The 144,179-nt window shown below is 38.2% G+C and overlaps 1 protein-coding gene across 1 annotated transcript; it reads left to right on the top strand.

Annotated features, from left to right (window-relative positions):
• The first annotated feature begins 6,870 nt into the window (after positions 1 to 6,870).
• FLRT2 (fibronectin leucine rich transmembrane protein 2) lies at positions 6,871 to 119,138 on the top strand. The gene is made up of 2 exons (XM_036735423.1): positions 6,871 to 7,126; positions 112,426 to 119,138. The coding sequence occupies exon 2, from the start codon at positions 112,830 to 112,832 to the stop codon at positions 114,813 to 114,815; it is 1,986 nt and encodes a 661-aa protein (XP_036591318.1). The 5' UTR covers positions 6,871 to 7,126; positions 112,426 to 112,829; the 3' UTR covers positions 114,816 to 119,138.
• Positions 119,139 to 144,179: the final 25,041 nt, after the last annotated feature.

Here is a 144,179-nt window from a genome sequence, read left to right on the forward strand (position 1 = left end):
AGGAATTCTTATCTAAGTATATTAAAGCTGCATGGTACATGGATAGACTGGATATCAGGAGAACTGGGTTGGACTTTCACTGAATTACTTACTAGCTGTCTGACTTTAGGCAAATCAGTTAACATTTCTGGGCTTCGGTTTTCTCATCTTTAAACTGGGGATAGTGCTACTTTCACTAAGTCCCTGATATGGTTGATATAAAGAAAGTGCTTCTAAAGTACACTAAGAATGTGAGCTATTGTTAGTGTTGATTTATTTATTTAAAATGATAAGTTTTGTAGTGACCTAAATTGGGGGTTCCAATGTGTCAGTTTTGCTTCTTGTATTTTATAGGTTAGGACACGATGATGTAGTGCTGGTGGCTGTCAAAAGTATTTTCTGATGTAGATATCAAATGGTCTAAGTGAGGATTGGGGAAGGAATCTTGAATGTGAAGAAAGGCAGGGGTATGGGGAATTAAAGAGCTTAAGGTTGTAATAAAATTTTACCTTAAATCAAGCTGAAAACACTTTTATTGCTGTTTTGAGAATTCTAATCCTTTCTGTAAGCAGTTTCTGAAAATCTGAGGATAACTTTAAATGTGCTGATTTTTTGTTGTTCTGATCTGAAGTTAATAATTGAATCTCCAAATACACTTCAAAACAAACATTGGCAGCTCATGCATTTGCTTTTTTCCCAGTCTCCCCCTCCCCTTTGTGAATTTATCTATTTTTTCTTTCCAAATATAGCTTGTCACAGTTTTGTGAATAGCTCATTGCTACATCAAATTTCATTTAAATCTACTGTGATTATTGCTTTGAATACTCCAAATGATATATGTTATTTTTCTGCATCCTCCCACCCCCAATCAGATACTTAAGCTCATAGAATTTATGGCTATTATATTATCCAGTTTAACTCCTTATTTTATAGATGAGTAAACTAAGACACAGAGAGGTTTAGTAATTTGTTCAATGTCACAAAGCTAGTAGGTTTCTGAGTCAGTATTCAAAACCTGGTCTTCCTGAGCCAAGTACAGACCCATATCCACTGCACTGGCCCACTCACAATGTTGCCTGTGATTGAGATATTTTTGCCAGAAAATACACACACACACACACACACACACACACACACACACACACACACGTGTGTATGTGTGCATCTCCTCCTGCTGTACCTGTTTCCTTATTTAATTTTCCTTCTCTTGCTATGACAAGTAATTGCATTAATGGCCTCTAATTGGGATCAGGAACACATAACATGGTGCTCTTACCACTTAGGGGCATAGATAATCTAAAACATAAATACCATGCATCTGCAGCCCCCTTTCAGTCTGATTTCTTTTATAGCTGTCTAAAGCAGCAAAGCAAATCCAAAGACTCTCTTCATTTACATTCCCTCCCCAAACATAGTTAATGGTGAAAGAACCGGCGAATCACAGATTAAAATCTCAAACATCTATATAACATACAGACACATTCGTGCGCACATGCATGCATGCATACATATATACATACATACATACATTGTCCAAAAGGAAAGATTTTTAAACGCGAGTAGGTTACTTCTCCGATGTTTTAAAATGTGGTCTCCAGTGTTCATTCTGCTGTTTCTCCTCCTCCTCTTCTAAGAAGCCTAAACCTGTGTTTTGCTGCCACCTTGGCAAACTAAACGGATTTGCAACGCAATTCTGCAGCCAGCCTGCTCGGCGCTCTGAATGCTCCAGTGGGCACTGCTTGGCGATTTGCAGATTTATAAAGCTTTCTCTTGGCATGGGTCTCTGGGAGAGAATTTAGGATAATATATGAATGAGCTCCGGGGAAATCACCGGATCTCTTCCTTTGTCGCCCAGTTTCCGCCAAGATCTGCCGAGTTCAAGCCTCTGACTTGTTTGCAAAGGCTCCTTTAATTTTTTTTTTTTTGGAGGCTCTCCTCTGTTTTAGTTGTGGGGCAGAAAACTCCGTTTGAGATGCTTGCGTTTTGACCTGAGTGTTATGTAGAAGATAATCTTCTTCTGTGTACTTAGGTGTGACTGTGTAATTAGCGGGGCATTAGGGGGCACTTGTTTTTCCTAAGCTTTCCTCTCCCTCCTAGCAGATGATTCGCCTTAAAAATAAGCTAACTTCTCCGGAGTCAAGAGAGTACTTAGTGTACAATTGTTTTCAAAACGCAAAACGCGTGGGATGCGGAGACAAGAATCTCTTTTGTGCTCTTTATTTAAACTGTTTCAGAAGGCGCTGGTGGGGTGGGGGGGAGGGGGGGATGTCACGGATCAAAACCCCGGAGTGGAGCTGACCAGTTCCTTCCAATGCTCCGACTCGCTTATTTTTTTTTTCAATCATTCTTGTCTGTGCTTCCATTTTTATTTACTTCATATTAGCAATCTCTCTTTCTTCCTCTCTCTCCAGCAACATCTGCCCGTTTCTTCAGCTCCCATTTTCGTTCTCTCTCTCTCTCTCTCTCTCTCTCTCTCCCCCCCCCCCACCCCAAGGGGGAAAAAAATCCTGGCGTTCTCATTACTTCTTTTTGAAGGAAGGATGGTACAGGGTGGGGGAGGTCTGCTTGAATTTTTGATTCCATATAAACTTTTGCGTGAGCGATACAGTTATCGAGTGGGGGCACAAAAAAACACGCAGCTCTAAAAAGCTGCAAAGAAGGACTTTTAGTCGAGATGAGCTTTCGGAGACTCTACGGCTAATTACACTCCGCACACTTAGAAAATGGGGACAAAGGACCCTCCAGGAGATACGGAAGATAGGGAACGCCAAGCAACTTTTGATAAATCCAACTACAGAAGGTTTAAAGGATCCGGAAGGCTGCCTTTTGTTTAGAAGACGCAGCCTAGAAAAGAAACTAACTTTTGAAGTTATGCCATTGAGAGTTCATTTAAGGCATTAAGTACCAAGGCAAACATTACAAAATGCACGTGGGCAAATCCTACTTCCACGCCAGCCACCCAGTGCGGTTTCCTCATGTATTCATTCTTCCCGCTCTATTTCCCTCCCCCAGAGCACAAAGGGTTAAACTAGTTCCCTCCCTAGTTGGAGGGAAGGCCAGGGGGGCGGGAGGAGAAGCAAACTGTCTTAGGCTAGGTACCTTGTAGCTGCAAGTTCGAAATCTGTCATCCTCGCTTTAGAGTTTGGCATCTCGCATTGTCACCAGTGAGTAATGATCATAGGGAGATAAGATCGCTCAGCCGGGTTGGGCGGAATCTCTGAGAAAAGACGTTTAACCACTTCAATCGTTCACTTGCCGGAGCCCTCACTCCAGTGTCAGGGTTAAAGAAAGGAGCCACAAGACCGCGGCAGCTCGCTTGCTTCCGAGCCTCCAAGCCTGATAAGACATCTGGGACGAGGGTGGCAATTGTCAACAATGGGAAAGGCAGACCTTGGTGGCGATCCTTAAGACAATACCATGCAGCAGGAGCCCAGCTACTACTGTACCAGCTTTTTCTCTTTTCACCTTCCTGACCCGGTGGGATTTGGATGAACTAACTCGGAGATTTCACCAGCAGGTAAAAAAAAAAAAAGAACTTCGGAGGCTCAGGTGAAGTTGATGAGGGTCAGCCAGCGCTTCCGAGGCACACGCTGCTGCCAGATTTGGTGGGAATTGCTTTCTGAACAGGCTGGCGAGGGAGGCAAACTGCAGGTTTTAACTTTCTGCTTAGGGAGGAAAGTGAGAAGGATGCAAGTTTGGATTATAGTACAACCTTACCTACATCTAGGTGCAAGTTCGAACCGGCAAATCCAACACCTTAAAGTAGTTTAGCAATTGACATTTACCGTCTTTGCCCTATATTCTTAAACTGGAGTATCGGAGCCCTGCGGCTTGACAGAGAAACAGCACCCAGTTTCCAGTATGACTCGCTATTACCTTACAGACATCAGTGCTTCCCCCTCTTCCCACATCAATTACTGTTATTATTGCTATTCTGGTCTGTTTGGTTCTAAAACCTCCAGTCTCTAACTCCCTCCCCCCCTTTTTTTCTTGCAATCTGTTTTAGATTATTAGCCCTTTAAGAGGATCCAGCCGTGCCGGTTCTTTCTACTTTGACTTCAGTGATTTCCTAAAAACCTAATGTGATTATCTGGAGAAGTACCACCTCCAACTGGCAGTCTGCACTCTCTGCTAGGAAAGGGCCTTAGACTAGGCTAGGGCCTCAGTTTGGAGTGGCTCAGGGGGAGTTGTGCTGAGACCTACTGAATTCCTTGCTGCAGTGTTCTGGAGAAAAAAACAAACAAAAAGACAAAACAGCGCCTTGGTCAGTGTACGGAGAGAAAAAGGTGAATGGTGGGGGAATGGGAGGAACTGTGAATCTGTCACTGCCTGCTACTTGCTTCCTTGAGTACACATCTAGGCAAACTTCCCCCAGCACCTCCTTCTTTGCTCCTGGAGGCCGGGTGGAAAAAATCCCTTCTGTGATCGACACTGGGGTGTGTGTGTGTGTGTGTGTGTGTGTGTGTGTGTTGGGGGGATAGTTCATCATCTGGAAGGAAGATCAAGGTCGTGGGGTTAGTAGTGGGTAGGAAATTCTAAGAGGAAGGAGTTGGGCGGGGAGAAGGGGTGATTGGACTGGGCAGGACAGTAACTGCCCCCTTGGGTGCCAAAGAAACTACTCCGTAGGCAGGAGCGCTTTGAGCTGCCGGGTTCTCAGCAGGGTTTAGCGGCTAGGGTGGCGGCAGCTGCCGCAGCTGCTGCTGCTGCTAATCAAGCTGTTAGATTTTGCTGCTGGTGCTGCTGGAACCTCCCAGCAAGATGGCACTCTATGTCTGTCCTTACTGGATCAGAACTTCTCCCTCTCCTTTCGTATTTCGGTTCCTTTATTCGCCATTCAACACGTTTATGAACAGAGTGGGATTTTTTTTTCCTTCCGACCTTGCAGAAGTCAAGCCAAAGATCTTATGGCGTGCGCCATGCACACACGTGCAGCCATGTATGCGTGTATATAATTGGATTTTGTCCTTGGAGTCATATCGGACTGTTCTCTAAATTGTATTAGTCTGTCTTAGGCTCTCAAAAACATGAATTCTGTAGAAACCTTCCGAATGCCGGGGGGAGGGGGGGCGGTCGGCGAGGCGGAAGACGGGGGCAGTAGTGAGATTGGTAAAAGTACTGTCCAGTGACTCAGGCTTTGATCTGTGGCTGAGATCAGCCTATTCCTCATCAAGAAAGTCAGAGTTATTATTCTTGACTACACATTCTGCCCTAGAATCTGATCACATCTCTCTCAGTTTCCTCCTCTGAGTTTCCAACTCCAGTGTGCCGACTTCTAACGCAGACCAACCAGCGTTTGCTTCTTTAGGAAGTCTGGTTTGTAGAACGAGAGCGCTCTCCCTCTTCTGTTCAGAATCAGCCTGTCTCTTGACTTGTTAAAACATGACAGGAACTTACTGTAGGCAGACAGACCGGCAATGAAACCACAGTCGAAAATCAAGAATATTGTGGGGTGTGTGTGTGTGTGTGTTTGTGAAACCCTGTGTTTCTTGCTTCTCCAAGACGTCACTTTTCGGTCTACAAAACAATAAAAAGGGTGAGTTGGCTATATACAACTCCTGATTTCTTCAGCGGTTTGCAATCTGATCCTTAAGTCCGTGTTGCCGAATCTGCGTGCCCACCACAGTCTATAAGTGGTCCTTTTCCAAGGAGGGAGAATGAGGAGGAGGAGGGAAAGGGAAGAGGGTGGGGAGGGAGGAACAGTGCGGCTGAAAGGAGGGACTCTTACAAAATAATCCTAAATAGGAGGTCATTATTCCGATTAGAGTTCATTGAAGAAGTAAGGTGTTGGGAGTATAGAGAAATAGTCATGGAGGGATGAAGGGGGGTGGGGAATCGCATCACCAAAGTTGCCTCTATTTGAAATAACGCCATCTTTGTAGAAAGATTTGATTTTTTCTTTCTAATGTCATGTTTTGGATATTCCTCAAGAGTTTCTAAGTAATAAATCCTTCTCATTGGTAACATAGAAGTGTCCAGAATGAGAAAAGTGACCTTCAGAGATTTGACAGTGGCTTTTATTACTGGGGGATGGGAGCGTGTAGGGAACAGGAAAGAAAAAAAATGCCATCTACTTCTGTAGAGCTGTGTGATTATCAACTGGGTTAGCAAGCACAACCCTCCTTTTTTACCTTCCTTCAGGGAAGGATAGGGTTAAAAAACCTTAGTCTGACTTTGCCTCTTGGAAAGCCTTGGGTTGCAGCCCTGCCTTCCAAGCATTCTTTAAACTAGAAATGTGGGAGGGCCTCCAGGAGAGAGAAAGAGGGAGAGGAATAGAGGAGGGAGAGCTAGCAAGCAAACTAGAGAGGAGCGAGATGGCTATCAGCTGAATTCATTACTGTAAACATCTCCCAGGGGTGTCAGGCTGGGGGGACGGGGGGGGGAGGCACAACTTACATTGGAGGGGAATAGTCAGATCTGAGGCATCGTTACTGCTAAGATCAGCCTCGCAATCCCCGTCTGAAGAAGGCGCAAGACTTGGAGCGAGACACACGCGCGCGCGTGCACACACACACACGCTCCCGCTCCCACATACGTGTGTAGGGTATCTGGAGACTTGTCCGAGTCCTGGGTCTCGGTGCTTCCTCCCGTGATCCTTTCATCGCCGCTAAGGGAGACCCCTGCGAGAGAGCATCCTGCGGCTGCATTTTTCCCCTTCCGTTTTCCCTAGTTTTTTTTTGGGGGGGGGGAGCAGGGAAGGGGGCGTCATTTTTTATTTGCTAAGAGCACCAGTAGGGGAGCGGGGGCGCTGGGCAGAAGGAAGGGGTGGTGGTGGTGACAAGAAGGCAGGAGAGAAGAGAAAGTGGGATGCCAGAGCCCTGGGCTGCGCGTTGGAGGAGGAGGTGGAGGAGGAAGGGGGAGGACGATGCCGCTGCTTCATAGGGGAGGAAGGCGAGAGCGAGGGGAAGGGAGCGCTCCGGTGAGCTGGCAGAGGCGAGCCGCGGGGTGCGGAGAAGCGCGCCCGTCACAGCGGCTCCGGCTCGGGCTCCAGCTCCGGCAGCCCCCGGCCCAGCCGCTGGATACCCACCCAGGGCACCCGAAGCCTCCACCGCGATTCAGAGGCAGGAGCAAAAGTTTGGATCCCGGGGAGGGAAAAGCGCAAAGAGGGATTATGACCAGGGCTGGAAAAGGACTGCACGAATCTTCTCAGGTAAAGTGACCCGTCCCACCCCCCACTCCTCATTCACTCTACTCTTCCAAAACCCCCGACCCCCTTCTCCATTGCTTGCCTCGGAAGGGCAGCTGCTGTCACTGACTGGAGAGTCAGGAGGGAGGCAAAGTTAATGATCCAGGCTCTGGTCCTAGGACCAAAAGATCATTCGTCACCTAATAGGCAGTATTGGAGCTTTTCTCCATCTGCGAGAATGTGGGGAGGTGGATCCCATAGCTAGGGGATGGAACGTTATGTCCAGCTGTTGCCCTGTGCACCTATTTGGCAGTTTAAATATGGATTTCAAGGGCTTTGATATCTTTCAGTTGAGGTAGATGGTGCATAGATTTGAACATCCCCAATTACAGCAGATAATTATAGCATCTGGCTTATAGAAACCCTTAAAAATGACTGAACTTACCACCCTCACACCCCGATTTTGTTGGTACCTCGGAGGTGAACATTTAAAAATCACAAAACCTTCTAAGTTGAAATCGTAGGCGCCCCTTTCCATCTCCCATCACCTTCAACCCTCATAAAATGGAAACTTTAGAAGTCTAGTTTTCATTGAGGGGAGAACTGGCTGGTATTAGTCATTGGTGACGCGAATTTGCGATGAAATAAAGGGTGGGGGGAGACTGTGCAGAGAATCAGATCCTCCATCAGTAGCTACGTTCACTGGGGAGGCTCAGGGAGTGTGAGTGCGCCTGTGTGCGTTGAGGTTGGGGGCAGTGGAGAGAATGCTGTCACGTCTCTCAAATCTCTTCCTTACTCAGAGAAACTGGGGGAAATAACTGGTGAGCCTTCTAGGAGAGGAAAATGGGAAACCCTCAAAGATGTTTAGAGCAAGCACATTTATTACTGCTATTACTGTTATTAGTAGTTCACCTGGAAACTCAAGAAGGTGTCATCTCTTGTAAATGGAAATCAGTCACCTAGAGCCTTAATTAATTTTAGTGGAGGAAATCTGTTTTAAAGCTTGCAGTAAGCTAATAAAGTGCAAGACACAAATCTGTGTAAACGCCTTTATGGTGTGTAAGGCGCTGATTAGATGTGCTGCATTTGCCTTGCAAAAACCCCCTCTTTCAACAGCAGAGATTGCTTCCAACTCAACTGGGAGATTACTTAAATGAAATGGATTGTGCTGAAGGAGTGGGGGGGGTCACCATCCTGCCCCTACCCCTCAAGCCCAACACATTCAGAGGCTTATTGTTAAATTTATTACATCTAACTTCTCATGGCAAAAAGCTAATGAAGGCTAGTTTAGATATAGAGCCTAATATTGTCTATGGAATTAACCTAATGACCTTATTTTATTAAATCTTAAATGAAAAGAACGACAAACTTTGGATCCACTCAGTGTTTTTTGAGGTGAATAAATTGAATGCTGGCATTTTCCCAGGATATTAGGCTGTAGTATGGATAGCAATTTTAAGGCCAATATTGTTATAACTGGGATTTTTTTAAAATTACTGATAAGCAAAATATGCCAGATACTTAGAGGATCTTGAGGCCAACATATTGTAACGATCATATTTAGGTGATATGCATTCAAGTTAAAGTTGCTGATTTTCTCATAAAGCGTTTGTGTCTGAAAACCTATCCTATTTTTTTTTGTTTTGTTTTGTACTAAAGCCTCAAATGGGTCCAAATCCTGTAAGGATTTCCAAATAATTGAGAATGACAGTGTGGCCTTATGCTGTCAGGTTGGGCAAATTCACCTCAGTGGCTCTAGGAGTTATGAAGATGAAATTTCAAACACCATTCTAAATCTCAGCTAGCAGGTACAAGCATTTCTTAAGTAGGAGCATGCTGGTTACTCCATAGCAGAACCCATTACAAGCCTAGTGTCAATGGAATGCTAGTAAAATGTCTGTACCCTGAAACACTTGAGCAGTTTCATTACAGTTTTCAATATTTCAGGTGATCTTTCTAATACCGTAAAGCAGATTTCTAGATGACACCATGCTGAGTTGCCCACTACATCCAAAAGAAGTCCAGGTTTTTCCTGTATGCTGTATTCTAGATGATGTGAGCTATCTCAGTTTGACTTTGACTGTCTGGATCTAATTTAAGCCCTGTTGCCTGTTACATTTATATTCTGGCCCAATGGATAGTATGATTTAGGATTTAGACTTATCTCCCTAAAGCAACTTTTTACTTTCCCAGTTGGAAACTACATTATTTAGGGTATGGTTTCAAGAGAGGTTCAAGAATATTTCAGCCTGGGAGGCCTTAAGTAGAAGATAACCAATGTGAAAATCTGCTCAAGTTTGACTTTTTAATCTTTCTCTTTACAAAAGAACTTCTGTAATGGGTAGTATCTGAAATTTAAACGTAAATTCGTTAAACTTCCCTTGTGGTTAGTTTTCAATTTAGAAGGTTGGAGAAGGCCAAACAACATATTCTTTTCATTCAGGTGGTATTCTTTTGGGTATAATCATCTCTTAGTATCTCCTCTTTAATCTCAATTCATTTTTCACTAGATTACTTTCATAACTTTGAGGCTTCTTCCACAGTGATTCAAAATCAGTCCATTAGTGACCTCTATCTGTGAGAAGTGAACAGTCATTGTTTTTCATCCTTCTTTTCCAAAGCTCAGAATTACACAGAAAGAAGACTATGCAAGGCTTTGTCTCCATACATGCTTAGATTTTCTAAATTACAGTTTTCCAGACGTTCCAGGATAGGTAATAGTATTTAATAAGGGCATTAAAATGCTATATGATAATACAAGAACTACTAAATAATTATTCCATGTAACATTCATAATATGCTCAATAAAAATAAAACATTAGTGTTGTCCAATTCTAATAAGACTTGTATGTCCGAGTACAGCTGACTTAAGGCATACAATCCTGCCAAATATAAGTGAATTTTTTATTAGCCCTAAGTACTTACATAAAGACCAAACAACTTTGAGAACAAATACTTATTAAGTCTATATGTATTTGTGTATCTATGCATATGGATGAATTGATATTTACTACACTATTTGTACTTATTTAAGTTCTGTTCTACCTGTGTGTGATAAAGTGAAGTATGAGTGGGATGTCTTTAAACAGAAGGTTATCTTTTAGGAAACTTTTAAAACATTTTTCTTAATAAAGTTTTTTCTTCTACTTGCATTCAAATGAAATTTCAAGTTTAGCTGATGATTCTGAATGGAAATGGAAGATAAAGTGTATTTCATTTGTTAAGTAGGTGGATACCATTATCTGACATTTTCCAGATGGTTTTTGAGGCAGTGGTATTTGGAAATATGGAATTTGGGGAGGATTCTCTTTTCCCATGGGTAGGCTGTACTCAGAAGAACCTTTGTAGAACGATTTAAAAAGAAAAAGAAAATGGCCATCATTATGTCCTAGCCTCCTCCTTTACCCGTCCCAAATTATATTTGCTTTGTGAAAATATCTTTTTCTTCTAAAAAATAAATGTTAGGTTATTATTTTTAAGAGTGGCACAGATGGAACTATTAGCTTCTTTCTTCTCTCTTCAGCAATGGGTGACCTCGTCCCTCCAATTAACTGTCTTCTTTTCATGGGGAAAAAAGCACCCCCAGAACCATTAGTAGACAGAGCGCCTTTTCAAGGTTTCAAATAAGGTTCATTTTTTTTAAAAAAGCAGCTATGACACAAATATTGTAATAAAAATATCCTCTGTTAAGCTGAATACAGAGACTTACTTCAGTTGCATGAAACAGTAAAAACACTGTATTAGAAAAATAATCTTTGGTATTTTCAGTAGATGGCCAAAATCTGTTAGAACCTTCATGACTCCTTTTCCTTGATGATTTTCACATCTACTGGTCTTTGGTTTTCTTTGATTCCTTCTGCTCTGATTCTTTGAAGTGAATCAAAACCAAACAGTGGCTACTTTCTTAAGGAAATTCATCATGTTATGTTCAGGATCCCAGAAGAGTTAATGATGCAGAAAAAGTCCTGTAAGACATCTTTCTAAAAGGAGCCTTTTGGTTGCAGGCCTGCCACTGACTAGCCTCCTGCACCTTTTGCAGCGAATTGGAACCACATTATTTATTTATTTTTCAAATACTGCTTCTAGCTTAATTTAATGGGGGGTGTGGGTATAGGGGGGTGTTTATGCAGAAGTATGCAAAGCCATATGTCTTTTGCCTCATTCAAAAAACAAAAACAGTGTCATTGTTATAGAGGCTATGTGCAGGAAGGTCAAAGAATGTCCTTACATGATTTGAGAAGTCAAAAGGCCACATTCATAATTCTCAAACATTGGCTGGCTATTCTACTGATATACCATGGGAGTAATTATTTTTGACAGTTATGGGTTAAAGGCCTCAGTTATTAAAAAAAAAATCTAGTGATAGCCATTAGGTATTCTGACTCGAGTTACTCCTCCACGCCCCAACACATTGTCCTCCCCACCTCTATTTTTTCACCAGATTGTTTATATGAGGAAATGTAAAATGACATAGATAGAGGATTCATATCCCCTCAGTTCACGGACCATTTAGTGTATTTCAATTCTGTTTATTAGTACTTTCAAGATTTAGAGAAAAGAAACTCCCATTTGAACTAGAGAGCTTTGGTTTTCAAACTTTGAAATAAATTTAGCAGACCAGAAAGTGAATAGAAGCCATTAGGCCTCAGAACACTGAAAATCTTCACCTTTAGCAATCATTAAAACAAGGTGTACAGGTCCTCCTGAAAATAGCTCAGAAATATATTGTCCATTAAAGTCAGCAAAGGTCACATGGCTGGATGGAAAGCATTAAGACCTTGTGCCTCCTGAAATAGGTTCATTACCAAGTGTCTTTTTCAGGCCCAGTTGGCTATTCATGTCAGTTTCTTTCCCAAGTAATGTCCCAGCCCACTGGAGTAAACAGATGGCTCCTCAACCCATTGCTCTGTGATTTGATCCATGCATTCATTATGTGTCTTTGATTATGAATAATGGAGCCAAATGATTTAGAAATGGAAAATTGAAATATTTACCTCATTTTTGGATAAAAGCAGGTTGAGAAACTTAGAGGAGTAGAGAAGATCTAGTGATCCTTTGAGATTCCTGTGATCCTCTTAGTTATGAATAAATCAACTAGCATTTATTAAGTGCCTTCTACGTGCCACGAACAGTGCTAGGCAATGGAAAATAAAGGATTTTAGAATGTAATGTCTTTCAATTAGTATTTATCAAACAGCTGCAGTGTACAGGGTTTGGGGAGGGTCGAGAGGGTGAACAGTGTCTGGGGATGTCTAGTTGGGAAAGGAGGTGGGCTCATCTTTTATTGAAAGAGGGCAGTAACAGATGAAAACCCCTGGTACTGCACTGGTGTCCATGAAATACGAAGCTATCCAGAAGGCATTTTTGTGTTAGGTGGATCTTGTGTAGAAGACTGAATGGGATCTACCTTACTAGAGAGGGAGTGCCCATGTGGCCTCACAAACCTGATGGAATCCTGACCTATACTGACCTTCCACTTAATTAGCACTTTGCCCATTCCAAGTGGGTTCATCTAGTGTTCTTCCTGCACCAACCCTATGGGTAGGTATAGAGCAAATGCTTATTCTCTGCAATTTGCTGATGAGAAAACTGAGGGATGGGGGAGCTTAAATGATAGCCTAAAAAGTTCGCAGCAACAAGGCAATGCAGAATGCTAGAGTCAGAAGGGATTTTAGAGGTCGGTTTGGTTTTCTGACTCCTAGTTGTATAGTGGAATTTCCACTCTGTTGTATTTCCACATATGGAAATACACAGAAGGTAAATCTAAATAAGTCTGATGTTTAACTTTCCAATTTAAATTTTAGAGATTTTATACTTTATGGAAAACCATAATCATTATCCCTGCTTGATTAGAGGCTGCTTGAGAGCAGGGCAACTATATCTTTTTAAAAAATAAAAATATATTTCATTGATACATTTTGTTTTTATGTCACCTATATTTCCTAGTGCGTTCCTTCCTCTTCCCTCCCCCAGAAAAACATTCTTTATAACAAAAGGAAAAAGAAAGTTAAGTTTCATTAACTCATGAAAAAGTTTGAGATATGTGTGTATGTAGTATTCCATACCCATAGTGCCTCGCCTCTATAAAGAAGATGGGAGGTGCCTTCCCCTTTGTCTTCTTTGGGACCAAAGAGCAGCTATATCTTCCTCATTTGAGGATCTTCCACGTAGCACAGTGTCTTGTATATTGGAGATGTTTGGTAAATGTTTGTTGAATTGGATTGTATCTGAAAACATGAGATTTTCAAAAAAAGGCGACCATGTTGTAACATATTTAGTTTGAAAGCTGTTATCAAATCCTTCTGTCTTCCAAATTGCTTTGGATAAACGGGTTCGACTTTTCTAAATGATTTCTAAACAATTTTACATTTTAGACATTCAATAATGGTGAAGGTTAGGGGAGGTTCAATAGTGGTGAAGGTTGGGGGAGGAAGGGGCAATGTCTATAAAAATTAACACATGCAGAGCAGAATTTCAGAGTGGAAGGGGATCTAGACCAATAACCTTATTTTATATATGAGAAAGCATAGGCCCAGAAAAATGAAGTAACTTTGCCAAAGTAACATACCAAATAAGCAAAAGAATCATGGTCTTCTAGTTGCATCTGTTCTCCACATCCTTCTCACCTCACTCATGCCTCTGTCTCTATGATTTTCTCACCCTGACATATACCTCTTCCACCTGCTAATACTCCTGGAACCTCCATTTTGAGGAATTGCCCAGAGCAGTTATGCTTACTCCTTCACTCTTCTAGCTGTCTTCTGACTCTCAAGATATATCCCTGATATCCCCACATGGGAGCCTCCCCCAACCTATCCCCATCCTTGCCTTTTTAGCTCTGTTATATATCTTGTCTTTGACCATTAGAGTATAAGCTCCTTGAGGGCAGGAACTTTGTTTTTGCTTGTATTTGCATTCCCAGTGCTTAGCGTGGTGCCTGACATGTATTAAATACTTGATAAATTCTCATGACTCACTTGACATAACATTTAAGTAATATAATTTAAAATGTGTGCCATAAAGCACGTTTTTACAATTACATATATTCATTTGCTGTGCAATTGTTTTATAGCCCAGTGTGTATATGTGTGTAAAGGGCTGGGGGAGGGTTTGCAATTAGCTTCTTTCACAGAAAGAAATTACTTTCACAGTTTGACTAAAGAAAGATAGCACTATAGTGAACAAGTGTGACTGAGGCCAGTTCAGTATTTTTAGAGAGGGAGCCTGGCACTTGTCATATGGGAAGACAGTCCTTTTCCTTCCTGTGAGAGTTTTGGATCATTGTCAGGAATTGAGACTGATTTATTGTGAGTGGATTCATAAACCATTGCTGCCTGCATGGGGGCCCCTTTGGATGAAATGCTCCAAGTTCCCTGAAAATGTGGGCTGATGTTTTTTGCCTTGCTATTAACATACTTTATTTTTCCAAGGTAGCTTTGTAAAAAAAAATGGTATATCGGGAACTCTTCCTTTTTAAAAATGATTTTTGGAAAATAAGATAGGGAGAGCTCAAAGATCATTTTTCACAGAATCTAAAAATCTTGTAGATATTTTCAGTTTTAGAGGGAAAGAGCCTGAATTTTTACTCCTCTAGCTACATATTCCAGTGCTTGACTCTGATTTAATACTGACCAATCACAGAGGCTCTATCTGGCAGATGCATTCACTGTTGGGCATAGATGTATTCCACCTCATACCGTATACTTCCCCACATTTTATGCATTCCCAGAAAAAAAAAGGAGAAGTCACATAACCAATGGATTTGTTATAATTTGCCCATGAACTCTTCTATAGATGTTTATATTTATTTTCCTTCTTCTTAAATAAGCATGTATTTGGGCCTTGGGAAAAATTTAATTCTCAGGTGTGTCAAATCTTTTCATCTACCCACCATTTATTAAACACGAATTGTATACCTTTCCTTGTGCTTAACTTTTGAAATAAAGAATACATCTGGACACCTACATTATGCAATTCATGGTCAGTGCACAATCCGCACACACTATTGTACTTACATCAGATTGATATATGTCTTTTCTAATAGCTCACACTGGTACTTGGTTGTGGTATGGTATGAGGTCAGACACAACTAAAATCAGCATAACAACAGCAGCAAAACTGCCCAAACACAAATAACGTCATCAACTGAACCCCTTTGTAGTGGAGAATTAAGTAGAGTATAAATGGGCCAGATTTTTCCTGTGATAAATATGAGTTTATTCCAGAAAGTGGGTTCCCACAGGGTAAGAATTTTATCCATACATTCAATGGAAAAAGCATATACCATGTTCATACTTTTAGATAAGGAAAATGTATGTCTCCATATAATAAAACTTCACCTTGACTTCAGATGTGCACTATTCTTGATTTGAGATTCACTTCAGTACAATTTCTTCTCCTTGTACCTTCTAGTATTTTATTGAGTATTTATTTATTCTTGTCTTCATGCGTAAGAGTTGAAGTTCCAATATGGAAGTCATTAATTGCTGAGGCTTCTGAGATGGTAATGAGGGTTTTCGTTATTATTATTATCTGACTTGATTATCTTCATTTATTTACTACTGTCTATTGCCACCTAAATTAAGCCATCTTATTCTTAATTGGTTCACTTCTTTCTAGAATCCTTCAAAGTCCTCTTCTTTTCAGATTCCTTAGTTATGAAGCTGCAGATCCAGGAGGAGAGGAGTTCAGGCCATCTGTGAGCACATGCGTGCACGCGCGTGTGTGTGCGTGTAGTTTTGGGGTATTTCCCCCTCTATTGGTTATTTCTCATAAGGATATTGGCTGTTGTATTTCCCTCCTGCTCTGGTTGAGTGACATTGTAGATACTGCTCCTCTTGAGTGGCTCTGGGTTAACACCCACATTTTGGCATTGTTTACAGTTTAGGTAAATTTGATGGTTTTTCTAGCTGAATCAATGGGAGTACAGTTAAACCGAGTGGAATCAGAACATTTGGTCCATGTGATGTACTTTCTCACCCGTAAGTGTTTGTCATGTGAAAAAACCTGGAATTGCCAGTTTTACCGTAGAATACCATTAAGATATCCCCACAATAATTTAAAGTCTCATTTATCTTTGCTATGCAGATTTGCCTTTCCTTTCCACAGGCACCACTGCTGCTCTGGCTCATGCTGTTGCCCTAACCTTTTAGATGGATTTTTGCTTTGAGACTCTAATCCATCCTGAACAATCATAAAATAGCAGTTTTGTTATGTTATTCCCAATGAAACAAAGACCCTTAATGACTCCCTTTGCCTATGTAGGCCAATGATGTACATAGAGACCAAAATCTATAGGGTGGCATTCAAGGTGCTCCCTGATCTGATCCCAACTGAACCCCACACTGAGGAGAATCATAGAATATGATTTCTAAGAGTGTAAAATTACTCTCACCTTCCTGCCTAAACCATAAATTTCTTTTGCAAAATCCTTGAAGAGTGCTGATCAGTGCTTTGTTTTTTAGATATCTTTAGTGATGAGGAGCTCACAATCTCACAAAGCGATCAATTAAATTAATGGTGAGCAGTAATTGTTAGAAAGTTTCTTATATTGGGATTTAACCTGCCCTCCCTGTAACTTCAGTCCTCTTCCAAAGGGATTTCCTTTAAACATGGTAAAGATGGTATGGCTGTCAACTACTTCTATATTATATTCCTCTTCGATTTTTGATGTATTAACAAAAATTGGATACAAAGACCTTACTTTTACTGAATCTTCATTAGCATGAATAACTAAAGATGTTATCAGGAGTAGCTACAAGAAGTAGCTCTCTTTTTTCTTCATAGAAAGCCTGTAGAGTAATGGGATTGCATACTAGAGTTTGAGTTTGTAAGACTGGGTTTGAATTCTACCTCACACACGATAGATCTGCCCATTCTGGGCAACTCACTTAGTCTGAGACCCTCAGTTTTCTCATCTGTAAAATGAAGATAATGCTTAAAATACTAACCCGTAGTATTTTATTGAGCATCAAATGAGATAAATTATTGAATTTTTTTTACAAACTTTAAAGCGTCTTAGAAATGTTAGTTAATACTGTTATGTTCTTTCATAATCTTATTTGAAAAGGACAAATTATGTCCCCCAAAATTATAGGTTCTTTGATTACAGCAGTAAAACCTGCATTCTTTCCAAGCTTTTAGGCACAAGTACATAGAAATAAGAAGGGCCCTAAGAATTTGATTCAATTGAGTTTGGAGTCTTATCACTAAAGCTTGATGGCCAAAATTAGTCATATCATATTTTTTTGTTGAACAGGACACATGATTTTGCTAAACTTGCAACTCTAACCTGCTGTGTTCTTTACACTATTCTTTATTCTACGAATTTATTATTTTTTTTCATATTTCCCCAGGGGATCAACCTAGTCAGGATATTTATGCGTTTGTCACTTTTTAAAATTATAAACATAGTTTCTTTTATAATCTCATGTATTTTGTTTTATAAATTTAAAAACATTCTGAGATGGGGTTCCCAGTCGGATTTACACATGAAACAAGGGTAATCTCTCTTGATTTATATTCTAAACTCCGTGAGGACAGGGATTCTGTTTTACATAACATTTGTATCTTTCCCGGTACCTACCACTGTGATCTGCTCCTCTGGAAAGCACCAAATAAGCGTTGGTTGAACTACATTGAATTCATTAATCCTTACCTTCCCAGATCCACAATGTATCAAACTTTCCATTCTTTTTTAAATTTGTGGGGGACTAAATCTTATAATTTATGTAAAAATAATAATAATTATCAGTCTCTTTCATTTAGGGCTCTCATTGTTAGAAGTAATCTTAATGTCATCTGCATTAACTTCTCTCATATTTGCCAGACCTGTATTTTCAATTTCTTGCTACACATAGGATTGTAAATCTAGAGCTGGAAGAGACCTCTGAAGCCAAAAATCAATGTAGGTGTCTCCTTGGGACTTCAGATTCACAATGTTCAAAATCAGTCACTTTGTCCAAAACAAAACTTAGTAGCTTTTCCCAGGAAATTTTATTCCTCCCCTGGATTTCCCTTCTTCTATTAATGGCACCACCCTTTACCATGATCAATTTAGCATTTCTCTCTTTTTTTCTAATCTCTGTTCTTCTCCCTCTTCCTCTCTCTCCCTCCTTTCTCGCTCTCCCCTACTCTTGTCCTTCACCCTCTCTTTCTCTCCCCAGCTTAAGAACCTTTCAGTGGTTCCCTATTGCCTGCCACATAAAGTCTAAAGCTCTCAGATGGGAATTTAAAGATCTAGCTGTATTTCCATGTTTCCCATCACTATTCCCTTTTCTTACCCTATCCTTTCATAGCTCTCTGTCAAACAACTAACCAACAATTATTTATGTAGTGCCTACTATGTATCAGATACTGTATACTATGTGCTGATGATAAAGAGGTAAAACAAAAAAGCCTTTTCCATCAAGAAGCTTACAGTTTATCAGGATAACACTGCATATACTCATATGAGTATATGCAAAATATATACAATAAATAGAAGGCAATTTTGGAGGCAAGGAGTTGCTAATAGTTATAGGGGTCAAGGGTCCTCTGCTGGCCTCCCCCCCTCCACTGTATATTTGAGGGCCCAGCCTAAACACATTTGGAGGGACTCAACAAAGTTGTAACGAATCCCAACAAAGTTAGCCAATGGGAGACAAGGGACTGTAATGCAGTGGAAAGAGAGCACCCTTTCTGGAGTCAGAGGATTGGGTTCAAATCCCTCCTATGCCATATATAGCCTCTGTGACCTTGGTCAAGTTACTTGCCCTTCCTGGGCTTCAGACTTCCTCAACTATAAAATGAGGAGGTTGGGTTAGATGATCTCTGAGGTCACTTTCAGCCCTACAACTATGATTTTTTTTTCTTGGCCACAGAAACTCTAGAAAACTGTTTACTAAGGCTTGGAGGGATTGGGGACTTCTAACAGTGAATGGAATACATAACATCAATCTTTTGAAGTAAGCACTTTATACTTATCACTTGCATTTGTTTTCAAGTCTGTACCCTTGTTGATACCTGCTCTTTTTTATAGGATTATCAGCTTTGTGAGGGCTGGGCCCAGGATTTATTTTATTTATCTTTATCTTTCTTTCACTGTCTTGTAGATAGTGGATGTTTAATAAATGTTTGCTAAACTGAATTCATTTGAAACTCACCTTCCTAGCACAGAATTACATAAACAAGGCATAGAAAGAGCACTCATACTGGAAAAGAGAGGGCTTGTGTTCAAATACTTACCTAACTGCGTGGTCGACTTCTGCCAGTTCAACTAACCTCTCTGGGCCCAGGGTTCCCTCAAATGTAGAATGAGGACTCCATACAGAATCACCTGGAATAAACCTTAGAGATTATCTAGTCCAGCCTTCTTATTTTACAGGTGAGGAGAACTGAAGCCCAGAGGCTTAGAGTGTGCAATTGGTCCATAGTTGCACAGTTGGTAATTGACAGAACCAGGACTTGGAACTAGTCTTTTTCAATCCAAGTCTCTGTTTAAAAAAATCATTACTACTCTAGTTTTTCAGTTTAAAAAGTAATAATAAAAAACCTCCTTAAAAAATTATTCCCTTTATATTCATAGAATTTAGAATTAGGTCATCTATTCTAATTTTCTCATTTTACAGATGGGTAAATTGAAGTCTAGAGAGTAAATGGCTTTTCTATAATTACACAGCGGGTTACAAAAGACCAGAGGTTTCCTAGTTATTGGTTCATTGTACACTCTAACCACTACAACTCACTGCCTCCTCTCATTCTTTAGTTATTAATTTCTTTGAGAAAAGTCTAGCAGGTCCATAGGTAAATACAGCCATGGCTCAGTATGGCACCCTTGGATTTGCAGTAGAGGAGGAAAGAGATGGCCCACAGTAGGTAATTTATAAATGCTTGTTGATTGCTTGGTGCCAGTAGATGTGCAGACTTCTCTGTAGGTAATTTTGTCTTCGACCTCAGTATATAGGAATAGTCCACCTGTTCTCAGCTCTGGTTACTAGTCCAGCTACCCCTCTCTCATGTCTCCTTTTAAAGGTCAAGTTCAAGGGTTCAGCTCAGGTAATTAGCTGAGCCATAAGTATTCAAGAATTTCAACTTCAAGGTGGGATTAACTCAGTGATACCCAGGATGAGGTCATACTTCGTCAAAGAGATATCGTCAGTGCCAGGACAAGAGGCTGACCTGGGTTAACCTTGGTAACAAGACATTAGCCTCAATAAAAAATTAAACTTGTCAAGGAGCTTGATTACTTTATGAAAAAGACACGAGAGCTTCAGGAAACCCTCACTAGGATTCATTTGGATCTACTCTTTATAGGTTCAAAATACACAGGCATAAAAATACTTCCTGAAAAATCTAACAATGGCTACAAAGTGGGAAGGTTTATAAAACCCCAGTGAGCAGAGTAACATCCAAGTGGGAGAATGTACTAAATGTTTCCTATTTTGTGGAGTTCTCCCAGATAGGTTTTTAGGAATTAGGATATTGTCCCAAGACAGACTTAGGGGAAAAATATTAAAAGCCAGAAATAAATCAGATAGATAAATGAATTAATTGTAGCCATCATTGTAGAAGTGAAGACATGAGAAATATTTCTTTTGGCAGGAATGTCCCCTACTACTCTGCGCTCCCTATGTTCTGTCCCTTATGCATAACCAAAGGTCATCCAAAGTTGCCAAAAATGTTTTTCATATCATATTACCCTTCAACCCACAAAAGTATGTTCCTGGCACATACTGATTTCTGTGACTTGTCCAGAATTAAGCCTTAGTCTCTATTTCATCTCAAAGCAAACCTCAGAATCAGAAAGGGAGGAGAGAAATTCACAAAGAGCAAAAATTGTTAAAAGTAAACAAACTACAGATTCAAGTTTCATTTTATTATTATTGTTTTCTTTGGGCATAGATATGATTCCTTTCTTTGTCCAATTAGGGAAAGGATTACTGGGGAGAAGTGTAAAAATTTCTTTCAGTGGAGGTTTTTGAAATCAGAAGAGATTATCATCTTGTGGAATGGCTTAAGGGAGTCTTGCCAAAGGCATAAGGATAATTAAGCTGATTTCCAAGTCCCTTCCAGGTCTATCATTCTTGATTTCCAAAGCCAGTTTAGCAAATGATTAACTGGTTGCCTCATATATGCAAAGCTTCATGAAGGAGGAACACTACAAGAAGTATAACAATGACTAAGGAGTGGTATTTTTTGCTGATAAAAGCTGATCAATCAGTGGGGTCAGTCAACAGATATTTATTGAGGTCACATAAGGTTACAATGCAGTTTCACTCCTGAGAACTTGGCACTGAGGGTGCAAGTGCAGTGTTAATGAAGGCCCAAATGGTAATCAGATTCATATAGTTTTAATGAAAGTCAAGATACTCTGTTGGTAGCTTTTCAAAACATCCAGAAGACACCTGGCAATCTCAATCATGTGCATAGGAGATCCACACTGTAAGACCTAGGGCAGGGCTGTCCAAAATGTGTCCCTCAGGCCAAATGAGCTGCAGTGTGATTTATGGGGCTGCCTACAAGCATAGAAATTTAGATAAATGCTTTAGTAAAGGAAGCTGAGCTACTGCAGAGCTCTCGCTAAAATGGCAAATCAAAATATATTGTCTATTGTTTCAATAAAAATCAAAGGTTGGACAGCCCTGACCTAGGGGATTGACGAGCCTTGGGATTTCAGTAGAATAAATATATTTTTAAAGTATTGAGTAGTGTAAAATATCATGAGATTGCAAGCATCTTGAGAGAAGGGACTATATCTTAATGGTGGTATAAAAAGAGTTGTGGTAGGTAGAAAGAGTAGTGTGCTTGAAGTTAGAAGACCTGATTTTGATCAAGTGCCTTCACTTCTGAGCCTCATTTTGTAAATTCAGGGAATTGGACAAGAGGACTCCTAAGTCCCCTTTTGTGTTGGTAAGCAAAATGGGCTCTTAGCACTTAGTTCAAGTGCTTAGCCCTTGAAGAGTTTGGCCTTTGTTTCCTTGATGAGATTTGGGTGTCCTTGGTGCCTGCTTGCTTCGGGGGAGGGCCTAGTTTACACATGAGTTTGAGTGACATGTCTGGGACAGCAGAGGCTTTTAGACCACGTGGGTTTAAGTCGCCTCTTTGTGACGATTCTAGGTCACGTGGGTGAGTCGCATGTGTGACTCACCCCTGACCCTGGAAAAGATATAAAACCAGGGGTTGGCTTTCTCTTCTTTGGAGCTCTTACCCACAGCCATGGTGGTGCGAGTGATTCTGGGCCAGCTCTCATTATGAGCTCCTGGGCTGAACCTACATGTTGGTAACTATGAATCTGTATTTGGTCTGTCTGTTGATGTTTGTACTTTGTTTGTATTTTGCTCTGAAGTTCAGGGTGCTGGTTTTTTCCCCTGAACTAAGTGAATGATATTTGTATGCTAAATTAAAGTAAGCTTGTCAACCCCTTAACATTGCTTTCCTTACTAAAGCAGCTCAAAAGAACCTGTGCTTTTGCAGTGTGCTGGTAGGTTGCTTGTTGTTGGGCTTCTGTTGGTCTTACACCCCCACAACAGCTGCTAGCTGGATTGTTGAAACACCTTTCAACCATAAAACTTATCATTTAATGATTACTTCTGTAGTCCTCACAACCTGTTGTACATGGTCACATATTACAAGGCTAACCAATACCTCATGAATTGAACTGAATTGAAACTTGAGAAATGTGGTTTAGTGGAAAGATCCCTAAGTTAGTTGTCCAAAGAACTGGTTTGAAATCTAAGTATTGTCACTGGATAGCCATGTAACTGTGGTCAAGCTTTTTTTTCCCTTGTGAGGTCCCTTACTCTGTTGGAACCTGAACGTGTCTATTCCTTTCTTCTCCCAAGAACCTCATCTTCTTGACATTTATGATCATTCTTTTCTTCATGCAGGCTTTTGAGACCTTGAGAACATCTTTGACTCGTTCTCCATCCATCCAAACAGTTTCTGTATCTTGTCAATGTGAACTTAACAATACAGCATTATCCTTTCGTCCTCCCTGTACAGCTTTGTCCAGGCTTTCAACACCTTTTGAATGGAATGTGCTAATAACCTCCTATCTGGACTCTCTGCAGCTCCCTTTCACCTACTTTAAACCCTCCTGTAGAGCAGGGATCCTTAACCCTTTGGTGGTCTGGTGAAACCTGTTCACTCCTCAGAATAATATTTTAAATGCATAAAATAAAGACACAGGATTACAAAAGGAAACCAATTGTGTTGACGAAGTTGTCAAGCTATATTCAGAAAAAATAATCCAGATTAAAAACATTGCTATAGAGCATTGGCAGATTATTCTTCCTAAAACATGTCTCTGATCATGTTAGTCCACTACTCAGAAACAATCAAACTTGTCACTTGCTCTTCCTTTTTGTGGTTTATTAAATGAAACCTAGATTACTTATCCTGGGAGTTCCTCCATAGTATAGCTTTAGCCTGTCTTTTCAGCTTTAACTATAATTATTCACATATAGTTCTAGTAGAGTCAAACTTGGAGTGCTCATGTTTCTTCTCTTTCAGATTCCCTCTCATCCCGTCTTGGCCTCTTGAGCTCCTAGGTCATTCTTCAATGCCAAAATTAAACATTCTGTCTTTCATTAAGACCTTTTCTCATTCCCTAAACTAGATAGGATTCCTTGCTCTTCTGAACTCCTTTCATCCGTGTTGTGGTATTTAGTATATTTATATTGCCCTGTAGTTATGTATATAAATGCATTATCATCTTCTGCCTGTCAGTCAGTAATCCCCTTGAGCAGTGGTATCAAACTCGAATAGAAATGGGGCCACTAAACAGTAAGTATCCCTGCAGATTGCATATTGACTTAGAAAAGCACATGTTAATATTATCTATGTTCTATTATATTTTTATTTTGTGAAATAGTTCCCAGTTACGTTTTAATATGGTTCAGGTGGCACTGGGGAATGTGGCAGACTATGTGTTTGACATCTCTGCCCTTGAGGACAGGGACATGTCTTAATCATTTTTGATTACCCCGCAAAACCTACCTCAGTGCCGTGAGCATAGGCGGTCTTGTTCTAGATATTTGTTGAACTAATTCACATTGAGGATTAGACCTCTCCAACTCGGATATGCTATAATTTGTATCATCTCCATGAGTTGCCAGTCAGTGATCAAAATTTATTAGGCCTCAAATTTATGTTCTAATGGGGACGAGAAGGTGTCAATTACTAGATATGTAGAAGAAATATATAGTATAAATGGAAGGTAATCCCAGAACAGGAGGGATAAATTAGTGGTGGGACTGGGAAAAACCTTTTGTAGAAGGTGGAATTTGAGCTGAGTGCTGAAGGAAACCAGGGCAACTAAGAGGGGAAAAGAAGAAGAGTGGAGGCAGGGAAACCAATTAGAAGACCATATAGTCCAGGTAAGAGGTGATGAGGGCCCTTAACTTATGGTCCACATGGAACCATATGTTATAAAACTTGTTATTCCATAATTTATGGTTATGGAAGTGATGGTTCTGATCAGGAGAGGCAAAATATTGAGATCCGGCAATGAATTGGACATGGAAGATGAGAGTAAGGAGTTGAGGATGACACTGAGGTTGCAAGCTTGGGTGACTGAGAGATGGATATTGATGAGATTCTCAGGGGCTTGTGGCATTAATATCTCTGCACCTTAAGCCAAGAAAAGGGCTTAAAAAGAGGAATTCCTGAATGTTAAATCTTGATCAGACTTCTATCATAATATAATATGATAATGCTGTACAGAGCATGCTTGGACAGAGCCCCGGTCTCAGTGGAAGGAAGGCCAGTAATTGCAGGTTGATGCCAGGAGTAATACTTCTAACATTATAGAAGTTTAGAATGCCGCAGAGAATGTGTGCATAGAAACATTCATTTTATAGCAGAATTTGGAGAGCTGATTGTGGAGTCTTTGAAGTAAATGGGCTGCTATTCCTGACATTTTTCAGACTCCTCAATGCTGCTGTAGTTAATGAGTCCTGTTACTCATATATCTGATGAGCCCAGGGATGTAATAAGTCTCTGAAAATTTTGCCAGCCTAACCTTCAACTCCTCATTTTCAAAAGACTGCAGGTGTAATGGTTTTTATTGATGCAGCACTAGGCATTTGGCACTTGGGTTAAATTTTAACTGTTGGATGTTAGTGGCTTAAGCACTTTCATTCACAACAGGAATGCTGAACAAGGAAGGGAACATCTTCCTAAGAGTTATTCCTTCACCTATTGGTTATTGTCTCCTTTTGATTCAGTCAAGGCTATGGGTAACTGAGTAAGTCATTGATGTGAGGAGCATATGCCACTTTCCTTTGCAATATCAAGATAAATCTAAAGAATTCAGTAGCTAGTATAGTGATGAACATCCTTTGACAAAGGAAATTGTACAGGTTTGGAATTCAGGGCAAGCTGTTCCTCTCTTACCTTCAAACATAGAGCAGGAGGCAAATGTTGGAATAAAGTATGTACTCATCTGCTTTACTGGTGGCTAGAGGTGAAAGCTGATTTTCTGTTCTGGAATATAGCTCTTAAGTAAAAGATAGCATCCTTTGCAATAAAAAGGAGATCAGAGTGAATAAATGGACACTCGTTCACAATCATTCAGCTATGCCAGCATATTCCACAACAATTATCCAAATGACTATAGAAACATCATAATCTTAATTTTATGGCTAATAACCCTTAGGTATAAATGAAGACACCTGTTAAGTAGAACTTTTTGCTAAATTTTAAAAATATTGTCATAGATACCAAACCAAATCTTTTCAATTAAATTAGAAATGTATTTGATTTATTCCTACTTTGTGCAGGGTTCTGAGCTGGGCATTGGAGATACAAAGACAAAAGCCTACAAGGACCTGAATTGTTTTTTTAGAGTGACAATATATACACAAATAAATAAATACAAAATATTTTTGATAAATACATTTCAAAATCATTTCTGAGGAAAGCGTTTTAGCAATTGGAGGGGGACATTTGGAAAGGCCTACGTTAATAGGAAATAACATACTTAAGCTAGCAGTCAGGGGGGAATATATCATTAAAATTCTTAGCTTACAAGAGATGTGTTTTGGAAACTGCAGGGTATATAAATCATCTAACTTATAAAGATGCAGTGCTCAATCAGTCTATCAGCCAAGACTTATTAAGCACCTTCTATGTATCACCACCTTGGTAGGTGGGGGTTTGGTACTGTCTTGAAGATATTAAAATTCCAGGTTAAATAAATTAAAAAAATACACACATGCAGATTTATCATTAGTTTTCTCTATACTTCAGGATCGTGATATCTCTAACTTCACTAAGCATTTGATAGGCTAAAGATATAGAATGCTAGTATTATTGGTAATAGGTTTCAGTTTCTCTTAATACACTTCCCAGCTTAGAGGCAGAGGCCTATATATTTTGTTTAGGATCCATCCAGGGGCTCTAATGTTTAGGTTCAGTGGCTCTGTGTGGCCTTGGACAGAGCCATCCTCTTGCAACCTCAGTATTCTCTTCTGTAAAATGGGGTTAATAATAACAACACCTGGGGGCAGCTAGGTGGCGCAGCGGAGTCAGGAGGACCTGAGTTCAAATTTGGCCTCACACTCGACACACTTACTAGCTGTGTGACCTTGGGCAAGTCACTTAACCCCAATTGCCCCGCCTTCCCCCCTCCAAAAAAAATAACACCTAGCTTTTAGGGCTGCTGTGAGGATCAGATGCGATCACGTGTAAAACATTCTGTAGAACTTTAAAAAGAGCTATATAAATGCTACTATTTATATACTATTTTACTTTATTTTATTTTATACTTTATTTTATTTTATATACTATATACTATATTATATTACTATTGCTTATTTCTGGATTGAAATTAATTGTTGCTAAAATACCCCATTTTTTTGTACATACATAGAAACTAGTCTCCGTGAAGAGAGGAGCTCTAGGCCGAAGTCAGTTTCTTGTCTTTAAGTTTGGAAGATCTGATTCTGAGCGGCACCCCCACTCAAAGGGGTTTTGCTCTCCAACTGATTCATATACACAGTTCCATCTGCAAACTAGCAACAAACACACACACACACACACACACACACACACATACACATGCACACGCATGTAGTTGTGCATGTACTTGTCCCTTGGGTATTTACAATCTGCAGAATGCACCGGATATGGATTAAAGACCTATAACATCATCTAATAATGCTCATCTCTTGGAGATATTTATCATCCTGATAATGTGATTTTTACCCTTGGAGAAACTAGAAATTTGATTTTACTTCTTAGTACAAAAAAAACCCCAACTGTTTTTATTGGGAGAGAGAGATAGAAGTTAATTTCGTCTAAGACGTTATGAGGTTAGCATTTTACCTCGCATACCATGGTGAAGCCAAATTCTCCTTTAGGAGGCACAAAGAAGTTAGAATTTCTCTAGTATTGCTCTTACAGACAAAACTGAAGGAACCAGTTCATTAAAATCCACCTAGATTTCCAACAGGCTCCAGAGGTGAGCCTTAAGACTGTCCTCAAAGAGGCTGATTGGAGAGGATGAAACTGGGAGAGAATGGTCTGATTCAAGACACTTTTAAGGGCTGGGAGAATATTCTAGCCATCAAGGTGGAATGATTTCCAGAGTTCCAGGACTATGGTTCTGGTTTATAACCATTATGTAATACTGCTTCTGGAGAAACCCTACAATTAACCAGTTAATGCTTGGATGGTCATCTTTATTCTGTCCTAGAAATAGGAACATTTTGAATCAACCTAAGATCTATATGAAATATGTGAGCAATTCTTGGAGAGCAGGAATAATAAATAAGTCTTGCTTAGATGTTTCAGAAGATATAATGGATTCTGGAAAAAAGGACATCAACTCCCTAAACATCATTCAACATTTGGTTAGCACCTACTGGCATTATAGAGTTGCTCAGAAAGTAAGTTTCCAAGGTTAATTGCTATTACCATGTGTGTAGCATAATCATTTCGTTAGCAGCACAATATTTTTTCATGTATCATTGGTGATTTTGCTGCACTTATAATTTAAAAGAGGTTCTCTCTATTGTATCTGTAATTTAAATAAAGATTTCTCTTAAACCCAATTCTCAGATTTTTTTCTAAGCATGTATTGGGTCTCACTGCCATCTACAAATGTACTAACAGATTAATCGACCTAATGCAAAACTCTGGTCATACTCCTTACCTGTTCAAAAATCTTCAATGACTCTCTTGCTTAATTAAAAAGTTTTGTTCAACCTCGTATTCAAGGCTCAGTCCTTTCACACGTGAACTATTGAGACATGATCTCTTCTGAGCATACTACAAGGCTTTCCTTCTCCTTTCTTTTCTTCATACTGTTCTTTATGCCTAGAATGTGTCGTTGACACCCGAGCTGATGGCTCGGTTTTCAGTATTAGCATTTACACCTCAGAAATCGGCAAATGCTTCAGATCAGGCCTTCATTTTATTGTTCTGTATATTGTCCAGGCTTATTGATGGAAAAAATGTTAATAATGCATACTAAACTTAAAAAATGTCTTTTCTACATTTAAAGAGCTTGTCGTTAAACATTCACCAGCACAACCCTGCTTTAAGGCCCAAGTAGATTGTCACCTCCTTCACTAAGCTTTCCCTTGCTTTTCCCAGCAGGAAGTGGTCATTTTGCTTTCTATGTGGTATTAGTTTATTTATATGTTTTATTTCCTCTGCTAGATTATAAGCTTGTTGAAGGCAGGCGTTGTACTATATTTATCTTATTTTCTCTAATATCCAACCCAATAGTACATAGTCTATTTCTTGATGTCATTAGTGTAAGGGACTCTTGATATAAAAATTCCTTCACTGATACAGATCCGAAACTCATCTATGAGGGCCACCAACAGCACTCAGAGGTTAAGGAATTTTATGTTTGTATATGTTAGAGGCAGGGTTATAACCCAGATTTTACTTATCCTAGGATTATAAAATCATAGTTTTAGAGCTGACATGGACTTCACAGGCCACTGAGTCTTAACCCCCTTATCTTAGATAAAATATAGTAGATAAAGAGCTGAATTTAGAGCCTGGGAGACCTGAGTTCAAATTGTGCCTCAAGATACAATCTGTGTGACCCTGAATAAATCACTAAGCCCCTCTGTGCCTCAGTTTCTACATTTTAAAAATAGTAATAATTATAGCACCTGCCTCACAGGTTTGTTATATGGTCCAAATAAGATAATATATAAAGTACTTTGTAAACCTTAAAGTGCTAGCTATTATTCTTATATCATATTTAATATCCATATTATGTCATATATTATCATTACAGAAACTGAGGCACAGAGAGCTTGAGGGACGGGATTTGCTTCGGGCCATATAGCTAATGAGTGAGATTTGAACCGATGTCTACCTCATTCTAAGTCTAGTGCCCTATTCACTGTACCACGCTGACTCTCTTCTAGGTGCTTAATGAATCGTGAGTTTGCTGATACTCTGCCTTCATTCTTGATGTTTAGCACATATCTGTGATACCTGTTGCCATCTACAAACATAATTCACTCATAATATTGAAAAAAATTGGGGATCAAGTTATGCAGTAGAAACATACTTTTGGCTTTAAAATATAATCGTGTATACCTTGTACTTTAGGAGCAACATGATGAGGAGTGAAGCCATTTAAACTAAGGATATAGTCCTGGTAAGAGGGGTATAGTGAGAGAGAACCTAGAAACAGCTCTCTCTCCTCTCCATTTCAGATGATTCCAGGGTTCCCAAGTGCAGAGAACTCAGCAATGCAGGAAGAGGAAAAGGGAATGACCTCGCCACAATATAATTCTTATAGGAAAAAAAATAATTGAGGAACTACTTGCTAACCCATTGCTTCTTGAACCTTCACTTCCAGTTCCTTTGCTCTCTCATAATATACGCTCTTGTCCAAGGTGTCGCTGTGATCCTTGTGAGTGCTTCAGGTTTAGAAAATAACTTTTTGAGTAAACTTATTAGCAGCCTCTTGGGAGAGTTCCTTTTTGCCAAGGTAAATAGAGTCCCCGTGATTTGGAGGTTCTCATTCTGGCTTTCTTCATCACCAACAGTGGCATAAGCAGCCCTATTGCTTTCTTGGATTTTGCGGTTTAGAGAACTGACCTTTGGTGTAAGAGGGTGGGAGAAGTGTTGGACCAAGCACCCTGGGTGAGATTTTTTTGTTCAGTCATTTCAGTCACGTACGACTCTTTGTGACCCCATTTGGGGTTTTCTTGGCAAAGATACTGGAGCAATTTGCTATTTCCTTCTCCAACTCTAAATGAAGTTGGATGTTTATAAGCCAGAGCAGCCCAGAGGTACAAGAAGACAGAAAGGACATGGCTGCAGAAGAAATATGGAGCACATGGGAGGTGGGGAATTTAGGAAAGTGGAAGAGGAAGGGGATAAGGAAGTCAGACCTAGCTAGAATTATCTAATTCAGCTCAGGAGGAATGAGGTGGCCAGTAGAATTAAGAAGGACTCAAAAGGACCAGAATGCAAAACAATTCTTGGACCATCCCAGTCCAATTTATTGCCCTTATTCTCTGAAGAAAACAAACTTTGTCCAACCCTGCATGTCTGAGAGAAAAGAAAACAGGCCACAGTTCTCTGGGGAAGGGACACTGGGCTTTCTGAAGAAAAAAATAATTGGGTAGTAAGCACATTGTAACAAAGATAGCATGGAAAAATCTGCAGTGATTAGGGCAGACAAAAACTGACTGGAGAAATGAACAGCTATCTATAAAATTCTATATCTACATCTAATTTAAAGAGCCATATTGATGTATATATATACTTTACAGCAAAGAAAATAGATCCAAAATCCCGAGGGGAGATGAAGATAGCACAAATAGTCTCAAAAAGGCCCCTTTAAACAACAGTGGAGTAAAACTCCAAGAACCTTCAAAATGTTTCAGAAGATCAAAGAATTAAGTACAAATATTTTTAAAAATACTTGAGGCAGTTAATGCTGTTATGGAAGAAAACAGCAAGCAGACATGGGGGGATTTAGGATGAAGGACAGACTTGAAAAAGAGGACAAAGGAAATAGAATGCGAAACTCAAAGGTAGAAGGAAAATAATGGAACAAAGTTAAAATCAAGTATTAAAATAGTATTAAATAGGAATATTGAAGTTGAAGATAGGATATAAAGAGATACTCTAAGGCATTATAAAAAAGAAATCCTAAGTTCCCATATCATACAGAATCATATAGAAAAATGGCCCAAAATATTGGAAGAAGGCTAAGTAGAGATTCAGAGATAATATTCCCTAGAACACCAAGAAACTCCAAATTTAACTTACAAAGAGTCATCTTAGTAATTTCATAATTACGTTACCAAAGGAAAAAAATTATAGCCAGCAAGGAAATAAACACTTCCAATTCTAAGATTCAATTAAAATAGAATGCGATTATTCTTTGGTTATGAGAGATCCAAGGGAAAATTAGAATATGATATTTTGAGGAACAAAGATGATTCATTCCAAAATTACATCCTGCAAAACTGATTTTTAAAAAAGGATTCATTAAGAGAAGACTTTGAATAATTCCTTTAAAATAAACCCATAGGTGAGTACAGTTTTAAAAATGTAAACTGACCAAACCATCAGGAAGTTAAATCCTGCCAGATAATAATGAAAGACAGGAAAATAAAATGTTTGTTTTCATGTGGCTAGGGCTAGACAGAGACATGAATGTGAGGTAAGGGAGTCATTGGTTATTTCATTTTATTTTATAAAATTGTACAAACAGACCTACGTAGAGTAGCTCACATGAGGTGGGGTCTTACCAAGTCTGGAAATCCACTGGGGCCTTCTCACAATGTTCCTTTACATGATTTATATTACATATTCTTAAGCCAAGCCTGTCTGGATACAGTTGTTTTAGTTATTGGGGATAGCTGCATATTTTGTGGTTTGGGTTGTTCTAGAGAGCTTTGCTATAGTGCTTACCTATGTAAATTTAATGCCAACAGGAGAAGGTTATATAATGGGGTCACCCAGCAGACCTTTCCTACAGTAACCCTCTCTAGCGGCTCCCTTCTCAATCCACCCTCTGGCCAGGGACTAGCATTCCTTGTTAATCCCAAATTAGTATATTTTATTGAAAAGGCACAGCGTATTCGTAGTGGTACATATTGACGTCCAGAAAAGCTTCTGATGATTTCTTCTGCCATTTTGATCATTCAAATCCCATTCCAAACTCACTCTTGTGTTACAGTCATCAAACTTAATGGTACAAGTACTGTATCAGGTCTACCCTATAATGTCCAGATTAATATCACTAATATTCTGATATGTTAGAGGACTATAGGGTGCAAGTTAAGTAAAACTGGTTTTAGGGGAATGTCGTCACACCAATAGTCATATCAAATTCTTCCTGGGTTTGGGGATTAGTTCACCCCGGGAAGTAGAGAGCTGTAAAATGACCTGGTATACCTGTGAGTTGTACTATAAATGAAAGAACGGATGAATGAAAAAAATAATAATTTATTAAGCATTCGCTACATGTAAAGCATTATGGTGAGCACGAGGGATGCAAATAGAATGTGCTTTGAGCATTCACATTCTAGCAGGGACAACACATCTGGAAGGTTTCATCTGTAAGTCAGATGGAAAGGTTGCAAAGCTTATGGTAATGCTTCTTCTTTCATCCTATTTCCACGAATAAAACTGTATCAATTTCTGATGTTGAACAATTTAACAGTACCAAAGAATTTGGAGGCAAGAAGGTTCTATGCCAATTTGACTGATTTTTTTTTTACAATAAAATTTTTCTCTTCTTATATTTCATCATTTGTGAATTTGGGTTTGTATAGTAACCACAAGAGAGATTCATCACAAAGCACTTAGATGTCTTCTTCAATGGTCAGAGGGATTAACTGTGAAAAAAGTAGAGGAAAATCGTTAATAACAGCCGTAAATTGTTCTGTGACCTGTATATCTGAATGTTTGCCCATTGACTTTTCATATGTGTGCTATGTCAAAACTCCCTCCGCTCTGCTTAATTTTGGGTAAAGGTCTGAGATTTTGGAGACAATCATTTGATAGGTTGTTTTTCCATTATTCAAGCGTGTTTGACCCGTGGTCTAACAGGTGGAAAAATTTCTTTTTCCAAGGGAAGAAGCAGTGTAATGGGGAATGGATCTTACCACTTTTTGGCAGAATTGTTTTTCTTACTTTCCCAGAAAATTACGTCCACCAGGAACTCATTTAAAATTTTAATTTGCTACTCTGAGCACTGCAGTAGGTGGCCCTCTGGCATTTTCCCTGTGCATGTTGGGTTGCTGATTTCATCAGCATGAACCCCTTTACCAGGATCAACGTGAGGTCATGAGCAATAAGCAAGACGTATTTATAGGCCCAGGTGGTTCCACTTCATGCAGCAAAGTCCACTGCTTACAATTAAGACAGGGTTCAAGTATTTTCAAGTTAAGTTGACTATCAGCAGGTATTGGAAGTGGTTTTCAGTCGTAGCACAATACATGGTATCTGTAAATAGATTATAATAGGAGGGTTTGTATTTCTAGGAGAGAAATCACCATGGTACAAAACCAATACTAAATTGAGAGAGCTGTGGAAGTTTATTAGAGGCCTGATAAGGAGAGCAGAAAAACAAGATTGGAGAGGGCATATCACTCCAGAAGGGGGAATTTAATAATATTGTTATTCTCTTCTAGTCATGTGTCTTATTTGATTTTTGTTCCTATGTGAGAAAGGTACCTAAATAAGTACATTCTTTTAAAAATCATTTACAAAGGTATATTAATCTCAAAGATATAACAAAAACAAACATAAAAACATTTCCCTCTACACTACTTCATTGAGGGGAATGGGAGAGGAAGGAGAATTAGATTCATAGCTTTATCTCAGTTACTACATAACATTAGTCCCACCAAGTTTACATTCAAAACTTCTCCTGGGTTGGAGTCTCGTCAGGGCATCACTGCTGGTCTATATTCTTAGACTTTTAGATCCCCATGGCTTGTGCTCCCCGGCCAAATCAGAAAGTTCACTCCTTCCAATTAGAACTGAAAAGAACGACCAAAAAGGGGATTTTATTGGGGGGAGGGTGTGATCCAAGGGGAGAGCAAATGGGGAAGAAAGTGACCCTCAAGCCCTTTTTCACCTTACTGCATGGAGTCCTTCAGCTTTAGACAGGAATGCCTCAAAAGTCAGGTATATGCTTATTAGTAGTGACAATGTAAAATATTTCAAGCAAAGAACCATTAGGACTAATACAAGTATGGAAATCTCACCATGTTGTACCAAGTTCAGTGTTCTCATTTCTCTTGGGATGTTCTTTCCATATCAAGCTTCTGGAAGGGATGGTTTGGTAACAGAGAAAAGAAAAGGTCATTCTTTGAAAGGGATTTTGGTTTTTCGTATCTATGTGGTTTAAATGTATAATGGCAATGTAGTTGCCAGTACAGAGACAAACTATAGAGTTCCCTCAAGATGATCTATAGGAGGGAAGATGGCACTTTGTTTTTCTAACTGGGGGAAACACATTGACTCATCTTATGCTGTCACTAGAGTATGTAGCTATTGACTGTGTTGAAAAGACTTTGTGCTCATACAGAAAAATTCAGACTCCCCAGGGCCTCTTCTACCTTTTTACCAAAACCAAATTAGTTCTGATAAACCAGTGTAGAGAAAAACGGTATGGCATCTCCTGGAAAAATATATTACTTCAGTATGAATGTATTACTTTTGGTAGGATAGTTCAGGATTACAGCATCCATGAAATTATGCATAAAATCACTAAAGTCTTCTCTGGCAGTGGTCTCATGGTGGTAGCGGCTGATAAGATTACTTCAATAGGAGTTTGACTTGGATTCATAGACATAGCTCCTTACTAGGAGTAACCATTGGAGAAAAAGCCTTTAAGTAATTGGGAAATAGAAAAATGCTTTAGTACAGGCAAGGTATCATATAAAATGGGCAGCTAGATAGCATAGTAAATAGAATTATGGGCCTGGAGTCAGCAAGACCTGAGTTCAAATGAGTCCTCAGATACCTACTACTTGAGTGACCCTGGACAAGTCACTTAATTCTGTATGCCTCAGTTTCCTTATCTGTAGAATGAGCTGGAGAAGGAAATGGCAAACCACTCCGATATCTTTATCTATATCCGAAAACCCCGAAGGGGACATAACTGAAATGAATGAAATCGCATAAAATATAGGCCAATATTAAGTAAAATGAAAATTAACTCAAATGAGCACCTAGTTGCGTAAAGTGGCTGACTTAAGGCAGCTTCTAATAATAAATCATATTACATCACATCTTTGCTTTGAGAGAGAGAGAGAGAGCACAATAAAATACCTTCACCATTCTGAGGGCTCAAACTTCAGAACAGGGATATACTTCTAAGACAATAATGTGTTTCCATCACGTAGAAGGTAAGTAATTACAGTCAGTGAAGAGTTTAAGGATAAACTCCTGTATCTAATGATTTCCATTCCTGTACTAGCAGGCACTTACAGTATTGGGAGCGACAGAGATATACATAGAGACAGATAAGGTACATGTGCGGGGAGCAGAATAAAAATAGAATGTGCTTAAGAAAATGTGCTCCAGATGCTAAAATATCTGAATTTTTCAAAATATCAATTCCATCCAGGGAAACTTTGAACTAAATTCAGGATATAATTTAGTCACGTAAAAAATGTATCTTGTTTTCATTATAATTCACAATAAACCCATCAAGTTTTTTTTTATTAAAAATCTTGCTCCCTCCTTGTTTTGGCAGAGTCATGAATATAACCTTTAAAAAAAATAGAAACAAATCTCAGGAACAATAGAGAGTGAATCTTGTTGATTTTTATTGATTTTTTTTTTCTGTTGCCTTCTCTACTTCTTCCAGGTGGTCAAATCAGAAGGAAAAAAAAAATCTCAAAATGGGCTACATTTCCAACTAAGTAGGAGGAAGTTTCATTACTGGAAAACTCCCATTTCTTTATAAATTGATTCTAATTTTATTAGGAGCTAAAGAGATTCATCACATTTACACAGAAACACTAAAAAAAAACTAGAAAAGATAACTGCCATCATTCACTCATTCATACATTTAAAAAAAGACAAAATGATAGCTAACTTTCCTGGAATTCATTCTGTCTTACAACTTTCTCTACTCATTAGGAGGGAAGAACCAAAAAGATAATCTTTCTCTTGCATCTCATATTCCTAGCACTAAATTTGAAGGGTTTGTGAAGGAAAAAAAAATCTGTCTTTGAGAGATTAAAGCTTTGTTTTTGTTATGGTGGTTTTGTTGATTAGTCATGGCCAACTCTTCATGACCCTGTTTGGGGTTTTCTGGGCAAAGATACTGGAGTGGTTTGCCATTTCCTTCTCCAGTTCATTTTACAGATGAGGAAACTGAAGCAAACAGGGTTAAATGAATTTCCCAGAGTCACACATTTAGTGAGTATCTGAGGTCACCTTCGAACCCAGGTCCTTCAGACTTCAGGGCTGACCTCTATTTACTGCAACTGTCTACTGGATTTTATTATGTAAACTCTTTTACACTAGTATTTTGGGCTTGCTGCTTGCTATTTCTTCCTCCCAGGCTCAGCAGTGGCCAAAAAAATGGAAGAGTCAATGTTAAAGTATTATATGAGGAGGAGGGAGTGTCAGTGCTTTAATTTGTTTTCTAGGAACCTGTTTTAACTTATTTGCACAGTAGCTTTATAGTTTAGCTTGCTGCTCCTATTTAGTTTAAAGCAGCTGAAGCACTATATGCCAGGGGGAATTTTTCCTGTCCCTCTTAATTTCCTTTTTAATCTAACAAGCTAAGTCCTTGGACATCCTAGGATGTCTTTGCTCCCCTGAGTGAAATAGCCTGAGAAGCATAAAGAGTTCTCGGCCACTGGATTCTAGGGGTCCTTCCTGGAGCTGAGGGGAGAGAATAGAAAATATTGCTTCATTCTTATTTTTCCTCTAAAGTTCAGTTGACGTTATTTTAGGGCCTTTATCACTGAAGTCAATCAGTCATGCTGGGATCTTTTTCAAATGCTGAAGCCAGGAGACAGACATGAACTTCTAATGCTACCATTCATTCAAGCAGGGCTATGAAGCTGTACATTTTGACCTCTCAGTGCCTGGATATAATGAAACTTCCTAGGTCTTCCTTAGGCGCACAGGTACAGGCAACATACATAAGGTAGTAATGGTTGAAATGGGGTAGTTTCCCAAGTCTGAGAAGTCACATGAAGCTTCACACAAAGGGTCTTTGATATAATTGACAATACTTGACCTCAAGCTAAGACTTACTGCCCAGATGCAGCCTTTATAGTCATCAAAATTGCCCACTTTTTTGGAGCTTCCTAGAGAGCTTACCTAAGTAAATATAAGGTCAAGAGGAAGGAATTATAAAACAGATCATCCAGTCAGTGATTCTTAGAGTAAGTCTATACTTGCTCCTTCCACAAAGAGGGAAGAGTGTGGGTTTGGGTACAGCAAGCAAGAGAACAATCTTTGAGCATCATAAAGTGACTTCACAGAGGCAGGAGGGTGTGAAACAAGGGTCTTGTAACAAATGTGCTGATATAACCCAGCAGGAAGTCAGCATCCACAAGAAGGTGTTCTGTATCTCAGTACTAGCTTCTCCTTTGAACGAAGAAGTATTTGAATCCCTGGGAAAACATGGCTCATAGAAGACTGAACAGGGGTCATGAGTCCAAAGGGGAAGGGATGATATGATATCAAAAGGGAGAAGTAATTAAGAGGAAAAGAAAACAAAGGAGAGGAATCTTTCCTTTGCAACCTCCTGCATCCATTAAGAATTCGTATTCCTGGGAACAGATTATATAGAATCCTAGAAAGAGGTAAAAAGGAAGAAAGGGGATGGGATGAAAAGAATGCTTTTTGGAAAGGGGTGTTACAAATTAATATCACTAAAATAAAAGAAAAGATGAGATGAGGTAGAAGGGAGGATGAGGTAGTATGCTCGTCCTGACCCGGGAAGGGACAAAAGAAGTGAAACAGAATTATAATAAGCATGAACTCGAGAAGCTTGAGAATAGAAGGGAATGGGAAATGTTCAGACTATGTTCAGTTAGAGTAAGTATTTCAAACTGCAGCAAATAAGCACTAACTTAAAGAGCAGGTAAATTCATATACACATACATTTTTATACATCTATGTATATATTTCTATATACAAATGGTATGTATTTGATGGAAGAAATCAAGAGATTACCAGTTAAAACCCATAAGGTGACTTGGCTAAGTTCCTCATGAAGGAGAATAAAGGGATGGATAAGAAAACAAAAAGTAAAAATTTGTTGCATACAAAATCCCATTTAAAACATGTAGGAATAAAGAGAAAAAAAATAGGTAATAGAACAAAATCTAGTATGCTTCAGGTAACTTTCAAAGCAGAATATTCTAACATGTCAAGAGAGACAAACAAGTAAATGGCCTTATACTCAAAAGAGTAATAGCTGATGGTGATTGTTATCACATTATCTGTTGTACTTACTGCATATATTATCATGATCACCATGATTATTAAATAACAGCAAATGTATATGCCACACAGAGTACGGCAGCTAAGTTCTTAACAGAACTCACTATGTTCTGAAAATGTTGATAGCAGGTTCACTGGAAGTTAGGTCATCCAAGCCTACTGAAGTTAGATACTACAAACAGAATTATGTATTCTGTACTATGAATGATACATTCTTCCTAATTGTTACAAAATTTTTTTCAGAACACCCTCTATATAAGTTGTGCCAAACACAAAAAGCAATCGATCCCTGCAGGCCAAATATTGACTTGGAAAATACAAATTAACATCTCTGTTGTGTGTGTATGTGTGTGTATACACACACACACATACACACACATATACATGCACATACACACATATACACACATATATAGACATATATGTATATACAGATATACACATACATATGTGTGTGCTTATATATATACATACATACATGGTTTTGTTAAACATTTTCCAATTATATTTTAATCTGGTTCGGGCTACATTTGAGAGATTTGTGGCTTGTGGTAGGAAACTTGGCTGATTTCACTAGGAATTTACTTTCTTCAGTCTTTTCTATAACATTTTCATTAGATAATGTAATTTCTCTAAGTATTTGTTAGGGAGATGGCTAGATTAATGGATTCAGTCAGACATCTTCTCCAAAAGTAAAACGTGGCATGCAAGGCACAATTAGCAGTATTTTGAAAAAAAAGATTTCATATAGGACCTCCTTCTGATGATTTAACAAGCTAAAGTGATGTCCCTGTAGAGACCACCTTACAATTAATTAATGTCAGTCTCCATATTTCACAGTTTGTGATTATGTGTAATTTGGTGTAAGGTCAGACTCCATCCAAGGGACTTAAATTGTAAAAGGTATAATCATAGACAACCTCCTTAGTAAGATTTGAGACTCAAGAACAATGCACTTCCACAAAGCTGTGTTTTTGGTTATGTGCTTCTTACATTTTATCTTTCCAATCCAGAATATGTAAAATATGAACATATCATTTTGGAAAAGGTGAGAGGGAACCACATGACATCCTCTTAACCTCATAAAGAAAACACAGAAGTATCTTCTCCTTGAAATCCTTTTTCTTTCTGCCCCATTATATCTTTTTTTTGTAATAAAAAAGTGAACACAATCCAATAACCAAAAATGAGGTCAAAATAATCAGAGTCATGAGAATGGGCAGCTGCTTGGATGTTTTAAAATGAGTAGAGCAGAGGCCAATCTCCCTGGATAATTGTCAATATGCATTATTAAATGAAACAGTGGTAAAATATAGACTGTCAAAAGCATTTTTCTTTTAGAGACATGGGAAGAATTGAAATGCAGTTTCAAAGGAGAAGTCTCTTTCAATGTTTCTTCAATCATTTTCTGTTTGAAGCGTTAATTATAGGGCACCCTACTATCTAATGCTTTCAGTTTAAAATCACCTTACAATAGAAAGGGGGAAGAAGCAATTTTTCATCTGAAAAGGAGCCAGAGCATCAGGGTGTTTATTCATCAGAGATTTCTTTTTCTCATACTTGACTCATTAAATCAACATTTTGTTTTTCACATTTTTGCAGAACATACACATTAGGCGTACTGTTTCTTTACTGTGATGGCTGTGATATGGCTCCTGCAGGTCAACCATTCACCTTTTAGAAGTAACACAGCCAGAAATGTAGCAGCTGATTATTCTGAGAGCTAGATTAAGTAATGGTTAATTTAATAATAACTTACTTTTTATAGCAGTGTAGCAATAGTGGGTAGAAGGTTGATCTCTGAGTCAGGAAAATGCAGTTTTAAATACTGACTCTGACATACTCTGACTTCAGGACCATTGTCCCCACAGTGCCTCAGGTGACTCTCCAGGGGCCTCTTTGTGATTTTGAAATAGAAGAATCTCCAGACCTGTATTGATCAGTCCGTCTACAATACATGCATGCATGCATGTATACATGTATTCATATGCATGCGTACATGTATTTTTATTGTGTAATGTACAGACCTTGACAACAATTTATTTGTGTAGAGCAGACAGCTATTTCAGATTCTGAGAGACAGTTGATGTTAGATCTGCCTTGACATTTCATGCACTTTGAAAAATCTTAAAGTGCCATATAAATACTAGCAATTATTCATATAAACAGTAACAACAACAATAAACAATAATAATTTGGCTGGGGCACAAGTATGTTTCAGAATTCCAAGAGGAGCAATGACCAGATTGTTTGACTCAGAGTTTAGTTCTGAGATAACAGTTGCTCTTTTGAATAGATAAGTTCAAGATTGTTGGTACAAATGGATAGTACCATGTGCTTCAATGATTGCATGTGAATAAATGAAGAATCAGAGAAATTTTTGGTTAATAACTAGAGAAACAAATATAGATACTAGAACAATTCTAACATTGTAGTATAAATGCAATTTACCGGATTGTAGGCAAAAGATGAAAATATGGTTTCTAACTAACAGTAGGGTCATTTGTAGAAAAGACCCAGGTGCTAAACCAAGAAAGGTTAGAAGATTAGAGCAGAGGAAGGTGAAGGAACTGTGTCAGAGCTAAATCTCTTCAATGTTACTTGTTGCCACGCAGATTGGTTGGCCAATGAGAGACTGGTGTGTTTTCTAATGCTGCTTATTGCTAAGAAGACAAATGCAAATGAGAAGTAGAGAAATAACTCTGCTCTCTATTATTAGAGTTGATGCTGAGAATAAGAAGAAAGAGTACAAAGAATATACTGTTTTGTATTATGATTTTCTGTTGAGAAGAAGAGAAGTCAGAAGATATTTCCCTGCATCACTACCAGTTGTTGATGAGAACTGGAGAAGAAGAATCCTGCAGAGGAATAGTTGGAGTTTTTGCCAACTTTAGGACAACAGTTGTTGCCTTTTTGTAAAAAAGCATAATGACACTTCAGTAGAAGGCATCAGCTAACTCTAAAGCTAGTCCTGCTGGGTAGACTGAATAGCTTGGGAGCAGAAATTAAGAAAAGTTGCCCAGTGGATTGACTAGTCTGACTGAGATGGCATGACCAACGAGGTGTCAGTCAAGCACAGACTAAATCAGCTTAGTTTAGCAGTATTAGTGTGAAATCACATAGCTGTTCATCAGAGAATGTCTATAGGATAGTTTCTGAGATACAAAGAGGACTACAAAGGCTATGGTTCCAGAATTGTGAGTTGTTTTGACCACCTTTTTTCCTTATATGTGTGCTTTACATGGGACTTCAGATGTATGCCTATATTCCCATAGATACTAGGTATATTGGTAGGAGAATATAATTGAGGTTTATGGGTAGAATGTTATTTAAATATTATAAGGAATATGGGAATAGAAGACACTTTCAGGGGCATTTCAAGTTTTTTTATGGTTCTCAGTATAAGAAAATATTTGAATTAATGATAATAACAACAGTAAATTATCTTTTATATAGCATTTATGGTTTGCAAAGTACTTTACATATCTTATTTTATCCTCAGAACAACCCTGAATGGTAAGTGATATTATTTTCTCCACTTTAAAAATGAAGAAACTGAGGCATGCATGTCAAATGATTTTCCCAGAGTAATATAGCTAGTAAGTGTCTCAGGGAGGATTTAAATTCAGGTTTAATCTTAAGATGAAAGTTTACTGGTTCTCTTTAATACCTTGAATTCATAAGTGCTTTGTACTTCTCAATATACTTTAACATTCCTGACCTCATTTCATTTTCACAAAACCTTGTTAATTGGGCAGGTCAGGGTGTCTTATCCTTATTTTATGAGTAAAGAAATATACAGACTAATTTGTTTAAGGTCACCTAACTAGTCAGTTTTAAGAGATTGAAGCCTCAAGGTGTTTTGGCTTTGAAGTCAGGGCTCTTATTAGATATGAGATGTGCCCTAGAGATGGCAGGGAAATTGCTCACTAGGCTTAGCTGGAATAACAGAATACCCCTCCAAGGGAATATGGAATTATCTTTCTCATCAGTCTTTCTCAAAGCCCCAGAGGTCTTTTAAGAAGGCTCAGTTGGGCAAGAAGATTTCATTTTTCCTAGTTTCAGCCACTGGATGCAAAGGCACCAATTCATTGGCTGGAATCAGGAAACATATGGGCAGAAAAATGCCTTAATCCATCAGAATTAAAAGTAAAATAGCATAAGGAAGAATGACTGTAGGTGAAAGCCAATCTTCATGGATAGAATTCAAGCTATGTAATGAATTACTTGTAACATCCACAAATCAATTTTGATTATGGAAATTGAGAGGTGCCATGTGCGATTGCCACCAGCCTGCTTGCTCAGGGGCTGTGTGATTCTTTGGGGGAATTAAAAATAAGAAGTGTTTTACTCTCTGTTCTTTTCTGCAATTAGAACTCTGTGACTAGGAAAAAAAAATGCAGAATACCAATTACTCTGTTACTTTAATTACTCTCCTAATTATAACGATAACCTTGTCACATTGAACATAATTCCCCAAACAGGAAAAAAAAATGCAACCTCTTCATTTCACTAATACTTGATCATTTGTACCTTATTAACAGTTCACTGTCAGTGCTTAGAACTTTGTTTTTCCTTCCATGGAATCGTTTTCTTTCTCTGTGATGGCACAGCTGGAGTCCCACTTAGTACGAATAATGAATCTACCGAAGTGGTCACATGTATTTGAATTCACACTGAATAGTTTTTGGGCTGAAACCAGTGACTATTTTGCATAATTATAATTTTTAAAAGTATGAATTCAAATATAAGTGGCCACTTTAGCATATTCATCATTCACACTCATTGGGACCTGTTTGTAATGCCTATGGTATTACAAATGTTTTCTGTCTCCCCGAGATTTGAATCCAGTTTCGGAAAACCTTCTATGAAGTTTCTGCAGCTCCTGACAAGGAAGTATATAATTCTCCTTTTGATGCTGGATGGTAATAGGGGTGATACATGTACCCAGAGAAAGGAGAATGCAGCCTGCAGTGAGAAGGTAGCTATTTATCAAGGTATCTTACAATCTCAGTTTATGTTGTTGTAAAATGTTAGTGTGAATGTTCCATAGGATTCTATCTGCTGGAGATTTGTCACTGGTTGTCAGTGTCCTGGAAGGAATAAGGATATAAGCTCCGTGTTTTATTCCAGTCAACTTAATTTTATTCACAATTTCTTTGCTCTCATTTTCAAAAAGACTGACTACCAGGGACACTTTCTTAATGGTGCCATCTGTTAGATTATGAATTGCATAGAATGAGTGCTGAATATATACTGAGATTGTTGCAATACTGTGGCAGGTAGACAGACAAGGCAACCTGATACATTGCTTCTGCCTCCATGAAAATACTATTTCCATTATTACAGCAAATGAAATCCTTGACAGCCAATAAAGTTCCAGAATGGCTGCCCTGGTATACAATGATACAATAAGAATAAAATAAAATAGCAGCATACCAGAAGCCATTTGAACTAGTCTGGTATATTATACTTGTTTTAAAATGCACCTTAATATGGCCTCGCATATAATTTTCCAGATTCATTAGACTTACAAGCATCACCAGCCTTTGGCAGTATTATAAATAGGTGAAGCTTGGCATTGGTGGTCCAAGTCAGAAAGCTCTAGCTTTTTTCTTTCTTTATGGAATGTCTGGGGCCTCCTACTCTTCTGCACCCAATAGCTGGCTCTTCTGTCCTTGTAAAATTACAAAAAAAGAAAAACAACAAAAATGCCCCCAGCTGTTAGGAAAGTATCTGAAATGCATACATTGCAAGGTAAAATTGATAGATTACCTATACTGATGAAATTTTTATTTCAAGAAGTTTCAAAGAAATGGAATCTTACGGTGGAGTTTCAGGCATTGGCTTCGAAATTGGAACGTAATTTGGGGGACTTTCTCCTAACTAGGATGGCTGGTTCTATTTTACATCTACTTTACGTATAGGCAAAACTATCTTTGTGTGGCCATCAGATATTATCCAAAAGACCATGTTTTCCCACAAAGCAGTCTCATAAAAATCTAAGATTAGTGGCAGAATGTTGAATTACTTTTAATTCCATGGATTTCTTTAGGATAGTGTTATTTTCTTTTGGGCTTCGACCACTGGGCAACACATGGGATGTGTGTGTGTGTGTGTGTGTGTGTGTGTGTGTGTATGTGTTTTCATGGCTGTTTTAATGGCTAAGATGGTTTCTAATGGAAGCACATGAACTCCCCTGTCTCTGATATACTCATGAGATAATAGTAGGTCCATAACAGGCATGCTGTCATGTAATTGCATCACTATTTCCGAGATAAAACGTATTGATATTTTAACAGTATAAACAACAAGGAGCGTAATTGCTCCGAGTGGCCCAAGGGAAGTAATCCAATGGAATCTAGCAAAGGGAATTTTAGACCAAGGGGAAAAATCAATTACAATGTAATAGAATCTCCCAAGAAGAGACATAGTTGAATGGGTCATGGGAATTGAGAGCTATTGAGCAGCAGTGTGGTATAATGACAAGTTTTCTATGAAAAGACCTATCTTCACCTTTCTAATTAGGATTTCATCTATATAATGTTATCATTATAAAGAAGACTTGAATAACTTTATTGGGAAATACAGAATTTTATATGTATAAAAGCATGCAGCCATTTGTAAACATCTAGAAAAATGATACCCGGGGAGGCCTTGGGCAATTCCTTTTCCTTCTCTGGGCATCCGTGTAAAATGAAGATATTGTACTAAGTGACCCCTAAATTTAGTTCCTTTTTTGTCTGAGTTCTATGATGGTATTTTTAAAAAATTTATTTTTTCCCGATTATCAAGCACTCATTTTTTTTCTCCCTCTATATGTAAGGGAGTAGTGACCAAAGAAGGGAATTTTTATCTGGAGAATCATAAGGATAATGAAGAGAGGCATAGGGCAGTCTTTAGTCATGCCTTTTTCCAGAAGTGATGGTAGAAAAGATTTAAATTTTGTTTCCATAGTAAAAGATGGAAAGATTGTGTGGATGGAGGAGAGTGGAAGAGAAGGGGGAGGGAGGTTTGTGAATGTGGCCGTGATTTCACTTGGAAACAGATTCATCCGCTCATGTCCACCAATCATAGAATCTTGGGATATCTTACTATAATGTTACTCTTGTACCCTCCTCCAAGGTGGATGGATCTGAAATATGTGGTATGAGGAAAATAGATATAGTCATTTAGATTAATTTGCACTCACTCATCAATCATGTTCACCCTCATGGTGGATTTCCAAACCGAATAGATTAACATATCCAAGGAGGGAGGCCTGAATGGTGTTATTTTAGATAGAGAAGGGAGGGAGCAGCAGGGCATAAGGCAAGATGTCTGTAGTAAGTAGACATGCGTAGATGAATTTGTTTCAATGTGCAGTTAAAATCTATGCCATAAAGTGAAGAACACAGCTTGACCAATTTGTTGTTTGTCCTTCATTCTTGAAGAGGACCAGCAATGTCAGGAAGGGGCTGTCTTGACTTGCAAGTGAACTGGACAAATTTATCAGTCAGTCAATAAACATTTATTAAGTACCTACTGTGTGCCAGGAACTGTGCTAAACATTAATCAAAGATTAATATTATGTGATTTTTTTTTACGCGAGGGTTCTATGACTTTAAAAAAATGTGAAAATCCTTTGATCTAATGGATTTCTTTTGTCTCATTTCTGTTGTATTAATGCAAAAGAGGTTTATGTCTCTATTAGTGATTTCTTAATATGATAAAGAAATACAGCAACTTTAATTTTTTTATCATATGGTCAATGTTTTTATATTTGTTCCATCTAACCATTTGTTAGATTATAGGCTATAGATAATTAACTCTGGAATGAATGATCATTTAATTGAAACAGGAAAGGGAAACTAAGCCTAACGAAGCTCCTAACCACCAGAACTCTGATGTTCTTACATACTAGTTTAGTAGTGAATTGCTGCATCTTTAATGTGTGTATAGTCATTGCCAGGCTGAAAATTTAGGTTTGGAAGTTAGCAGATGTGATATATAACAGTAGAGTTACAAAGTCATAGTTAGACTTGTGCTGCCTCATTTTAACACTAAAATCCCAGTTCTTTCACTTGTTTCTCTCTCCCTTATTCATAGCTCTTTGGAACCAGAATAAAATAAATCATTAAAAACAGTCCTTGTTGGAGTAGAAGAAATGCCTTAGCTGACATAAATGGGCGTATTGCTCAAAGACTGTATTGCTATATACTGCTCTGAATACTCAAGGTGGTACTTAGTAACCTCAATTTTTATATAATCATAAATATACTTTGCATCTGAGTGTCACTTATATGCCATTACATTTCTCAAAATAAATCTTCTGTCACATTCATTTGAAAATAAATCATAGATGTATGATACAAGACAGGTGGAATTTCCAGTTGTTTAAATGTGTTGTGTGTAAAAATGACCTCGATAAGAGTCTGCTACTTGGAGTTTATTGCAGTATCTTTAAACCAAAAGTTCCTTAGCATTATTAATAGTGATAACATTGTCTCTACAATGCAAGCAATGTTAGTGTCCAAATTTAGCGTCACCATTGGTGTCAATATACGAAGACATGTGTTGAAATATCTTGGGCTCTGTTTCCTCAAGCTCAAGTCATTGGTTTAGATGTCAAATTAGGATAAGGGCAGGGAGGAGGGAAGAGGAGTTGCTATTTTGGGTGATCACACTTGAAAAGACACTTGGAAACAGCAAGGGAAAAAAAGGGGGGGGAATCTTATAAGTTAGTCATCAAAAGAAATGTATTCCAAATGGTATAGATTTATAGACACTGTTTAGAATTTGCGGGGCCTTAGAGAAATTTAGGAAACAGTAATGCATTTTGTTTCAAAACAGTTACCATTATCTTAAGGGAGAACATACATTACTTGAGTACTATTCCAAAAGGACAGCCTTGGCCTTTGTGTGGGAAGAAGTACTCTGACAAAGCTAGAGAAAAACTCTTGTTGTTCCAACTTCTCCCCCCATCAGTATGCTGGGGGAAAACAAACAGTCAAACAAGCAAAACATCATGGATTATTTTTGTCAATAATAATAAAGTCTAAAATGGGGGTAATTAACAAGTACAGGTTTGGTGCCCTGCTGACAAGACTAGACCTACAGAAAGAAATAGAAATTTGGAATAGAGGAAAATGTAAATATAATAAAGCTTAACATTGTTTTACTGGAACAATTCAGGTGGTTCAGGCAATAATATTGGTAGAAAAGAGGGAGGAAAATGGATTTTTTTTCTGGATAAAGGTCTCACTTTGCTTGTCTGGAGGCAGCTAGGTGGTGCAGTGGGTAGAGTACTAGGCCTGAAATCAGGGAGAACTTAATAGCTTTGTGACCCTGTGTAAGTCACCTCTGTTGTCCAAGTGTCCTCAACTGTAAAGTGGAGATAATCATTGCACTTACCTCCCAGGGTTGTTCTGAGGACCAAATGAGATATTTATAAAGCACTTGGCCTAGCGTATGGCACATAATAAATCCTCCCTTCCTTCTCTCTATCCGTTCCTTCTTTCTTTCCTTCCTCTTGGATATTTAGTCCAATTCTCTCTGTCTTTAGGCATCATGAATGACCCAGCAGTATCCAAACCTACTTTCAGTAGAAAATGAAGCAGAGTGCTTTGGTCTGAAGTAAATATACTGACACCGATTATAGTCACCAGATAGTTGTTGAATTCTAAGTGTAGTAACAACCTCAACAGTGTCCATTCAATAGATGAAACAAAACTTAGGAAGGTGTGTTATTCTCCCCCAGGAGACTCCATAAGTTGGTTTTTCAGAATGAGACATTGAGAGTTTAAATAAAAAAACAGGAGACTTAGAATCTCCTTAAATTGAAAATACAAAAGTTACAGGGATAATGGTTGCCATGCTATTTTGGGTGGAAATTATCACAGGGTATTTTTAACTTTGATAGTTGTTGGCTGACTTTTCAGGGACCAGGGAGGTAGTAGGAGTCACTTCAGGTTAACCCCGGTATTGGAGGAAGAGTAGTCTTTAGCTTAGGCTAGGGAATTCAGTTAGCATGGCCATCCTCCTTACAACTTCTTTGCCTATGTAGGCTCCTTCACAACCGGCTCCCCTCCCCTCTGTTGGTGGTGATGTGACAATGTTCTGTGTGTTGGCAAATGCATCATCATTAATGTGCTGGAGCTCTCAGAGAAAACGAAGCTTCCTATGTACTCAGCATGTCCCTTGTACCCTCAACCAGCCTGAGGCTACTCCAGGTGTCAAAAGCGACTGGTAGGATTTTTGCAGGGGGTAGGGTGGGTTTTTTTTGTATCACTTAGGTTGTACTTACTCTGCTTATGGGTAAGACTTGTCCCAAAATTCACTCTTCCAGGCTCTAGGTTCCCTAGAGAGGGTTTTTCTTTCTTCTGTATATGGTGATAGTGAATTTTCCAAACTGGTGTTCTAATGTAGATTGTTAGGTCATTTTTCTTGCTCTTTCCCACAAGCATGTGAGAGGGAGATATGAGGGAGAACACAGGGACTACTACTACTCACTCTGCATGCACCTATAAATCAAGGGATTTCCCTAGGGGGAAACTCAACCCTATGGGGATCCACACTAAGACACCCCCCCACAGACCATTTGCACTGATTCACAGTTGTGTGATTTTTACCTTTCATGCTCTGGTTCACACCTCTACTGTCTGTATCAACTCCCTCACTCTGAAGATGTGTTAACTCTTTGACTGTTCATACTCTATGCTTTCAAATTCCAAGGGAGTAATTATTAACAATTACAGGAAGCTGTGAACCTCCTTTGCCCTTCCACATATAGCTCTTTGCCTTTCAAGTGAGACATCCTGAGATATCATCTAATATCTAAGAGAGCAAGACTTTGTACAGGTCCATTAAAATCCTGAACATGGGACTGCTAGGAGTACAAAAAAACTGAAATACTCCCCTTGACTAACAATCCTGATGTCCTCTGGGCAATGTAAAAAATATGCTTGGCCAAAATATGCCTGACAAGATTATAGGCTCAAAGTAATTTTAGAGCTGGTAGGAACCTTAGAGGTTACCAGGCCCTTTGTTTTACAGATAATGTCCCCTTCCCCCATCCCTCTTTTCTTGGATGCTGTCAGGGCAACCAAGCTTCTCTCCTTCCATCATGAGAAAGGGCTGACATCCCAGTTCCTTTCCTGGCCCAGAGAGATGTGCTCTACCATCCCTCACTGGCATGCAGGGGAAAAAAAACATGACTCAGGCATTCTCTCCTATGACATTGTCCGAAAGAGAAGGCAAAGGCAACATGAAAAATCATTTTTGAATGATACGTTCTACGCTGTATGCATTAGGTTCAGCCTTTAAAGATAAACATTAGAGACAGGAAACTATTAGAAGTGAGTACAGTGTAAGTAGGTTTTACAGTCCTAATAAAAATCGGAGGACAGTCAAAGTAAATATGATGTTTTCAAATCTTCAGTCTTGGTTTATCTTGTTAGATGCTCAGTTGATGTTGTTTGCATCAATTCCATAATGGTTGCTAAAGAAGCTAACATCTACTTGCTAAACATGGTGATGGGGCAATGGCAAAACACCAGTACTGCAACGATGTTTTCAAGGTATTTAGCCAACCTCTCAGAGGGATTATGCATTGGCAGTAAAAATGAACCAAAGTGCTGTCATTACCAAGCCATTTTCCTTTAAAAGGTTTGGCCAGATTGAATTTTAGGATCATGCCAATTAATTGTGACAGTGAGCCTTAGTGGTATATTTATAATATGCTGGTATGTCCATTTCAGCCACCACGCTATACTGCAGAGCACCCCTTCCCAACATGGGCATATCATCTTTCAACTTTAAGAAAAGTTCAAGAACAGAAAGTGACAAGCTTTCACACCAAATCAGACTGTGCATCTACATTGTCCTTTCTCCATGGCTTCTGGTATTGACAGCCATCTCTGACAAGGGCGGAGCTGGCATTTTGACATATAAATTATACCCTGTGTTCTTTGGCAGACATTTTCTTGTTCCTGTGTCAAATTGGCATCTGGTTTGAAAGGTAAAAGGCTAAGTTATGAAAAGGTTTCCAATTCTAACTCTGGAATATGGTACATGTGTGGATGTTGCATATTATTCATTAAATAATCTCAATACCAAACACATACAGAATGCATCTCCTGTTTTACTCTCGATACACAGATTGAAAATTCAGTTTCCTTCACAAACCTAAGTCCAGTCCTAAGAGTAGCTAAATAAATCCTTGCATTTGGTGCCCATATAAATATTGTTAATACTACATAGGCATGATTTAATTAGCACACTTAAAAGGCAAAATGGAGCACAGGGCATCTGGTTTTTATAGAAAATGTATTTCTTTATGTTGTGTTTATTCATTAACTGTCCTATTACTTTTTTTCAAATTATCATTGGCAGTTTTATATATTCTGCTAGTTTGTTTTCATAGCACAAGGCATAGAATAATAAAAAAAAGAGTTTGGACATCCAAATATTCATTATTTCAAGTGTTTAATACCTTTTCTGTGAATTGAGCAAAGTATCTCAGTTTTGATTCAGCTGAGTGTTATAATCAGGTGTTTTACAGTGGCAATATTCTATCTTGGGCCCTTATGACATCCTAAATATTCTAAACCAACAAAATATTTGTCTGTTTTGCTCCAGGGTGCGATGGTTTATAAATAGATATGATTTTCTTCAGTATAGGATGATGCTAGGTCATATGGTTTTATGTGCAGCTATCACTTTAAGAATTGCTATAATGTGGGCTTGAAGCCCTTTCTAGAATTACTCTCAGAATTGGTCATATTTTTTCCATCCAAATTGGCCTCAATAAATTGATCAGAAAAAAGAGGAATTTATTCATGATTCTTCTCAAATTCCTAGGTGGTTGAAGAGTGCTGATTCTTAAATTTCTGCTTAACCCTTCATGGTTAGCAGCTGTGACCAATATAAATTAATGTAAATGGTAGTGGATGTATTAGAGAGAAGTAGGGGCGGGGAGGGTAGATAGTCTATACCTTATATACTATAACTGACTCTTCCAATCTATGTCAGTTTTCTTCTTTAGAGTTTTTGAGGGCTGGAAGAAAAGTTCAAGGAACACGTATTTGAAGATTACTGTAGAAGATAGTTTCTTGGATTTCATAAAAAGATAAATGTAACAGTTAATAATTTTGACATCTACATTTGATTGGGCTGATCCCAGCCAGTAAGTCATTCTGTGGAGGGACTGAAAGAGGGTATGCTTCTCTTATTCCTTTTGTACTTATTTGTCTAGACCTTACAATTAACATTTTATTGTACTTATTTTTCAATCTCTGAACTGTAAAATTTAGCATATCCTTTCCTGCTTTCAGAGTTCAACTGTTTCGCTTTCTGATTCTTTTGAGGGGCACCAGGATGAAGTAGATAGTTGCCCTTGGAGCCAGAAACACTTGGGTTGAGTCTAGAGCTTTATACATATTTGATTGTATTGCTTTTGCTCAGTCGTTTTAAGTCATGGCTGACTTCATGATCCCACGTGGGATTTTCTTAGCAAAGATACTGGAGAGGTTTGACATTTCCTTCTCCAGCTGATTTTACAGATGAGGAAACTGAGGCAGATAGGGTTAAACAACTTGCCCAGGGTCACGCAGATTTCAAGTCAGGAACATGAGTCTTCTTGACTCCAGGCCCAGCACTCTCTATCTAGTACGATACCTGGCTATCCCATTGGCTGTATGACCCTGGACAGAATCACTTTACCTCTCAATGCTCAAGGCAAGTCTATAGGACCATAAATCCAGAAGCTGATCAGACTTGCACTGATAAAAAAAAAAAGTTCCATATGTACTCTCTATCTGAACCTGTGAAATCACAGGTTCAGCCCCTACTTAAATACCATTAATTGCTCCCAAATAATTATAGGAAGGATAAATAATAAACTCCTTACCTTGCAAAATAAAGCCCCAACCTATCTTTTTAATTCAGTTCGATTCGACATTTCCTTTGTACCTGCTATGTACAAAGGCCATTGTATTAGATCTTGCAGATGTAGGATCCTTTACTCCAAACGCCATAGCCTTTTCAGTCCCTTCCCCAGACATTAAGCTTTCTTACCCTCTTGTGTTGGCTTATACTCTTCTCTCTTACTCTGAAGCTATTGTTGCATGCAAGTAAGAGACTCTGAATTTTTTTTCTTCACCCATTCCTATCATAACAATTTTCCGAGATCCAACTCAGATCTGCCACCTTCCATGAAAAGCCCCGTAGTCCTCCAGTTCAGAGTGATTTTTTATTTCTCTGGAATCATAAGCAGTCATCTACAATGCTGCATATTTAGCACTCATGCATGCACTGCCTTATTATAACTCTTACATTTTTGTTATTTTTATTCCATTGTCTCTCCTGCATCTCTCCCTTACTCTCCCCCTCCCCCCTCTCTCTCCTTCCCTCTCCCTCTTCCATCTCCCTCTCTCCAGCTTCCTCTTCCCCTCCCCCTCTCCTTTCCTTCTCCCTGTTCCCCCTTTCTCCCTCTCTCCTCTCCCTTTCCTCTCTGTCTTCTTCCTCTCCTCCTCCTTGTTCTCATCTCCTTTTCATCTCTCCCTCCCTCTCTCTCTTCCTCTTTCTTAAAGGTGCCCAAGCACTTATCTACTGATATAAAGAAAAGCATTGACAGGAGTTTTCCCTTTAGCTCAGGACAGAAAAACCTCTATGACTCCTTCTTGGGGCTCTGCTGAGAATCTCAGCAGCTGTTGGAGTAACAGAATGCAAAGGGGGATTGTTTGGTGGTTAGAGCATAGGGGAAAATTCAGGCATCAAGTGTCTTTAGTTCTATTCTTGGCCTTACCAGTATCTTACTTATTTGGGGTAGTCCCCTTTACCTCCATTTCCTCATCTGGAACAATGGCCATAAAGCACTGATTTTTCAGACAGTTTCCATGTGCAACAGGATAACTTTGCTGTATTTAAGCTTTTGACATTCTCAGACAAAAAAAAATAGTGCATTGCAATAGAAGTTGGGCCAGGCCTGAGTGCTCATTGGAATGAATTAAGTTTATGTTATTTCTATCAATGAACTATATTGTCTTTTGTCACTATGTATCATTCATGTTCTCCTGAGGGAGGGGTTGGAATGGTGCTGCTTTGAGTGTGTGGTTAATGAGGTTTCTGTAGGTGGGCCATAGGTTAGTTTCTGCTGGCATTAATACTTAGAACATGCCATTGCCACACTTTTGATCTTTCTGGCATGACTTATATTTTATTTAAGATTGCCAGATATCAACTCTTTGTCATACCAAAAAGAACAGGGCCAGGCTTTCCATTACTTTTGGCAGAGCTGTGTTCTGGTGGTAGATGAAAGTGAATTTGACTAGGTGATCTTTGAAGTCTTTTGCCCCCACCGAAGGGGTCTGTGGATTTTCAAAACACTAAAGACCAGTGAGAGAGAAAGTCAGAATGGGGTTTGTTTTTGTCTCTGAACTGCCTTGTATTCTGCCTGAACTGTTCTTACTTTGCTTCCCTAAATAAGTTGAAGGCTTTTCTTTTCAATCTAAAGGAATTTAACCACATGGCTCCTATTAAGCCATTATTCTATGCAGAAAAATGTTCCAAAAATTTCTTGTGTGGGCACAGCCACCTTATCCTAAATAGCAATTCGTCTTGCTTTAAAGACTGAGGATTCAGATAAACCTTCTCTAACTGTTCTCTCTAGTCAAGCAATAAACCTTTCAAATGAAATGTTGTATCAACGGATGCTAGAAATTGGAAGGTACCTTAGAAATCCTCCAGCTCAACTCCCTTATAACTAAGAATTCAATTAAGGCCCCAGAAGGCTCTTCATCACTTACTTTTCCAGCCCTATTATGCTTTTTCTCCCACGTTCTCCCCAAATCTCACTAACTTGACATTCTTTTCTTCTTGATATATGATGTCCCGTCTTCCATTTTCTCTTAACTCAGCCGCTTCCTTATCTTCTTCATGAAGTCCTTCCCGATGTCCTCAGTTGCTAGGGCCTCCCTTCCCAAATTGCTGTATATAATTTGACATTTGGCAATGAATTAAACCTTGTGGCCAGAAGTACAGCCCTTCTCCATAAAGGAGAAGAAAATGATAGGAGACTGGGGATGCTGTAGAGGAAATGGAAGCACATTGAGGGGTGGCCATGATAAGCCCTGGTGAGCATGCTGCAACTGCAATGGAATGAAACCCACTAAAGTGTAGGGAGGAAGTGGGGCTGTCCTGTCAGAATATCCAAACCACCACCAATAAATTCTGGTGCAGACTATGGAGAGGGACTACAGGACATTGAGTAGAGCTGATTATGGGGCTGTACGGCTGAGAACAGAGAAGATAGTCCTCATTCTTGTCCTCTTCCCCTTCTGCCTCTTCCTCTGTCCCAAGGAAGAGCTAAATCTCCTTTGTTTTCTCTCCTTATTTTTATTAAGAATTTGCTTACTTTCTGTACATGGCACTCATTTCCTCCCAAAAATAAAATAATGAATGCATGATTTTTCAATTAAACAAGTATTTATTTTCCCTCCCATTCCCCACAACTGAACATTAAAAACAACAACAAACCAATCTCATAATAAACATATATAGTCCGATAAATCGAACTCCTGTATTGGTCATGTCTAAAAATGTATGTTTTATTCTGCAATTTAAGTCTCTGGGAGAAAGTAGATAGCACGTTTGCTCCTCTGGAATATCATGGTTTATTATTACGCTGATCAGAATTCCGAAGTCACTTAAAGTTGATTTTCTTAATAATGTTGTTATCGCTATATATATTCTATTTCTGCTCAATAAACTCAGCATCAGTTCATAGTTTTCATAATTTTCTCTGAACCTTTCCGTTTTGTCATTTCTTATACATAATAATATTTCGTTACCTCCATATACCATGATATTTATATGCTCATGAGGCATTTCCCCCTTTCTTTGATATCTTTGGTGTAGTGGCACCTCTGGGTGAAACACTGTACACAGATTATTGCTTTTTTGGGCAGAATCCCAAATTGCTTTTCAGAATGGTTGGATCAGTTTACAGATTCAACGATCCCTTAGTATGCCTTTCCCAAAGCCCCTACAACCTTTCTCATTCTCATTTTTATGCATATATATTCAAAAGAAACATGTTTCTCAAAGATACTGTGCAGTGTGTGTGTGTTTGTGTGTGTGTGTGTATATGTGTGTCTGTGTCTCTGTGTCTCAGTCTGTCTGTGGGAATGGGTACTAAAAAGAACAGGCCTGTGTTTGTGCTGGGACACAGAGCTCTAGAGAGGGGAAGACTCTCATTCTAAATTCTTGGAATATCCTTGGCTGGGGGTTTCGAAATGAAACAGATTTTTTTGAAAGCATTTGCTTATGCTCCCCCAAAGTAGATAAGACCAAGTAAGTCTGGATCTAGATTCAGTGAGCTAAGCAGTGGTATTCTGACAGCACAGGTCACCTGCAGCATTTACTTCATAGAGTAGTCTGAGGATCAAAAAAAAATAATGTATATAATTTACAAACCTTTAAGTGGTAAATGTGACACTTTGTTGCTCTAAATGCCATATAAATTTTATTATTACTAATTATTTTTATAATACTGGGTGCCCCAAAACTCTCAGGGCTATTTTAAGCCAATAACTCTTCCTCTTTAAATCATTCCACTAGAGACTTCTCTCTACCTTGATATCAATCCATTGATTATCACACATTTACCCAGACCAAATCCATCCAACCATTCTATTATCTAGCTTATATCTCGCCATCCTGTTCATGGAATATACCGAAAGATGTTGTCAGATGATTTGTTCAAGTTCAGTTATACTATGTCTAGCATCCCCTCTCCCACCTACCAATCAGGTTACCCTGTCCACAAAGGAAGTGAGAGTAAAATAATAAGTATGATTTATTTTGGAAGATTATGTTGGTTCAGAATGTTCACTTTCTAAGGCCTCAGGTCACTTGAACAATGAATGTCCAGAGTTTTGTGAGGAATCAAAGCCAAGGTCAGCAATCTGTAGTTTGAATCCCTTTTCTCCTTTTGCACACACACAAAAACACAAACAAACAAAAAAACAACAAACCAAAAAATAGAATTTGCTTGCATCCAGTCATGTTAATTTTGTTTAGGTAAGAGACATTAGGACATTGCTCATTTCTTACCCTTCAAGTACCTAGACAAACATTCTTTCCTTCCCTCTACCTTTGAGAATCCCTAGCTTTCTTCAAAGCTGAAATCAAACATCCCCACCATACAATACTTCCTGAACCAGCACCTCCAGCTGCCTGTGGCTTACCGTCTCATAAATGACTGTATTTATTTTGAAAAGATTTCGCATATACTTCTGTGTACATCCCCTCCTCCGTCAATAGAATATAAGCTCCTTGAAGGCAGTGATTATTTTTTCCCTTGTATCTTCAGAATGTCCCTACAATGTTTGACACATAATAGGCACTTAATAAATGCTTGTTGATTACTTGTTTGCTTGATTGCTTGTTTAATGAATGCTTCAGTTAAGTTGCCAAAGAAACCTGTTATTAGCTGAGGAGTTACCCCAGTCTCCAAACCCTCCACAATAGCGCTTCACTGAGACCATGAAACCATCACTAGAATGCAAAAGAGTATACTCTCTGCCATCCCAGATCTTGGTACATTGACACCATCTGCCTTCAAAACGGCAGCTGTCTGGGTTATTATACCAGACTTGGTAAGGATACTTCTGCTGGCAACCACGGATGATTTACAAACTTGCTTATTTGCTAACTCGCTTGTCTTTGCTCTGACTAGGCAATCCATTGATTTCACCAGTGACTAATAATCACCGTACAGTGATCTTCAGTCACTCCCAATCTGTGTTGTTCTTGAAACGCTATCTGGTGGGGGCACCCTTTAAAAGCTGGTTGCCAAATGCACTGGAAGCAACTTGATTTTCATTCATATTCAGGAGTATTGGTATTCTGTGGGTTGGCTTGTCTTCTGTGAGGACAGGAACTTCTGTCTTTTCCTTGCTCTTATCAGCTGACTTTTCAAACTCTTTGACTAGCATGATTCTAATTTTCACAATTCCGAGCCTTCAGTGAGAGGCAAAGGCATTACAATTAACCTAAAATTATCCACTTCTCAACAGTAGACAGACTTGCATTTATGAAGTGCTAAAACATTGCTATCATTAATGTTATTTTATTCATTGCTTGCAAACTAAAAACCTTTACACGTTTTTAAAAGCTTTCAACACTTTTTGTCTTCAAAAAAATAATAAGCATATTGTTTGCCTGTAATGTCCTTTCAAGGAGAGCTGAAGCCTGTTTTCTGAAAATCTGATTCTTAAAATCTGTGTAACCTTCAGCCCTGAAGCCCTGTTCAAACAGAGCACTGCCTGTATGTTTGCGGGGTGCGGTGGGGAGTAGGAGGGACCTACCCAGTCATTTGTCCTTTTGTTTCTAAACCTTATTTCAGATTTCATCGCTCTCCCCGTATTTAAAAGTAATTGCATGTTTGGCACACTCTGCATAAATCATGCTCTCTATATTAAAACTGAGTGCATTGTTTTTGTTGCAGTGGTGAAAAGTCATTGCAGACACACCCTGAAAGTATTTTAGCTATGTTGCCCAGGAGTGTTTGCTTCATGCCCACAAGAGGTTGGGTGGAAGGAAGGGAACGGCCATGCTCTCAGTGTATGTTCATATTCTTCAATATTGTTATTCTTCTAAATATAATTCAAGACATTTGTCCTAAATTTCGAGGCACCGGCCACTAATCTTGAGAACTTCGGTCATCCATCCTGCTGACCCTATTTAAATAATTATTCAAAGGTTATTGAATCGCATCATCCCGGTGGCTGTTTTTGCTTTGGGGTAGAAAACTACAAGGCTAAATTGATTTTTAAATGTATTTTTATATACTGCCAATGTGTATAAAAATGAGAGGAAAGGCAGTGAAATGATTCATTTTAAATGACATGCTGATCTATTCCCTGCCTCCCCTGCCCCCATTCAGCTACAAAACTCCCATTGACATTAGAGAGAGTTAAGTACATACATCAAGAGGAGAATTCCAGTTGCCAGCTCTTGGTTGATGCCTTTAGAGAGAATGCATAGATTTTCATTAATTCCCTGCAGCTGAGTTTCCCTTTAGCTATTCTGCTTTCTAGGCAGGATGCTCTGTTTCATTCTCTTTATTAGCCTCTGAGGACCATATCCTGCCCTCAATATGCATGTTCAACTTCCATTACTGTCAACAGGAGTTGAGGAAGACGATTGAGGAGAGACTCTAGCCCTTATTCAGCAAATGGCAAGGCAAGCAGTACCCCAAAAGCATTTTTCATTGTGCGATCAGAGAAAGGCCCAGATTTTTTTGTTGTGTTTGGTTTGGTTTTTGGTTTTTGTCCTGACTCTGAAGCCCCCTTTGTATCGTTGTCTTTGCATAAGAACACTAAATTGTGTTCTTTTAAACAAACACATTTCACAACAAATGAGTGTATGATCATTCAAAATACACAAACATTTCAGAGCAGAGTCTGTGATGTTTGCTGAAATAAAACCTCTGGCACTGCAGCCTCAACTACGAGGACTTAAAGCATATTACAAAGGTTATTATCAGATGTGAGCATCTAATTTTAAGTAATAATGGTGGTGATAAAGGGAATCATAACTGATTGATGTTGAAATGAGAATGAATCGCTCAATGACAGTGGTCCTCATATCACCTTGTAAATCAGTGACTACTTACTGAGGAGAAGGCTTAGTCATGACTTCATGCAGTAACTCCGACCTCTTCTCTCAAAGGTAGGGACAATATACAGAGAAGCTACGCTGGGCCCAGGTGGTAAAAACTGGGTTTAATAGAGGGCCTCTCTGATGAACTCTGGTACATTTACTTTTACTAGTGGCAGAAAGGTCACTTGGACTTTTTTTTTTTTTTCAAAAAAAATGGGATAGAGGATGAGGATTCTCCAAAGGGTTCTGCATTCCTTATGTCCCAAATGCATAAAAGCCTCAGCTTCAGCTGAAAGTGAAATTCTGCCATCTTGCTATGTGAGTTATTAATTGCATCTAAGTGATATTTGCTTGATATCCCTGTGCTATAGTGAAAAGGGTACTGAATTTAGATTTGGGAAAATCTAGGTTCAAACTCTGATGGAGATAACATATTAATGATATGACACTGGGGAAGCCAGTTAACTACTCTCCCTCACTTTTGATCTGTGAGAAGAGGGGGTGATACTAGTTGGCCTCTAAGTTCCCTTCCAGGTCTAAATCTTTGATCCTGGGGTCTTTTGGTATCTAATCTGGTACCTAAAATTTCTGGATATATCTTCCATACTTTTGAAAATATCAAAGCAAGTTAAAAACTATAATTTCTAATTTGAGTCTTACACCTTCTGATCAGACATATCCATGCTAATAGAAAATAGCTTTTAGAGAAACAAGTTTGATTTCTTTTTTGAGATGAGCTATCATTGTAAGAGAATCTTAATTCCTCTTCAATAATACAAATATTAACGAAATTCTCATGGCCTAGAAAAATCCCATGTTCTTCTTCTAAGACAGGAAAGTTCCCTTTGAAGTCAGTGGGAGATTTGCACTAGGGTGTATGGGAATGTGAAGCTGGTGGAAATCAGGCTGAAATTCATTAGAGGGTCCCATTTCTTTTCATTGCAAAACTACAAAAAGTAATAGAAAGTATCCTGTTGTATAGTCAGTCAGTTTCTTCATTTCGTAACTACAGGATGATAATATTGGTAATGCCTATCTCAAGGGGCTGTTTTGGGGGATCAAATACTATAATCCATTTAAGCATTATATAAATAATAATATCATACTTTTGTTAAATTGCAAAAAGAAGTCATTTTATTCACTTGTGTGATAGTCCGAAGAACATTGATTCTAAAAGAATAAAAGAAGGATCTCAATCTGTCCCAGGGTGATTTCTTTCTGAATTTCATCTTGAAATAGGAGAAAGATGAGATTATATAATAGCAATGATAGCTCTTTTACACTAATTTAGCTAGGTTTCAGCCTGATCAGAACTCAGTAGGACAGGCCTTCTAAGTAGGGAATTAACTTCTTAAGCAAATAAGCAGTTGCAAAGGGTAAAGCCCACTAAAAATGTGGGTAAGAGGAAATGGAATAGTATCCATTTAATATGTTAGGTCGGGCTGTATTTTAATGTCATTGTATTTCAGGTATGGTCTATATAACACGGTATGTATGAATCCACCTTAGAAAAAACAGTGACACTCTTCTGCACTTGCCTATAGACTGTGAGGCAGAGGTTTGCTGGCAAGGCCCAGAAGCAGCCCTGTGTGAGTACACATACACCATAGGTATGGTTGTTGGTAATTGGGTTTTCATTTTCTTCCAAGGCCATTGGGCTATTTTTTAACATAGATATGAAAGTGATAGTTTCCAGAGAAGTTTATATATTTTGATGTCTACATTCATCTAGGAAGACTGTTTAAATTTGGCTACTCAGAAATGACTTAAATTTTGTTTTCCTTTCTGTTTTTAGATTTTAGACATTTCCCCCTTTCCCTCCCCAGGTGTTTATGGCTGGAATTCACTTTGGACTCCAAAGCTGACATTCTACACAAGGTTTTGATTAGAATCTGTAGAATGTCAAGGTGCCAGGCACATTCAGCTAAGTAGCAGGTGGGGTGTCTGTGGAACAGAGTGCCTGATGTTCTCAGCAGTAGTGAATTTAGGCTGGAGTTAATGAGCCAGGAAAGGTATGGGTCAATATTTGGGAGAATTTTGTGGATTTTTCTCAATTTTGCTGTAAATAATTACTTTGCCCGCTTTTATTTGGGATCATGATTTCTAGAGTTTTATATATTTATTTCTATGTTCATAATATTTTACTCCTAGTTGGAAAACATATTCACATATTTTTTTTAGGACAACCTGTTTCCAAGCCTAAGGAGACTTTAGTTTAAATGAATGATGTGTTTTAATCTGTATAATGTTTATTTCTAAGAAACATTTATTTTGAACCATTATGAATCACAGGAGCTTTCTACTTCCACCAATTAGAACATGTTCTTGATAGAGGCGCATATTGGTAAAGTTTAAGATGGTATGAGGATTGGAATTCAAGGGTACACTTATATGATGGAGAGTCCTATACTTTTATTTTGAAAGGTTTCCTTGAATTTTTTCCATGGGGATGTTGTAAAGAAACTGTCACATAAATTATCAAACTCTGTATAAATGCAAGCTTATCATTATTCCTGCAGTGGGATTTTTAATAATAACTTCAAAGAACATTCTTCACAATCACCCTGTAGTAAATCGCACAATTGTCATTATGCCCATTTTCAAGGGAGTGCTGTTGACTTACCAACTCAGGAGTCAGTTGTTAAATTTTCAATGTGAGCATTTATATTTTGGAAATTGGCAAATGATACAAATAGGGGCTTAATTCGTTGTTTTGTTCATTGTCTAGACTTAGAAAGCAATGGAGAAAATGCTAATAAAGCAGATTAAATTTACAAGTGTGACATAATGAGGTTTTGGAGAGCCAGTTGTTAAATATTTACCAGCACACCCTTGCACATTTTTATTATGAGGAAACTGAGACGTGGACAGTTTAATTGACTTGCTCCCCATGGTTGTATAATTAATAAGTGCTAGAACTGGTATTCCATGTTTGGCTTTGGCCTTTCCAGTCATTTCACTCACTTTTTTTCTCCATATAGGTTATATATGTGTAGTCACACAAAACATATCCACAATGATCATGTTGTGAAAGAAAACATAGATTTAAAAAACTGAAGAAAAAGAAAGAAACTGAAAAAAAAAACCAAAGTTGTTTCTATCTGTATTCAGACGCCATCAGTTTTTCTCTTGGGGTGGATAGCATTTTTTATCCGAAGTCCTTCAGAGTTGTCATGAATTGTTGTATTGCTGAGAATAGCTAAGTCATTCACAACTGCTCACCCAAAAATGTTGCTCTTACTTCATACCCTCACAGTTCACTTTGCATCAACCCATGTAAGTCTTTCTAGGTTTTTCTGAGAGCATCCTGCTCATCATTTCTTATAGCACAATAGTATTCCATCACAATTATTCAGCCATTTCCCCAATTGAAATGCATCAGTTCTACTCACTTTAGTGAGTATGGAATACTTAAAAGAAGCAACACTGAATTTAGAGTCAGAGGACCTCCGTTTGACTCTGGAAGACTTTTACCAGCAGTATAATCTTTGGCAAATTCATTCACTCACTTAATAAATATTTACTAATTTACTAAGCATTCACTATGCCCCAGGAACTGTGCTAAGTGCTGGGAATACAAAAAGAGACAAAAGATAGTCCTTGCCCTCAAGGAGCTTACCTTTCAGTTCCTACCCCCCAAGTCTGTGGGGCACCTAGTGGAAGAGGCCTGGAGTCAGGAAGACCTAAGTTAAAATCAGCCGCAGACAAACTAGCCGTGTGACCCTGGGCAAATCACTTCACCCTGTTTGCCTCAGTTTCTTCATCTATAAAATGATCTGGAGAAGGAAATGGCAAACCAGTCCAGTATTTTTGCCAAAAAAACCCCAAATGGGGTCACAAAAAGTCTGCCATGATTGAAATGACTGAACAATAAATCTATTATCAAATGGTTTAAGTCTGATTTCCTTTTTTTATCCTTTGCTTTGTTAGACAATACAGGTATTCCAGCTTTTTAGAGTTAAGCCCTTGATGTTAATGGAAACCATCCCTTTATTTTAACTACTTTCTAGTACTGCCACCTAGTGCAACAGGAAGATATTAAAGTGTAGGGGACTAGATTTGGGTATAAAATGAATTGAAATAAAACTTTTGAAAATGAATGTCAGATGGTTTACAATCCATCTAGAGGCAACCAAAGCCATGGAATTCTACACTGTGTATTTCTATGCTGAAAGATGAGCCAGGTGCTATTATCCATGGCTGCTACCAGTTGCCTCTAGACAAGAATAGATTGCACACTTAGTGACCAGAGAAAGGAAAGCAATAAACTCCTTTTAGAAAAATGGGATTTTCTCTACCTTTCACACCTAGATGTATAGCTTTCCCCTTTTCCCTTTGTGGTCATTCATATTCATAAGTAACTGAATTACGTTGGTATTGGAAATTTGTTCCAGAATGGGATTTTTTTCCATTTCATCCAAAAAGGGCAGTTTTTTCCATGTAAAATGAAGAAATGATACAGTCATATGCACATACACACTCATGTCCTCAACACTTGGCAAATATCAGGTATTGTTTATTTTTTCTTCTCCCAAACATACAAAAACAGAAAAGCTTTTGTAGAAAAACAGCCATTTTCATTGAGTCTCTCTCTCTCTTTCTTTCTTTTCTTTCCTTTCTTCTTTTTCTTTTTTCCTTCCTTTCCTTCTTCCTTTCCTCCTTTCAGTCTTTCCTCCTTTGCTTCCTTCCTTTTTTCCTTCCTCTCCTCCTTCCTTTTCTTTCTTTATTTCCTTCTTTCTATTTTTTTTTAATCAAAGAGTAAGGAAGAAGAAGCAGGATAGAAAACCAAGTGGACAGTCTGGGAAGAACCTTTCCTGAGTCCAGTTGAGTGGAGAGTGAAAAATAGTGTATTTTTCTTCTACAAATCTGCAATGAGATTCCTTCTCCCCACTTTCCCCCTAAGCGCAGATAGGATCATCATTTTGTCAGTTGTTTTCCTTACTAACCAGAAAAAAGGCAACTCTTCTCCAAGTTACATGTAAAAACATGTACACATAAAAATGGGTGGCATGATAAGAAAGATAATTTGATGAATATTGATTCTCAGATCTGTGTTCTCCATTTTGCCATGGGTTCTGGAACAAGAAGGAAGTCTTGGCTGTCAATTATTGTTATTAGTGGGTTATAGAATTATCCAGCTAGGACAAATTAAAGGATCACTAGTTACCTTTCCTAGGAGGAAGAAAATGGAATTCTACTTAAGGAAACTTTGGTCCTAGAGTCCTACAGTCCTTTGTTAAGCTGTGTGACCTTGTGTAAGTCATGTAGCCTCTTAGGGCTTCCACTTCCTCCTTTGGTACTTTGTTTGCTCTGAGATATCATTAATGTGGCTACTCTGAATCACAGAATTAGAGAGTTAGAAGGGATCTCCTTGGCCATCTTTTCTTGTTGGGTCCTTTCAGTCATCTCCAACTTTTCATGACTCAGTTTGGGATTTTCTTTGCAATACTGGAGTTGATTGTCATTGCCTTCTCCAGGTCATTTTATATAGATGAGGAAACTAAGACAAACAGGGTTAACTCACTTGTCCAGCATCACAAAGGTACGAAGTGTCTAAGACTGGATTTGAATTCGGAAAGATGAGTCTTCTGACTCCAGGCCCAGCACCTCACCCACTGCATCACCTAGATACCTCTAGTGTACCCCACACATGAAAGGAATGCCCGCTGTAGCCAGCCTAACAAGTAAACATCCAGCCTCTGCTTAAAGACCTTCAAAGAGAGGAAACCCATCGCCTCTTGAGATGGGTCTATTCTACTTTTGGACAGCTCTAAATATTAGGAAGTATTTTCCTGACATTTAGCATGAATCAGCCTCTTTGTGACATCCACCCATGGCCCAGTTTCTTTAACCCCTTAGGGCATAAAGGCTCTTCACCATTCTGTTTGCCCTCTTGGGGCAGCTTTTCAGGGTTCTTCTTGAACTGTGGCAGGACACGTATATATACATGTAAATGTATATGTATATATGCATATAAGTATATATAAATTTTAGATTATATTGTTAAAACATATTTCTATCAAATATAAATATTTATTAAATATTTTTATTTTTTATATCTGTATTGTTTGGGGATACTTAAAAGTTCCACGTGGTTCTCAAAGTCCCATTTTAAGTAATGGCTGCTTTACCAATGATACAGATATCATCATTGGCTATATTCAAGTTTTGTATAAGCCTAATGGGTATGCGTGTGGGGTGGTGAGGTAGGTAAGAGTTTGCCCAGAATTCAGACTAATTTATCATATATTTCCATTATTTTTCCAACCTGTTGTTCTGTTTTCAACCTCTAGGATTTTGATTCATTCTATATTCTCTTGTACCTAAAATAATAAACAAACACAAAAGAAGCAGAAACTTTTGTGAAAACTGAAATCCTGTTTAGAAAAGGACTCAACCTGAGAAAGCATGCGGCAGAGTGGGTAGAAGGTAAACATGTTAAGATGTTGGAAATGGAGTCACCTTTGAAGGTTAAACTTTCTCTCCTAATACTTCTCTGACTATAGCTATAACATTGCTATTAGGTCCTTAGAAGGTTTTTAAATTCCTAATGCCCACAATAGGTTTTCCATTTTTGTCTTTTTTTCAAGGTAAATTTTATACATTATCTTTAGTGCCTATAAGAAACATGATTAAATGAGGAGGGGTGGGGAGGGAATACACATATTTCACTAGATAAACAATTAACTCAGGAATCAAGCTCATCAAAAATTGTTGCTTCCTGTGAGTGATAGTCACTAACACTGTTGATCAGTAGGGATTATCCATCTAGCTCTAGGGCACTGGCTGCTTCAGGCCCACAAATAAAATTTAGATGTATTTCAAGGAGTGACCTTTAAGAAAGAGAACTCTTTCATTCTTGAATTTCTAGGTGTTCTCTAGTTTGGATTGACATTCTATGTATTGTGGGGATGACTGCCCAGAGCATGTCCCAGGATACACTTAGCTTGAATTCAGGGTCACGGCTTTTAGTTTTCTTAGCTAGAGTAGGAAGAGGACAATCTGAAGTTCCCTGGAGATTATGGACGGTTGAGAGAGAAAAATGCTGTACGCTGATTGGAACACCCCAGAGAGAGAGGAAGCAGGGAGCCCATAGGGAGCCGGGGGGAGAGAAGGAAAAATGACTTTTTATTCATGCTAATCAAAACCTGACAGTGGCTATATGGATGTTTCAAGAATGAGTGGTGATTGGAGTTAGTTCTTTGCTATTGATTGGATCCTGTAGATTGAAGGACTGTCATTATCTATGCAGTATGATTTATTTATTTATCCCTCAGAGAAAGTGGTCATTTATTTCCCAAGGAGTATTATATCAGGAGAACCTTGGTTACTGTTAGAAATTGGTTATCAGGACTAATGAGGCCCTATCAAACTAGACAATTAAACTACTTTGTTGTCTTAAGCTCTTCATTTAACCAATGGTATAACTATGGATTTAGCTATAGCTCATTTTCTACTTACCTCACCGGTTTAAAAAAATAGGATGAAAAGTATTTGTAGAATACTTGGAGATGCCTTTGTGAATGGGGGTGGGGAATATGAAAGTAGAAGGTCTTAAGGCTTTTGAAGGTTTAAGCAAGGTCTTTGAGGGGGCCTGTTTTCTTTTAATTAATCATTGGCAGGGTGAAATTATTGAGAACAAAATAGAAATTTGTAAGTATGTATATGTGTGTGTGTGTGTGTGTGTGTGTATGTATGTATGTATGATGTCAGAGTGGATTAAAGGTCCTCCCTACAACCTATTTTATATCTTACCTTTATCATTTGTATTAACTTGATGATTTTTTTAAAGCTGTAATTATTGGGAGTGGGAGGGGGAGTTGCTTAATGCATGCAGTTAAGCTTTTAGGTACATTCTTATAAAATATACCATTCTTCTTTATTCTCTCCCAGCTTTGCAGGGTATAACAATATGCCCTCCAGAGCTGCAGAAGGGAGAAATTCCTCTTTCGGCACCTCTCCCAGATTCTCTGTTCAAACTGGGCTTCTGCCTGGTTTAAGCAGAGAATTACTTACTATGCAGTAGCTAGTGGCCTCTGCAGCTGCCAGCTAACACAGGCTCTGAAAGCAGCTTTATGAACCTTGTCAGAGTTGATGTGTTTGGTCTGCAGCTGCATATCCCAGGGAATACTAGAGTATAGGAACTACTATTGGCCCCACCCTAGTTACACCCTTGACATGGGGCTCTCAGCTGATGTTTGTACTCATGCTTAAACACTGCTGCACTGTGTCTTTGCCCTGGGAACATGCAAGGTAAGGGAAGGTTTGCTTTTTTTTTCTTTCAAAGCCTGTCGAGAACTTCCCTTCTCAGGTTTGTGTGAGCTCAGGCTCCTTCTGACCTTTGGGTTAGGGAGATGGGTTTGTTCTCCAAACTGTTCTCCACTCATCATAATACCATCTTCTCCCTCAGGTTTTTTCTATGTAAGATTGTAATCTCTGGGCAGGATCTGTATTAATGCTTTGTTCCTCTTGCCTCTTTTAGACAATGAATGGTCAGTAAACTGTTAACTAGGAATGGGAATACTAAACTATTCCTAAGCATTTTATAGTGGGAACACAGGCCATAGCTTCCCCACCTCTATAACTCCTCTGAAACAAAACAAAAGAAAAACTTTTGAAATTGTTGGGCAAGTGAATGTGCTTTGAGTTACAAAACAAGTTGAAGGCATGCTGGTATATGACGAGCGCGTGTAAAGCAGAGCAATTAGTTATAATGAAATACATTCCTCTAGTATTTGGGATTCTTGCTTTGGCAAAATAATTTGTTTAAAGAGCTGCTGACTGATATGACTGATTCTTCACAGGCCCTAAACCAGGATGGTTTTACTTTGATATTTGAAAGGCTCTGTGATTTAATAAGGTTGGGCATTCTCCCTTCCTTGTCCAGTGCGATTCTTAACTCCAGTTTCCACATACATCATAAGATCAGAGCTGGAACGGCCCTCAGAAGTCATCTATTCGAACTTCCCCAATTTTATTCTCATTTAGGCAGGTCCAGATCACACAGGGAGGGAAAGTGGGAGAGCTGACATTCAAACCCTGGTCCTGTGACTGGAAATTCATTATATTTTCCATTGCATCCCACTAGTTCTCTGAATCTAGCACAGAGGGCCTCTGCAAAAGACTTAGAGGCTTTCCACTCCTTCTTTTACTCTTTTGGGAGTGCTTGTAGATTACTTGTAGTGCCCATCTGATATTTTTGCCATAGGAGTAGCAAACCTCCTTTTGATGATTGTAGAAATCGAGCTGTAAAGGATCTCTGATGATGATCCTGTCCAATCTCCTGCTTTAATTCATATGAATGACCTACCCATCAATGTCAAATAATTATGTGCTGCTTCCTTAAAGTCTTCTATTATGCCCAGGAAAACTGTAAAACCTTCTTAGTGAAATCTACCTTAAATATAAAAGGGGATGGTATAACCACCTATAAAAGGGGACCAAGTTGATTAAAAAAAATACAAACTGCTCAGATAATTATCCAGATATCAAGTTAGTCTCTGTATGTTTTATACATACACACACACACACACACACACACACACACACACATACATATATGCATACAAATGTGTGTGTGTGTGTGTCTGAGTTGGAGCACTATAGACAGTGAAGTTGCAGAAGGCCCAGATTTGATCTGCATAATATTTGGAAAATTGTGCAATGTCTTTTGAGATCACAGATTGCTTACTGTTGGGAAAAGACCATTTTGGAAAAATTGATTTTTCATAAAAGTGCTGAAAGTGCATTTCTGATGGAGGAGGGAGTGTTGTGTTTTAATGTTTATGTCCATGGAGGATAAGTTTGGGGTAGAGTTTGGAGAGGGGTGGTGTTGACTTGAAGTTATTTAACAGTACATTTTCTCTGTTACTCCAACCAAAGTCATTGAATTCTTCAATTAATTTTTGTGAGTTTTAGTGACCAAGACAATTGGCCAGGAACTTCAGGGACATCTGTTTCAATCCTGGCTAGGCTAAAGTGCTCCTATCTGAAAATGGTTAAGTTTTAGCTAACAGACTCCATTTTACTGCCTTTAAAATGATTATTCAAAGGTAACTGCCCAAATGTTTGGGCAATATCTGACCTCTTACAGGAGTTTAGAGTTAATCAACTACCACTGAAAGAAGAGTCTCTGGATTTTTAAAACTCAACCATGTGCTTCTGGTAAGAAACAGATGAATAATCGGGTCTCTACCCTGCATATATTAGTGCTTTTGTTCAGAGGATAAATATAAAATGAAGTTTTCTAGTTTCTTGACTTTATTTAGGGAAGAAGCACCAAAACATTTCATAAAACTAAGTTTTGGTTATTAAATGTCTATGACAAGATGGAGGTAAAATCGAATCAATATTATGTCCTAGTTTTTACAGCTTGATGCTTTCTTGAAAATACAGGACTGTGAAAGCCTATATAACATTCAAACTAGATACCTAATAGTTTAGGAGAACATTCTACCTTTATCTGCATATTTGAAAAAAGGCGAACTTGGAATTTTTGATATTCTTTGTAGTTCTTCAGTCATACTATTCAAGTAAAACCATGCGTTCATATTATTCATGTTGTCATCTTTACTAGTTGATTCTCTTTTCTTCTTGGCTCTCTTCCATTTCTTGGGGTGAGCCACCATCTAACTTTTTTATTTTTATTCTGGACCTGTGATTTAACTGCTGTGGATTTCCTGCCCCCAGATGCCCATCAGTGAGACAGATATCCTTATTAATCAAATTTTACAGATGAAGAAGCTCAGGCAGAGGTTAAGAGACTTGTCCAGGGTCACCACAGCCAGTAAGTGTCTGAGATCACATCTGAACTCAGGTCTTCCTGATACCATTTCTAGTGCTGTATCCATGGTGCCAACTGACTGTCAGTTAACTTGCCAGATTAAGTGACTTGTTGATGTCCAAGGTGGCACTTGAATCCAGATCTTCCTGATTGAAAGACAGGTTCTGTATTTGCTACACAGTGATGCCTTTCCATTAAATTTACTTTATGTTATCACCAAATCAGGAAGTTCACTGTTTGACTTTGGTTTCAAAGTGATATTGAAAAAAGTCCTAGGTCACATTCCCTCTGCATGTCAGGAAATGGGCACATGCAGATTTCGGGCAGGAAACCTGCTTTGTCATCCAATTTCTGGCTGACTGGAAAAAAAAGTAGAACTTATCTTGGTCACTCTAATTGGCACTTAGAGCAGACACTGACGTGCAGGCGTTTCCAAAAATGGCTATTGCAAAGATACTGCAGCTGTCAGAGGTTTTTCCTGATTAGTTTTGTTTGCTCACTGGGCCATAGCTTTACCGACTTTTAGCCTGTCCTTACCATTCACTATCCAGGAAGATTTTGTGTGTAAATCTCCTTTTTTTTTTTTTCTGTCCCCTCTGTTTCACCAAAAGAAAGCAGCTTAACAGTGGTTTTATATGGATAGATTTCTTTCTGCGACTACAGCCCCACTATACTAAAGTTAGGCCCCTGTGTCAAGGCATGGAACTCTTGTAAAGGCCTGTCTTGTTTCAGTGTTGCAACAGCAGACAGATGAACATGCCAAAAGAACTAAGATGAAAACTTTAAATGAGAAACTGGACACAGAACAAGAGAGCTTCCATTTCAAAGATGATACCTGGGTGATAAAAGATTTCCAAATGTTCCATTTTGGCCTGAACTTCATCTGATTGAACACAGTCCAACAAGGTTACTTTTGTCCAAGGGTTTTTAGCATTGCTATAAGGAGGTAGTTGGGACTGCCTAGTCTGGCATAGTAATGAGGTGGAGGGTGTGGCCCTATCTTACCTTTTGTTCTAATCTGAAGTGCTGGGGTTACTTTAAATATTCTAAGATTGAGCCAATTCTGGCTCCTGGGATTATTATTTATTGATTTAATGCTCTCTTGGCTTCCCAAAGAAAATGCTTACTGACCATGTAAATGATGTCTCTGTGGGCTCTTGTTCCTTTTGTTCTTATTGTGTTAATAGGTGACCTGGGGGCAGATAATATGTTTATGCAGTCTGTAGCAACAAATGTGAGCCAGCCCCACCTTATCCTCTGCCCCTTCCTTCTAAAAACAGAGTTGTAGTCATTTCATTGGGTGTCACCAGCTGCTATTTACTGATCTTTACCATCACCTATGTAGCATTGGTATATACTTTGCAATTTTCTTTCTGGGTGAAGGTAAATTGAATGATCCTGTAAGAACCTATTCATTGTGCAGATCATAGTATAGGTATAGCCAAATATGTGAATAGTCATCTCCCTGCATGAGTTTTGTATTGCTTAAATTCTTTTGAATTGTGAAATGGGTCAGTAACAGATCACCATGAAGTCATACTTGTCTAATCCCTGCCTTGCCAGTAAACTGCTGACTGACTTTCAGTAAGGAAGTTGGCATTTCTGTTCTTTAGTTTTCTTGTTTAGGAAAATAATGTTGTCCTTTTCATTGAAAAGTGACCACGTGCTAGAGGTAGCATTCTCCCTATACCTAATTCCTTCTGTTGTCCAGTGGAAGGACAATTTGTAGGTATTGCAAAAATAGCTCAGCATTTGGGATCATTTGCATATTTGATCCTTCCGGAAGAAATGTAAATGTATATACTAATTAGTGTCTTTTTGATACTGACACCACCAATCTGGTTCCCAAAATTAAAGTAGAGGGTAGATTTTAAAATATTATCTAGTGGGATTTTATTCTTGCCTAAACTTTTAATAATTTGACTTTGTCAGCCATCTTGAACAGTGTTAACCATATGAAAGAAAAGAAAAATATGTTCAATGTATTTTACCCAAGAATGCAGGATTTAGAGTTAGATGACTTGGGTTGAATTCTGGCTTGCACTATGTGCTCCAGCAAAGCATTTTACCACTCTGGGCCTCAATATCCTCACTGTTAAAATGGGGGTGGGAGGTGATGGTTGGATTAAGGGTCCTGTAAGGTTCTTTCAGATTTAATTTTGCCACATAGGTTCCTTAATGAAATAATTATAGTGATTTTTACTTGTTAGCACAACATTTTTTGGTATTAGAAAATATACAGCATGATCCTGTTATGTTGGATTTGTATAAATATTTTGATTCTTCAGTTATATGAACAAGGAAGTGATTATTTCCAAGTAAAATAATATATTATAAGAATTCTTAAGGTGAAGGTATTGTCTTTAATTTTTTTCCTATTTCCCTAAGAAGTACCTATTACTTTACCATGAGTGTTCATGCAACATGATGCATTGGATTTGAAATTGGAGGACCTGGGTTCAAATGCTTCCTCTGCTATTTACTATATGAATAAATATGAGCAAGTTTCTCAGATTCCTTATAAAATGAGCTTTTACAAGATGTGACTCAAGTCTCTACAACTCTTAAATCTGTGATTCTGAATGCTTGCTAATTACTTAATTGGGTTCCTCTGGTGATGTAATTGGTCTTGCCAATTAGTGTCTAGACTTTTCTTGCCTGGCTTCCCTGTAGGAGGTCTGTTGTTAGTGTGGCTGCCACAAATAATCTTGTGTCCTGAGTACCGGACAAACAACTAACTATTCCATTCTTATTCATTGCTTTTGGTTCAGTGAGTAATGGGGAGTGCAACTGTACTAGATTTGTAAATTAACTTGTCATTTCTTCTAGAGCAATATACAGGTGTTGATCTTGTTTTATAAAGAGGGATGATTTAAGGGTGAAAAAAGAAGGAAAAATCATTTCACAAGCTTGATATGTTGTTTAATTTCACATTTGCATTCATGTTTCTAATAAAATGTGCATAACAGCTCAAGGTAGGGCTCCCTTCCCGAAATTGAAATAACAGTGTCTGTGTAAAGAGATTAAAATTATCTGGTGCAAAATATACTTTCAAATAACTGACCAGATTTACTCTGCTTGAAAAGTGTCATTAACCATATTGTGATGAAGAATAGGGATGGGATGGGAACTGTACCTGTGATTTCTCTGGTATTGGGAACTCCTGAATAAGAAAACTCCCTCTACCAATGAACCTGGAGTACTTACTTTGTCTGCAATGTAAAGTCACACAAGAAGGTGTGTAGTAGCTAAGACTGAAACCTAGGTTTTCATGGCTTTGGAGAGAGACCTCTTTCCACTCTTCCATGATGCCTCCCTATTTGTGATAATGACAACAATGAACAAGGAGGAGAAAAAGAGGAAGAAGATGAAGAAAAAGGAGAAGGAAAATAGGGAGAAGAAGAGTTGTTTCTCAGTGACAGATTATAGAAAGCAGAAATGTAGTTGAAATAGTAGCATACTAGAAGTCAGAAGACATGTACGACAATCATTGCTCAGCTACTCTGATCTTAGACAAACAGTTTAGTCCCTCTGTATCTGTTTGTTCATCTTAAAAATGGGAATGAGATAATCGCAATACCTACTTCACAGAGTAATCGGGAGATTTAATTAAGATGGTGTTGCTAAGGAGAAGGAAGCTTGGTATAGTGAAGAGAGAGTTGTTGTTGGAATCAAGAAGACACTGATTCAAATAAGAATTCTGGCATATACTGTCTGTGTGACCCTGGGCAAGATACTTAATCTCTCAATGTTTAAGGTGCTGACCTGAATTGATAGAATTTCCTCATCTGGAAATTCCCTATATTAATGAAATTATAGATCCAGTCCCTATCATTAATGTAGATAAGATACTTGTTAATGGACGTATGAAGGACTTACTCCTATGTGTAAAGTTGTAATTGGAAATACATTAAGCTATCTTTGATTTTGATCCCTGTGGGATAAATACTTTCTACCTATGCCTCTTGCAACCCTTCCTTCCATGTCTTAGTAGATAGTTTTGTGAGTTACTATGGCTAATAATTACATTATCTAGTGGCCAAATGTCTAGTAATAAATTTCTCTGAATTTAACTAGACTATCTTTCCGACAGAACTTATTTATAGTCTGGACTGGAACTGTTTCTAGATTGGGAGGGACCTCTAGAACCTGTGTTCTCTTTGACCTGGCTTTCAGGAACCCCATGCCACAATGAAATATCATAGTAAGACTTCAGTTGACATGTCGCCATAAAATTATGTAGACATAGAAGCTCTTATTTATCAGTAAGCAAGTGTGTGGAAGGTTTGAAATCTGCCCTAGTGGAGAGAGTACTCAACTGATGTAATTGAAATGTTATGACATGCTATATATATTTGTGAATCAACGATAAAAAATCTTTTTTTGTAGCAAACAGTAAAGATATTGCCCTAATATAGTTCAGGATGGAGTACTTTGTAACCCCTAAACCTTCATAAGAATGTCAGTAATTAAAGCAAAGGCACAGAAGTTAGAGAAGGAAAAGGGTTATCATCCACAGTCCCCTTGTTTATACTTACTTTATCATAATATCTTTGCTTTCTTTACTGATCTTGGTATTAATAAAGCTGCAAATGATGGATGACTTCTTAACTCTGTATACACATCCCTGTCATCCTTTGTAATAGATGTTATTCATACCACAGTTTACCTTAGGTGATTAAAAAAGTAAAAGTAACTCTACTTGGGAGGAGAAATAGGGTACAGGGGAGAAAAAAAGAAGGAATGGTTGGTTTAATTATCTCCCTTGGAGTAAATGATTTCATATAGTGATAAACAAAGCATTAATGTAAGGAAAAATACTATTAGGCCTCTTGTTGTCTTTGACAACAAGGAATGTGATTCCCAGCTCCTTTTTATTTATATTGGTGTTGAAGAGGATATCTTGCAAGATGAATTTTTGACCTGTCCTCAAGTCAGTCTAAGCATGAAGACATATATATATATACACACACACACACATATATATATGTATGTATTTATATGCACATATATACACATTGTACATACACACACACACAGAGTTAGGCTTTCTGCATGTGTGTCAATGGTTGGGAAGGGATTACATATTATTGAGTATGTGCCCTTTTGCTCCTGATAGGAACAGCAAGAGTACTATTGAGCAAGGAGAATTAATGGAATCCATTCAGTGCAGGCAAGATCATCACCTACTATTCCTTGAGCTCCCAATGTTTCTCCTATGGGAATGAGACTGTCAATAATATCTGATATTTATATAACATTTTCAAATGGGTCGAGTGCTTTCAGGGCATTATCTCATTTAATCCTCACAACAACCTTGTGGGAGTAACTGCAGCCATTATTAGAGACCTTACCTTCTTCTTTTCTGTTGTATCATAAGAACCAGGGGACTTTCCATCTGACTTGCAGTTGAAACCTTCCAAATGTGTTGGCTTCCTTAATAGAATAGGAGCTCCTTGAGAGCGGGGACCATCTTCAGTGATTTAGCACAGTGCTTTGCACATAGTAAGCACTTAAATATTTTATCCATGTATTTGTTCATTATTTTCCTTTCTGTGTTACAGATGAGGAAAGTAAGACTCCTCAGAGTTTATGACTTAGGGTCTTTCAACAACTAATAAGAGACCGAGGCAAGATTAAAGCTGAGTTGTCTTGGCTCCCAAGACCAGCCATTCTGTCTATTATGCCAAAGATTCTAGAGATGGATGAAAGGGAGAGTGATTTAAAGATCAGTGGGGGTTGGGTGGGAACCCATCATTAGGATGGGAAAGAGGCAGTAGCAGCCAAAATTGTACTAAACTGGGCATTTGGAAACCCTGTGTTCCAGCTTCAGCTCTTTTATCAAGTCACTTAACAACTCTTGGCCTCTGTTTCCACTTCTGGAAAGTGGTAGAATTGCATTTAAATTAAATGATCCCTAAAGTCCAGGACTGAGTGATTTTTAAAATAGAAACTCAGAATTCCTCTCAAAAGGTTTTGCATTCATACCCCGGTCATAGTGACATATTTCAGGTCTTATGTTAATGACATGAAATTGGGAAGGTGATCCTTGTTTCATTTTAGTATAAGACAAGTTGATTTATAGAGGAGCAGAAAAGAGTGTTTGGCTCCAAGTATATTCACCCTTTTACATTTTAAAAATTTCTCTAAAATCAACTTCCAATTGACTAATGATTTTTTTTCCTCTCCAGATTATTCTTCCTTCAGTTTTTGGATTTCTTTCTCTTCTCTCTGCCCCTTCCTATGTTACTGAAATGAAGGACTATACAATTCCAGAAAGCATCTTGAATTTGCAGGTTGTCCCTTCTCATTTTCAGGGTAGTTAAGCCTACAAGGTTAGGTTGCCTATTTTAAGACATCCTATACATTTAATGTGACATTAGCTAAGACTCTATGATGGAAACATGATCATCATGATGGAAACAGAAACAGCAGGTGCCCTGAGCATGTCAGAAATTTTATGTGATGTCTGAGGCTTAGAACCAGGAGTCAAGATGAAAGGTTTCAGTTCAGTTCAGCAAATATGGATTAAGTCACTTTGTGAAGTGTCAAGGATACAAAAAGTGATTACACAGGTATCAATGTGGTTATAATCAAATGTAGGGAGGTGGGGATGCCTATATACAGATTATCATGATTTAGCTGTATTCACCAATTTAACAAACATTTATTAATTACCTATTAGTTACACTCTCTAATCATTCTTCAGTGTATAATGTTGGGCTTGGAGTCAATTAGCCCTGGGTTCTAACACTTTTTAGCTCTGTGACTGCAGCAAGAGTCAACCTCAGTATGTCTCAGGAAATTGCTTAGGACTTAATCTACTGAGTCTTACATGGGTTGCATGAAATCCACATCCAGAATTCCCCTTGTTGATGAAATCACAAGTGTGTGTGTGTGTGTGTGTGGGTGAGGGGTATCAGTGTGTGGGTACACACATGTGAGACTTGTTAGATGCTGGGGGTACAAAGACAAAGACAAGCCCCTCAAGGAACTTATAATCAAATGGAGACGGAAAATATCATATGTACATAAGTAAGCATGGTAAGGGCAACTAGGTGGAACAGTGAATAGAATGTAGGGCTTGAAATCATGAAGACTAATTTTTTTGAGTTCAAATCTGGCTTCTGGCTTCAGACACTTACAGGCTGTGTGACACCGAGCAAGTGACTTAACCCTGTTTGCCTCAGTTTCCTCATCGATAAAATGAGCTAGAGAAGGAAATGGCAAACCACTCCAGTATCTCTGCTAAGAAAATCCTAAATGGGGTCACAAAAAGTTGGACAGGACTGAAACAACTGAACAACAAAAAGCATGGTGAAAGACAGAATGTGGTAAGGGCTAAGGTGGGCACTAAGGATCTTATTTTGTTAATCAGTCAGTCAGCAAGTATGCATTAAAGCTCACTTTCTACCAGACCCTGTAGAAAAAGCCCTGCCCCTCAATGAGTTTACATTCTATCTAGGAAGACTATATAATACACATGTGCACATGTATAATATACATGTACATATATACATATATACAGTAAAACATACATATATAGTAAACTTTTTTAGAAATTATAATATGAGCTCCTTTTATGATGGCTAAGAATTGGAAATTGAGGGTATGCACATCAATTGAGGAATGACTGAACAAGTTGTGGTATGTGATTGTAATGAATATTATTGTGCTATAAGAAATGATGAGCAGGGTGATTTGAGAAAAATGTGGAAACACTTCCATGAACTGATGTAGAATGAAGTGAATAGAACCAGGAGATTCTATGATGATCAACTGTGAATTACTTAGCTATTCTCAGCAATACAACGATCTAAGATAATCCCAAAGGACTCCTGATGAAAAATGTTATCTGCATCCAGAGAAGGAACTGATGGCATCTGAATATAGACTGAAGCATACTGTTTTCCTTCCTTCCTTCCTTCCTTCCTTCTTTCATTTTAGTTCGAGTTTTCTTCCACAAAATAATTAATATAGAAATAAGTTTTGCATTTGCACATGTATAATGTATATCAGATTGCCTACCGGCTCAGGAAGGGAGAGAAGGATAGAATTTGGAACTCAACATGTAAAAAAATGAATGTTGAAATGGTTTTTTTTGCATGTAATTGGGGAAAAATAAAATATTGTTAAAAAAGAATGTATTTGTATGTACATAAGTATATACAAACATAAACACATGTTTTATTTATTTTTGTGCTAGTAGCTTGGGAATAAGGAGAGGCTATATATAGAAGGTGATACTTTTCTACCACAAACCAAAATTAAGGCTGGTGAATGCAGATAGCTAACTAACCAAACAAGAGAGAACTGTATCTCTAGTTTCAGGAATTAAATCAAAACATTTAAGAAATTTAGGAAGTAGTGGAATTCATCTGTGAACAACCAAATGAAATTTTCTTGAATGACTTAGAATATTACATATCCAAGCTTAGACTGGGCTTTTGATTAGGTTGCCTGTCTAAATGGCATCAGTTGGTATTTAAATCTGCAATTGCACAATGAAACTGCAGCATTTTTATTCAATCAATAAGTAGTAAGCACCTACTATGTGTCAAGTACTGTGATAGATGTTGAGGATGCAGATACAAAAATAAGACAGATCTTGTCCTCAAACAATCAGAAGTACTAATTAAGCCCTTACTATGTGCCAGGTACTATGCTTACAAAAAATGAACAAACTGAAATCCCAAGGAACTTATATCCTACTGGGAGGATTCATCATGATTGTGGATAAGCAAATATAGCATATATACACATTAAATACAAAGTAATTTTTTCAGAGGTGGGACTAACAGCTTGGGGAATGAAGAAAAAAGAATTTTGAAGGGACCTATATGAGTAGGACCTTGAAGAAGAATTGGGGGCTCCAAGAGATAGTAGACTTTTCCATATTCGAGAGGCCATTTGAAAAATGCACATAGTGGGTGGGGAATATTTCATCAGTTTTGCAGGTAAAACCTTATAGTTACTGGAGAGCCTGTTGATTTTAAAGATTTAACTTTGTAATGAGGATAAGTGGAGGGGTATAATGGTAGGAAAGTGGAATGTGTAAAGGAATTGGAGGAGGGGAATTTCAAAGACAAATTTTACCTGCCTGATAGGTTTGCCTAGGCCTAACCTTGCTCCCAAAATCTAAACCAATCTTAAAAGGCACAAGGGTTTGAGTTATGTGAAAAAATCTGACAAAGTGTGAAATATAAGCCATCCTAGTTTAATAGTACAAACCAAGGAGAGAACATGAATTGTAATAAGGACCTACCTCTGTCCCTGCTTTACATTCAAAGCGGGAGAGGATTTGACAATGTGAGTACAGACTGTGACCAGTTGGGCAGAGAAAAGGTGCCAGTTAATGTGTATGTCAGGAAATGAGCCATAGCAAGAGAACAAGTAGAATGGGAACTCTCTCCCCAGAGCTCTCGGGGCCCTGGGGTGGGGGTGGGGGTATTATCTGGGGTGGGTTTAGTAATTTCTCTGTCTAGTGTTAGTAGATGTTAGTATTTGGAGCTTTCTCAAGTAATTAAATATGTTCTCCCTTTAAATTCCTACATGCTTCCCAGAAGCCTTTGAGTTTCTTGGAATTTTTATGAAGAATGCCAGATACTTCCATAATAATTTTCCGACACCATAAGTTCCATTAATAGAGGACTAGTTTGGTCTCTTATGAAAAGATGTGGGAAGGGACCTTTTGAAACCTATGGGGAAAGGGCCTTGGAATTTATATTGTTGTAGCAGTTTCCCAAATGGTTTCACTGTTTCTAGCTTCTGCTTTCTCCAATCCATCTTCCATGTAGCTGCCAAATCGATATTCCTAATGCATAGGTCATCTCCATTCCCTCAAATATTAAATGATTTCCTTTTGCTTCTAGGATAAAATAAAAAAAATCTGTCTTTCCACAATGTGGCTCCCAACCTATCTTTCCAAACAATTCGTATTCCTTCCTTGTCCCTATTGTAGTCCATTCTAGCTTATTAACTATTGCTCATATGCTACATTCCATTATCTGCTTTGTGTCTTTGGTCGAGAACCCCACCCCCATGGCTGGAATGAATGGCCTCCTAACCTCCACCTGTGGAATCCCAGCTTGTTTTAAAAAGCACAATGCCGGAGGGGGGGGGGAGGGGCGCGGGATGGTTGGTACATACCTGTATTCCCAACTACCACGAAGGTGGACACTGATAGATCTCTTGAGCTCCAGAGTTGTAAGAATTAATTCAGCATTAATGTGGCAAACTTCTGAGAGCAGGGGAGGATGGGGAGAGGGAGCTCCATATTGTCTAAGAAGCGGTGAGACAGTCCAAGTAGAAAACAAAGCCCAAGCACCTGTGGCCATTAATAGTGTGACCAACTAGAGAGTAGTCCTTGAACTTCCAGCCTGGGCAAGACCAGAAGACTCAGATTACACACACACACACACACACACACACACGCATATATACATGCATATACATATAGGGGTACACAATACTGGCATTCCATCCATACCTATGCGTATATATGTCTGTGTATATACATATACATATATATATATATATATATATATATATATATATATATATATATACACATACACACACATACATGCATACATACTACCTTCTATGAAGGTGCTACCTTCTATGTGAGGACTTTCTGCCCCCCCCCCCCCCCAATTATTAAAGCTCGCTTTATTTTGAATTTACTTTCTATTTCTTTGCTTTATCTTACTTGCAGACATGTCATATTTCCCCAAGAGAATGTAGGGCACAGATTATTTCACTTTGTCGTGATATCCCTAGTACCTAACAACTCATGGCACATGCTAGTGTTTACTAAGTGGTTGTTGATTGAATGATTAATTTATCATGTTTCTAAACCCCTCACTTTCTTTATGAATCCCCTTTTCTCTAAAAGGTCTCTTAACCACTTTCAACCTTAGTTTCCTCATTTGTAAAATGCTTTGTCTACTTCAGAGAGCTGTTGTGTTGATAAAATGAGATACCTCTATGTAAAGAACCTTGATAAGCATCATAGAAATACTGGCTTTTGTCAGATCTGTCAGTGTTTGGCTAGTACAGTGGGCACTATGAAAATTACCACTGTTGAGGATCTTTGAGGTTCTTTAATAAAAGTGAACCAAATGTGAGATCCATTACACCCCTGCAGAAAGCTGAAATGCAAAGAGGTCACATCTAAGATAAAAAGGAGAAAAAAGGCTGCTTTTCCAAATGTTTCTGTTATTTCCTGTTGTTGGCATGTATGTGTGTGGGTTTTTAATTAATTAAAAAGAGAATGCCTGAAGTGATTTGATACACTAGCAATAGTTGCCTGTGCTGTTCTTAAGAAGAAGACAAGACTGTTTCCTCTTTGGAGACAGGATCTCGATCTCCCTGGGGCATTCTTAGAGAAGAAAGCCTTTAAAGATGACTACATTTAGGGTTGGGCTCACTTACGTTTGTATTTGGACTGTTGGACAGTATTTCTCAGGAAATGTATTGTTTTGGGAAGTTTCTTTGGCTGAAAAGACCTGAGAAGTATTTTCAAATAATATTATACAATAAACAAACAGTATCCCATTGCACTAGGCAGAGGTAAATCTCACCCCAGGGGGCCCAGAAACTTGCTGCTCTGAACATTTGCAGTTGCTTGTTTTTCACACCTTATCTTATGTTCCAGGTTTAGACCAGGTTTAGAAATTGACTTGTAACCTATACTAGGGTACTTAGGAGAGGCCAATTAAATCACTACCAACCCCAATCTTGACTGCAAAGTCACCATGAACTTGAACTTAGCATTTTTTTTCCTAAGCATTAAAAAGCTGGAATTAGGGCTTTTTATAAGAATTTAAAACACATAGTCACACCTTCAGGTAAATTTCCCTTTGGTATTTTTGACTTTTCTGAATTTTATAACCATCTTAACACCTAGATTTTAAAAAAAAAATAGTAACAAACTAACCAATGAAAGCCTTTTCTTCCTTTTGAAGTGGGTGGAAATGAGAAATTGCTGAGATTTCATATAAAAGTATGTTTTTATAACATGGCTAATACAGATTTATAGATACAGGAATTTTAGTTTACAGATCTGAAGAAATAACAATAGTAAGTGAGTTTGCTAAAGAATTTGTAGGCTTTATATTTTCCTGAGGTGTCTATCCCCATGGTTCCTCAGCTTTCATTGGTAGGACAGATACAATAACCATCCCTTTTAACTGTTAAATATATTTGATTTTAAAATAATAATGAAATTTAAATTAAATGAAATTTAAATAATAATGAAAATGCAAAGGAAGGCATGGTTGAGCATGCATCTGCTCCTGTCCTCCCCCTATAAATCTCTTCTCCAAAAAAGTTACTTACCCACTTTTAGCCTCAGTTTCCTCATTTGCAAAATGAGGAGTTGTGCTGATAAAATGAGAAGCCCACATAGAAAAGACCTTGTTAAGCATTATATAGATATTGGCTGTTGTCAGATCTGTCAGTGTTTGATCATTACAGTGGGTGCTATGAAAATTACTGTTGGTGAAGCTCTTGGAGGTTTTTTTTAATAAAAGTTGACATCCCTGCAGAAAGTTGAAAAGCAAAGACGTGAGATATCAGATAAGAGGGGTTTTTTGTTTGTTTTTTTTCTTTACAGTGTGAACCTAAGAAAGATAAGCAAACATTTAAAAATCTCCTGAGTTTCTGTAGTAAGAAGCCAGATGAATTTGAGAAGATCTGATTGGCTTTAACTTTTTTAGATGCACTTAGATGGATCCATGGTCTTAACAATGTGGTTCTTCCTCTTAGTCACTCTCCATCAATGTAGATTGTAACTTACTCATGTACACTGTCTCATTTTGTTCCATTGTGTTGTATAGATTTTCAATGAAGGGTCTACCCAGTGTGTTAAATACCTTCCTCCAGTTTGTTTAATATTTTATGGGTACCAGAGAAAGACTCAGATTATCCACTAGATTCCTTCCTTTTCTGATAATGAAGTCCTCCATGACGTTATTTGGGCTACTTCTTTTACACAAATTATCATTGGTAGCAGGCTATATACCTACTGTGTCTTATTTTTCATTGTCATTGAAACTCGACTCCAGCATAGTGATGTCATTTTGGTTCTCTTCAAGAGTGGACAACAACCAACACCAACCAATCAATTTTGATTGTTGCTACTATGAACAAGAAAGGAAAATCATAACTTGTATTTATTTCTAATTTGGATTACATTAAATATTACATGAAAAGATATTCAATAGTTACGAATTAGTTGGAGCTCTTGAAGTCAAATCATGCTTTAATGCGACATTCAATATGAAAAGTTTAAACAGAAATAAGAAAAATGTTCAAGGAATAGGAGAAGAATGTGTGTGAGGACAAGAACAAAAAGAGGAACATCAACCATTTAGATGTAAATATTTATTGAGGCTGGAAGAGGAGGAGATATTTACTAGGCTCTATGCCCATGCCCTCTACCATCTTTTAATAAGTCCCTTAGTGTACTCCATCTTTTGGTCTAGTGCTCTTGGAATCTTTTAGACATGGGGCAATAGGAAGTCTAGAGAGCTTAACTCCATAAAATTAAGGTGCAGTTTTGCTTGAAAGAAAGAAGTATTTATTTGGGAGGATATGAAATTGACACTCATGAATTATAAAGGAAATTCTGAGCTCAGTAACAAACAGAGAAATACAGTATAAGTACAAATATACCAATCTCAAGGACTGCAAGGAAACTCCTAGATTAGTACCTCTACAAATCTATGTGAAATGACTTCTTAATACACAAAAATAATGCTAAACCTACAAGACGTACAATTATTTCTGAAAACGAGATGGCAGTATATTACCGACACCTGATTTAGGACCAGAGGAGCCTCTTGTGGTCACCTGAGAAGATGGTGGTGGGGCTCATAGTTGTCTAGTGGTCCACCAGGAAAAGTATAGAGTCAGAATGGAAAGAGAAGCTCGATGGACAGCAAATGAGTAAGCATGAGAACAGAACAAAGCCTTGATTCCCTTGCTAAATTGGAGGAAAGAGGTTGAATGAAGGTGACTTCAGGAGACCTATGCTTCCAAATCCCTTTTGTCTCATGTCTCTAGTTCAGTTCTATCTTTGTTAGAATACAGTCCTGCCAGCTTTGACTTCTAAATAGGGTTAGAAGCCAGGGCAATATTGTCTTTTCTACAATCCAATCTTTGTAGAAATCCAATGCCAAAGAAGAGCTCAGTCTTGTATGTAGGAGGTTTTGCCCTATTCCTACTAGAAATCTTTTAGGAACAACTCTTTCCTTAGATCTATCGTATTTGCTGGAGGGTGAGGTATTCAGTCCTGTCAGTCCAAATAGCCAAAAGGCAAATGAAAATTGATGCCAAATTGGCAAAGAGGCAGAGTTTTGACATGCTCCCCCAATAGCTGGTGATAACCATTGTCATGCCTGCCACATTAAGGCTAAGTAGGAAAGCTCCTAAAAGAACATAATTTGAGTATATATAGTACTAGTTACTATCCCCTGTGTTAACAGAGAGGCACATTTGAGAATAAATGAGATACTTCATTTAGCTGTCTTTGAACTTCTCATGAGAGATATATTATTGAGATGCCTCCAAGATAAAGCTTTTTCAAATTGACTTCACTTTTCAAGATTTAGTTTCTTTGTTCACACTGGGAAAGATCTAAGCACTAGAATATCAACATTAACAAGCTTGAAATCACACCTGGAGATCACAGACAATGCTTGGTTTTTGAAGGTCAGTTTATGCATTTAGTGGCCTTTGACAAGAACACCTCCTTCCCCAACACCTAGCAGTAGTCAAGTGCTCTGAGTTAAATAGCAATCAAAAGGTCTGTGGTAGTGAAACCACGGGCAAAAAACTGTGCCTAATAATTATGCAATCATATCAGTTTAGAGCTGAAAGGATCCTTAAGTGTTATCTGGAGTGCTAGACTAGGGGACCTTAACCTTTCCTTATTTTATGCACCCTTTTGGTAGGTTGGTGAAACCTTGGTATCCCATTAGAATAATGTTTTTTTAAATACTTAAACCATATAGCATTAAAAAGGAATCCAATTCTTTTGAAATGCAGTTATAATAATAATAGTAATAAATTCATGGAACTTAGGTTAGTCCTGCAATAGATTGGTCCTCTTATTTTACACATTAGGCAACTGAGGCAAAGAGAAGTTAGTGACTAGCCCAAATACATACCATTAATTAGTTAATGTTAAATCCAGGATTAGAACCTAAATCTCCAGACCCCAGGCTGTGTCTAAACACAGCTGATTGACTCATCACTGTTATTACAGTCATACTCTATAGTCAAAGCCTGAGCTCCCAGGATTGCCTATTTCTTTGTACTACATGCCTTTGTAATAAATTCTCGAACCATCCTCTGAATGGTGGAATTAATACTGTCACCATGAGATTCCTGTAATGACAGGGTGGCTTTAGAGAAGCGGTGCCTATGTGACCTTGGTGGAAAGTCATTTACAGAAATCAGGGAAGAAAACCAAGACCTCTCCGTTGTGCTCATCAGCATTTCTGTAAAGCATTAGGACTCTATCAGCCCTGTGGGATCCCACAATGACTAGTCCCATTGAGAGGTTTTCCATATTCTTTTCCATGACTTATGGCTTTCCTGACCTGTTTCCCCTCTCCAAGATTGTGAGGAATTATTTGGATACAGTCATGCAGGTATGGGTTAGGAACCAAAATAATAATCATAATTATAGCCTTAAAATGATATCAATGGCTTCAATTCCAATGAAAAAACAAAAACAACTTTCCTTTTGGTGACTCAAGTGTGTAAGGATTTTGTATTGAAGTACTGAAGGGCTTAGAAGTCATGAAATAACCTCTGATGTCCTAAGGTCTCTTCCAACTATTAAGATTGTATGACACTAGGATTAATACTTTTATGAGTATCGCAGCTAGTGTTGTGATTTCAGAAGAGGGAGAAATCACTAAGATAGAATTCCTGGGATCATAAGTCGAGATCTGGTGGGGACCTCAGAGACATAGAGTTCCATTGTTCATTTTACAGATGAAGAAATGGGGGTTTAGTGAAATTAAGTGACTTGTCTAAAGTCACACAGGTCTTATCAGAGTGAGGATTAAATCTAGTTCCTCAGACTCCAGAGCCAGCATATTTTTGAGACAGCTAGGTGGTACAAGTGCTGGACCTGCAAGTCAGGAAGAACTGAGTTCAAATGCTGCCTCAGACATTTATTAACTATGTGACCCTGGGCTGGTCATTGAACCACTCTCAGCTTCAGTTTTGTTATCTGTAAAATGTCGATAATAATAGTACCTCCCTCCCAGGGTTGTTGGGAGGATCAAATTGAGATAACATTTACTTTTCAAATCTTAAAGCACTATATACAGGCTATTTTATTATTGTTATGACTATTTTTCACTGTAGCATGTTGAAGGCCTCATAAAGGACACATTTAAATGGGCCTTGAAGAATGTATAAGATTTAACAGAGAGGGAAGACTTTATTTGTTTTGGTGGGGGAACTATCACGAACGAAGACACGAAATCGGCAAAGCACAAAGCATTTCTGATTGGGTTGTTTCTGTTAGAACAGAGGGAGTAGGTTGGGTCCAGAATGCAGGGAAGCTATAGGTACAAGACTTAAGATATTTGAACTTCATCCTTCAGGCATTAAAGAGCCACTACAATTTTTTGAGGGGCAGAGAGTGGTAGCAGTGGCAAGTGTTTTTTTGTCATTTCCTTCTCCAGTAGTAGATTGAGGCAAACAGAAGTTAAATGACTTACCCAGGGTCATACAGCTAGTATCAGAGGTTAGATTTGAATAAAGTCTTCCTGACTCTAGGTCCAGTGCTCTATGTATTAGACCCCTTAGCTGGTTCTAGGTGATAAATTAGACTTCGTTTTTAACCCTTACTTACCTGAAGCATAATGTAGATAGAAAGTTGGAGTTAGGAAGACCTCCGTAAAAATCCCACTTCTGACATATCCTGGCTTTGTGACCTCAGTGACTTTGTCACTCAGCTTCTCAATGCTCTAGGCTGGAGGGCCCTGTGGGCAACAATACTGCCAAGTGAGGCCAGAACCAGATTAAAATGTAATTTGGAACTATTTAACAAAAATAAAAAATATAATATAACATAGATAATGTTAATGTGTAGTTTTCTAAATCAATATATGGCCATCAGGGATCCTTATGTATGGTTTAGTGGACCTGTTTTTATTTGAGTTTGACACCATTGCTCTGGACTACTCTGAGGCTATATGTAGAAAGAAAATGTTGATTTACGTAAGTAGAGTTGGAGGGAGAGATTTGGGAATTATTTGTATAAAAGTGAAAATTAATGCTTCAGGAGTGGATAGGATTACTGAGGGGGGAATGTGCAGAGAATAAAGAAGAAGGTTTAGGATAGAACCTAGGATGATGCCCACATTTAAAGGATCAAAAAGAAAATAAACCAGTGAAAGAAACAGATGTGGTATGAGAACCAGCAGAATGTGGTACAACTAGTCGGCGTCATTATCTGGCAAGGTTGAAAAGCTTATGGGTCAGAGCTAGCTCTCCTCTTCCCACCTGGTAGAGGGCTAGAGTAGAACAAATTCTTTCCAAATTGCACCTTTCTTCTCTCACTAGTTAGCCCCAGATGTGTGATTTTCCTTTGGTCCATACTCCTCCTCTACTCCTCTTTTCGTCAGTCTGGAGTTTCCCTTGAGTCCCTTGTGCTCTGAGCCACATCTGGCTCTGGTTACAGCAGTGACTCGTTTTACTGCAAGGTGAAATGGCCCTTCACATCTCTCTTGGCTCTTTATGAGCTTGTAAAATTATTAATAATCAAAACTGAAAGATTGTCTCCCAGTTGGATCAGCTACCAAGATAAAATGAATTATTGGTTACCTAGAAAGAAGACTATGACCTGTTTTTATTCAGTATATACCAAGCTCATCACTGGCATCCTTCACTAACCTCTTGCTTCTATGTAATTGATATGTATACACGCATTACAAAGCGAATACATCAATGAAGAGACATTTTGCAATACATAAATTAATTCGGGTGTTATAAACAGACTTAAAGAATGGAGGAACGTTGTAGTAATTGCCTGTCAGTGCAAATGGAAAAGATTCAGAGGAGAGCAGTGGGAATTGAAGTACATCATCAAATTTTCCCTAGTCTCTTAGAAAAAAAGCAATTCAGCCACTTTTCTCAGTAGGAGAGCTTGAAATATATAGAGGTGACTTGACTGTTTAGACCTTGATACTCTAGTCTCAACTGTTATACAAGATGCATATGCTCTGCACATATAGCTCTGTGATTTTCTCCCTCCCCATCATTCTTCTTTTGGTCATCTCATAAATTGAAAGCAATAGCCTTCAAACTCTCATTGCTTATATTATTGCTGCTTTGCTTAGCCCCTCTTTCTGCAATCCTAGTGCTCATTCTCAGGATCATACTACAAGAGTTTTCCTCTCTCACAGCTTAAGTTTCCATCATATATTTCTGTTGTGTCCCATAGTCACTTGGGTAACAAAATCAAAAGGAAACAAATTTCAAGGAGAGTATGGTTACCAGAAGCATACAACCTTTCTTTCTAATTTATTTTATCTCAAAATACAAGTTCATAATTGATGGTTTACTAACCACCAGTGCCCTGACAGATCCAAGACATGAGTTATTTCGGCTCAAAACTCTCATTGAGAGGAAGCCCTTGCTTCTCTTTCTAGATTGTTTCTGGAATGGATGACTTGATGGCACTGCTGATTTCATTAAAGCACCCCTTAGCTCATGGAACAAAGTGGAAAAATCAAGATTGATTACCTTCTTTCTTTACTTTTGTCTACTTCAGAGTACGTTCAGAGCCAAGACTTTGCTTTCAGAGTCAAAGAAATCTAATGGAGCTCTATACCTCATACAGAGAATAATGATTTGGCAAAAGTCTCAGTTATGAAGTGTAATGAAAAATCGGGAGTAATGTTGCTGTAGGAAATGTACATTTATAGCACTGACTTTATTTGCCATAGAGTTGAGTCCAGTACCTTATTAGGGAAACAAGTTAGTAGGTTATCATAAATATATGTTATTGTTCTTTGATATGGAGAGGTTTTGAGTGGGGTCTCTCTGATCATGTTTACAATGAAACTAGTACCTTATTGGTGAATACACTGAAAGTGGAACTCTGACGTCCTCAGAATAACAACTGTCTCCCATTTTATGGTTTTTAACTTCATTCATTTATTTATTCCTGTGGGTCAGAGACAGTTCCTTTCTTTGCTAATAGGTAGAGATGGGGGGGGGTGCATGATAAGTAGGGGAGGGGTAGGTGAGCTCTGGAGAAAAAAAGGAATGAAACTGTGCCAGTCCACTGATTGTATCTGTGTAGGCAGAGTGAAGGAGTTAGTTGTGGCAGTGGGTGAGGGTAGATTACAATTATATTCAGAGACACTGATTATTGACGGGAAAATGAGATAAAGGGAGTGAGAGAGAGGAAGAAGGGGGGGAAGGAGTGGGGAGGAAGGGAGGGATGGAGAGAGAGTGAGTTTCAGAGTGAGAGTGTTTATTGGCCTCGATCATAATGCTTTCTGTAATCATTGAATTCACTGGGCAATTGCTTAGCTCCCCATTTCTTTTTACTAATACGTAAATGAACAAAACATAGTCTGGCCTACTTCTTACTGATGTATAGTGGCTAGTAGGAGTTAATAGCTAGCATTTATATAGGTTTTTAAGGTTTAGAAAGCACTTTACAAGTAGGTACGTGTTATTTATTTTCTCCATTTTACAGATGAGGAAACTGAAACAAGAAGTTAAGTGACCTCCCAAGGTCACCCAGCTAGTAAGTCTCTGAGGTCAGATTTGAATTCAGGACTTCCTGACTCCAGGCCCAGCAATCATTATTCCACCTAGCTACCTGAGGCACCTGGTAAGCATAGGGAAATGAATACACTGATAGCCCAAAAAGATTAAAACGAGGAGGACCATTAAAAAAATTCTTTTGTGACTACATAGTAAGACCCTGTATCCAGAAAGGAAGGCAAAAAAAAGAAAGAAAGAAAAGAAAAGAAATAGACAGGTCAGTGGTATAGGAGCAGGAACTAAGATTCCTTTTGTGGGTTTTAAACAGGAAATATGTTATTTCATGTTCATGATTTTGACTTTTTGGCCCTCTTGGATGTAGAAAGATAACATTTTCCCTTCCTCATTTCATAGAAACAAAGAATCTCAGAATTAGAAGAGGCCTCAAAGATTATCTGCTTCAGTTCATACTGGTTGAAGATCTAAAATCTTTAGTTATTACCTCTAGAGGCAGTCCATTCAACTTTGGAATGACAGTGCTACACCGCTTAGAAATAGTACTGGCCTGAAGCTGAATGATCTGGGGTCTGGTCTCAACTACTCCCTTAGTGTTACTCTTGGACAGTTGGTTTAACTTCTTGAACCGTTGTTTTCATATCTTTTAAAAGAAGAAGGCAAGACTACATGTAGCTGTTGTTTTATGGAAAGAGTGTTGAATTTGCAGTTGGAAGATCTTGGTCTGCCCCTTGCTTCCTCTGTGACTTTAGGCAAGTCAGTTCATCTCCCTTACTCTGATTTTCCTCATCTTTTTGTGTGTGTTTTGTAAATGCCTATATATGTGTATGTTGTCTCCCCTGTTTGAATGTAATCTTTTCGAGGGCAGGAACTATTTAGATTTTATCTCCTAGCACAATGCTGGTACATAATATACGTTTAATAAGTACTTACTTGCTGTGGGTCAGAGATAGATCCTTCCTTTGCTAATAGGTAGATATGGGGGTTGGGGGGGAGTGCATGATAAGTATGGGAGGGTTGGGTGAGCTCTGGAGAAAAAAAAGAAATGAAACTATTCCAGTCCACTGGTTGTATCTGTGTAGGCAGAGGCCTATATAGGCCTATACAGAGGCCTATATGCTTGGAGCAAATCTGGCCTGCCGTTCATTTCAGTAAACCTGGAATGCTAAGAGCTGGTCAGTTTGCCAACTTCTGCTTTGTAGTTGTTCAGATGAAGCCAACTTGTGATGACCCCATGGACTATAGCACAGTAGGCCCTTCTATCTTCTACTATATAGCAAATTAAAAATGAAATAAAATAAAATTGGTGAAAGGAGACAGCATTTTCACTCATCATTCTTCCAGTCCAATTTCATTACTTCTTTCTAGGCTAACTCAAAATTTGCTTTTTCAAGAAACTGCCCCAAACTCATAAAGCCCCTCAGATTCGTTAGGATTTAGAGTTAGAAAAAACATTAGAATTCATGTTGTCTATCCCCTACGTTTTATTAATGATAAGAGTGAGATCCAGAGAAATTAGATGATTTTCTGAAGGTTATATAGATGTCATGGTTTCCATCCCAACACATTTTCCATCATAAACGAAGCGTCTTGCACTTACGTAGGTGCTGCCTTGAATTTTTCTCTTATTGTTCCATACATGTCCTTCGTCTCTTCAGCAAGATGGCAGACCCCAAGTGGAAGTAACCAGGGTCCTACACTTTATGAGGGGAATTTATAAACTGGACCATATCCAGAGAGAAGCAACCAGGTTAATGAGAGGAGAGGACTATACATCATGCCGTATGAGGATAAATTGAAGAAACTAGGGACACATCATGGAAAGAAAAGACTCACAGGGTACATAATAACCTTTAATTATTTTGAAAGGTTGTTTTGTGCAAGAATGTTAGGTTATTCAGAATCACAGAATTTGCAAGTTGGAATGGAATTCAGGGGAGAACCAAAACAGAAAAAGAATATACACCCATTATAGCATGACAGACATGTCTCTTCTTAAAGCCTTCCAAAAAATGGTAACCCATCACCTCTAAGAGACATCCCATTTCAGTTTGGGGCAACTCCAATTGTTAGGAAGTTTTTCCTAACACCACACCTCAATTTACCCCTTTCCAGCATTTACCTCTTGCTCCCAGTCCCTTTTGGACCAAGCAGAACAAATCTGATCTTCTTCCACATGAGAGCCCTTGAGATACCTGAAGATTATTAAGTCCCCTCAGAGTCTTCTCAAAGCTAAGATGTCTAGTTTCTTTCATGGATTTTCATCTATTATGGAGTCAAGGATTTTCATTATCCCGGTTGGCCATCTCTGGATACTCAAATGAGATAATAATTGTTAAGTATTTAGCACAGTTCCTGACACATGGTAAGTGCTATATAAATGCTATTATTGTTATTCTGCAGCTTATCAGTGTCTTATTAAATATTACCACCCAGAACCAAACATAGTATTCCACTTGAAGCCTGAAGAGAACAGAGTACACTTGAATTATCACATCCCTATCCTGCAAGCTATATGCCTCTTAATATTGCCCAGAATCACATTAACTATTCCACTCACTGGAGCCAGCCCTCTCGACTTTCTTGAGAGATTGCTACATTTTTTAACGTGAGCTTTAGCACCTCAGAAATCAGGAATTGCTATGACTCTGAGTTAGATTTATGGTTTTGTTGATTGTCTAGACTTAGAAAGTGTTAATAATGCAGATTAAATTTAAAAGTGCGTGTGTGTGCATACTTTTAAAAATTCCTTCTAAAGAGCTCAGTTGTTAAACATTTACCAGCACACACCCTTGTCATGCTTTATAAACATCACTGGAGCTCAGCAGGAGGGCAGTAGAATGCCCATATTCAGACTGGACCCTGATGACTGTTGACCACGACCACCACCACCAACAGTAATAATAAGCTTTGTAACATACTTCACGTCCATTATCTCATTTGCATCTCACAGCACCTGGGATGTCACATCACACTCCTGATTCATATTCCTCAGAACAGCTGTTGAGGGAAGATCTAGATTAAATGAGTGAAAGTTACAGAAGTAGATTAAGGTTTGGTGTAAGGGGGCAAAAATCTTAACAATTAGATCTGTCTAAAAAGTGAATTGAGCTGCCTTGAAAGGCTTCCATCCACTGAAGATCTTCAAGTGAAGGCTTGAGGAAAAGAATGTCAGCAGCTCCCCATTGCCTACTGGGAAAAAACTGCTGGTTGGTATAGTAGATAAAACGCTGGCCTTGGAGCAAAGAAGAGCTGATTTTGAACCCTGCTTCAGACACAAGCTGTATGACCCTGAACAAGCTTGCCTTGTACCTCAGTTTCCTTATGGGTAAAGTGAAGGAGTGATCTTCAGTGACCTCTGAAGCCCCTCCTAGCTTTAAGGTACATTCCTGTGATTCTGCTTAAGTTTCCCCATCTGTAAAATGAGGATGATAGATATACCTGCCTGAGAGAGTTGTGAGGGTCAAATGAACTAATATGCATAAAAGCACTTTGTAAACCTTAAAGCACTATAGAAATATTAGCTATTATTGTATTAGTATTGTTTAAAAATCTCCACAGTCTGGTGCCAACCTGCCTTTCTAGTTTTATCTAGCACTAATAGCCCCCCACGTACTGTATCCTTCAGCTAAACTGTAATATTTACCATCCCTTCAAATGAAGCCCTTATGTGCCTTCGATTACATTTCTCTCTTCTTGCTTTCTCCGTCCCTCCTCTGCCCCATCTCTACTTCTTCCAATATTTATTGTCGTTCAGTCTTTTTTTTTGAAGTCACGTCATAACCCCATTTGGGATTTTCTTGGCAAAAATACTGGAGTGGTTTGCCATTTCTTTCTCCAGCTCATTTTTCAGATGAGGAAACTGAGACAAACAGGGTTAAATGGCTTGCCTGGGATCACGCAGCTAGTAAGTGTTCGAGGCCAGTTTTGAACCCAGGAAGATAAGTCTTCCTGACTCCAGGGCCAGCACTCTATGCACTATGGTGCCACCTAGCTGCCCCTTTTCTAATATTACCAATTCTTGAAAACAAATATTCCCTCCTCCCTAAAATCTTCCTTTATCCTTCTCAGCCAGATCTGGTCTTTCCCTCTTATCAAGTCATATATCACATTGTGCTTCTCTCATTGTCTTCTAGTTTGTATTATAATTATGTGTGTACATGCTTCATTTCCCCTACAGCTTAGTAATAAGTAGTTCTTTTTACATAGTAGGCATTTAATACCTCTTTGAATTAATGAAGGCATGTGTGCATGCATGAATGCTGTTCTAAGAGTAGTTCTCCTGCCACAAAATACAAAGATGCCTCCAAAAAAATTCATAAAGCCAAACCCAAAGCAAGACGAGCAAGTGTAATCCATGGCGTCTAGCCCTGAGGAGCTTCAGCTTGTTTGAGTGCCAAAAATGTCTATGAAAAGAATGTAGAGAACCCCTGCTTTAGGTATGTCATTCTTTACCTTGGTCTCCTTGTTTCACAAGCCCCAGTTCTTCCCTGATTATGTTTCCTCCACTGACTGGCTCCAGATTATTATTTACATCCCTCTGCCCAGGACACATCTTCTTATCTGCCTTGCCATCACATAGGTTGTTGTGTTCAGTTGTTTTTCAGTCACGTTAATGACCCCATTTGGGATTTTCTTGGCAAAGATACTGTAGTAGTTTGCCATTACCTTTGCCAGCTATTTTGCAGATGAGGAAACTGAGGAAAATAGAGTTAAGTGACTTACCCAGGGTCACACCTAAGTAAGTACCTAAGACCAGATTTGAACTCAGGAGGATGAGTCTTTCTGACTCCAGGGCCAGCACTCTATCCACTATGCCACACAGCTGCCCCATCAAACATAAAGCATTGTAATTAATCTCCTCCCCCATCCCTCTGCTTCTTGCTCTGAGAACAGTAATCAAAATAATATTGCTTCTCTAAAGTGCATGGCAATCAAATGCCATATGATACCACCCACCATTCCTGTGACTTCCTCTACAAGCCCTCCCTTTCCAGGTCACCGCTATCCTTTATGTTTTGTCTGCTCCGAAGAATGTTAGCTCCTTGAAGTCGGGGAGCTATCTCAGTTTTGTATCTGTATCTTCCCAATTTAACATAGCGTCTGGCACAGAGTGCTTAATGAGTATTTTCTTTAATCTTTCATTGTCCTGTGAGCCACCTATAATTTTATTTCTTCTGAGCTTGTGATGTTTCATGATTCATAGCTATACAGTGTCACTAGAAGAAAGCTGGTAATAAATCAGTTTGTTTTAGAGAGAAGGTATAGTTTGAGGTTGTTGAAAGGGCTGCATAGTTTACTAAATTGGCTCCTACCAACTTTCTTTTTCTTATTCAGTTTTAGGCACTGCACACTAACCACAGATAGCATGCTTTTGGACTAACTTGTGGATAAGCTAAAATGAATTTAAACTGCAGTTATAAGAAACAATTGCAGTCAGACAAACTCCGTCAAGATGGAGATGGAGTAAAGGGAGGAAGGAAGTCTTCAAGCTTAGACTGTGCTCAGCTATTTAAGGTTTGCTGTTGGAGGAATTAATTGGAGGGAATTCTTGAAGACTACTATGATGCCCAGCCCCATTCATTTGATGGCTGTGTTGGATTTGATATTTCTATTTTGAATGTGAAGCTTCAGAATTATTGAAATGTCGCAAGAAAAAGTTAAATTAAGTATTAGCAGTCACCTTGGTGCCAAATTACAGTGAGTGCATCTGATAAATAATTCAGTTAGTCAGAGGTGAGTGGATATTACAGACTCAACTGCTCTTTTTTCATCTATCCCTTTAATATCTTTCCACAACCTTCCGGTATGATCTGATTAAAACCTCTGTTTCTTTTAACAGTGTTACATTTAGGTAGTCCGGAGGCTACATTCTGTGGAATCCAGCTAGATTTTTGGTTCTGAAGCTGTGGCTCAATAGTGGCCAGTTTACAAAAGAAAATCAAAGCATAGACACTGTTTTTAGTTTACTGAAGTAATTAGAGCTTAGCAACATTACTCATAATAATCTACTGTGGTATCTTTGACATATAGGACAGCATTAAAGCTGAAAAAAATGATGATTTTTAAAAATGTGCATCAGTCAACAAGATTTTATTAAACAGTTTTCTAGGGACCAGGCACTGTGTTAGGCACTGGAGATAAAAATGAAAAAATGAAACAGTCCCTGAACTCAAGGAGCTTATGTTCTATTGAGGAGACATCTGTGACTTGAATGAATCCCCGATGTGTGAAATTACATCTACCAAATTCTGCAACCTTCAGATGAGCATCTTCTCTTCAATTTAAAGACTGAGAGGATTTGACTGGGGCACTGAGAAATTTAAATGACTTACCCTTTGGTCACATAGTAAATTTCATAGGTAGGACTTGAGCCCAGGGCTTCCTGAATCTAAAGTGGGCCTTGTATCTATTACTTAATGCATGATTGCTTAGTGATAGGGAAAGAGAGTAGTTGGGGGATGGGGGTGGGAGAGAGCAGTGGAGGAGAATTCTTGGAATGTCCTAGCAACAAAAGAAAGGATTTGAACCTCAAATCCTAGTTACACCTAGGTATGTGTGACCTCAGGCATACCATTTATAACTTCTTTTCCTCATTTTTTGCTTTTTTGCAAAGTGAAAAAATTAGACTAGTGTTCTCTAAGGTCCTGACAACTCTGATTTTTGATGCAGTGATAAGTAGTTGTCACTTGGGTAAAATGCTTCAATTTTTATTTTTTTTTTAATTTTTTGGAGACTGCGTCTCTCTATTTTGCCCTGGGCAGAAATTTAGTATCTACTCACAGCCTGATTCCACTTCCGATTGGTGTGGAAGCCAATCTGCTCTATTTCTAACCTGGATTATCATCTCAGTTCCCAACCTTAAGGCTACCTAGTGTCTCTTCCCTAACCCCAGAAAGAAAATCAGTGATCACTAAAAACTAGCACAGTTTTAACAAGAACAAACCGTGACAGATTAACCTCATTTCCTTTTCTGACTGGGTAAGTAACTAGGGAAATGCTAGAGGCATACTTAGTAAAGTGTTTGCCAGATTTTTTCTCATGCTGTTCAAATGTGTAACATGGAGAGATTACTAGGTGCATTTGGAACTACTTATATAACAGAACCCAAAAAATAGAGACTAATGGGTCAGTGTCTAGTGAAGTACCTGAAGTCCTTGCCCTGTAATGTTTGTCATGTCTATTAATGATCTTGTTGAAGAGATAGATGGTGTGCTGGTTAAATATACAGACAACAGAAAGTTGGGAGAGATAACAAACAGATTGAATGACAAGGTCAGGGTGCAAAAAACCGGATCTCAACAGACTAGAATTGTCTGTTAAATCTAAGATAAATCTAAGATAAAATTTCCTGAAGATAAAAGTAAACTCCTATACTTTGGGTTCAAAAGATCAATTTCACAAGTACAAGTTTGGACAGAAGTGGCCTGGTGGGGAGGGGAAGGATATGAAGATATTAATAAACTATAAATGCATCATGAATCAGCAGCGCAAGATGGCTCCCAAAAATGTTAATGCTGACTTAGGCTGCATTAAGAGAGTTAGAGTGCCCAGAACAGGAGAGGGTTAGAGTTCCATTATACTGTGCCCTGAGCAGACCACATATTGAGTAATGCATCTAGTTCTGGAAAGGACATAGATCAGCCAGAGTGTCTGCAAAGAGAGTTATCAAGAATGTAAGAGGACTGGAGCAAACATGCTATATAAGGAAAAGTTGAAGGAATTGGAAATAATTATATTAAAGAAGAAAAGACTTAGGGCAGGAAACTTTAAGAATCATGTGGGAACATTATTAGAATTTTTTACTGCTTCATCCCAGAAAGCAGAACTGGAAGCTGCAGATTTAGAAGTCACAGAGAAGAAATTTTTTATCCTTGATGTAAGGAAAAACTTTACAACAATCTGAGTTATCAAAATAAAAAGGGGAGGAGGTTTTCCTTGGAGGTAGTAGGCTGCCCCTCCTTAATCCTTATATACTTTCATCTAAAACCTAGAATCTAGACTTGGGTTTTGCCTTTTGACTGAGTCCAACTTTCACTGAACAAATCCTTTTATTAAGGGGATTTGTTCTGTGAAGTTTGGAGTCAGTCAGAGGGCTGCACTTGAGGACCTAGAGGGTCACATGTAGCCTTGAGGCCACAGGTTCCCCACCCATGGCCTAGATGATGATTTGTTGGGTATGTTGTGGAAGGTTCAAGTATAGGCTGGACTAGGTGGCTTCTGAGGTCCTTTCCAGTAGGTCATGACACTCTCTCCAGGAGGATGTTCCTCTTCTCCTGATTGTCTGATCTCTATAGCCCTTCTCAGGCCCACATCTTCCTTATTCCTATTACCACACCTACATGCAAGTTCCTTAAGGCCAAGGACTTCTTCCTTCTTCATCCGCTATGACTTTGCCCCTTCATCAGAAACATTCATTTTGGCCTATTGTGTTCCAAGCCCTGGAGAATTCAGGGAGGGCAATACCTCCCCTCTGTTGATGTGACAAGGCACAGCATCTCATCAATGATGCAAGGCCCTGCGAGATGACTGGATGTGTCAAACTGTGGTCTCCAGTAGCAACTCTGTCGCCGTTTGGGTCACTAAAAGCCACTTTTCCAAATTATCTATGGATATTTTGCCAGGCTGCCCACATCCCTTCAGATAAAAGGGAACTGTTTTCTTCACCATGTAGAATAATTTATAGGTAGGGACCAATTTACTTGCTAAAACACAGCAGGTAGCCTTCTCTTTTCCCAGTAGAAAGTACATTATGCTAAACATAGCATGGGACTCTGATGTTCATGGGTGGAGAGGAAAAAGCACCTTTTTAATTAATTAGGTAGGTTTTTTTTTTTTTTTTAAACACAGCATGGATACCACACTTTGTCATCAAAGTTCCTGTTTGTTTTTTTTTAAGGAGTTTTGGATTCTTTATGTTTTTTCTGCCCATTGAACAAAGCCTACCCAAGACAAATTTGTGAAATAGGTGAAGTTGGAATTTTATTTCTGGTGTACCTAGTCTCTCCTTAAGGAACCTTTTGTCCCTTGCTTACTGCCCTCTCCCTTCCCTGCCCCCTTCCTCCATGGCTCTCAAGCTTTCTTCACCTTATTTTTACTAGCTGATGAAGTGTTTCACAAGTAAGAGGTAGAAAGACTGATTATCATTGCTTTGACCTAAACTTTTGTCTTTGGTTAAAATACAGATGTCCCCAGGATGGATTCTACATTATGGAATTTCAGGCCTATAAGAGTCATTGAAAATAGAAAGCTCTCTTGATAGCCATGAAGTCACAGCATATAGTTGACAGCCTGTTCCTAAGGCCATCCTTGCTATTAAAGGCATATTTCTTAGTCTTTTCATTGCACCCACTCATCTGTTTTTTTTTTTTGTGATAGTATTATTGGTGTGCTCTGGGGTTTTTTAACTCCGTAGTCATTTTTGTATGTACTCCCCTTCATTGAACTCTATCTTGTAACAAAGACAGTTCAGCAAAACTCACTGACAAAATGAACGAAGGTGATAGCTTATGCAACATTTTGGACCCCTTCTACCAGTCCACAGAGAGGAGAGATATGCTGCATCACTTGTTCTCTGAGACTAGTCCCTGTAATTTGATCTAAATTTGTCTGTCTTTTTAACATTATTTTTGTTGACATCATTGTAGACATTGTTGTGTTGCTCTCTTGGTTCTGTTTAATCCTGTCCGTATAAGTTGACAAAAATCTTCCTATGTTCTTCTGAATTCTTCTCTTTGTTTTTTTCTTGGTTTTTTTTTTTGGAAGGGGGAAGGCCGGGCAATTGGGGTTAAGTGACTTGCCCAAGGTCACACAGCTAGTAAGTGTGTCAAGTGTCTGAGGCCGAATTTGAACTCAGGTCCTCCTGACTCCTGGGCTGGTGCTCTACTCCTAGCTGCCCCATTTGTTTTTTTTTTCTTATGGTAATGATTACATCACATAAATATGCCATAATTTATTCAACTATTCTTCAGGGGCTTAGCACCCCTTTCTGTTCAGGTTCTTTTTGCCCCTTTACCACTTTAACCAATATTAAATAGGAAAATTAATGTCATTATCTCTTAGATCCAGGCCAATTTAAATCTTGTGAGAATCACCGATAATGCTAAGAAGGAACAGCCTCGCTTAAATGATGTGTCCCCTTGTCAATAAAATGTGAGAGCATCAGTGAATCTAACTTGCTTCTAGTTAATGAGGATTTTTGGAAGAGAATCTAAATTCAAGTGTAATTTCTTACCCTCTGATTTCTCTGGTGTATTTCACGCTGACTCTGTCATCCCAGTCCTCACATTATGCCTTTAGCTTTGACTTCTTTTCAGTAGAGAGACCAGCACGGTGACATATTCCAGAGAGCGCTAAATTTGGAGTCAGTGGACCTTTGAATTCTGCCTCTGACAACTTACTGCCTAGGTGTCCTTGGGCAAATCGCTTAACCTTCAGTTTCTCTGTCTGTAAATCATGAGAAAGTTGAACTATGTGATCTTCAAGGCCCCATCTAGTACAGAATCTTATGATCATCCTATACACAAATCAACTTTCTGGGCAACTTGTTTCTAGGGGAAGACTGAAAAATCAAAGAAAGTATAAATGATTTTTCTTCTTACATATGTATTTAGTGTCCTATGCATCTCATTTCCTCTGCTTCTTTTTTCTGTGTCAGTCTCATTTTCCTGTAATGTTTGTTTTTATGAGCTTTTTTTCTCTTTCCATTTTCTTTTAATTGGTTGGGATAATTTTGCAGCTATGTTATCACCCTCTAGTGGTAGTTCAGAGTAAAATCAATCCGGTTTTCAAGAATAGAATCTCAGTGGGTTTGATCACTTGTTATATTGTATCAATAAAATAATAACTAAGGCGAGATAATTAAGGTCAGAGTTTCCTGAGCTTTTTCACATGATAATCTTTTCTTTTTAGATAACTCACAAGGAGAGAGTTGATTAACAGTTACTAAGTGAGAAAATAAAGGATATTTCGTTTGAGAAGAGATACAGTACCTACATTGAAGCTCTGGTGTCCATGTTTTTCCCTTCTTTAAAAAAAAAAATGGTTCCCAGGTCTGCTTGATCTTCCAGGAGTTCAGTGAAACTGGCATTATCAAACTCAGTACTGTTGGCTCACTATACTAGGACCATCAAAGTAAATGCGATAGTGGTACTTTTAATTTTCATCAATTGACAAGCAAATATTAACTTTTTACTCAGTGCCAGGCACTGTGCTAGGCCCTGGCAATACAAAGACAAAAATTAAACATCCCTCGCCCTCAAGGAGCTTACCTGCTGTTAGAATTAATACCTACAATATGAAGAAAGGACTTAAAAGGTATCTTTTCCAGTCTGCTAAGTCATTTTAATCATTCAGATCTTGAAATCATTTAATTTCTTAGCCTCTTTGCATTTCTTTAACCATTGCCTTACCTGAGCTCTGAAGATGTTCTGAACTTTTTGGAAATGTTTGCTATTCAGCCTGTGCCTACATCTCGGTTGTACTCTTAGGGAAAAAAACCCTTAGGAAAGTAGAAGATCAAGGCCAAAGCATAATAATAATCCTCTTTCTTCCTTTCTTTCCTCCCTCCCTCACTTTCCCAAATCCAGATATACATACCTGCCCATAGCCCAGGACTGCAATATGACAGGTGTTTACGAAAATGAGAAGTATTATAAAAGCACATTTATTCAGAGAGGAAATTTCACACCATTTAAATTCAGATCCATCCATATGATACTGAAATAGGCTTAAGCAATGAATTTTTCATTTTTTAGACTCAAAACCAGATAACTCACCTGGAAACACACACCGAGTAATTTCATTTCATGGTCCTAATCAATATAACAGAAACCAATCTATATTCTAACTGTGAAGACTTAGCATTTTTTATCTATATATATGTACATGTGCACACACACATAGGACATTCTAATAGTGTATACACACGCATGTACACATATACACATACATGTGTATATAGACACATGTACATGCGTGTGTATATTTGTGTGTATATGCATATAATATGCACACATAGGAGTGTGTGCATATACAGATTGTTGTTATGTTTGTCCTTCATTTTCAAAAAGGACCATGGCATCAGGAAAATGATGACATGACTTGCAGTTGACTTTGATTTGAGTGAGGGAGGGCTGTACAAGCCTAACTTTCTCCTCCAGAGCCATACATAGATATAATATGCTCAGTCTCCATAGGTAAAATACAGATTGGTTTCTGTTCTATTGATTGGGACCATGGAATGAAATTACATTTTGTGCGTGTGTGTGTGTGTGTGCGTACATTCACGTGCCTAATACATACATACATACATACACACACACACACATATATATATACACACACATTATATATATATATATATATATATATGTGTGTGTGTATATATATATATATATATATATATATATATATATATATATATATATCTTGTTGTTTCAGTTATGTCATGACCCCTTTTTGGACTTTTCTTGGTAGATACTGTAGTGGTTTGCCATTTCCTTCTCCAGCTCATTTCATAGATGAGGAAACTGAGGCAAACTGGGTTAAGCGACTTACCCAGGATCACACTGCTTGTCAGCGCCTGAGGCAAAATTTGAACTCAGATTTTCCTTACTTCAGACCCAACACTCATCCAGTGTGCCACCTCATTGCCCCTATACATAAACACATATACATGTACACTCATACATGTATATACATACATTTATATTTAAGTGTTCTCCATACATGGAGCAGTGTTTATGTGAGGAAAATAGCATGTTTATATTTCTGGATTCAATATAGTTTTTCTTTGGAACTTTGTTTTATAACATAATAATTGCAGGCCTGTTTTCTTTAGATTTTGATTGCATTTAATAAGCATTGGATGATTAGACCTTGGTTGAATTGTCACAGTGAATTTAGGTTAACTTTCTGGGGTCGTGGAAGTTATTCATATTATATGATCAAAACCACTCACAGGTCTTTAGTAGACCATTTAGATTCACCTGAATTCAGGTCAAAACAAGGCAGAACTGGGAAGTTTTACCTTGCTGTCTAGCTGTTTGTTCAGACTTTCTAACACTCAACACAGGATTGGAATCCTGGGCCTAAATGGCCCCAATTTGGACTTTGAAGCTCAGCAGGGAACTTGAACTTTGACCAGAGGTTGTAATACCAGTCTGGTGCCTGAGATAATGGAAGATGATTCCTCCCCTCCCCCCAATTTTTTCCATATGTTCTAGATCTGTTATGGGGATGAACAAAGCACAGGTATCTTTATGGGAAAGGATTTGATTTATTTTTTTTTCAAGCAGAACAGGTTAGGATAGAGTGTAAAGCTAAGAAGACAAGACTGAAAACATTTTTATATGTGTATATATGTATGTGTGTATATGTGTGTGCGTGTGTGTATAGGATTCTTTTTTTATTGATTCCCTAGAGGCACCTAAATCCAATAGGTGGTGAAAGAAGGTCAAACATGTTTCATAGCATCATATATTTAGAGTTGGAAGAGACCTTAGAGGTCATTTAAGTCCAGTGCCCTCATTTTTACCCATGAGCATGCTGAGGCCCAAAGGGGATAAGCAACTTAATCAAGTTCACAAAGGCAGAATGTGACAGAATCAGGAATCTGATTGATGACCTCTGAATCCAAAGCACCGTACACTAAATAAGAGCAAAAACGTTAATCACACTTAATCATTTGGAGTCTCACTAGGAATACCACAACATGTTTGAGCCCTTTTTTCCCTTTCAGGTCAGCATCTCCTATTAGTAAGAAAAGATTCCCATGTATAACTCCTGTGGGCATCAGCAGAATGTATACATGAGGGCATTCCAGGTGAGAAAATAGCATAAGTAAAGGCAAGGAGGTAGAATTGGGCATGATTTATTATAAGTGAGTGTAGATCCAAATAGTTTCTTTAAGAGTAGAGACACAGGCCTCTGGAGAGAATAACAAGGTATAATGAATTGAATGATTGTGATTACTAACTTTAGCTCCTCAGCCTTTCTTGCAGAACCCTTTTGAGCTGAGGAAGCATATAATGTGTATGTAGGTGGTGCCATGCCTGTGGTGAGGTGATTTGGGTTTACTTCCACAGGCCCTTAACTTTTAGGAAGCCAATGCAATTGGTAGGTAGGCAACAAGTTGAAGAAGCAATTGGTAGGAGGAAAAGGAGGTGGTATTACCGGTGCCAAAAATATATCTGAAGCTTATATATTGGCCTACTGGCTTTTCTTCACAGGTGACATTCCAAATCCAATCTCCTTGCCTATCACCCATACCTGAAATGCCCTCCCTTCTTAAAACACTGTCTTTAAAACATCCCCAGCTTCCTTCAGAACTCAGCTCAAATGCCACTTGCTATATGAGGCTTTTTTTCTGCTTCCTGAACTTTTTGTGCTACTATAACCCCCCCCCCCCCTAAAAAAAATACCTTGTATATATTTTATATGTAGTTAGATATATACACATGGAGTCTCTTGATGATTTATGACTCCTCAAGGGCAAAGATTTTATGTGTTTGTTTTCTCTGTATCTCTAGCACAGTACCTGACATATCCTTAAATGCTCAGTGATTGAAATTCACACAATCAGTCCATGAATTTACTATTTCATTTAGAACCTCATTCTGGAAGGAAAATTAATGCCCACAACCCCTACCTTTAGGTAAGCTCTTTTGAATATTCGTAGCAACCAGTCAATAAACCCTTATTCAGTGCCTATATGTACCAGGCACTGTGCTGAGTCCTGGAGACAGAAATATGAAAAATAGAAAGCTATCATCAAGGAGTTTACAATCTAATGAAGGAAGCTAGAAAGCAGAGGCAGAGTGGGATGACCAGGGAAGATACCAGATTGGGGGATGGAGTGGGGAGAGGGAGGTTGGGACTGAGAAGTGAGAAATCCCAAAATAATGCAGTTAGATGGGAGATAAGGAGATATTCTGATCTAAGTTCCCTCCTTAAGAGGAGGTTTAGGAATTGGTTTAGGAATTCATGGTTCCACCCTCCACTCAGAGGAACAAAGGGTAGTGTTGATGTAGAGTCTCAAGTCTCATGGGATCTTGCAGGATGAAGAATAATGAGTTGGGGGTGGGGGGGGGCGCTACAAAATATTCATTTAAATATACCAGTTTAAAACTATGACCCTTGGCTAGGAGTGGGGGTAGGGAAATTGCCCTTGGTGATTCTCCATCCATCCTACCTTAGAGGGCTTCCTGACTATTTTCTGTCACTGTTCCCTCCCAACCCCAAAGCCCATTTGGCTGCCTATAAGCTTGGGGTGGCAACATCTACTCCATAGTATTATAATCTCGAGTGAGATCATAGGAGTAAGTGCTTAACAAATCTTAAGAGGTGTCTGAATATGAGCTATGCTTCAGCCTTCCAATATCCTTTTTAAAATGGGATGCCTAGAATAAAAAAAAAATGGTGTTCCTTGACCAATTTTACAATTCATAGTGCTTTGAGAAAAACTTCAAGGAGTCACACAAGTGCTAGCAATTTGGTGGACTGGTAGGCTGGTCTCATGTTGGGGAAGGGGAAGGCAATACTGTATCTAAGGTCCATACCTTACCAGTACTTACCTATGGCCTATGTAAGTCATTTCCTCCTTCATAAAAGTGCGTCTCATCCCCTTTCAAAATCTATGTATTAAAGAACCCAAATTCTCAAAATCTCTCTCTCCCTCTCCCTCTCTCACACACAGAAGTACACGTACATAGAGTTTAGGTGGCTGAACTAGCTGGCAGAGCCATCAAATGGCAATTCTTTCATCAAAAGGTTTGATAGCTCATCATGGGAAAATGTCCCTAAGGGCATTGATGGAACCACAAGTTTACTATGAGCTAAAACTGTGATGTGTTTTCTAATAAAGCTTACTATAGTCTTGGGCTACATTAATAAAAGTATAAAATCCAGATCACAAGATGTAATCACCCCACTGTACCCAGCACTGGTCAAACCACATCTAAGGTTTTGTGTTTAGTTCTGGGTATCATATTTTAAGAAGAACATTAAAAAATTAGTACATTCAGAGGGTGTTGGCTGGAATAGTTAGGGATCAGAAAATTGTCTCATATGAAAAATTATTAGGGAAACTGCTTAAGGTGGTTAACCTGGAGAAGATAAGACTAAAGGTGGAGGAGTAGAGTACGATAGTAGTTTTCAAGTGTTTCAAGGGCCATCATATGGAATGGGGAATACATTAGTTTTGTGTATTTTCAGAGGGTAGAATTTTGTAACCATAGTATGCCCAGATGCGTGCCTTGCACAAAAATGGGTAGTTAGTTGATTTTTGTTAGACTATATTGAAGTTTTGTGGCAGATTTCAGCCCAAAAGATAAAAAATAACAAGGTAACTGGAGCCACCTAAGGATGACCCAAGACTGCTGCACTAGGCAGATAGCTGATTATTAATGGAGGTACTTGGAGCGTTGATGATTATCTTTTAAGGATATGTTAGCAGAGATGGGTAAGGGTTTTGAGTAGATGTCAGAGGATCCTTCCAATCTTGAAATTCCAGGAAGCTACTTACCATGTTGGTTCCCTTCATTAAACCAGTATTCCTGCCCATCTCAAGAGGAGATAAATATGTGTTGGCAGCTTGGTGCCATGGAAAGAACCTGAGGGTCTGAGTTAAAATCCTAGCTCTCCCACTTAGTACCTGTGTGACCTTAGGTAAGTTATTAAACTTCTTTAGACCTCAGGTTCCTCATAAAACGAGAGGCTTGGAAGAAGCGACCTCTCAGGTCCTTGATTCTAAGCTCTGTGAAGCTATGGTAAAAGCACTGACTTTAGTGTTTGAGGATATGGGTTTGAATCTTGATTCCGCCACTTATACTACCTGTGTGACCTTGGGTAAGTTATTTAACCTCAATAGGCCTCAGTTTTCTCATTGATAAAATGAGGGTATTGAACTGAAGGATGCTATATTCTCTTCTTGCTCTAAATCTATGATTCTGTGGTTTGGATTATGTAAACCATAAGTAAGTCATTTCCTGTTTATCCTTATAGACTCATTGATTCAGAACCTTTGAAGTCAGGGACCTCAAAGGCCATCTAGTCCAACTCTGTCTATGTTTAATTGTTTTTATTTTGTTCAATATTTTCCAATTACATTTTCATCTGCTTCAGATTGGGAATGTTGAGGCTCTATGTGGCCCTCAGTATTCATGTTTGACATCTCTATTCTAAAGCCTTTTATAAACCTTAAAGTACTAAATAAATGGATGATGTGATAATTATGGTGATTCATGTTCATGATGATAATTGTGATAAGGCAGGTTACATGGCAGTGGATAGAGAATCAAAGTTGGAGTCAGAAAGGCCTGAGTTTGATTTTAGACACTTCTTAGTAGTGCTACATTGGGCAAGTCACTTAACTTTCTGTTAGTCTTATTTTTCTTCATCTGTAAAATGGGATTATAAAAATACCTATTTCCCAGAGTTCTTATAAGGAGCAAATAAAATAAGATGTGTGAAGCCCTTTGCCCACTGCAAAATGCCATCTAAATATCAGCTATTGTTACTGTATGCTATAATTAATAGTAATAGCTATTATCATCATCTCTTAGATCTTACCTTTTTGGGGGGTGGTCCCCTTGATTCATAAACCATTTCTTTTTAAAATTCTTCACTATCATTTTCTATTTGCTTTGGAAATTAAATACAGTTGCGTCATACTTACTGTCATAGACCGTACTTAAGTCTTGAATGGGATTATGGAATTATTAATGGTACCTCTATGTACCAACTATGGGCAATATGTGGTACTATCAAGTGGGCCCCCAGAGGTGAGGAGTTCAGATTTATTTGCTCATGGCTGTAGTATTTGGTTACTATACTAAACTTACCCATGTTATCTGAACTAACTGGGCTAGAAACCACAAGAGGATTCCTCTTAAAGTTCAGCATTTTCTGCTTGCCAGGAGAATGGCCCTTTTGGTGGTATTTTAACATTTCTAAATTGAGACTGGCTGGAGCCAGGAAGTTCTGAGGTGTTAAAAAATGTTCTTAGGAAAACAAACATCTAATCAGAATTTTCCAGAAATTTTGTTCAGATTCTTCTATAAAGGAATCATTTCAGCTTAGAGGCTAGTGGGTGTTTTTTGTTTTGCTTCGGTTTGGTCTCTAATGGGAGTTTGGTGCATGTGCAGACCCCAAGTAACAATCTTGTATCCTCCATACTAGCTAATGGGGTCTGCACATGCACCAGACCCCCATTACATTTTGTTTCATTTTTATTTTTCTAAATTATTTTGCTGATTCCTTAGTGACTGGCTAACTATAGATTGTAGGCTTCAAATGCAGTATCCCCAACTCATCTTTGGGGATATGGAGAAGGTTAATCTAAAAGTCACTTTTTGGTGTTTACAAATTTTTAAAAATGCTGTCATGGTGTATTTATTTCTGTGCTTTTATACCTTCATGTTATAAAGAATATAGTATCCTTAACCTTCCTCAATCTGCATTAACACATGTGTCTGCATGGAAGCAAATGATCATAAGACTCCAGAAGCAGTGAGATCCTTGTAATGCTGGGAAGGCTTTTCAGATCAGCTTTTATTTGTACCCCATGACACACTCTGCTGTCCTTTCCAACTACAACCAGAGCCGAAGCCATTAAGATCTACCTTGTATTGTTGTGTAACGCCGTCAGTAGTGCTTTTGGACCACTCCTGTTTTCTGTCCCATGTTTTTTTATGGTTTTAGTTTATTAAAACACTCCTGGAATATGGTGTCCTGAAATTAATCAAACCCCTCAACTAAACCAACAGTGCAGAGAGAGGGAGAGAGAGAGAGACCCTTTGCAGAAAGCTTTTAAAAGATTTACGCACTTGCATCCCAGAACCTCTGAAAATAGTTAAATTAAAGCAGCCTCTCTGTTTCACTGTCATCTGTAAGAGGCTGGCATGGAGTCACCAAAGAGCATCTGTTGTGTGGTGGTTTACCCCCAGGCTTTTGAGGTTGTATTGCCTCCTATAAATGCAAATTCCTGTATTTATCCAATGCCTTCCATTCAATAATTCTCAAGAAACTCCCAAGTTTCCTTGAAGGGAGGATGGGGAAGAACTTGCTTAATGTTTAAAACAGACAAAGAAAACCTTGCTCTCTACATATGAAATTCATCATGCAGGGGGAAGATCTTTGTACTCCTAACAAAAAATTGCCACTTTAAAACAGCTAATGGCTGAAAAAACTTGAGTTTGTTTATTGTCATCAGGGAGGGCTAATATCATGAGAATTGGCCGAGTAGGGGTAATCGCTGTACAGTAGAATCTATTCTATCCAGAAGCTGCCTTTCTATGCACCTTACTGCTTCAGCCACTTAGGCAATGCCGATTCTACCCTTAATAATGTTTAGCTAGAATTCTGCTATGTAAACTTGGTCTAGTCTATTTTCTCTGACAGGAAGTGATTGTCAGCTCTTCTTTCTTGGAAGTTCATTTGATACAAGAGACTAACATAGGTGGTTTGAACACAATTTGACTTTCCTCTTTGCATTCAAGTTATTATTAATATTGAGATTAAGGCATTTTCTGCCCTCACAATGGGAGTATTTGGACTAGAGATATTTGGAATAGCAATTGTCCTATTTGACTTCTTTTTTTTAGTGGGGGAGGTGGGAAAATGATTATTTCTGAGGTGTTTTCAGAGTTTATAGAGTTCACTTTATTTTAATGGAAATACTGCATGATGGCAGGTATATTCAGACTTTCTGATCATTGGATCACATCTGATCTGAACTGTTTAACAGTATAATTTTGTGAAGATTCCCAACTCCAATCCAAGAATTCCTTATTGAAAATTGAACTTGTCATGACCAATCAACTCAACGTGATCTAGATAGGACTTTTCTCTTATTAAAGAGGATAAACAGTGACAGTTTGAACCATGTAATCCTGTTAGGGGCTTTCTTCAGTATCACGTCATCACACATAATTATAAAAGAAGCACTCATGAGTGAAATAGGCCTGCAAGAGAGCAAGGCCTTCAGCCCTGGGTTGGCTGATGGGGCTTTTTCAATAGTTACAGAAGACACAGCCCAGCAAGTGGAAAATTTACTATTTGGTTGCATAATGATAGGCTTCAGGAATAGTACAGAGCTCTTTGTGAATTTCCAACTATGTTAGCCTCAGGGTCTGATACCTGATGAGCTTTCTAAGTAAGTACGGTAATCTTTAAGCACAGGGTTTGCTCTTTTTAGGTTATAATACCTTGGCTCATAAACACAGCTACAGAACATCTATTTTTTTTAAACCTACCTACTTTGGAGTCCCCAGGGTAGCCTTTTAGAAAATACTGCACATAAGCTGCACTACTACTGCCATGCATGACAAATCTTTCTACATTGCTTAAAATGTGCCTTGAACCTGCCTTTCCAATCTTGCTGATGGCTGAATGCAAATAGAACCAGAATTTTTTTTTTTTTGAGGAGAGGTGTTGGGGATGGGGGGTATGGTGGTGTTATTTTTATTAAAAACTAGAGTCTCTTGAATGCAACTAACATTTGTTTGTAAGATAATTTACATTTTCATAGCCCCATTGCATATATATATCTATATCTATATCTATATCTATCTATCTATATATATATATATATTTCTTCTATTATTGTAGAGGCTGTGTATAACTTGACCTGCAATTTCATTGTAGGAAGTTTCCAGAGTTGTAAAGCTGTAACTCCTCTGTGACTAAGAGTCAACCAGTTTCTTAAGAGTTTCTGTGCCTTGACCACATGGTCACATATCTTGAATGAACCAGAGATTGGATTTGAACCCCAAACTTCTTGACTTCACTTAACTACCTCTGGGTTAACTTTTGGGAGTGGGGGTTAGGAAAAATAACTCTTCCTCAAATGTCCACTACACACAAAATTATTTTCTTAAAACTTAATACATTACAATATTGGAATAAGTGAAGTGGTTAGCCATTGCATATGAAGGAATTATTGAAATAATTTAAGACATAATTTAGTGATTGTTTAGTGATAAAATAAAAAAAATATTGTTATCAAAGTCACTTTAGATTTTTTTTGCTGTGTCTCCCTTTGCAGATTCACCTTTTCTCTGATGCTGGTCTTGTGACCTTGGGCAAGTCAACCTTCCTCAGCCTTGGTATCCTCATCTGTAAAATGAGGGGGAGCAGCTGTATGGCCTTGGATGTTTGTTGTACCTCTAGATCTAGGATCCTATGATTGGCCTTTTCTCCTGGAGGGTAGTGACTGTAGTTCAGTGACAGAGCACTTGCTTGCTTGTGAATCCCGGGTTTTATAATGCTGTTTTGCTCTTTGCTTTGATTCTAAAACAAGATGATTCTTTAAAAAAAACCATGTACACACATACATGTCTGTAAACATACACGTGTAAGTACACGTGTATATGCATTTGTATGTACATGTATATTATAAAGCAGAAACACATACATGAATAAAAATAGAAAGCATAAATATATATCTGCTTTCTAAAGCAGAATTACTATATAGTTCCTCAGGCATTTAAATTATAGGATGCTCATATCATATTTTGCAGGTGGTTGTTTTTTTTTCTTTTTTAATAGAGTTTCTTCAGGTTGTTAAAATAACTGTCTCAAATAATTCTTTTGTGCTTTTAGATTTCAGTGGCTTCAATTTCTTTATATTGGTGAGAATTAAGAGACACAGAGCTTACCGTGTCCTGACATGTTGGTTTTATAGGGAAATCAAAACTGTACCTTTCAATTAACTCCTTTATTTCTTTCATCTCAAAATTGATGGCTTGAAATTGCGTGCAAGAAAGAATAATTGGTTTCTTAAAAGTACCTTAATTCCCCCAAATATTCCTTCAACCATAACAAAATGAGCTGAGAACATTCTTCCTTTGGGGACACAAGGGAACCAGCTGACTCAGTGGGGGAAGAGCTTATGCCTGGGCCTGGATTCCACAACTCTGTCTGGAACATCATGTATATGAATTACTTGAGAGGAGGGTTATTTGACTTGCAAGTGTCAGGGCCTGGAGTACATTCTACCCAGAAACTGGGGTGTTGAAGAGTGACCATGAGGTGTGTGTGTGTGGGGGGGGAGGTTGAAAAGAATGACTTGTTGTATCCCTGTCTCCTTTCATACAAATGGAAGGAGACATTTTATATGCTTGGGAGATACGGTTTGTAGAATAGGATTGGGGGAAGAATTATGCAGTTTCAACTGAACTGCTTGCTATTTCACATTTGTTTGTTTCTCGATAATTCTTTAGAAGGAATTATTTGACTTTTGACCAAATGTGGCACACTGTTATCTATATCTTGCTATAATTGAAGTCTGATGTGCCTTTGTCTACCTTCTTGAAATAAAACATAAGTAAAAAAAATTAAAATAGCCAATAAAAATTTCAAACTTATATTTTCAGTAGTTTTATATATAAAGTAACTTGTCATATAGATAGAGGTTACAGGGAACTATGTGAAGAGGCAGAGAACGTCTGCAGGTCATAGATTTGATGGTGCTGGTTGAACGTATAAACATGGTTTTTATTTTTCAGTTCACCCGTTCAGTCATTAAGTCTCTGCTGTATATTCGTATTTTTAAGCACAATTTAGAGTTATTATCCAACATGTGTCCTTGATTAAGGATTTTCATGGCAATTATACCTATTTAACTCTAACCTTTTTCTTTTTCCTTTTTGGGAAGAATTGTGATTACTGTTCCTCTTGTCACCAGTTTTACTGACATCACTTTCTTTTTGTTCTACAACAGATCCAGAATTGAGCTGAATTGAGATGCTCACAGGCTAAACATCACTGACCTGAACTACAGCAGAAGACAGAAGACTCGCCAGTCCATTGTGGTTCCTGTTGTCAGTGAGCACGTTGCTATCACCTATCACCTGTTAGGAAAAAAAAAATATCTACTCCGTTTTAGTGCACATGGAGGAAGGCAGTAAAGAAAGCAAGTCAAGAAGGACCATGAGACTGGGGCTTTCCTAGCTGATTACCAGAAAACAACAGCAAAGGATTGTTCTGCTGTTCTCCTTCAGGACTTCACTCTTGCTTGAGTGTCAGACACTGACAGAACCGGTTTTCTGCCTTTTCAGCTTTGCCACCTGCCTTTATTATTTCCCATCCCCCAGCCACTCTGTCTTTTGTTTCTTTACTTCAGAGATGGGCCTAAAGACTACAAAGTGGCCTAGCCACGGGGCTTTGCTTCTGAAATCTTGGGTTATCATTTCCCTGGGGCTCTACATGCAGGTTTCTAAAATCATGGCGTGCCCTAGCGTGTGCCGCTGTGACCGGAACTTTGTCTACTGTAACGAGCGAAGCTTGACCTCAGTGCCTCTTGGGATACCGGAGGGCGTAACCGTACTCTACCTCCACAATAACCAAATTAATAATGCCGGATTTCCTGCAGAACTGCACAATGTACAGTCGGTGCACACCGTCTACCTGTATGGCAACCAACTGGATGAATTCCCCATGAACCTACCCAAGAACGTCAAGGTTCTACACCTGCAGGAAAACAACATTCAGACCATTTCTCGGGCAGCTCTTGCTCAGCTTTTGAAGTTGGAAGAGCTACACCTGGATGACAACTCCATCTCTACAGTCGGTGTGGAAGATGGGGCATTCCGAGAAGCTATAAGTCTCAAGCTGTTGTTTCTGTCTAAGAACCATCTGAGCAGCGTGCCTGTTGGCCTCCCTGTGGATTTACAAGAACTGAGGGTAGATGAAAATCGAATTGCTGTTATATCAGACATGGCCTTTCAGAATCTCACAAGTTTGGAGCGTCTCATTGTGGATGGCAATCTCCTTACCAATAAGGGCATTGCTGAGGGGACTTTCAGCCATCTTTCAAAGCTCAAGGAATTTTCTATTGTGCGGAATTCACTATCCCACCCTCCACCTGATCTCCCAGGTACGCATCTGGTCAAGCTTTACTTACAGGATAACCAGATAAACCATATCCCTTTGACAGCATTTTCCAATCTCCACAAGTTGGAACGGCTGGATATTTCCAACAATCAGCTGCGGATGCTGGCTCAAGGGGTCTTTGATAATCTTTCCAACCTGAAGCAGCTCACTGCACGGAATAATCCTTGGTTTTGTGACTGCGGTATTAAATGGGTCACAGAGTGGCTCAAATTCATTCCTTCATCTCTTAATGTACGTGGTTTTATGTGCCAGGGGCCAGAACAGGTCAGGGGCATGGCCGTCAGGGAGCTGAATATGAATCTGTTGTCATGCCCTACCACTACGCCTGGATTATCTCTCATTACCCCACCCCCGAGTATTGTTCCTCCAACCACACAGATTCCCACTCAGACTGCAGCCACCCCTAGCAGAAATTATACTCCTCTGACACCCACTGTATCTAAACTCCTCCCCACTGTGCCTGACTGGGATGACAGAGAAAGGGTGACCCCTCCCATTTCTGAACGGATCCAACTCTCAGTCCATGCTGTGAATGACACTTCCATTCAAGTCAGTTGGCTTTCTCTCTTTACTGTGATGGCATACAAACTCACCTGGGTGAAAATGGGCCACAGCCTGGTAGGGGGCATCGTTCAAGAACGGATAGTCGGTGGTGAAAAGCAACATCTGAGTCTGATCAATTTAGAGCCCAGATCTACCTACCGGGTTTGCTTAGTGCCACTGGACGCTTTTAATTACCGAGCTGGAGAAGACACCATTTGTTCTGAGGCTACCACTCATGCCTCCCACTTAAACAATGGCAGTAACACAGCTTCCAGCCATGAGCAGACAACTTCTCACAACATGGGTTCCCCCTTTCTCCTGGCAGGTTTGATCGGGGGTGCAGTGATATTTGTGCTGGTGGTTTTGCTTAGCATTTTTTGCTGGCACATGCACAAAAAGGGGCGCTACACCTCCCAGAAGTGGAAATATAATCGGGGCCGGCGGAAAGACGACTACTGTGAGGCAGGCACCAAAAAGGACAACTCCATCCTGGAGATGACAGAAACCAGCTTTCAGATTGTCTCCTTAAATAATGATCAACTCCTTAAAGGAGATTTCAGACTGCAGCCCATTTACACCCCAAATGGGGGCATTAATTACACAGACTGCCACATTCCCAACAACATGAGATACTGCAACAGCAGCGTTCCAGACTTGGAGCACTGTCACACGTGATATCCAGGGGGGCAGGGAGACACCAAGCGGACAGTGAAACTCTTGAGAACACACACACAAACACACACATGTGCGAGCATAGAGACACACACAAATTACATTTGATAAATGTTACACAGATGCATTTGTGCATTTGAATACTCTGTAATTTATACGGTGTACTATATAATGGGATTTAAAAAAAAGTGCTATCTTTTCTATTTCAAGTTAATTGCAAACAGTTTTGTAACTCTTTGCTTTTTAAATCTTTAAAAAAAAAGTTGCTGAAGTACTGTACAGGGTTGTACAATGAGAACCCAATGCCATGGCAAAGGAAAGAGTGATTCTTCCGTACAATGTACATTAACCATTTTGCTGTCGAAGCTGTCAAAAGAGATTTCCTTTCTCAGAGCCACTGGTAAAGGTCCAAGTACAAATTAGAGTGGATTCATTAGGACAGAATAATTTAATTTTTATTTTTTTAAGAAATCTAACCAAGCAATTCCATGCTATTTCTGCACTTCCCAGGTTTTTTTTTGGGAGGGGGTGTTGTGAAAGTAGAAATTACAAAATAAGAGATGGGCGAATTGTACCAAAATTCTGGTTTGACCCAGTGCAGGAAATAACTGCTGAATCACAAGGAAAGAGCTTCATTCTCGTGAGATAATTTGGCCCACTTGGCAAAGCCCAAGAGGATTAATTAAAATTTCAAAAAGCCTGAAAACTTTGGAGGTGGCTGGGGTAAATGGTTTTTAAAAAATCATCATAGTGTCCCAACCTATGTAATTTGACAAAGTTAGAGACCAGATTACATTTAATTCAGACATATTGAGGAGCTGATGATCCAGAAAGAAAATCAGCTCTTTTTAAAAGTGTTTATGTTCAAATTAAGTATAAGGCTAAACCAAATTCAACAGAAAAGTTTTCTAATACATTGTTTTAAGAGAGAGACTTAACAAAATAGGGTAAAAGAAATACTAAATTAAATTATTTTTGATAAAGAAGATTATTTTGGGAAATTCAATATGGCTGTGGCTACATGATTGACCAAGTAACTGAGTAGAGGAAAAAAAAATCATTCAAGCTAGATTTTTTTCTTGTCATGTAGTTTTAAAAAATTCTTGAAATAGTTATTTTACTTAAGCTTTTACTTTTAAGCCGGTTGTGTTGGTCTCATGTAGACAGAGCCCAAACTCATGCCTTTCCTTCTCTCAATTTCTTGTCTTCCATTCAGACATTTTTTTGAGGGGAAAAACCTCACAAAATTCTGTTGATTATACTCCATTTGGTTCTCATCTTTCCTCAGTTTTTCAGGAAAAGTTAATTATGACACTCTGGGATGCACAAAGACTCACCCAAGTGCACCTATAGCTTCTGAAACTCATGTCCGTTATCACAGCTAATAGTAGATCATAGATCCTAGACTTAGAGTTAGGAAGGACCTTAGAGGTCACTATTAAGGCCTACCAGTGCTGGCCCAAAACATTATATATATTTATATATTCTTCCCCCCACCCTCCTCTCCCAGGCAGTTCCCAGGTTCAACAAATGCATTGAGTTTCTGTTTTGCAGTTTACATTTGATTGATGGAAAAATGAGCAAACTGGATGTTTAAAATTTTTTTTCTGCCTAATCTTGTCAGAGCATGGGAGAGAGCAGAAGGGGGATTAGGAGAAGAGTAGTCCAAGTATGATATGCTATGTTTTTGAATTCTTCACAGAATTCTGTGTGAACCTTGGGAAGCCTAAATCATTTTCTCCTTTTTATTCCCAAGATGTAGAAGGGCTGCGGATGGAGATGGTAGGCATTGTCTGAAAGTTTGCATCCTTTCGAAGTTGTAGTTAAAACAATCAAATTTAGAAATCTCGCTCTATACTATGTGTTTTCTATTTCTCTTGCTATAACAGGTATTTTAGGGAGCCATATGGCAAGGGTCACAGAGTTGTCTTTGTTTTTATTTTGTTCTGTTTTTAAAGGAAAAAAAAAGCTGTGATGTGTCTTCTTTGTATAACCTTAGGTATAAAATGCTATGCAAGTTTTTTTTTTCTTTATAGTAAAAGCCTTATTTCCTCGATACTTTCTCTCTCCCCAGTATGTTTTAACTCCTTTGGCCCTTTGGGATAAACAAAAACATGTAACTAGCTATATATTGTTATAGACATCAGTGCACCAGTGTACATTCAGCTAAGGTGAAATTTCAGGCTTTGTATGAATTCTGGAGTGGCTGAGATTTCCAGGGTAGTCTGGCAGCTCAATTCCTGGGTTGCTTACTTAACACTGTATCTACAATAAGAATGAAAGGGGTTAGGTTGAGCAATAAAAGATCCCAATTTGGAGAATTCAGCTACATACCCAGGAGGATCTCACTTGATTACCTAATCATTTCAAGACTCCAGCATACTTAGACTTCATAGACAACAGTATATTTTCAGGAAGGATGCTTTGCTTCTTATTAAATATAGATTCACAATACTACTCATTTATCCTCATGTGATTTCACTCCCAAAGGGCCTCTGGCCATTGAGACTCAAAACTCAAGATGGGTGGGTTTCCCGTTTTCTTAAATTTTCCTGTAGCCTACATAGTATGTGGGATTATTTGGCACTAGCAGGTACAATGGAATTCTTGGCCTAGAGAATGAGTTACAGTTGCCTGAATGGGTACCAAGCCCATTATGCTAGAAGGATGAGTTGTAGAAGTTCCATTTACCATTAACATTTCTCATTTTGGTTTCCTGTGTGACATAGGAAATGCTCTGTTGAAAACAGGATCCTTTTTGAATATGGTATTTGGGAATCTCACCTCACGCTAAAAGCTGTCATGTAATAGTGTTCTGTTCTATAATGGACCCATGTTGCTGCTGCCTCACCATAGGACTTCTGTTTGAAATTATGTTTCAGTTGTGGCCGTATTTGTGTAAACCTGTCTGCATCCTAACTTGGTCCCTCCTGTGGTCGATATACACTGGGAGATAGATGGTCAGGGTTAAGTGTGAAGCCAAATCCATAAAGCAGAAGGATGTTCACTGGTTCATACATAAAGCAAGACCAAGGTCTTGACTTCTATGGCATGGTGTTTTAGCCAGCTGAGTTAATTTGATTCATAGTGTATACATTTAGAAGTATGTGACTCTCTCCTGGCAAAGAAAAAATACTAAAAAGAACAGAAATAAATCGATATCTAATGAGAGTCATTATCCATACTCATGGTTGCCATTTAACACTGATGGTGTTTGGAAAAGAGATTTATGATGGTGGTGCTGCAACCTCCTCTCCCAGTGTCAACGACATTTGTCTATTGAATTTGCAACTCTGTTGTATGTGTTAGCAGGAAGACACCTGGTGTTTCTCTGCCTTTACTTTCCCAGGGCTTCTGAACAAGAATAGTGCAAGTGAAATTCATTCTCCCTTGTGATCACTATTATATTTTATAATTATCTGAATGTTTGTGGAAGATATATTAGGAGTTTCCCCCAAGGTGAAAAAAAAATACAATATGACTGGTCTGAGAAAAAAAAATTAAAAAAAAAACCTAATGAAGGAGCTAATATTATAGCTACATTTTCTACTAGAGCATATCATAATCTTTTAAGTCATTTCATGGGCGTTAGAAAATACCTCCCCACTGGGAGAAAACCTCTTCATGTTGTGAGCAAAGCATCCATACAAATCACAAGGCAATATTGTTGTAACCCACGGGGAGAAGAAATAATGAATTTTATCTACCAATCTCAGCAGCGGGTTCAGCCACAGCTATTGACAGCGAAGTGGTTAATTTCCATTTAATCCTTTGTTCATAGCATTTCTTTATTCTAATTTATAACGAGGAGACATTAAAGTTTTACTTTAGAACATGAGAATAGTGGTTTTACTCGTGACTTATCTTCCAGCCATACAGAAAAGCAAAACAGAAGTGAGCGCCCCAAAGAGAAAACAAAAATAACTCGAGTGCTAAGCCTCATGTGGCCTTGCCTGATGCTTCTTTTTTACACAAGGAAGCTGGAGTTTTCATCCTTCCCCAGTGGTACAACAGGAGTCACTTTGGTCCCTGTAGTTGTAAGGGGAAACTGATTGAATAAAGTTTGACAAAACAGTGTTACTGTATATATAATGGAGTCAAAAGGCTTGGTTGTTATTTCCCTAGTAGCACACCCACCAGACTAGCACAAGGAAGGGCTGTAAAGGTCATAGATTTTTCTGGTATTTGAAAACCTCCCTGGGGCATTGGAAAGCTTTTCCCTAGGATGTAAAATGTGTATCAGTTTAGAGGCAAAATGAGGCATTAGGCCAATGTGTGTCCCTGATATAAGCAGAATGGCATAAAGTATACTCATTAAAAAGTTTATCATGATGCTTTGTTATTGATTGAGCCATATGGTGATTTGGTTCTTATTTGCCTTGACATGGGACTACAAGGGGCTGGAAAACCTGCATTATACATCTTCTGAGACCTACCATGTTGCACATGTTAACTTCAAGACTTCACTCTACACTATACAGTACCTTGTTGATATATTAAGTAAAGACTTATTTTAAAAAAAAAAACATACTGTGTTTATTTGAGCTGATTCATTGAAATGCAGTAATCATAGTTGTTTTGAATAGGAGAAATGAAACATGGTCCTGGGTGATATAGGAGGATGATAGGAATAAATTGTTGATAGGATTTTCATTTTTTGTTATGTACCTTTATGTTAAAGGCCAGTTCATGTTTGGTTTTGAGGTGCTTTTTAATTTCCTGACAAGGGTATGTGTGTCCTTTGTGTATCTTTCCAACCATCACTGATGTACAGGGCATATCCTTTTACAGGGGGATAAAGTAACCTCATACAAATATGTTTCTGCATCAAAGCTAGAGTGCTCCTTTTCTAGATGGCAAATGCCGTATGCACTATTTGTTAAGCACTCACATATGTAAGAGAATTTATGGTTTCCAAAGTATTTTCCTCATATCTCTATAAAGTAGTACAGGCAGATGAAGAAACCGAGGTTTGATATCTTGCCTAAGCTATTTTAAGTGTTGGAGCTAGTACACAAAACTCTATCTTCTAACTCCATTATTCTCTATAGTATACTATCTTTTCATGGTTCTAAGCATGTGCTTTCCTTCCTTGGAATGGGTAAAATTGGACCTATCCCTATACATAGATATATAATGTATACATCACATATAACATAGACATACAATTATATGTGTGTATATGTGTGAACATACCACGTACACACACACACTCACACACATATATATCCCTAGATTTATATTACTTACCTATTAACTCGGTTCTTCAGAAACCAATTCTTTACTTCGTGGATCATTCATATTTCCTTTTTCTGGCCATCGGTCTACTCCATGACTTTGGGCTATTTTGACTCAGGAAATAGATGAATTTGTGATTTAATTCATTAAGAATTTATGAAATGCCTAGGTGCCGGGTAATCTACTAGACATTGAGAATGAACTTTCTGTCCTCAAGTAACTTCTACAGTGGGAGGGAGGAGAAATATAAGCTGAGATAAGGAACAAGACTAGTAAAGAGTATTCAACCTGATAGGATCCAGAAGCATATTAATCCTTGTCAGAATCTCTGTTGAAAGGTTTTACCGTAAGAGATAGTAATATCTAGTGACTAAAATGAGTGTTGGGGAATAGGAGCATAACCTACCCCACTTTGTTAAAAATGACTGGTCTTATAGGGAATATGGGGGCCAACTAGACCCTTCTCTTTTCAGGAAGAACTAAGATTCTGTGATTCTAACTACCCCAAGCCTGCTCAATATAGCCATCTACTGAGTCCTACCCTTGGAAATAACAGCAATCCCTACCATTTTATATAGCACTTTGAGGTTCACAAAGAACATTTTAAATGCTATCTCCACAATTTCTGTGAGGTACTATTATCTCCATTTCACAGATGAAAAAACTGAGGCTTAGTTTCAGTGACTTGCCCAGGGTCACACAGCTAGTAAATATCTCTATTAGGATTTGAACTTAGATCTTCCTGAGTCCAAATCTAGCCCTCAGCAGGAAATGTAGAGAGGTTTTAACACTCTTATCCTTCTAACTTCTCACTAGGCACATATAATTGAATAAGACAGCATAAAGGGTTCGTAGAAAACCATCAAGTCTAATCGCTTCTCCCACCACCCTCACCCCTGTCTAAAGATATGTGAATAATTTTTTTCAGGATAGATTGACTATACTTTTCTCAAAGAATTTTAGAATAATAACCCATAACCTCTGGGAAGTTTGTTTTATTATATGCTATGATTATGTTCACAGAATACATTGTTTAGGAAACCACTTCCTTTTTTTTTTTTGATCGTTACCTGTGATTTCATTATCTAGAGAACTCAGCACCTCCAAAGTGATTTCATCTTTTTTTTCCCCAGAACCGTTTTCCCCCCCAAACTTCCCTACTTCCCTGTTACTGGCAAGGGTACCACCATTCTTCTCAAATGCACAGCTAGGCGTCATCCTTAACTCAGCCCCCATACAATCCATTACGAAGTTCTGTCAATGTTAACTTCTTAACATTTCTCACATATGCCCCCTTCTCTTCTCTGACATTGCCTCCACCCTGGTGGTGATTCTCTTCCCTTCATCCCTGAACTATTGTAACAGCCTGCTAGTTGGTGTCTCTCTCTCTCTCTCCCTCTCCCTCTCCCTCTCTCCCTCACTCTCCCTCTCCCTCTCCCTCTCCCTCTCCCTCTCACTCTCTCTCCCCCTCCCCCTCTCCCTCCCCCTCCCCCTCCCCCTTCCCCTCCCCCTTCCCCTCCCCCTTTCTCCCCCTCCCTCTCTCTCTCTCTCTCTCTCTCTCTGTCTCTGTGTCCCTCTCTCTCTCTCCCTCTCTCTCCTCTCCTCTCCTCTCTCTCTCTCTCTCTCTCTCTCTCTCTCTCTCTCTCTGTCTCTGTCTCTGTTTCTCTCTCTCTCTCTCCCTCTCCCTCTCCCTCTCTCTCTCTGTCACAAGTTTCTCCCTGTTCTGGTCCATCATCCACTCAACTATCAAAATAATCTTCCTAAAGTGCAGCAGTGACCGTATCACAACCCCCACTCCATAAAGTCCAGTTGCGCCATATTACCTCTAGGATAAGATAAAATCCTTTGGAAATCAAAACCATTCATAATATGCCCCCACTTATTTTTTCTATCTTCTTACATGCTTCACCACTTACCTCAAGATCCATTAATTGGCCTCCTCACTATCCCTCAAACAAGACACTCCATCACCCACTCCACACATTTTTGCTGGCTGTCCCCTGCTTGGAATGCTCTTCCTCATCTCTACTTCCTCATCTCCACTTCCCTGATTTTCTTCAGACCCCACCTTCTACAGGTAACCTTTCCTGATCCTTCTTAATTCTGGTGTCTTTCCTAGGTTGTTTATCTCCAATCTCGTTTGTTTATACATAGTGGGTTATATGTTGTTCCCTCCATTAGACTGGGAGGTTCTTGAGAGTAGGGTGCCCTCCACACTTAGCACAATGCACTTAATACTTATTGATTTGAGAAAAATTCCCACTTCAAATGAAGATTGGCATCATTTCTACTTGTGACTTCCTATGATTAGACAGCCAGTATATATTTCAGAGACAGGACTTAAACCAAGCTCTTCCTGATTCCATAGCTGGTTGTTTCTGTTGGGGACCGAGAGAGCACCCTTAATCATGTCTTATTCTTGGTAACTGATACAGTGGAAGTTCATTTTAACTACCCTTAGGGCCATCGTACTTTTATCCTGCTTGAAACATAAAGTTTCAATTTCAATGGAATCATTGAATGTACTTGTATTTGGGTGGCACAGAAGTCATGAGAAGAACTTCAGTCCACTTCAGGAGTCAGTGTACTTTACATCTGGAGCATAGTTGGCAATCTCAGTAAGGATTCACCAATTTTGAAATATACTAGGACCATGTCAAATTGACTTTCATTATCATGGACTTGGAAATTTATGCTCACTATTCTCCCTGGATAAAGAGAAGATATGTTATCTTTATGGGATTTAAGTTTTGAGTATCCCAGACTTTACAAATGAGGTTTACGTTGATAAACCTAGAAATACTTTTATCAAGTACAACAACCTACCATCCTAATTGTTAATCAGTGTGCATCTTGTTTCAAAGAAAATATAAAAGATGAAAGTCTCCATGTCTTTTTAAAGGACTGCTAAAATAATAATAACTTGATAAGGTACACCATAAAAACCATCAACACTGGCCCCAGATCTTCCCCTTTTTATGGATAAGTATGCTAGCACTGTTCTCCTGAGCCCTCAAGTCAAACCACCAAATTTAATGCAACAATCTATTTCTTGTTCTGGCAACTGAAAATGAAAAGAAAACTATCATTAATAATAGTAATGGCTAACATTTATGTAGTGCCTACTGTGTGTATGCACTGAGCTAAATGCTTTGCAAATATCTCATTTGATTCTCAGAACAGCCCTGGGAAGGAGGTGTTATTATTATCCTCATTTTACAAACACTGAGGCAAATAGGTTAAGCGACTTGCCCAGGATCACTTAGCTAATAAGGATCTGAGGCCAGATTTGAATTTGGGTTCTCCTGACTCCAGGGCTGTCTCTATCCATTGAGCCACCAAATTGTCCTTAGCATAGTGCCATTTCTTCAAGGCCTTATCCTTGATAGAGCCAGCATGGAGTCTGGCAACTCTAGGTTTAATTCTTACCTCCAGCATACGCTGCCTATGTGTCTTTGGGTAAGTCACTTAACCTTTCAGTGTCTCAGGCAGATTTTAAAGATTCACAGGTTACAGAGAAGGTACCAAAATGGTTTGGTAAGAATTTTCTTTTTGGAAGTTTTCTGTACAGATGAATTGAATGTCAGTTCTAGTACCAAAAATAGGAGCAGCAAAAAACATCTTTGTGGTGTCCCCCCTCATCTATATCTTTTGCTGGGACAGGGTGATCACAGGATTTTGAGTTGGAAGGGACCTTAAAAAATTATCTTCTCCTTGTTTTAAAAGTGAAGGAAACTAGAACTAGACAGGTTAAGTGATTGGACTAAGATAGCATAAATAATAAACAACCAGAATTCAATTCATAGCCAAGGGTTTCTGACTCTAAATTATTCCAGCACTAACCAGGAACATATCTACCTTTGTCTCTCCTGCTTTTGTTAAATACCTGGATGAGCAGGGATATGTAGAGATTTATGAACAGTTTTCCCTATGGCATATAGGGTTCTTAAAATATATTTAAGGCATATAAGTCAAAATGATACACAAAAATGATGTACCTATAAGAACTAAATTTTCCCAAATTATGTATAAGCTGTTCATAAACCATGCCAACAAAATCAATTAAAGGGGAATTTTGAGGGTTTTTCTTCCCCTTCTTTTTTCTAAGGCCACATTTTTTATTTATTTATTTTTACTTACCTGGTAGCAGTGGCTCATAAGATCCTAGATTTAAAAACAGAAGAAAAAAAAACCTTCAAGGTCCCATTGATGTTACAGATGAGGAAACAGGCCTAGAGCTGTTAAATCATTTACCTGAGGTCACAAAGAGACTGTATTTGAAACCTGGTTCTCTAATTTCAAATCCAGCTTTCTATTCACTGTTGCAGATTGCAGTATCAACCCTTTGCTTCCCCTCTCCCCTTCTTGCCCAGGTAGGAAATTGGAAGTTATATGAACAAAACCATACTGAGCCTTTCATTCTGGGTGGAAAAGTGCCTTGGGTGGTAGAACAATGCAGATCTGCTATGTTGTAATAATAATGATGATAATACCTACCATTTATGTATCACTTTAAGGTTTTTAAAACATTTTTACAAATATTTCTTTCAACCTCACAACAACACTGGAAGGGAGATGTTTAATTATGCCTATTTTACAGACTAGGAAAGAGATACATCAAGTGACTTACCTAGGGAGGCTAGATTTGAACTCATATCTTCCTGACCCCTACTCTAGCACCGCCTAGCTGCATTGTAAATGGTAAAGCAATTCTGCTGGCAAAATCTTTTGTACAATATAAGCCCACTGCTTTTTGGCCACAGGAGGAATACAAGGTTACTCTCTAGTCTCAGAAGACAAATAGTTAAGGTTGAAGCTGAAGACCAAATAATGAAATATCTGTATCATTTACATTTGATTCACAAAATCAGAAGTTCATCAAAATCAGATGTATTTTTTTCAAATAGTGAAATAAGTAAATGATCTGTGAATTAGTCAATGTAAGAAACCTCCCTTGTGAAAACTCCACCAATGCACATCAGCCTTTTGTGACATAATAGTCCTAGGAAGTTAGTTGACTGTGAAACTCAGGGGTTAAATGACTTTGTTGCTCCCATAGCTAGGGAGTGTCAGAAGTAAAAGGCAGGTAGGTGGTATAATGGATAGACTTCTGAACTTGGAACTACGAAAATCTGAGTTCAGATCCTGATCTGAAATTTATTAACCATGTGATCCTGAGCCACTTAAACACATTCTACCTCAGGATCAAACATGATATACACATATGTGTGTATATTTATATACATATATATGTGTGTATATATATATATATATAATATATATGTATGTGTGTGTGTTTAAAAGTATGTATGGATTTTGCAAACCTTCAAATACTACATAAATGTTGGCTATTTTTATCATCTGAACCCAGATATTTTCAATTATAACCTCCGCATATTCTCCATTATATCACACTGCTTTCCTACATCAGTAAAATACCATCCCTAAAAGCATAGAATATGGGAACATAGATTGTTAGGGCTAGAAGGGACTTTAGAGTGAGTTAGTACAAATCTCTTTATATAAGTGATAAAACTGAGGCAGATAGAAGAAGACTTGCCCCAGGTCACACAAGTAATAAGTGGAAGAACCAAGATTTTTGACGCTTATCTCAGCGACTCCAAATCAGCACTAATTTTCCCTGTACCATGCTGACAGAGGTGTTCTGTTTAATGCCAACTATTGTTGGAACAAGTATATTGCTTCCCAAGGTTACTACTTTGAAGTCTGCATTCTAGCATTTGTTGTCACTTAATACTCTGTGGTCATCCAACATGTATTGTTATCCTACCTGAAAACTCATGAAAAATGAAATTAACAGGAGTATCAGCCAAATTATTTCTTCTCTGTACATTGCAAAAAAAGCTTCAAATCTCTACTTCCTTGGAAAGTTTTGTTGCCATAAGAGGCTGCGTAGGCTAGTCCTCTTTCTCTTCTATTACATATATAGGCAAAGCATGCAAACTTTGCTATTCAGTTCTATTTAGAAATTTGTCACCACATGTAATGTAGTGGGACTGTTAGTCAGAATCACACCGTTCCAATTGAAAGTTGTCATCCCACTTTTTTCTATGTGGTATAGCTATGGCAGTTTAAAAAATATCCTAAAATACTGTTTTTATTTTTTTTTAATCATTGGCTATCTTTGTGGTGGTGCTATCCTATATTTCAATAGTCCTGCCAATCATAAATGTCATGGATGGCATGGGACCAAATAAATCAACTGGTGCTATACAAAACAGATGATGTTTTCAGTTTAGATTGTGTTTAAGACCACAGGTTTCTGGCTCTAGGACTAAAATTTTTAGTCATTCTAGTGTGTCGGAGGTTTTCTTAATTCTGAGACAGTCTCAAAACTGTTATTTCTGTGTCTACTCTGTTAAAATTGAAGGAAAGTATGCATGATGGGGACTGGTACATGTGGCTATTACTATGTGTGAATTAATGAGTGAAAAACATTAATTAAGCATGTACTGTATGCCAAGCATTGTACTAAGCAGTGAGTATGCAGATGGCAAGGTGACACTGTTCCTGCCCTCAAGGAGCTTCTATTCCTATAGAGGAGAAAGAAGTGGTGTCCAGGGAAGTGAGTGAGAATCTGGGAACTCTCAATGGTGATGAACAGAACAATAGCCCATAAAAACAGTCTTTAACATTTAAAGAAACTGTGAACTCTAAATTTTCAAAGTTAAAACTCAGGCCATCTAATATAGTCTGTATGTGAACATGAATTCCTTAAACAAAATGCTAAACAAATGTCCATCTACCCCTTGATTGAATACTTCTAGAGGGAGATGGGAAAAGTGGATTTTGAGGTAACCCACTTTTGGATGGCTCCAAATTCTTAGGCATTTTTTTCCTTTCATCTTGTTTTAAGTTTGTCTGCTAATACCCAGCTATAGTTCTTAATTCTTCCCTCTGGGCCCAAGTAGAACAAGTCTTCAGATAATTGAAGATAATTGTCACATGTACCCTAAGTATTTTCTTGTCCAAGCTAAACATTCCCAATTCTTCAGCTGGTCAAAACTGGCATGATCCCAAGGTCCTTCACCATTCTCTTTCCCCTCTTGATTGATAGCCAGTTGATACAAATGCCCTTCTTGAAATGTGATGCCCTACGTAGAATAACATACTCCAAATGTGGTCTCACCAGGGAAGAATGGCAGAGCACAGCAAGATTATAATCTCCTTAGCCCTAGGTGCCATGTTTCTTTTCCCAACATAATATCACATTAGTTTTGGGCTGTTTCTGTTTTTTGCTACTACAAAACACTGTTAACTTGTACTAAGATTGCACTCTCCTTCTACCTCCATAATCTTTTCCATATAAGTGCTAGCTAGTCATGGTTCCTCCATCTTACACTTGTGAAGTAGAAATTTTGTTTTCTTTGTCCCCATTAGGACCTTACATTTATCCTTATTAAATTGTAGCTTATTGTATTCTGTCTAATGTTCTGGACTGTAGATCTCAGACTTTGGGGATTTCAAATTTTGGCTCTCTCATCTAGCATATTAGTAATCCTTTCCAGCTTTGTGTTGTCTGAAAATTTGACGAGTAAGGCATCCATTCCTTTATCCAAGTCACTAATAAAAAAATGGAGACTAGCACAAAGCCAAGCACAGATCCCTGAAGCCCTCCACAGGAGATCTTCAGGGTTGATACGTGTCTGGCCATTCAGTCAGTTCTGAATGTATATTTTTGTACTATTGTCTAGTCTAAATGTCTTCACCTCTTCCACAAGAATAGAATGAGAGTTTTTTTCAATTGCTTTACTGAAATCTAGGTACACTGTAGCTGTAGCATTCTCTTGGCAGTCTCATAATCCTACCAGAAAAGAGGAGATGAGATTAAACTGGCATTACTTGCCCCTAATGAAACCATTTTGGTCCTCCTTGATCATGGCTGCTCGTTGGGGTAGAGAATACTACCACAAGTGATGTAAGTGAATCTGAATCTGTGGAAAAGGAGGGGAAATGGACCAGAGATCCATATAAGATAGCAACAAAGATCTGGACAGGATGGAGAAGACTTTAAAGGTGGTTGCTGGATAAAAAATAGCAGAAGAAGCATCTGAAAGAAGTAGTGGGGAGCAACAAATATGCCAACTTCTTTTGGCTCTGTGTGTGGAAAGAAGGATTGAAGAGGTATGTTACGTCTTTAGGAGGAATCTAGACCTCAGCGAGAACCAGAAGATGGAATTAACGTGAAAGAAATAGATCCAGGATCAAAGGGTTGGCATTTTGGCAGTAAAAAGAGATTTAGAGATCATCTTTAACCCCCTCATTTTACATATGAGGAAAATGAGGCCCCCAAAGTTATGCAACTTGCCTATGGTCATACAACTAGGAAGTGACAAGGTTAATAGTTAAAATCAGGACCTTGAACTGGAAATCCAATGATGTTTCCAGGGTACCACAATAGATGACCCTGAGAGCAAGCACAGTGAAAACAGAAGGCAGAAAGGATTGGGACTAGGGAAGGTTGGTTCTGATTTTACCGAGGTGCTCAATGCATCCAGAAATGGCTCGTTTTGACCCTAAAACTCACATTTATCTTGAGCAGAAAGGGCCACCAGACTAGTCACCCGAGGGGATTCTGGGAGGAAGTATACAGTTTGCCCTTGACCAGTCTTGGTGGGAAAATGTCACGGGAATGGGACTTGAGGGCAATTCAAGATCAGGGTCTTTCTTTTCTATTTGCATCTCTAGCGTTTAACACACTACATTGCACATAGTAAATGCTTAATAAAGGGTTTATTCATTCATTTATTCACACATTTCTGGAGGTGGCAGCTAAGTGAAAAGGGTAAAGAGAAAAAAAAGGGTAGGAAGTACTTTAAGTATCCTGTATGTTTGGACGTGAAACTCAGCCCAACTAGTTCCAAGGTAGCCCCCTGCTAGTTCCAACTCTGGTATGTCCTAATTATTTTATTTTAAAATGACTTTGTACTTGCAAATCTACTGTTGAATATTCTAGTTTCCCTGGGTGCACCTAACACTTCACATTTCTGTAGCACTTGAAGACGTATAAAATGTGAAAACCCTGTGACAGGCAGTGCATTTATATACTTTGGTCCCATTTTATTGAATGAGGGAAACTGAGGCTTGGAGAAGAAGCTCAGTGGTTTGCCACAGTAACTGAAGCTAGTAAATGGACTCCTAGTCTGGCATCTTAACATTAAACCATCTTCCTATATATTTCAAGAAATGGGGAAGGGAGAAGAAAGGGACTAACCATTTATACGATGCCTACTATGTGCCAGGCACTGTGCTAAGTACTTTGCAAAATATTAGCTCGTCTGGTCCTCATAACAACTCTGTGAGGTGGATACTATTATCATCCTCATTTTCCAATTGAGGAAACTCAGGTACACAGCAGTAAGGTGATATAACGTTAATAATTTAGGGGAGCAGGGAAAAATATGCTTGTCAGATCTATGAATAAGGGAAGAGTTTATATCCGAAGAGGAGATAGAAAGGATTACGGGAAGTAAAATAAACAATTTTGATCATTTTTGTTCAGTGGTTTCAGTTGTGATCAACTCTTTATGACCTCATTTTGTGATTTTCTTGGCAAAGATACTAGAGGGGTTTGCTATTTCCTTCCCCACCTCATTTTACAAACAACAAGCCCAGACAAACAGGTTGAGTGAATTGCCCAGGGTCACACAGCTAGTAAGTATCTGAGGCCAGATTTGAATTCAGGAAGATGAATCTTCCTTCAGGACTTGTACTCTATCCACTGTGCCATCTAAATAATTTTGATTACATGAAATTAAAAGCTTTGCACAAACAAAAGTAATGCAGACAAAATTAGAAGAAGGAAAACGGGGAACTGAAAAAAAATTGCAGCAAGTTTCTCTAACAAAGCCCTCATATCTCAAATATATAGGGAATTGAGCCAAATTTATGAAAATAAGAGCCTTTCTTCAGTTGATAAATGGTCAAAGGATGTGAACAGGCAGTTTTTAGAAGAAACCAAAGCTATCTATAGTCATATGAAAAATGCTCTAAATCTCTATGCATTAGAGAAAAGCAAATTAAAACAATTTTGGGATACTATTTTTCCATTTTGACCTTATCTTGGCACATGGTATGAGATGTTGGTCTATGCCTAGTTTTTATAATTATGCCCTTCTAACAATTCTTATTTAAACATTGCATTGGGGCAAAAAAAAGTGATACAAAAGGAGATATCTTGAGCAAACACATTTTCTGTGAACCAAAATGAAATTAAAAAAAGAGAAAATCGGATTCTCCAACAGAAGTATAGTTTTTATATTTATGGAGTATTCACTGGGCGTGTGTGTGTGTGTGCATGTGTGTGTATGTGTGTGTGCATGTGTGTGTATGTGTGCGTAGAGGGGGCAGGCAGGGCATGCTTTCAGAACAAAGAACTAGAGCAGGGGTGGGGAACCTACAGCCTTGAGGCCTCATGTGACCCTCTAGGTCCTTCGGTGTGACCTTTTGACTGAGTCCAAGTTTTACAGAACAAATCCTTTTATTAAAGGGATTTATTCGGTGAAGTTTGTATTCAGTCAAAGGGTTGCACTTGAGGACCTAGAGAGCCACATGTGACCTCGAGTCTTGGACTCAGTCAAAAGGTCACACCGAAGGACCTAGAGGGTCACATGAGGCCTCAAGGCTGTAGGTTCCCCACCCCTGAGCTAGAGTAAAGTTTCTTCAATTATGGTTTGGAATATTTTTATATTAAGAGAAAACATCTTTGTCCAATATCCAGCTTTGCACACACGAAGCAGTATTGTTTAGTAGAAAATGTTGGAGTCAGAAAGGATTTAAGTGTAAATCCTACATTTGCCACTAACTGGTTGTATGATCAAAAGTAAAATCAGTTAACCTTGTGGGAGCCTTGGTTTCTTCATATGTAAAATGAGGATGGATATTAATATCCATCACAGGATTCTATAAGTGTATCTAAAAACATTTTCTAAACCTTCAAGTGCCATAATAAGTGTAGGTTATTTTATGCTATGAATAAAAATATGTATAACCTACTATTATCAGAACAATTTGCAGTAAAGACAGGAAATTCTAAGGCATGTTAACAGTGACTTTGAATAGTTAGATGGTGCCATGGTTATAATACTGGACATGAGATAAGGAAGACCTGAGTTTGCATGCTGCCTTGGAGACTTCCTAGCTGTATGACCCTGGGCAAATTACTTAACCTCTTTTAGATTCAGTTTCCTTGTCTGTAAAATGGGGATAATAATAGCATCTACTTCACCTATTTTTACATAATATATGTAAAGTCCTTTGTGAAACTTTTAAAGTGCTATATAAACAGCACTATCATTCAGCTTGAACCCTCTAAGTCTAGCTGTCCAACCTTAGGTTATCTCAGAGCCACAATAAAATAAAATAGTTATCCCAGGGCTGCACCCAGAATAAAAAAATACAATACACTAATAGAAAGTGGGGGGATGTGGGTCATCAATAAGACAGGCAAAGGCATGAAGTGCAAAAGGAAAACAACAACACAAAACAGCAAAGCAACGACACAACAGTACAAAGGTAGGTGCATACTGACCAGTCTGCATTGCACAGACAGAATACATCTCACAGATCAATTGAAAATTCCGTGCTATATGTTCTGTCCATAATACTCCTTTAAAACACCAAAGAAAATTAACACCAACGAGATTATTTATTAGTGATGGAATTAAAAATCTAATATGCATTCCATGCAAATGATTATTTTATTTTTTCACCTGTGAAAATTAAAACCCACAGGTGGGCCGCATAAAATAGCACTGCGGGCCGCATGGGGCCCACAGGCTGTATTTTGGACAGCCATGCTCTAGGTCATACACAGGTAAGAGTACCGTTGTTGTTTTTCAGTCATGTTTGATTCTTTGAGACCCTATTTGGTGTTTTCTTCACGGAGATGCTGGAGTGGTTTGCCATTTCCTTCTCTAGCTCCTTTTACAGATGAGGAAACTGAAGCAAACAGGGTTAAGTGACTTGCCCAGGACTACACAGCTAGTAAATGTCTAAGGCCAGATTTTATTCAGGAAGATAAGTCTTCCGTACTCCAGACCAAGTTCTCTATCCACTGTGCCACCTGACTACCCAAGTTTAGTGTATGCTTTGCCAAATTTTAATTTGTTAGATGTATTAAGCTATTATTGCTTTGCAAAATTTAAAGCACTATATGTTAGCTGTATGTTGCTTTATAATAATAATTCATATTTAGAGTGGAAATGTGTATAATAGAAGACTCGCCTCACAATTCAGAAGATCTGGATACAGCCCTTACCCCTGATATACACTGGCTTTGAGACTCTAGGAAAGAAACTTGACCTTTCACAGTTCTAAGGCAGCTTTCCTGCTCTAAAAGTTATAGAAATGTTGCTACTCTGAATTGTTAAAGGGAGTTTCCTCACTCAGGAACTCCCTTTACCAATTAAATCACAGGTCCAGGATGCCATATTCTAATCCATATGTATGTAAGGCATATATGTGTATGGCCATTATACACACACATAAGTATATGACCTTTGCTATCCTAAAGAGAGAGACAGAGAGACATAGACAGAGACAAAGAGAGACAGAGAAATATAGAGAGGCAGAAGACAGATAGATTGATTGTCCATCTTTGAAAGAACCATACTGGCAATGTCAGCAGCCTAGCTGGGCAGTGGGGAGGGGAGTGTGTGTGGAGGGTGGAATACTAACAGATGTAAGACTGTAGTGGCTAAGTGATTTCTCCTAAAGTAATCTCTCTTAAAAATCTCAATTCTCTAAGATGGGTATCAGGCTAGAATTATATCTATTTTCAATCCTCAAATAACTCTAGTCTAAGAGCATGAATCTGGGTTCAGAATGGAAACTACTTCTCTGAGCGCTCTTAAGAGAAGAGAATAAGTAGTCCTTAGCTTAAACTCACCAGCTTAGCCTCTTTCCACCAAACTCTACTAAGAGACAAAAAAAAAAAACCTCACAAAGAGCTAGTGAACTTCTTCTTATAGAATGAATCAAACAAAAATCAGAAAAAAAATATACAGATGATAAGGTACCAAAGAATACATGATGGTCAAAGAGCTCTTTGGATGGAAGGGGGATAAAACACCTCAGTTTAACCAATGGAACAATCTCACCAAAAGGAAATCCACTCTCAGCAATCTCTATGACTTCAGATGTTGGAAGTCTGGAGACATGATGGAGGCCAGCTCCTTCCACATATTTGTAGCTCTGGGACTCCAGTCTACCTTTCAATATTCTATGCCTTGCCTCACTCGTAATTTCTCTCCCTCAAGGGCCCATCTTGTAGTGGCTTTCCAACAAAATTGAAGTCTATTCTCCACACACAGCCTTTTGAATGAATATTCTCTTAGTCAACAAAGAGTCATATCCCATTACACATAACGAAACATAGGCCACAAGGCAATGCCTGAGGAAAACCACCCTCTCTCCTAAGCAGCAGTGGGTGGTATATTCATATAGTGCTTTAATGTTTAATAATAATGATTGTAGCTCATATTTTCAAGTTATTTTAAAGTTTACAGCATCTCATTGAGTCTTAAAAAACCCAAACCCCAAACCAGGTACTGGTGCTATTATTATCTTCATTTTATAGATGGAGAAACTGAGGCTGAGAGATGTTCAATGACTTACCAAGGACCAGCCAGATATTAAATATCTGGTGTGGGGTAACTCTTGGACAGATATGATGTTCAAACCCACATAGTGCCTATAAGAGTTAACAAATGCTTAAGTGATAGCTCTAGCTATAACTGTGGGAAGTTTTTGCTGAAATGTCTAGGTCCATGACTTATCTCAACCTGAGTCCAAGGAGAAAAAAACAAAAACAAACAAACAGACAAAAAAACAAAGGCAGCACCTGAACCTGCCCCTCCCCACCCAAGCCTGCCCCTCCCCCCTAGTTACCATCCTCAGCATCTAGATAATCAGGTCAGTTTAAGAGTTAACTTTACTACATCATTTACAAGGACTGTGACTTTAGAAGCTTAAATTGTGTGCATCCATGTAAGTCCCACATCATCTTGTACATCTGTATCAATGTGCAATTCCTATAACTGTATTTTGGTTAGCCATTGAGAAATCATCTCCAGATATCCACAATGCTGATGGGATTACAAAGAAAACAAAATATGCTAGAAATCCCATTCAGTTCTATAAAGATTAGGAGCTAAGTTCAAAGACAAGAGAGAAAGTGAATAAGATCCGCCCTTTGAATAAAGTGTGTATTATTAGTTCAATATGAAAAAAACATCTACTGGGAAAATGCAAATACAGCTAAATAATATTATAGGACAAGCATTTCCTGTAGCTATGTAAGTGCTGAAGTGAAAACAAGATGCATATATTCAAAACAGGACACATTTTTTTCCAGCAATTTTGGGTCCTGATTAAATTATTTGTAATGTGGCAATTAGGTCCCTCAGATTTACTTGTTGGTATCATAACTATAAGGACCCCAAGCATAAGACTCATTGTATGCTTATCACTCTATTTCTTTACAAGAGTACTAATGAATTCATGAAATCGAAAGCTAACTTGCTTATTTGCTTTTCCTTTCCTTTTTAATTTTTTTTTTAGAAAGACAAAATCTCAAAAGGGGAAAAATAGAATTTATTTCTGTTGTAGAAAAGGGGTGTCTGTGTGTATTTAATCACAGTTAATAACAAAGTTATGAACACTGGCAAAATAAATTGTGAAGGTAGGTGGTAACTTTTTCAACTGATGAAGACCTTAGAGATTTTTAGTAGATGGTAAGGTCAATGACAATGAACAGCAGAAGATGAAGCAATACCCGCCAAAAAAAAAAAAAAAAACCAAAAAAACAAAAAAAGCTAACGCTACATTCATGGAGGCATTGTGTTCAGAATGAGAGAGGTGACAACTGTACCACACTGCTTCAGTTTACATCTGGAGAACTCTATTTGGCTCCATGTACCCTGTTTTAAGAAGGATAAATGAACAAGTCCAGATGAGGTTGGCCAGGAAGGTAAGAAAAGTAGAGATCATCCAATCCAGGGACTAATAGAAGGAAATGGGGATATTCCAGGTGGAGAAGAAAAGTTTTAAAAGTGACATGATTTCTGTCTTGAAATATTTGAAAGATTGCCATGTGGAAGAGAAAATGAGCTTGTTCTGAAATGAGAGAGACTTCAGCTACATGTAAGCAAAAACTTCCAAACGACTATAACTGTCCCAAAGAAAAATAGGCTGCCTTAAGAAGAAGTGTATCCCTCACTCAGGTGGGAATGGGGGAAAGGTTGTCATCAAATGTGACAAACTGTAGGAGAGTATTCCAGTTTAGGTCTTGGTTGAGCTAAATTACATGTAGGTGCTTCTAAATGTGATTCTTTGATTTTCTTTTTAAAAATTTATTGATTTTTTTGTTTTTACATTTCTGTAATTGTTAAAGACATCCTACATCCCTCTTTTCAATTCTGTGTTTTTTTTAATGCTCATAGTGCAAGGAAAGAAAATACTTGTAAATATTGTTTGGAATTCTCTGTTGCTATTTTTTGGTGGTATTTATGCTTCCTAGTGAACTTAAAGGTAGTAACAACAAACAGTTCAGTCAAAGTCCCCTCAAACAGGTGTTGAATTTTGTCTAATAAAAGCTATAAAGCTATGATTAGAGAATATATTAAAAGCCTATTTTGATTAAATTTCTAAAGGGTGGAGCTATGATGGCACCTTAAAGAAGCATTCAGCTGAACTCTCCCAACATTATACACCAAACAACTTTAAACTAATGCCTCAAATTAAATTCTGGGTTGGAAGAGCCAAGAAAAGACCAGAGTGAGACATCCTTTCAGCCTAAGACAACATGGGAGGTCAGAAAGAGATATGTGACACAGGAAAGGAGGCTGACCCAGAGCCCAGGTGAATACCAACAGTGGTCTAGGTCGTGGTGACAGAAGCCACAGCACCTTTGAGAGCTCTGAAGCCTGGTAATTGGTCAAAAAGAGATTACAGGGTTCCTTTGGGCTAGCTTTGGAGGAAGAACTAGATTCTATTTGGCATCTCCACAGACTATACCCACTTTTGGGTTAGAGTTCAAGAGCAGAGAGGAGCATTTTTCTATCAAGGCAGAGTGGGAGCCCGAGGGACAATTGTTTCACAACTCCATTGTTTATACTCACTTCTGCATCAGATTTCAAAGGCAGAGAGAAACACTTTCAGTTAAGAGGGAATGGTAGCCTTTAGGGGAAGTATCACTTTTGGCCTCAAGGGATCAGGGACCCTGAAGAACGGTATCATTTCTGGTCCCAAGGGATCAGGGGTCCTTCCTGGGTAAGGAACACAGTGTAGACCACAAAAACAATGACCACACATCTCCCCAGATAACATTACCTTGGAAATGATAAAAAACAAACAAACAAACAAAAAAAGCTTCCAAAGCCCCAGAGCCTGCTTTAAAAACAGCAGTGGAAAAAAGTCTGAAGCTAAAGAAAGAGTCTCTCCCAAAGTCCCCTGTGCTGGGAATAGAGCTCAACATTACTGTAATGTGCCAAATCAAGAAATAGGATGGAAGAATGAGCAAACAATAAAAAAGAACTTGACCGTATTAATCTACTATGATTACTAGGAAGATGAAGACAGAAACTCGGAAGAAGACAATGAAGTCAAAACAGCTATAAGAAAAACCTCAAAGGAAAAAAAGTGACTTGGACACAAGACCAACAAGAATTGCTAGAAGAACTAAAAAAAAAATGATTTTCAAAATCAAAGTGGGAGAAGAAAAAATTAAGTAAAGAAATTAAGACAAAGGGAAAACATTAGGAAGAGACAATAGCTTAGTAAAAAAAATGGTACAAAAATGCTGAAGAAAATAATACCTTAGAAATTGGTATAATGGGATAAGACATACAAAAATTTACTGATAAAAATAACTCCTTAAAAAGCATAATTGGCCAAATGGAAAAAGAGGTACAAAAATTTCAATGAGGAAAATAATTCCTTAAAAATTAGAATTGGACAAATGGGAAGTAATGACTCTGGGAGACAGCAAGAAACTGTAAAACAAAGTCAAATCAATGAAAAAATAGAAGAAAATGTAAAACATCTCACTAGAAAGGAAAACTGACCTAAAAATAGGTAGATTTGATCAAAGAAAGATCATAGACATCAAATTTTAAGAAATCATCAAGGAAAACTGCCCTGACATGTTAGAACCAGATGGTAAAATAAAAATTGCAAGCATGCATTGATTATCACCTGAAAGAGATCCTAAAATGAAAACTCCCAGGAATAGTATAGCTAAATTCCAGAGTTCCCAAGTCAAAGAGAAAATACTTCAAGCAGCAAGAAAGAAACCACTCAAATACCTGGTACCACAGTCACAATCACACAAGATTTAGCAGCTATGACATTAAAGAGGCTGAGAGCTCAAAAGAGCTTGTATTACAATCAAGAATAACCTACCCAGCAAAACAGTACAATCCTTTAAGGGAAAAATGAATATTTAATGAAATAGAAGACTTCTGAGTATTCCTGATGAAAAGGCCATAGCTGAATAAAAATTTTGACTTTCAAATACAAGATTCAAGAGACGCATAAAAAGATAAACATGAAATAGAAACCATAAGGGACTCAACAATGTTAAACTATTCTCTTTCATGTATGGAAAAATGATATATGTATCTTCAAAGAACTTTGTCATTATTAAGGCATTTAGAAGGATTCTATTTATAAAGAGGATACATGTATGAATCGATTATTCTGGGTTGATGTAAAAAAAGATTGGCAAGAAAGAAAGTTGCCTTGGGAGAAGGGGGAAGGAAGGAGAAGAATGAGGGAAATTATCTTACGTAAAAGAGGTGTACAAGGAAGAGATTTTTCAATAAAATGGAAAATTGTGAGGAGGAATTGGTTGAAAAAGAGAAAACACTCATACACATACATACTCAATTGGTGATAGAAATCCATCTTACATAATAGGGAAGTAGGAGAAGAAGGAGATAAAAGAAAAGGGTGGGGTGTGATAAAACAAGGCAGTGTTCAGAAGCAAAACAAATTTTAGAGGAGGGACAGGATAAAAAGAGAGAGAGAGAAAGACAAATAGAAGAAAATAAAATGGAGTGAAATATACAGTTAGTAATCATAACTGTGACTATGAATGAGATGAACTCACTCACAAAACTGAAGCATTTAAAAGAATGGATTAGATATCAGATTCCAATGATATGTTGTGTACAAGAAATGCACTTGAAGCAGAGAGACAAACACAGAGTTAAAATAAGAGGCTGAAGCAGACTCTATTATGCTTCAGCTGAAGTTAAAAATCACAGGGGTAGAAATCATGATCTCAGACAAAGCAAAAGTAAAAATAGACCTAGTTAAAAGGGATAAGCAGGAAAACTACATCTTGCTAAAAGGCACCATAGACAATGAAGTTGTCAATGCTAAACATACACGCACTAAATGGTACAGCCTCCAAATTCTTAAAGGAAAAGTGAAATGAATTACAGGAGGAAATAGACAATAACACTATACTAGTGTGGGACCTCAGTGTTGCTCTCTAAGAACTAGTTGAGTCTAACCATAAAATAAATTAGAAAGAAGTCAAAGAGATAGAGTCTTTGAAGAGTTATATGTGATAGACCTCTGGAGAAAACTGAATGGGAATAAAAAAGAGTATGCCTTTTCCTCAGTTGCATATGGCACCTTCACAAAAATTGACTATGTATTAGGGTATAAAAACCTCACAATCTAATTAAGAAAAGCAGAAATATTAAATGTACTCTTTTCAGACCATAAGGCAATAGAAATTATATTTAACAAAGGGCTGTGGAAGCACAGATTAAAACACTGGAAACTAAATAATCTAATCCTAAAGAATGAGTGGTATGGGACAGCTCTGTGACATAGTGGATAAAGCAGTAGCCCTGGAGTCAGGAGGATCTGGTTTCAAATCTGGCCTCAGGCACTTGACACCTACTAGCTGTGTGGCCCTCGACAAGTCACTTAACCCCAATTACCTTGCCCCCCCAAAAAGTGAGTAGGTCAAAGAACAAATCATCAAAACAATGAATAATTTCATTAAAGAGAACGAAACAATGAGACAACATGGCGGAACCTGTGGGATGAAGTCAAATCAGTTATATCTTAAAGGAAAGTTATATCTTAAACATTTATATCAATAAAAGAAAAAGAGCGGATGAATAAATCAGACATGAAGCAACAATAACAACAAAGAGCTAGAAAAAGAACAAATTAAAAATTTCCAATTAAACAGCAAAATGGAAATCCTGAAAACCAAAGGAGAGATTAATATAATTGTAAGTTTAAAAAAAATTGAACTAATAAATAACACTAAGAACTGGTTTTGTGAAAAAAATAAACCATTGTTTAATTTTATTTAAAAAAGAAAAGCAAATTACTAGTATCAAACATTAAAAGGGTGACTGTACCACTAAAAAAGATGGTGAAATTAAAGCAATTATTAGGAGTTATTTTGCCCAGCTATATGTCAGTAAAACTCACAATGGATGAACATTTCTGAGATTAAAAACTGCCTTTATTAATAGAAAAGCAAATGGAACTGTATCTTAGAAAAATAAGTTGAACAAATTATCAATGAGCTATCTAAAAAAAAATTTGCAGGACCAGATGAATTCACATGTGAATCCTACCAAATATTTAATGAACAATTAATCACAAAACTATAATCTTTCTTTTGGAAAAAATAGGTAAAGGAGTTACCCTAAATTCTTTTTATGATACAAATATGGTTTTGATAATTAAACCAAGGAGAACAACTACAGAGAAAGAAAACTACCTAAGTCAATTTACTTATTCAGTGCCAAACCGATCAGCCACCAAAGAATTATTTTATGAATATAGAAAAAAATAGCAATGAAATTCGTCTGGAAAAACTAAGGGCTAAGAATATTGGGGGAATCAATAGGGAAAAATGCTTTTAAGAAAGGGGGCCCAAGTTCCAGGTTTCAAACTACATTACAAAACAGTAAATATAAAAAAAAATCTGATACTAGCTAAGAAATAGAGTGGTACATCAGTGGAACAGATTAGATTCACAATTCACAGTAGTAAATGATCCTAGTAATCGAGTGTTTGATAAATCCGAAGATCCAAGCTTTTGTGGAAAGAACTATTTGATAAAAATTGCCAGGAAAATTGGAAAACAGTTTGGCAGAAACCATGCATAAACCAACATCTTACACCATATAAACAAGATATGGTCAAAATTGATAAATTATTTAGACATAAATTAAGAAGCATGGAAAAATGTATTTGTTACATTCATGGATAAGAGAAAAGTTTATGTCCAAACAAGAGATAGAATGGTTTCTGGGAAGTGAAATAGATTGTTTTGATTATATTAAAAAAGTTTTTTACACAAACAAAATTCATGCAAACACAATTAGGAGAAAAACAGGAAATGGTGAAAAATTTTGCAGCATTTTTTTTCTAATAAAGGTCTCTTTTCTCAAATATATAGGAAGCTGAGCCAAATTTATAAAAAGAAGAGCTTTTTCCAATAAATAAATGGTCAAAGGATATGAAAAGGCAATGTTAAAAAGAAAAAATCAAAGCTATCAATAGTCACATAAAAATGCTGTAAATCACTACCGATTAGAGAAATGCAAATCAAAACAATTCTGAGATGCCACTCCACATCTATCAGATTGGATAACACAACAGAAACAGAAAATGACAAATACTGGAGACGATGTGGAAAAATTAGGACACTAATGCACTGTTTGTGAAGTTGTGAATTGATACAACCCTTCTGGAGAACTATGCCCAAAGGGCTATAAAACTTTGTATACCCTCTGGCCCAGCAGTACCACTATTAGATCTGTGTACCAAAGAGATCAAAAGAATGGAAAAAGGACCCATGTATACAAAAATACTTTTAGCGCTCTTTTTGTGGTAGCAAAGAAGTGAAAATCAAGGGGATACCTATCAGTTGGGGAATGGCTGAATATGTGAAATATGATTGTAATGGAATGCTATTGTGTTATTAGAAAAAGAGCAGGATGGTTTCAGAAAAACCTTGGGAAGACTTATATGAACTGATACAAAGTGAAGTGAGCAGAAGCAAGAGAACATTGTATACGATAACAGCAATATTGTATGGATGATCAACTGTGAAAGACTTACCTACTCTGACCAAGACAATGATCCAAGACAATTCCTAAGGACTCATTATGAGAAATGCTTTTCATCTTCAAAGAGAGAAGTCATAAACTTTGAGTGCAGATTGAAGGACACTTAAAAACAACAGCAAAAAAAACTTTGTTTATCTTTATTGTTTTATTTTGTTTGTGTTTTCTTTTGCAACATGGCTAATGTAGAAATATGTTTTGCATTATCTTACATATATAATCAAAATCAAATTGTTTCCTTTCTCAAGGAGGGAGTTGGCATGAATTTGGAACTCAAAAGTTCCAAAATGATTTTCACTTTTTTTACATGTAATTTGGAAATATTTAATGAAATATTTCTTAAAAAGCCTATTTTTCAGTAAAATGTCAATTTTTATTTTGTTTGTTTTCTTTTCTTCATTTAAGTGTGAAAACACTGTAAGCTTTTAGTTTCCCTACCGAGATGTAGTAGCAATGACCACAGTGTGGATTTTTTGTCTGAGAGGATCCCAAGGGTCTTAGTCTGGCAGTCATCCAAATACCTCTCAGGTTCCATTTGGAATAATATTATGGCTGATTATATTGTTTGCAGATTACTCCCAGCATTCTCTTACTAACTCCAGGGGGAAATGTAGTCATCTGTCAAATAAAGACCAAACATAGGTCTCTTCTGAGGTTTAGTCCAACCTCTTTTAGCAGCAGAATTTGTAAAGTAACTGAGAGGCTTCTTGCTAAATGCATTCTAGAACGGGCATAATTCATAGAGGCTGTACAGTGGATCGAGCCCTGGACTTGGAGTTGGTAACTTTGATCCCCACTTCAGATACTTAGCAACAGTGTGACCTTAAGCAAGTCATTTTTCCTTTATGGGCCTGGTTTTCCTCATCTGTAAAATACAGAGGTAGCACTTAATGTGATCTTATGAGAGGAAAGTCTTATCAAGTTAAGTCATCCTGTCAAATGTCTGTTTCTGTTTCTCTGTCTCTATCTCTCAAGTCTCTCTTTGACTCTCTGTTTCTCTGTCTCTTTCTCTTTCTTTGTGTCTATCCTCTCTCTCTGTCCTCTTTGTCTCTCACTGCCTGTCTCTGTCTCTCTGTCTGTCTCTGTCTCTGTCTCTCTTCCTTTGTGTGTGTCTCTGTCTCTGTCTCTCTCACTCTCTGTCTCTCTTTCTCTCTCTGTGTCTCTGTATCTCTCTCTCTTTGTCTCTCTATCTGTATCTCTCTCTGTTTCTCTGTCTCTGTCTCTCTGTGTCTGTCTGTCTCTGTCTCTGTCTGTCTGTCCATCTGTCTCTCCCTGCCTCTCTCTTTCTGTCTCTCTCTCTTTCTCTCCCCTCTAGTTTATTCCTTTCTGGGCTACTCTCCTGACTCTTTGGACTTCTTTCTCCACTATGATAGAGCAGTCTTCTTATTCTGGGAGATCACTCTCCCCCTGAAGACCCTTCCTCTGATTGGTCAGTTCCTCTGGAACCTCCATCTCAAGGAAAGCTCCCTGAATGCTTAGTTCCATGAACACCCCTTCATTACTTTCTGGACTTCTTTCTCCAGCATGTCTCCCATACCAGTGTCTTCTTCCCCACCCTCACCCCCTGTTTTCATCTTTCTTTTATGTGTTGTCTTTCCATATTAGAATGTAAACTCCTTGAAGGTTGGGATTATATCTCTTTTTAGTTGCATTTTTTATTCCCAGAACTTAGTACTGTGTGGGGCAAATAACAAGTACTTAAAAATGCGAGGTAGAGAAGTGGATGGTGTGCTGGGCCTGGAGTCAGGAAGACCTGAATTCAAATGTCGCCTGAGACACGTGCTAGCTGTGTGACCCTAGGCAAGTTGCTTAACCCTGTTTGTCTTAGTTTGCTCATCTGTAAAATCAGCTGGAGAAGGAAATGGCAAACCACTCTAGTATCTTTGCCAAGAAGACCCCAAATGGGGTCACAGAGTCAGATGCAGTTGAACAAAAAATGATTATTGACTTGATTTACAAATACGCGTTGAATCCTCAAACTTGGTCATTTCCTAGTTTCTAGTTTACCAGTTTATATTAAAGATGAGCAGTGTGGAACAGTGGAAAGAGCATTGACTGGAGGCCCTGGGTTCAAATGCTGCTTTTGATGCTTGCTGCTTTTGTGGTTTTGGCTAAGTCACCTATCCTTCCTGGACCTCAGTTTCCTCACTTGTGAAGTGATGGAGTTGGACTAGATGTTCTCTGATGTCCCTTCTATTTCATATCTATGATCTTATGATTTTTTATTAAAGAGTTAGAGCTTGTTAATGAGAATATGGAGAGAGCTCAGTATTTTAATAGCATTTTATTTTTTCCAATTACATATAAAGAAAATTCTTAACATTTGTTTGTTACAAAAATTTTGATTTCCAAATTTTCTTCCCTCCCTCCCCTCTCCTTTCCCTACAGTGGTAAGCAATTTAATACAGGTTACATGTGTACAATCATGTAAAACATATTTCCATATTAGTCATGTTGTGAAAGAAGAAACAGAACAAAAGAAAAAGCACAAAAAATTAAGAAAGTGAAAATAATATGCTTCAATTTGAATTTGGACTCCATCAGTGCTTTCTCTGGATGTGGATAGCATTTTCCATCATGGAAAGCTGAGTGTTTTATTCAATATTTCTTCCAGCACATTAGATTAAGAGACTGAGAGAATGAATGCTTGTGAATTAACCAAGTATTTCTTAAGTACCTAGCCAGGGCCAACCTCAGCCAAACTGTGAAATGAAATAGCTTTTTATTGCTTACTCTCTAAGATACTGCCTTTTAGGAAATTCTGATTCTTTATTCCTGAGGCCCTTAGCTCCTTCTTCCCTCTCCTCCCTCACCCCAGGCACTTGCCTAATTCCTGCAACGATTTTAAATGAGAATAAAGATTTTGGCCAATGAGAGATTAATGGGATATCCCTTTCTTGGGGTATTAGAGTGTTAATATGAAGTCCTTGGAGAAATATAAGTCTTTAAGGTTCTGATGAATGAATACTTTTATATATATATATATATATATATA

This window comes from Trichosurus vulpecula, chromosome 8 (assembly GCF_011100635.1).
Source record: "Trichosurus vulpecula isolate mTriVul1 chromosome 8, mTriVul1.pri, whole genome shotgun sequence".
Lineage (NCBI taxonomy): Eukaryota > Metazoa > Chordata > Mammalia > Diprotodontia > Phalangeridae > Trichosurus > Trichosurus vulpecula.

What these genes read in the sequence shown, in the direction of transcription:
- FLRT2 (XM_036735423.1), top strand. Translation starts at nt 112,830, where the DNA reads ATGGGCCTAAAGACTACAAAGTGGCCTAGCCACGGGGCTTTGCTTCTG.